At 44.5% G+C, this 117,402-nt stretch overlaps 1 protein-coding gene across 1 annotated transcript; it reads left to right on the top strand.

Annotated features, from left to right (window-relative positions):
• The first annotated feature begins 2,315 nt into the window (after window positions 1-2,315).
• LOC120066606 (protein unc-119 homolog A-like) lies at window positions 2,316-108,843 on the top strand. The gene is made up of 5 exons (XM_039018030.1): window positions 2,316-2,616; window positions 82,133-82,246; window positions 82,428-82,521; window positions 82,795-82,967; window positions 108,578-108,843. Exons 1-5 carry the CDS (start codon window positions 2,316-2,318, stop codon window positions 108,688-108,690), a joined length of 795 nt encoding a protein of 264 aa, XP_038873958.1. The 3' UTR covers window positions 108,691-108,843.
• The last annotated feature ends 8,559 nt before the right edge of the window (window positions 108,844-117,402 follow it).

The raw sequence follows: 117,402 nt of genomic DNA, 5'->3' as shown, positions 1-117,402 counted from the left end.
GTGTGTGTGTGTGTGTGTGTGTGTGTGTGTGTGTGTGTGTGTGTGTGTGTTTCTCAGTGAATGTTGGTCTATGCATATGTTTTGGATGTTTTGGTGTGCAGCGGCTTTGTTGCTAGTATGTGTATAAAGCATATCAATGTGTGTGTGTCTGTGTGTGTGTGTCTCTGTGTGAGTGTGTGTGTGCGTCCGTGTGACACCCTTAGCATGTATTCCTCTGTGTGTGTGTGTGTATGTGAGTGTTTCTGCTGATGTTAGCAGCAGCCCAGAAGTGACAAAGAGACAAGCACTGTCAGCAAGCCTATGGGAGGAGCTCTCTGTGACCATATGTACTCTACCGTATACAGACATCAGCCATTCAACACACACGCAGGCGCACAGACACACACAGTCCTTAGACCTGTGCTAAGAAACATAATCATCGTATCAGATGAACATGTACACAGGTTGCTGTTCGTTTAGGATGAATGAATGAATCCTGTTTTGTAACAGATTCTTCTCTTGCTGCAAATTTTTTTTGGGGGGGTGAAAAAGCGAAACATAATCCACAAAGAAAAGACTGCTCATAATTCTCCACAATCATAGAGTCCGCCCTTTTCTTTTGCGGTGTTCTCTTTCCGTTGTTGCACCTTTTATGGAAATGTATTCTAGTAAACAAACTCAGCAATGTATTTTTTACAAATGGACTTCAGGAAAAATGTGAAAATGCTCCTTTTCAGCCTTGATGACCAACCAAACCATGACAAACCCATCCTGAAATGTCCACTGTGACTGGCTCTGCGGTAGAGGCAGCTGGCCTCTAGGATGCAGCACTTCCTCGTGGATGAGTGAGAACTTGTAGAACTGTTGTGACATTTTGGAACAGCTGTGACATTCCAGAATCTGTTTGACCTTCCAGAATGTCTGGGATATTCACTGGAAATCTCATGGACTAGACTGTATGTCATTGGCCATACTGACATAGGCCTGTCCGTTTTACCATGTGGTACATTTCAATAACCTAAAGTTGCCATCTCCATATGCACCTACCTTCTCACCGATCTGAAAGAACAGGCCAGCCAGGTGAATGCAAACCTTTTTGCAAACCTTTTGGAATTTGCTTTATTGCATAGGCAAGGAGAGAAGGCCACTTTATTAACACGCAACCTATGACCATATATGAAATAACCCCAAATGATGTATAGACTGCCGTCTAGTCCAGTGACACTACACGGTCTGGTCAGTACAGGGTAGGGTACTAATAGGCTGTGGTATCCAATGAAATACCAGTCTCGGAAAGTCAAACCCATTCTCCACAGAGTCGGCAGAAAGTGGATGCTTCTGCTTTTCAAGGGTACAGTATTTTCAACCTAACTTCCATTTCCCCTGTAAAATGGAAGTGGGGACTCCGTTTAGGCATTTTTTTTACCCCTGCTACCTGCTACCGAGGCAAGCTGGAATATTGGTACATTGTGTGAGGTAACCAGTATGTCTAGAGAGACAAATGAAATACTACTAAGGCAATCAGTGTTGTGGTTCTGACCTATTAGTCAATTGCACTTCCTGACGCGCCTGCTGCAAATAATGGAACAATTTGGAGAAATTCAGGCTATAAAGGTTTATAGGCCGACCCCACATTATTAACATATCTGCTTGGTCCTCTGACAAACCAATAGGCCTAATTGACTTCTCTTGGTGAAAATCAGCAGGCAGTATCATTTCAGCTGACATGGCAAAACATTTTTGGAGTGACATCCAAACGGACCATACATAATTGAGAGATAGGGGCAGCGCCCAATAGGGATCAAGTAAAATATTATATCAGATGTCTAAATCCTTGCATTGTTTATAAATGCGACATCCCCGAGCTGACAAGGTACAAATCTATCGTTCTGCCCCTGAACAAGGCAGTTAACCCACTGTTCCTAGGCCGTCATTGAAAATAAGAATTTGTTCTTAACTGACTTGCCTAGTTAAATAATTTAAAGGTAGAAATGTTAGTGGACAAGCTGCTGTTTGGGCATTTGGATCTCAACCAGTGCCACTTCCCTTTTTTCAATTACGACGAAAAGGCACAACGCTCACTTTGCCTTGACTGTTTCAGTCATAGGATACAGTGCGCTGTTGGTGGATTTGTTCGATGTTAGGAGGAGAGAGAGCGACTCTATAGCAGTATCATCTCCTGCAGACGGCAGACTTCAAGTCAGAAAGAAGAAGGGCTTTGAATTAAGCACCAAGCAGCTACAGACAGCAGCTGTGCAGCCTTTGGAGAGGGAGGGAGGACGACTGTTTTGTATCTTGCAGGCACGGGCTCGGAGAAGGGGGAGGAGGGACAGAGAATGAGCTATTCTTGCACCAGCAGACGCAACAGCCGGGACCCGTCAAGCGCTAAGAAGTCCACTGGTAATAATCCTGGCAGTTGCCGTGGCGGAGGAGATACCGGAGGAAGCAGCAGTAACAACATCAACGGCCAGGCGAGCCCGAACCCAAACGCGAACCAAAACCCAACAGCAGTAATGAAAGTCAAAAAAGGCTGCAACTCAATGGATGTGGGGGTCCCGGCGACCACGGAAGAGGAACTGCTCGGGAACACTGCGATCACTCCAGAGGACGTATTGGGCTTGCAGAAGATCACCGAGAGTAAGTTCGATAGTCCAAATACCACACCAGGCTTACCGATTGACTGGCTGCTTTGGGTAGCCTAATAATAAGACATGCATAACACCCCATTCATTCAGGGAATGAAGTGTGAAGGCGCCTAAGCAAAGTGTTGCAGAGAGGGTGTTTTTTTATATTAAACAGCTTCCTTTCCTTCCACGCTGTTCATGCATTCATTGCAACAATGTAACCACGTTCTATCTTCTCTGGTTAATCAATACATTGTCAACAGCTGCATTTTACGGGAAACTGCCCAGCTAGCACAGTGGATCTGGGCCGATTCCAGCTGAGAGTTGGGGCACTCGGCTGAGAGTCAGACTCTGCCGACGTCATGTGGCCCGAGTCTGGGCCGCCTTCGGCAGTATTACTTATGGCTAGGATGCATGGATTGAGCTCGGGCCGATTCCGGTGTGAGTTATCTGGCCCAAATGTATTACTTGGGGCTCGGGCCGATTGGGTCTACTCTGGGAGATGATTACACGGGCTGCTTTATACAATGAACATTTCATTATTTATTTGGCCATATTTTCTCATTGTTTCTGTGATCCAAAAATACATGTAATATTTAAATGAAATTCTTTAAGAGTCCTGTGTAGTGTTTTACCTTATGAAACTTTGTGCAAGGCAATTGATAAGTATTACAACCTGTGTGGATGGAGCCTCCTGAGTGGCGCAGCGGTCTAAGACACTGCATCGGCAGTGCAAACTGTTACAGATGCTGGTTCGAGACCCGTGCCGGCCGCGACCGGGAGAGGCCAATGAGGCCACCCACAATTGGCCCAGCGTCGTCTGAGTTAGTGGAGGGTTTGGCTGGCCGGAATGTCCTTGTCCCGTCACACTGTAGTGACCCCTGTGGAAAAGGTCAAGGTTTCTGAATACTTTTCGAATGCACGGTAGAGAGAGAGAGAGAATGGTTTAGCAGCTATATCTATCCATCTCTGATGCCCAAACCTCACTAACCTCCATGTACAGGAAGTTAGATAACAGGTGGCTAGTAGGGCCCTTGACTACTTTAAGTAATACCTTCTTACACAACAGGTGATGTCCCAAATGGCACCCTATTCCTTATATATGTAGGGAATAGGGTGCCATTTGATGCCCATCCAAACACCCTCCCTCCCCTCACACGTAGCCTACAAAATGCTGGTTGTTGTTCTACTTAATCAAATCAAATCAAATGTATTTATAAAGCCCTTCTTACATCAGCTGATGTCTCAAAGTGCTGTACAGAAACCCAGCCTAAAACCCCAAACAGCAAGCAATGCAGGTGTAGAAGCACGGTGGCTAGGAACAACTCCCTAGAAAGGCCAGAACCTAGGAAGATAACTAGAGAGGAACCAGGCTATGAGGGGTGGCCAGTCCTCTTCTGGCTGTGCCGGGTGGAGATTATAACAGAACATGGCCAAGATGTTCAAATGTTCATAGATGACCAGCAGGGTCAAATAATAATAATCACAGTGGATGTCGAAGGTGCAACAGGTCAGCACCTCAGGAGTAAATGTCAGTTGGCTTTTCATAGCCGATCATTCAGAGTATCTCTACCACTCCTGCTGTCTTTAGAGAGTTGAAAACAGCAGGTCTGGGACAAGGTAGCACGTCCGGTGAACAGGTCAGGGTTCCATAGCCGCAGGCAGAACAGTTGAAACTGGAGCAGCTTCTGTTCCTCTGGATAGCATGCTGACCTCCAGCCATACACTTATAAATTAGGATTCTTCCTCTGCACTACAGGGACGAGAGTTCTTCGTGGAACCTTTTTTATCCAGAACTTCTTCAGAACATTTGAAAAAACCTTCTCTATGAAAGAAATGGTTATTTGTTAGGTGAAAAGGTTCTACCTGGAAGGGTCCTTCTACATGGACAAGTCAGAGAACCCTTTCTTATACAGTGCTACTGCCATAGAAACAGAACAAGAGTAGTGTTGAACAATGTCCAGCTGGGAATACCCTAATGAGCCCAACTCCCAGGCCGGGACAAGCTCCAACTCGGAGTGTCGGGACGAGAGGGGAGTCATGCTTGGATGGCTGCAGCATCTTGGAAAATCTCTCCATGGTTACAACAGCCTATCTCTCTGTGGCCTAACAGGAACACACACACACACAGACAGCCCTCTCTGTGTCAGGAGAGAGAGTGTCTCTCTGTCTGTCCATTCGTCCGCCTGGCTGTCTGTCTGCCTGCCTTGTTGGCTTGCTAGCTGGCTTATTCGCTCTCTGCCTGTCTGCTGGCCTTGTTTCCTCTGTCCCCTGAAGAACAAAGGGATCTCACTCTTTCAGAGGCTGACACCATTTCTTCCAGTCAGAGAGAAAGAGGGAGACAGACCGAGAGAGAGAGGAGAAGGACGCCTTATAGTCAGTGTTTGTGTGGGAGTTTATTGAGTTCTGACAGAGCACACAATGGACAAGACAGGAGTCTGACAGTCAGTGACTTTCATTTAGTTCTGTGACGACTCTCTGTCTGCCGAATTCTTTCTCTTTGCTCTTGTTTTCCTTAATTGGATGTCGGTGGGCGGAGCCGGGAGGGTCGCCAGCGAAATGGTACACACCCGGGATAAATACACCTTTTCCCCATTCATTGAGGAGACTCTCTCCATCTCTCCAACACTGTTGGATTTTGGTTGTGGCATTTTTGTTGCCTTTTTGGTTGTTTGCTTTGGCACCTTTCAACACCTCTCATTATCACATCTATGTACGCAACCACTCACTTGCACTACTGATTACTGGCTACACACCCCATTGTTAATTGTATTTAGGTTACTTCAGTTAATAAATATATTTTGTTATTCCTTATCTCCACGTTGTCTCCCTTTTTGTTGCGGACTTCGAGTCGGTTCGTGACAGTTCACTGTTCTTGTCCTTTAAAGACATGCTCCGGGACTTTAGCAAATTGGGCTAAACTACGTTAGTATTTGTTAAACATCCCGCTTTAGGCTGGATGTGTCAATGTGTAGTTCATACACGTGTAATCTATGAGCAGAATTATTGTTTGACCTTAATAAGCCATGAAATCCCTAGTTTGAAAGCGACAGTTTTTTGGTAACTGTGTGGCGCCATTTTCCTATTCAGGGAATCTACATACATTTTGGTGACGTACTGCAAGCTTGGCCCATGCGGGCCAGCCCGCTAGCGATTTGAGTTCCAGCCCCTTGCTATTGTTTTCAACATGTCAGCCAAATAAGGTTACAAAGCTATTCATAGTGTTTTTATGAACGGTGATTTACGAACTGATGTATTTTATAACATCACTGTTTGCTAGGTAGCTATAGCCAGAGCCATATATATACACTGCTCAAAAAAATAAAGGGAACACTTAAACAACACTATGTAACTCCAAGTCAATCACACTTCTGTGAAATCAAACTGTCCACTTAGGAAGCAACACTGATTGACTATAAATTTCACATGCTGTTGTGCAAATGGAATAGACAACAGGTGGAAATTATAGGCAATTAGCAAGACACCCCCAATAAAGGAGTGGTTCTGCAGGTGGTGACCACAGACCACTTCTCAGTTCCTATGCTTCCTGGCTGGTGTTTTGGTCACTTTTGAATGCTGGCGGTGCTTTCACTCTAGTGGTAGCATGAGACGGAGTCTACAACCCACACAAGTGGCTCAGGTAGTGCAGCTCATCCAGGATGGCACATCAATGCGAGCTGTGGCAAGAAGGTTTGCTGTGTCTGTCAGCGTAGTGTCCAGAGCATGGAGGCGCTACCAGGAGACAGGCCAGTACATCAGGAGACGTGGAGGAGGCCGTAGGAGGGCAACAACCCAGCAGCAGGACTTTGTGCAAGAAGGAGCAGGAGGAGCACTGCCAGAGCCCTGCAAAATGACCTCCAGCAGGCCACAAATGTGCATGTGTCAACTCAAACGGTTAGAAACAGACTCCATGAGGGTGGTATGAGGGTGGTATGAGGGCCCGACGTCCACAGGTGGGGGTTGTGCTTACAGCCCAACACCGTGCAGGATGTTTGGCATTTGCCAGAGAACACCAAGATTGGCAAATTCGCCACTGGCGCCCTGTGCTCTTCACAGATGAAAGCAGGTTCACACTGAGCACATGTGACAGACGTGACAGTCTGGAGACGCCGTGGAGAACGTTCTGCTGCCTGCAACATCCTCCAGCATGACCGGTTTGGCGGTGGGTCAGTCATGGTGTGGGGTGGCATTTCTTTGGGGGGCCGCACAGCCCTCCATGGGCTCGCCAGAGGTAGCCTGACTGCCATTAGGTACCGAGATGAGATCCTCAGACCCCTTGTGAGACCATATGCTGGTGCGGTTGGCCCTGGGTTCCTCCTAATGCAAGACAATGCTAGACCTCATGTGGCTGGAGTGTGTCAGCAGTTCCTGCAAGAGGAAGGCATTGATGCTATGGACTGGCCCGTCCGTTCCCCAGACCTGAATCCAATTGAGCACATCTGGGACATCATGTCTCGCTCCATCCACCAATGCCACGTTGCACCACAGACTGTCCAGGAGTTGGCGGATGCTTTAGTCCAGGTCTGGGAGGAGATCCCTCAGGAGACCATCCGCCACCTCATCAGGAGCATGCCCAGGCGTTGTAGGGAGGTCATACAGGCACGTGGAGGCCACACACACTACTGAGCCTCATTTTGACTTGTTTTAAGGACATTACATCAAAGTTGGATCAGCCTGTAGTGTGGTTTTCCACTTTAATTTTGAGTGTGACTCCAAATCCAGACTTCCATGGGTTGATACATTTGATTTCCATTGATAATTTTTGTGTGATTTTGTTGTCAGCACATTCAACTATGTAAAGAAAAAAGTATTTAATAAGAATAGTTAATTCATTCAGATCTAGGATGTGTTATTTTAGTGTTTATTTTTTTGAGCAGTGTATATATATATATATATATATATATATATATATATATATATATATATATATATAGAAAGAGAGAGCTATATATAGAGCTATATTTAGAAACACGAAATACATGGCTCTCTGTCCATAGCTAGCTAACTTATCATAATGAGGCTCTGGATTATTTGAAAAATAAATAGAAAGGAAAATATCCACATTGTAGCTATGTAGCTAATATAAATATTCTACGTTTTCTAGCACAATAGTCCCTCCTGTTACACCTGTATAACATTTATGACCCTTTCGAAAGGGTCTCTATGAATCATAACGAGTCTTATAATGCTACTCCTGAAACATGTAACTAACATAAGTGGACTATGTCTTATGAAGTAGGCCACATTCAACCATCATACAGAACTATATGCTTGACAGTATATTGTCACGTGAGAAACCACAAAGTTGCTTTATCGAATCCCCGAGCCGACAAGGTGAAGAGCTGTCATTCTGCCCAAGAGCAAGGCAATTAAACCCCACAACAACGGCTCCCGGGAGCCGATGATGTTGATTAAGGCAGCCCCCTGCACCTCTCTGATTAAGAGGGGATGGGTTAAATGCGGAGACACATTTCGATTGAATGCATTCAGTTGTGCAACTGGCTAGGTACAGTGCATTCGGAAAGTATTCAGACCCCTTCACTATTTCCACATTTTGGGACGTTACAGCCTGATTTAAAAAAATCCTCATCAATCTACACACAATACACCACAATGTCAAAGAGAAAACAGGTTTTTAGAGAAAAAATGAAATTTATTACAAATAAAAAAACACATCTTATTCACATAACTATTCAGACCCTTTGCTTTGAGACTCGAAATTGAGCTCAGGTGCATCCTGTTTCCATTGATCGTCCTTGAGATGTTTCTACAACTTGATTGGAGTCCACCTGTGGTAAATTCAATTGATTTGACATGATTTGGAAAGGCACACACCTGTCTATATAAAGTCCCACATATGACAGTGCATGTCAGAACGAAAACCAAGCCATGCGGTTGAAGGAATTGTTCGTAGAGCTCCGAGACAGGATTGTGTCGATGCACAGATCTGGGGAAGGGTTCCAAAAAATGTCTGTAACATTGAAGGTTCCTAAGAACACAGTGGCCTCCATCATTCTTAAATGGAACAAGTTTGGAACCACCCAGAATCTTCCAAGATCTGGCCGCCCGGCCAAACTGAGCAATCAGGGGAGAAGGAACTTGGTTAGGGATGTGACCAAGAACCCGATGGTCACTCTGACAGAGCTCCAGAGTTCCTCTGTGGCGATCGGAGAACCTTCCAGAAGGACAACCATCTCTGCAGCACTCCACCAATCAGGCCTTTATGGTAGAGTGGCCAGATGAAAGCCTCTCCTCAGTAAAAGGCACATGACAGCCCGCTTGGAGTTAGCAAAAAGGCACCTAAAGGACTCTGACCATGAGAAACAAGATTCTTTGGTCTGATGAAACCAAGATTGAACTTTCTGGCCTGAATGCCAAGCGTCATGTCTGGAAGAAACCTTCCACCATCCCTACAGTGAAGCATGGTGGTGGCAGCATCATGCTGTGGGGATGTTTTTCAGCAGCAGGAACTGGGCTCCAGAGCGCTCAGGACCTCAGACTGGGGCGAAGGTTCTCCTTCCAACAGGACAACGACCGTAAGCACACCAACGACCCTAAGCACACAGCCAAGACAATGCAGGAGTAGTTTCGGGACAGGTCTCTGAATGTTCTTGAGTGGCCCAGCCAGAGCCCAGACTTGAACCTGATTAAACATCTCTGGAGAGACCTGAAAATAGCTGTGCAGTAACACTCCCCATCCAACCTGACAGAGTTTGAGAGGATCTGCAGAGAAAGGAGAAACTTAAATACAGGTGTGCCAAGCTTGTAGCGTCATACCCAAGAAGACTCGAGGCTGTAATCGTTTCCAAAGGTGCTTCAACAAAGTACCGAGTAAAGGGTATGAGTACTTATGTAAATGTAATAAAAAATAATAATAAATAAATAAATAAAAACATTTCTAAAAAACTATTTTTGCTTTGTCATTATGGGGTATTGTGTGTGTAGGTTGATGAGGGGAAAAAAACAATTTAATCAATTTTAGAATAAGGCTGTAACGTAACAAAATGTTGAAAAAGTGAAGGGGTCTGGATACTTTCCGAATGCACTGTATCCCCCCCCTTTCCTTTTCATATGTGTTGTGTGTTTTCTTAGCGAGGTAGTAGGCCACAATCATATAATATTGGCCTTTAAAAATGTGCATAATTTTCACATGGCACATTACAGAGTTATTAGAGCTTACTGCAGCCATAGCTTCATAGAAGTCTTGTTGTATTATGAAAACCCATGTTGACATTTATCTGTGTGAATTTGTTATTCATAAAGTTCAAAAGTCCACCGTTTTTTTTTTATTAAGTAAAAAAATAAATAACTGAATAGTATTTACATATTTTACATAATGTGCTTCTTGCTCGAAGATGGCAACTCCAATACAGAAGTTGGTTGAGACTCAGTGTCTCAACCAACTCTATTAGAGTTGCCATCCTCAAGCAAGATGGTAAGGGGATTGCCGAGGCCACAGGAAGGAAAGCCACAGGAAGGTCAGGGTGTGGTGGATGTGTGGCTGGTGGGTCATTCATGACTGCTAATGTCCATCTCCTGTGTATAGAGAGCGTATATAAATGTTTGCTCACAGTGACAATTATGAACATAATAATATATGCCATTTAGCTAGGGATGACCCCATTTAGTTGACTGGTCCATAGGCTGTTTGTCAACTGAGATGTCTTTACTCGAGCAGTCGCAATTATTTGTTTTTTTTCTTCGTTGTGCACAAGAAACTTGTCTGATTCGCGCCTGTCTCAATGGACTAATCCATTTTGGACTAATCACAGGGATGGCACAGTCCATCACTCTAAGACATGTGATACTGAAATTGTATATGGTTATATTATTTAAAAATAATGGTGAAACACGAAAAAAAATTGTATTTTATAACAAATGCGCTTTCTCCCACATCGGATATGGTTGCTGTCCGTGATTCTGAAAAAAAAAAAAAAAAAAAAAATCATCAGTGGCTGTAGAATTGGCTTCTGTCCCCATGTTGCATAGTAGCAAAATGAACCAGGATATTGGGACAATGCCACAGAGTTAGCAGCAGAGAAGAGGAAACAGTCCTTGCCTAAAGCCCTGTTAGGACACGATTAGTTTTACTGGGGGTGGTAATGTAATTTTGCGCACAAGCACAAAACACTGCATCTGTCATTTTAGTCCCGTCCGATTCTGCAATGTCAGTCATTTGTACAGGGCAGGAGAGTAACAATTCCAGCTCCAATAACTGCAAGGTCCTCTGATAATACTAGTCCCGTGCGAATTGACATCCCTGTGTTTTGAAAGAAATGTCTGAATTTGACAAGTGTGGCTCACGGTTTGAGCAAGAAAACAACAACTCACTCAATAAATTGAATGAAGTGCTGCACACATATATATATAGGTGGTACATGTATCAACTTTCACAGTGAATGCTTTTGTTCAAATGTTTTGTGTGCGTATTAATTCAATATTACCAAATGCATAAGTAGCACTGCGGTGGCATTCTTCCTGCTCCTTCTGACGGTGGATGGCACACTGGAATCTCACGTGAGCATAGCGCCACACTTCTTCTGCGCACCTGAACCACTCATCAACCGCAGGAGCTTCAGTCTGGCCCGGGGTCTTTGGAGACAGGGCTGGCTGAAAACCCAGAACACACTGGAAGGGAGTCAACCCAGTGGAGGAGTGTCACAGCGAATTCTGGCGTACTCTGCCCATGGACGGTATCGAGCCCACTCTCCCTGCCAGTCCTGAAAGTGACTCCTCAGGAACCTCCCCAGCTCCTGGTTCATCCTCTCCACCTGCCCGTTGGACTGACCATGACCAAGCTTCTCCATAAATCAAATCAAATGTATTTATATAGCCCTTCTTACATCAGCTGATATCTCAAAGTGCTGTACAGAAACCCAGCCTAAAACCCCAAACAGCAAGCAATGGAGGTGAAGAAGCACGGTGGCTAGGAAAAATTCCCCAAAAATGTCTAGGTCAAGGTTTGGCTTTTTCAAGAGAGGCTTTATTACTGCCACTTTTAGTGAGTTTGGTACACATCCGGTGGATAGAGAGCCGTTTATTATGTTCAACATAGGAGGGCCAAGCACAGGAAGCAGATCTTTCAGTAGTATAGTTGGAATAGGGTCCAGCATGCAGCTTGAAGGTTTAGAGGCCATGATTATTTTCATCATTGTGTCAAGAGATATAGTACTAAAACACTTGAGTGTCTCTCTTGATCCTAGGTCCTTGCAGAGTTGTGCAGACTCAGGACAACTGAGCTTTGGAGGAATACGCAGATTTAAAGAGGAGTCCGTAATTTGCTTTCTAATGATCATGGTCTTTTCCTCAAAGAAGTTCATGAATTTATTACTGCTGAAGTGAAAGCCATCCTCTCTTGGGGAATGCTGCTTTTTAGTTAGCTTTGCGACAGTCTAATTTTTTTTTTTCCGGATTGTTCTTATTTTCCTCAATTAAGTTGAAAAAAAATAGGATGACCGAGCAGCAGTGAGGGCTCTTCGATACTGCACGGTATTGTCTTTCCAAGCTCATCGGAAGACTTCCAGTTTGGTGTGGCGCCATTTCCTTTCCAGTTTTCTGGAAGCTTGCTTCAGAGCTCGGGTATTTTCTGTATACCAGGGAGCTCGTTTCTTATGACAAATGCTTTTAGTTTTTAGGGGTGCAACTGCATCTAGGGTATTGCGCAAGGTTAAATTGAGTTCCTCAGTTAGGTGGTTAACTGATTTTTGTCCTCTGGCGTCCTTGGGTAGGCAGAGGGAGTCTGGAAGGGCATCAAGGAATCTTTGCGTTGTCTGAGATTTTATAGCATGACTTTTGATGCTCCTTGGTTGGGGTCTGAGCAGATTATTTGTTGCGATTGCAAACGTAATAAAATAGTCCGATAGTCCAGGATTGTGAGGAAAAATATTAAGATCCACAACATTTATTTCATGGGACAAAACTAGGTCCAGAGTATGTCTGTGGCAGTGAGTAGGTCCGGAGACATGTTGGACAAAACCCGCTGAGTCGATGATGGCTCCGAAAGCCTTTTGGAGTGGGTCTGTGGACTTTTGATGTGAATATTATCTGCTATGACCACAAGGTCCGATAGGAATTCAGGGAACTCAGTGAGGAACGCTGTATATGGCCCAGGAGGCCTGTAAACAGTAGCTATAAAAAGTGATTGAGTAGGCTGCATAGATTTCATGACTAGAAGCTCAAAAGACGAAAACGTTTTTTTTTTTGTAAATTGAAATTTTCTATGGTAAATGTTAGCAACACCTCTGCCTTTGCGGGATGCACGGGGGATACTCGGGGGATAAAGGCTCTCCATACCCGTGATGTGAATTGGGGGCCACGGTCGTAGACAATGTCCTCCAGAAGGCCATAATGCTGGAAGACCTGTTGGAATAGTGCCTCGGTAACCTGGAGAGCAGTAGGGAGACCAGAAAGAGGGATTAAACAGGATTTTAAAAGTCTATCCACAACCACCAAAATGGTGGTGAAACAGTCAGAGAGGAGATCAGTAACAAAGTCAATGGATAGATGGGACCAGGGATGCTGAGGCACAGGAAGGAGTTTTCCTGCTGGAGAGTTCCGGGGGGATTTGGTTTGGACACATACGGAACAGGAGTTGACATAGCGAGTGACGTCCTGTGCCAAGGTGGGCTACCAGTACTTCTCAGAGATGGATTGGTAGTGCGAGAAATACCTGGATGTCTAGCGACGACAGCTGTGTGTGCCCAAGTCAGCAGCCGACCCCTTATCCTCGTGGGAACGTAGATGCGTTTGGGAGGACAGTTAGTGGGTGCGGGCTCCCTCTCCAAAGCCTGGCGAATGCCCACCTTGCTTGGCTCAGATTCAGCCTCCTCGCTGTTCAGGTTCCGATGGTCGGTGAGGACGACGAATGGTTCCTTCGCACCCTCCAGCCAGTGTCTCCACTCCTCTACTACTCACTACTCACCGCCAGGAGCTCTCAATCACCAATGTCGTAATTCCTCTCTGCAGGGGACAGTTTTTTAGAGTAATATGCACACGGATACAATTTCTGTGGATTACCCTGTCGTTGAGACAGAACTGCCCCCATGCCCACCTCTGATGCGTCCACCTCCACCACAAAGGATATCGTGGGATCTGGGTGTTTGAGCAATGGGGCGGAGGTGAAACGTCCCTTGAGGAGACGGAAGGCCTCGGCTGAGGAGAGAGGTGAGAGGGGCGGCTACGGAGCGGAAGTTCCTGATGAAACGGCGGTAGAAGTTGGCAAACCCAAAAGACTGTTCTAACCCCTTTATGGGTGGTTGGGACTGGCCATGACCTGACCACATCTAACTTCTTGTCGTCCATCCTCACTCCCTGCAGGCTGATTTGGTAGCCTAAGAAGGAAACAGCTTTCTGATGAAATTGGCACTTCTCAGCCTTGACGAACAGGTGGTTAGCAAGGAGGCGTTCCAGGACTGCTCGAACGTGAGAGATGTGATCCTCCAGGGTAGCCAAGTATACCAGGATGTCATCAAGATACACAACCACCTGGCATCCGAGCATGTCCCTGAACACCTCGTTAACGAATGCCTGGAACACTGACGGAGCATTGGCTAAGCCAAATGCCATCACCAAGTACATGTAGTGGCCAGACATTGTGCTAAACGCAATCTTCCATTCGTCCCCCTCCCGGATGCAGATGAAATTGTATGCACTCTGTGGGTCCAGTTTAGTAATGAACCGGGCACCACGGAGCTGTTCGATGGCTGCCGGGACCAATGGGAGAGGTAACGGTACTTTGTGGTGATTTCATTGAATCCTCTAATCAATGCAGGGACGTATCCCTCCATCCTTCTTGGCCACAAAGAAGAAACCGACACAGGAGAAGTGGACGTGTGGAGGAAACCTTGTTGGAGCGTCTCTTGGATGTAATCCTTCATGGCCTGGGTATCAGCCACCAATAGAGGGTAGATGCGGAGGGTATCTTGCGACCTGGTGCACTGGTGATGAAGGGGATGTTCTCCTGATGAATGGACTCCACAGTGAGGGTGATGTGTGTGATGGTTCCGGATCCTAGTGGCCGATTATCGAGACCTTGAACCGAGTAGAGTGGGTATGTGATGATGTTAAGAGAGGCAAGGGTCTAGTCCATAAAGTTCCCCGCGGCACTGTATTCCACCAACGCTGTAGTTGACTGTCCCTCATGTACTGTGTCTAGTGTGATGGACAAAGAAATAAAAAATAAAGAGTTTAGCAGAAAGTGATGAAGATGAAATACTCACTCCTGCACCAGGAGGTGGAAGATCACTTGACCATCCCTCTGCTCTTGTGGATCCCGGATTAGGAAGTGCCGGATACCGCTGGAGCTGGTGCCTTCCTTGACCACAGTACAGACAGAGCCCCAGCTGTCTCCATCTGCATCTTTCTGCTGCGGGGGGACATGTGACCCCTACCTCCATGGGTTCAGGCACTGATCCGGAGTTTTCACTGAGTGAGGGAGAGAAGCAATGAGTGTACCGACACTCCTGAAGTAGGTTATCCAGACGGATGGCCATCACAATGAGTGCGTCTAGGAAGATGTTGGCGTCGCGACAGGGCAGTTCTGTCTGGATCTTCTCACGCAGACCTCTTCTGAATAGCGTACGAAGCATTCGCTGGATGCTGCTACTGTCCGGAAGGTGAGCGTGCATTCGGCAGCCGTCTGGTCCACCTGCCATAATTGAAGGAGGCGCTCACCCCCTCTCTGCCCTCCGGGGGATGATCGTAGATGCATTTGAACAGAGCCATGAACCCCTCATATGAATCTAGCACCTCTTCTCCCAGATGGCCATAGCCCATTCCAATGCTCGCCCGGTCAGCAGAGAAATAACTGTGGCAACATTAGACCTCTCGGTGGTGCGGGCCCCATGTGGTGCGTAAAGTAGAGGGAGCACTGAAGCAGGAAGCCACGGCATTTAGATGGGGTGCCATCATATTTAGCGGGGAGGTACAAAGGGGCATCGCTGACCTGAGTGGGTTGCTGAATGGGCTGTTGTGCTGGCTCTCTGGGTCAACTGGTTGTAGAATATTCTCCGCTAGTTGACGGGTGTGTTCAAGATGTTGCACACTGCGAAGAACCTCTTCCATAGCCATCCCTAGTTGTGCCAACTGGTCGTAGTGTTGACATAGAAGGTATCCCTGCTCGTCGACCATCTGGGAGATATTCTGTTTTCCTGCTGCTTCCATTGTTTGAGTCAGTGTTCTGTAACGAAGAAGCTGAGAGTCGAGAAGCAGGTGAAAGGTTTAATAAAACAATAAACATGGAACGAGACAACATAACAGCATGCATAAACACAGGAATAATACTGACTGGGGAAAGAACCTAAGGGAGTGCCATTTATATAGGGGAGGTAATAAGTGAGGTAATGGAGTCCAGGTGTGCCTCATGATGACGTACAGGTACGCGTAATGATTGATGTTAGGTGTGCGTAATGATGGACCCCAGGACCGGTGGTTAGTATACTGGCGACGTCGAACACCGAAGGGGAGGAGCAGAGAATACGTGACACTAAGAAAATTGAGGAGAGAGCAAACCCCAAATGAATTAGGTCTGTAATCAACAGCCTAACTGTTAAATGTGCCTGGCTTTATAAATCATCCACATACAGTACCAGTCAAAAGTTTGGACACACCTACTCATTCAAGGGTTTTTCTTTATTTTACTATTTTCTACATTGTAGAATAATAGTGAAGGCATCGAAACTATGAAATAACACATATGGAATCATGTAGTAACAAAAAAAGTGTTACAAAATCGAAATATATTTTAGATTCTTCAAAGTAGCCACCCTTTGCCTTGATGACAGCTTTGCACACGCTTGGCATTCTCTCAACCAGCTTCACCTGGAATGCTTTTACAACAGTCTTGAATGACTTCCCACATACAGTTGAAGTCGGAAGATTACATACACCTTAGCCAAATACATTTAAACACAGTTTTTCACAATTCCTGACATTTAATCCTCGTAAAAATGCCCTGTCTTAGGTCAGGTAGGATCACCATTATATATTTAGAATGTGAAATGTCAGAATTATAGTAGAGAGAATTATTTATTTCAGCTTTTATTTCTTTCATCACATTCCCAGTGGGTCAGAAGTTTACATACACTCAATTAGTATTTGGCAGCATTGCCTTTAAATTGTTTAACTTGGGTCAAACGTTTCGTGTAGCCTTCCACAAGCTTCCCACAATAAGTTGGGTGAATTTTGGGCCATTCCTCCTGACAGAGCTGGTGTAACTGAGTCAGGTTTGTAGGCCTCTTTGCTCGCACATGCTTTTTCAGTTCTGCCCACACATTTTCTATGGGATTGAGGTCAGGGCTTTGTGAAGGCCACTCCAATACCTTGATTTTGTTGTCCTTAAGCCATTTTGCCACAACCTTGAAAGTATGCTTGGGGTCATTGTCCATTTGGAAGACGCATTTGCGACCAAGCTTTAACTTCCTGACTGGCGTCTTGCGATGTTGCGTCAATATATCCACATAATTGTCCTTGCTCATGATGCCATCTATTTTGTGAAGTGCACCAGTCCCTCCTGCAGCAAAGCACACACCCACAACATGATGCTGCCACCCCCGAGCTTCACGGTTGGGATGGTGTTCTTCGGCTTGCAAGCCTCCCCCTTTCTCCTCCAAACATAACTATGGCCAAACAGTTCTATTTTTGTTTCATCAGACCAGTGGACATTTCTCCAAAAAGTACAATCTTTGTTCCCATGTGCAGTTGCAAACCGTAGTCTGGCATTTTCTATGGCGGTTTTGGAGCAGTGGCTTCTTCCTTGCTGAGAGGCCTTTCAGGATTTGTCGATGTAGGACTCGCTTTACTGTGGCTATAGATACTTTTGTACCCGTTTCCTCCAGCATCTTCACAAGGTCCTTTGCAGTTGTTCTGGGATTGATTTGCACTTTTCGCAAGTACGTTCATCTCTAGGAGACAGAACTCGTCTCCTTTCTGAGTGGTATGACGGCTGCATGGTCCCATGGTGTTTATACTTGCGTACTATTGTTTGTACAGATGAACATGGTACCTTCGGGCATTTGGAAATTGCTACCAAGGATGAACCAGACTTGTGGAGATCTACAATTTATTTTTTGAGGTCTTGGCTGATTTCTTTAGATTTTCCCATGATGTCAAGCAAAGAGGCACTGAGTTTGAAGGTAGGCCTTGAAATACATCCACAGGTACACTTCCAATTGAATCAAATTATGTCAATTAGCCTTTCAGAAGCTTCTAAAGCCAAGACATTATTTTCTGGAATTTTCCAAGCTGTTTAAAGGCACAGTCAACTTAGTGTATGTAAACTTCTGACCCACTGGAATTGTGATACAGTGAATTATAAGTGAAATAATCTGTCTGTAAAGAATTGTTGGAAAAATTACTTCTGTCATGCACAAAGTAGATGTCCTAACCGACTTGCCAAAACTATAGTTTGTTAATTAACAAGAAAGTTGTGGAGTGGTTGAAAAACGAGTTTTAATGACTCCAACCTAAGTATATGTATATTTCCAACTTCAGCTGTATGCTGAGCACTTGTTGGCTGCTTTTCCTTCACTCTGCGGTCCAACTCATCCCAAACCATCTCAATTGGGTTGAGGTCGGATGAGGGTGGAGGCCTCGTTATCTGATGCAGAACTCCATCACTCTCCTTCTTGGTGAATAGCTCTCCTTCTTGGTCAATAGCCCTACACCTGGAGGTGTGTTGGGTCATTGTCCTGTTGAAAAACAGAATGCTGTGTTAAACATGTTGGTTAAGTGTGCCTTGAATTCTAAATACATCACAGACAGTATTACCAGCAAAGCACCCCCACACCATCCCACCTCCTCCTCTATGCTTCACGGTGGGAACCACACATGCGGAGAGCATCCACTCACCTGCTCTGTGTCTCACAAAACCACACTGGTTCGAACCAAAAATCTTAAATTTGGACTCATCAGACCAAAGGACAGATTTTGGTCTCATGTCCATTGCTCGTGTTTCTTGGACCAAGCAAGTCTCCTCTTTTTAGTGGTTTCTTTACAGCAATTCAACCATGAAGGCCTGATTCACTCAGTCTCCTCTGAACAGTTCATGTTGAAATGTGTCTGTTACATGAACTCTGTGAAGCATTTATTTGGGCTGCAATCTGAGGCTGGTAACTTTAAACATCTTATCTCCTGCAGCAGAGGTAACTATGAGTCTTACTTTCCTGTGGCTGTCCTCATGAGAGCCAGTTTCATAATAGCTCTTGATGGTTTTTGCCGACTGCACTTGAAGAAACTTTCAAAGTTCTTGAAATTTTCCGTATTGACTGACCATCATGTCTTAAAGTAATGATGGACTGTCGTTTCTCTTTGCTTATTTGAGCTGTTGTTGCCATAATATGGACTTGGTCTTTTCCTTCATAGGGCTATTTTCTGTGTACTACCCCTACCTTGTCACAAGTGATAATGAACTAGAATGTATTGGCCTGAACGTTACACTGTCTCCCCAAATGTCATTTACCCTTATTGGAATGTATAGGCCACCTTCCACCAAAAGTGTGTTTTTTGATCAGTTTAATAACATGCTTAGGGAATGTGATTTTGGGAAAGAGGTCATCTTAATGGGAGATTTTAATATGAATTATGAAGACAAGTCTTGAAGGAAAACACTCAAACGGATCACTAATACCTTTGACCTTACACAGCTAGTTAAAGGACCAACCTGTCACGTCCTGACCATAGTTCTTATGTGTGTTGCTTGTTTTAGAGTTGGTCAGGACGTGAGCTGGGTGGGCATTCTATGTTGTGTGTCTAGTTTGTCTGTTTCTGTGTTCAGCCTGATATGGTTCTCAATCAGAGGCAGCTGTCAATCGTTGTCCCTGATTGAGAATCATATATAGGTGGCTTGTTTTGTGTTGGGGATTGTGGGTGGTTGTCTTCTGTCTTTGTGTTCTGCACCAGATAGGACTGTCTCGGTTTTCACATTTGTTATTTTGTATAGTGTTCACGTTATTGTCTCTTTATTAAATCATGTTGAACACTAGCCGCGCTGCATTTTGGTCCTCTCCTTCACCCCAGGAAGAAAGCCGTTACACAACCAGGGTGACTTGTTGCTCTAAAACACAGATTGATTTGGTGTTCAGTAATAAACCAGAGAGAGTGAATAAATCATTCAATATGGTTACTGGGCCATCTGATCATAATCTGACACTTATAGCCAGAAAGCTGTCTAAGAGCAGGTTTAACCTCTCTATTGTTAGAAAGCCGGATCAACTAAGAATACCTAAGAGTGAATTAAACTATTTTGAAAACGCAATTAAGGGAATTAACTGGAATGATCTCTTGTCCTATACAGACATGGAAGCTGATAGTCAGGTTTTTCTATCCACAATCCAGACTACAATAAATGGTTTCCTAAAGAAAATTTAAACCTGGCCAAAAGAGCACTCTTCCTTGGCTAAATGGAGAAATCTGGAATTTGATGAAAGAACGAGATTATGCTCTAAAAATAGCCCTAAGATCCAAATTAGAGCATGACAGACTTAGGTTTACCATGTTGAGAAATAAGGTGATGAAAGAAATCAGACAGGCCAAGGCAAACTTTTTTCTTAGCATAATTGGTGAAGCAAAGGGAAATTCTAAATTGATCTGGGAGAATCAAAAAAGCTAACAGGGAAAGACCATAGTAACAGTGCAAAAAGACTAGAAATCATGGTGAATAACAATCTAACACAGGATGCAGTCGAAATAGCAATAGCCTTCAATTCCTACTTTATTGACCTTGTCAGGGTACTGACACAGAACCCCTCCACTGGTTTCTTGGGCTCAGTGCTAGTGAATGACGCTCAACCTGTCTTCATCATAAGGGAGGTTTCTGAGTCAAAGGTGAACAAGGTGATTAGCTCACTAAAGAACTCTAAAGCCAAAGATGTATTTGGGCTGGACTCTACTTGTCACGTTCTGACCTTTATTTCCTTTGTTTTGTCTTTATTTAGTATGGTCAGGGCGTGAGTTGGGGTGGGCAGTCTATGTGTGTTTTTCTATGTTGGGGTTTTGTGTTCGGCCTGGTATGATTCTCAATCAGAGGCAGCTGTCAATCGTTGTCCCTGATTGAGAATCATACTTAGGTAGCCTGGGTTTCACTTTTGGGTTGTGGGTGTTTGTTTCCTGTGTCTTTGTGTATGTCACCAGACAGGACTGTTTCGTTTCGGTTTATTCTCGTTTATCGTTATTTTGTTGTTTTGTTCGAGTATTTCGGTTTGCATTAAAAGGAATATGAATACTCACCACACTGCAGTTTGGTCCTCCTCTCTTTCTCCTAACGACGAGCGTTACACTACCTTTCTTAAAAACTACAAAGAGTCACTGATTGGCCCCATTACTAAGGTCACCAACACATCTTTTGGTCTGGGGGTGTTTCCAAGGGTATGGGAGTCGGCCATAATAACGGCCATCTTTAAATCGGGCGACCCTGCTGACGTGAGTAACTACAGGCCCATTAGTATACTACCTGTGGTGTCAAAGGTTGTTGAAAAGTGTTTAGCAGAACAACTGATTACCCACCTCAACAACAGCCCCTTCACATTACACTCCATGCAGTTTGGCTTCAGAGAGAAACACTCTACAGAAACGGCCAACTGCTTTCTTCTGGAAAATGTGAAATCCAAGATGGACAAAGTGGGCATTGTTGGGGCTGTGTTTCTGGACCTAAGAAAGGCTTTTGATACTGTTAACCATGAGATTCTCATCACAAAATTGTCCAAGTTCAACTTTTCCCCCGATGCCTTGAGATGGATGAAATCATACCTTGAAGGCAGAACTCAGTGTGTCAGAGTGAGCAATGAGCTGTCGCCCACTCTTAGCTATGATGTGGGCATGCCCCAAGGGTCAATACTGGGGCCCCTCCTGTTCAGCCTGTACATTAATGTTCTGCCTTCTGTCTGTACTGGGTCTGAAGTTCAAATGTATGCAGATGATACAGTGATATATGTGCATGCAAAGAGCAAACAACAAGCTGCACAAGAACTCACTACTGTAATGGTCCAGGTTACAAAGTGGCTCAGTGACTCGTGTTTGCATCTCAATGTGAAAAAAACTGTTTGCATGTTCTTCACAAAGAGGGCAACAGATGCTACTGAGTCAGATGTCTATGTGTCAGGGGAGAAGCTCCAGGTGGTATCTGATTTTAAGTATCTTGGCATCATACTTGATTCCAACCTCTCTTTTAAAAAGCATGTGAAAAAGGTCATTCAAATAACCAAATTCAACCTAGCTAATTTCCGATTTATACGAAATTGTTTGACTACAGAGGTAGCAAAACTGTACTTCAAATCTATGATACTCCCCCACTTAACATACTGCTTGACTAGTTGGGCCCAAGCTTGCTGTACAACATTAAAACCTATTCAGTCTGTCTACAAACAGGCTCTCAAAGTGCTTGATAGGAAGCCCAATAGCCATCATCACTGTTACATCCTCAGAAAGCATGAGCTCCTGAGTTGGGAAAATCTTGTGCAATACACCGACGCATGTCTTGTATTCAAGATCCTAAATGGCCTGGCTCCCCCTCCACTCAGTATTTTTGCTAAACAGAAATCCCAAACATATGGCAGCAGAACCACAAGGTCTGCCATGAGAGGTGACTGTATAGTTCCCTTAAGGAAAATCACCTTTAGTAAATCCGCTTTCTCTGTGAGAGCTTCCCATGTCTGGAATACACTGCCATCAGACACACATGACTGCACCACATATCACACTTTCACAAAATGCATGAAGACATGGCTAAAGGTCAATCAGATTTGTGAACATAATCCCTAGCTGTGTATTGCCGCTTTCCATGTTGTCTGTTGTCTGTAGCTTGTGAGGTGTGGAAGCACTTTGTTGCTTTTATGAATTTTGTCTTGCTGCTTTTTGTTCTATGTTGCTCTGTCTGTATGCTACATCTTGCTTGTCCTATGTTGCTCTGTCTGTATGCTACGTCTTGCTTGTCCTATGTTGCTCTGCGTGTGCTCACTGATCAATGATTGTCTATAGTGTAATTATTTTTAATAACCTGCCCAGGGACTGCAGTTGAAAATTAGCCGGCTGGCTAAAACCGTCACTTTTACTGAAACGTTGATTAATGTGCACTGTCCCTGTAAAAATAAAATAAACTCAAACTCAGACTGAAACATAACTGATTGGCTCAAATGCATTAAATTCCACAAATTAACTTTAAACAAGGCAATTGAAATGCATTCCAGGTGACTACCTCATGAAGCTGTTTGAGAGAATGCCAAGTGTGTGCAAAGCTGTCAGCAAGTCAAAGGGTGGGTACTTTGAAGAATCTCAAATATACACTGCTCAAAAAAATAAAGGGAACACTTAAACAACACAATGTAACTCCAAGTCAATCACACTTCTGTGAAATCAAACTGTCCATTTAGGAAGCAACACTGATTGACAATAAATTTCACATGCTGTTGTGCAAATGGAATAGACAAAAGGTGGAAATTATAGGCAATTAGCAAGACACCCCCAATAAAGGAGTGATTCTGCAGGTGGTGACCACAGACCACTTCTCAGTTCCTATGCTTCCTGGCTGATGTTTTGGTCACTTTTGAATGCTGGCGGTGCTCTCACTCTAGTGGTAGTATGAGACGGAGTCTACAACCCACACAAGTGGATCAGGTAGTGCAGCTCATCCAGGATGGCACATCAATGCGAGCTGTGGCAAGAAGGTTTGCTGTGTCTGTCAGCGTAGTGTCCAGAGCATGGAGGCGCTACCAGGAGACAGGCCAGTACATCAGGAGACGTGGAGGAGGCCGTAGGAGGGCAACAACCCAGCAGCAGGACCGCTACCTCCGCCTTTGTGCAAGGAGTAGCACTGCCAGAGCCCTGCAAAATGACCTCCAGCAGGCCACAAAAATAGGATGACCGAGCAACAGTGAGGGCTCTTCGATACTGCACGGTATTGTCTTTCCAAGCTCATCGGAAGACTTCCAGTTTGGTGTGGCGCCATTTCCTTTCCAGTTTTCTGGAAGCTTGCTTCAGAGCTCGGGTATTTTCTGTATACCAGGGAGCTCGTTTCTTATGACAAATGCTTTTAGTTTTTAGGGGTGCAACTGCATCTAGGGTATTGCGCAAGGTTAAATTGAGTTCCTCAGTTAGGTGGTTAACTGATTTTTGTCCTCTGGCGTCCTTGGGTAGGCAGAGGGAGTCTGGAAGGGCATCAAGGAATCTTTGCGTTGTCTGAGATTTTATAGCATGACTTTTGATGCTCCTTGGTTGGGGTCTGAGCAGATTATTTGTTGCGATTGCAAACGTAATAAAATAGTCCGATAGTCCAGGATTGTGAGGAAAAATATTAAGATCCACAACATTTATTTCATGGGACAAAACTAGGTCCAGAGTATGTCTGTGGCAGTGAGTAGGTCCGGAGACATGTTGGACAAAACCCGCTGAGTCGATGATGGCTCCGAAAGCCTTTTGGAGTGGGTCTGTGGACTTTTGATGTGAATATTATCTGCTATGACCACAAGGTCCGATAGGAATTCAGGGAACTCAGTGAGGAACGCTGTATATGGCCCAGGAGGCCTGTAAACAGTAGCTATAAAAAGTGATTGAGTAGGCTGCATAGATTTCATGACTAGAAGCTCAAAAGACGAAAACGTTTTTTTTTTTGTAAATTGAAATTTTCTATGGTAAATGTTAGCAACACCTCTGCCTTTGCGGGATGCACGGGGGATACTCGGGGGATAAAGGCTCTCCATACCCGTGATGTGAATTGGGGGCCACAGTCGTAGACAATGTCCTCCAGAAGGCCATAATGCTGGAAGACCTGTTGGAATAGTGCCTCGGTAACCTGGAGAGCAGTAGGGAGACCAGAAAGAGGGATTAAACAGGATTTTAAAAGTCTATCCACAACCACCAAAATGGTGGTGAAACAGTCAGAGAGGAGATCAGTAACAAAGTCAATGGATAGATGGGACCAGGGATGCTGAGGCACAGGAAGGAGTTTTCCTGCTGGAGAGTTCCGGGGGGATTTGGTTTGGACACATACGGAACAGGAGTTGACATAGCGAGTGACGTCCTGTGCCAAGGTGGGCTACCAGTACTTCTCAGAGATGGATTGGTAGTGCGAGAAATACCTGGATGTCTAGCGACGACAGCTGTGTGTGCCCAAGTCAGCAGCCGACCCCTTATCCTCGTGGGAACGTAGATGCGTTTGGGAGGACAGTTAGTGGGTGCGGGCTCCCTCTCCAAAGCCTGGCGAATGCCCACCTTGCTTGGCTCAGATTCAGCCTCCTCGCTGTTCAGGTTCCGATGGTCGGTGAGGACGACGAATGGTTCCTTCGCACCCTCCAGCCAGTGTCTCCACTCCTCTACTACTCACTACTCACCGCCAGGAGCTCTCGATCACCAATGTCGTAATTCCTCTCTGCAGGGGACAGTTTTTTAGAGTAATATGCACACGGATACAATTTCTGTGGATTACCCTGTCGTTGAGACAGAACTGCCCCCATGCCCACCTCTGATGCGTCCACCTCCACCACAAAGGATATCGTGGGATCTGGGTGTTTGAGCAATGGGGCGGAGGTGAAACGTCCCTTGAGGAGACGGAAGGCCTCGGCTGAGGAGAGAGGTGAGAGGGGCGGCTACGGAGCGGAAGTTCCTGATGAAACGGCGGTAGAAGTTGGCAAACCCAAAAGACTGTTCTAACCCCTTTATGGGTGGTTGGGACTGGCCATGACCTGACCACATCTAACTTCTTGTCGTCCATCCTCACTCCCTGCAGGCTGATTTGGTAGCCTAAGAAGGAAACAGCTTTCTGATGAAATTGGCACTTCTCAGCCTTGACGAACAGGTGGTTAGCAAGGAGGCGTTCCAGGACTGCTCGAACGTGAGAGATGTGATCCTCCAGGGTAGCCAAGTATACCAGGATGTCATCAAGATACACAACCACCTGGCATCCGAGCATGTCCCTGAACACCTCGTTAACGAATGCCTGGAACACTGACGGAGCATTGGCTAAGCCAAATGCCATCACCAAGTACATGTAGTGGCCAGACATTGTGCTAAATGCAATCTTCCATTCGTCCCCCTCCCGGATGCAGATGAAATTGTATGCACTCTGTGGGTCCAGTTTAGTAATGAACCGGGCACCACGGAGCTGTTCGATGGCTGCCGGGACCAATGGGAGAGGTAACGGTACTTTGTGGTGATTTCATTGAATCCTCTAATCAATGCAGGGACGTATCCCTCCATCCTTCTTGGCCACAAAGAAGAAACCGACACAGGAGAAGTGGACGTGTGGAGGAAACCTTGTTGGAGCGTCTCTTGGATGTAATCCTTCATGGCCTGGGTATCAGCCACCAATAGAGGGTAGATGCGGAGGGTATCTTGCGACCTGGTGCACTGGTGATGAAGGGGATGTTCTCCTGATGAATGGACTCCACAGTGAGGGTGATGTGTGTGATGGTTCCGGATCCTAGTGGCCGATTATCGAGACCTTGAACCGAGTAGAGTGGGTATGTGATGATGTTAAGAGAGGCAAGGGTCTAGTCCATAAAGTTCCCCGCGGCACTGTATTCCACCAACGCTGTAGTTGACTGTCCCTCATGTACTGTGTCTAGTGTGATGGACAAAGAAATAAAAAATAAAGAGTTTAGCAGAAAGTGATGAAGATGAAATACTCACTCCTGCACCAGGAGGTGGAAGATCACTTGACCATCCCTCTGCTCTTGTGGATCCCGGATTAGGAAGTGCCGGATACCGCTGGAGCTGGTGCCTTCCTTGACCACAGTACAGACAGAGCCCCAGCTGTCTCCATCTGCATCTCTCCGCTGCGGGAGGACATGTGACCCCTACCTCCATGGGTTCAGGCACTGATCCGGAGTTTTCACTGAGTGAGGGAGAGAAGCAATGAGTGTACCGACACTCCTGAAGTAGGTTATCCAGACGGATGGCCATCACAATGAGTGCGTCTAGGAAGATGTTGGCGTCGCGACAGGGCAGTTCTGTCTGGATCTTCTCACGCAGACCTCTTCTGAATAGCGTACGAAGCATTCGCTGGATGCTGCTACTGTCCGGAAGGTGAGCGTGCATTCGGCAGCCGTCTGGTCCACCTGCCATAATTGAAGGAGGCGCTCACCCCCTCTCTGCCCTCCGGGGGATGATCGTAGATGCATTTGAACAGAGCCATGAACCCCTCATATGAATCTAGCACCTCTTCTCCCAGATGGCCATAGCCCATTCCAATGCTCGCCCGGTCAGCAGAGAAATAACTGTGGCAACATTAGACCTCTCGGTGGTGCGGGCCCCATGTGGTGCGTAAAGTAGAGGGAGCACTGAAGCAGGAAGCCACGGCATTTAGATGGGGTGCCATCATATTTAGCGGGGAGGTACAAAGGGGCATCGCTGACCTGAGTGGGTTGCTGAATGGGCTGTTGTGCTGGCTCTCTGGGTCAACTGGTTGTAGAATATTCTCCGCTAGTTGACGACAACGCCTCCCGGGTGTGTTCAAGATGTTGCACACTGCGAAGAACCTCTTCCATAGCCATCCCTAGTTGTGCCAACTGGTCGTAGTGTTGACATAGAAGGTATCCCTGCTCGTCGACCATCTGGGAGATATTCTGTTTTCCTGCTGCTTCCATTGTTTGAGTCAGTGTTCTGTAACGAAGAAGCTGAGAGTCGAGAAGCAGGTGAAAGGTTTAATAAAACAATAAACATGGAACGAGACAACATAACAGCATGCATAAACACAGGAATAATACTGACTGGGGAAAGAACCTAAGGGAGTGCCATTTATATAGGGGAGGTAATAAGTGAGGTAATGGAGTCCAGGTGTGCCTCATGATGACGTACAGGTACGCGTAATGATTGATGTTAGGTGTGCGTAATGATGGACCCCAGGACCGGTGGTTAGTATACTGGCGACGTCGAACACCGAAGGGGAGGAGCAGAGAATACGTGACACTAAGAAAATTGAGGAGAGAGCAAACCCCAAATGAATTAGGTCTGTAATCAACAGCCTAACTGTTAAATGTGCCTGGCTTTATAAATCATCCACATACAGTACCAGTCAAAAGTTTGGACACACCTACTCATTCAAGGGTTTTTCTTTATTTTACTATTTTCTACATTGTAGAATAATAGTGAAGGCATCGAAACTATGAAATAACACATATGGAATCATGTAGTAACAAAAAAAGTGTTACAAAATCGAAATATATTTTAGATTCTTCAAAGTAGCCACCCTTTGCCTTGATGACAGCTTTGCACACGCTTGGCATTCTCTCAACCAGCTTCACCTGGAATGCTTTTACAACAGTCTTGAATGACTTCCCACATACAGTTGAAGTCGGAAGATTACATACACCTTAGCCAAATACATTTAAACACAGTTTTTCACAATTCCTGACATTTAATCCTCGTAAAAATGCCCTGTCTTAGGTCAGGTAGGATCACCATTATATATTTAGAATGTGAAATGTCAGAATTATAGTAGAGAGAATTATTTATTTCAGCTTTTATTTCTTTCATCACATTCCCAGTGGGTCAGAAGTTTACATACACTCAATTAGTATTTGGCAGCATTGCCTTTAAATTGTTTAACTTGGGTCAAACGTTTCGTGTAGCCTTCCACAAGCTTCCCACAATAAGTTGGGTGAATTTTGGGCCATTCCTCCTGACAGAGCTGGTGTAACTGAGTCAGGTTTGTAGGCCTCTTTGCTCGCACATGCTTTTTCAGTTCTGCCCACACATTTTCTATGGGATTGAGGTCAGGGCTTTGTGAAGGCCACTCCAATACCTTGATTTTGTTGTCCTTAAGCCATTTTGCCACAACTTTGAAAGTATGCTTGGGGTCATTGTCCATTTGGAAGACGAATTTGCGACCAAGCTTTAACTTCCTGACTGGCGTCTTGCGATGTTGCGTCAATATATCCACATAATTGTCCTTGCTCATGATGCCATCTATTTTGTGAAGTGCACCAGTCCCTCCTGCAGCAAAGCACACACCCACAACATGATGCTGCCACCCCCGAGCTTCACGGTTGGGATGGTGTTCTTCGGCTTGCAAGCCTCCCCCTTTCTCCTCCAAACATAACTATGGCCAAACAGTTCTATTTTTGTTTCATCAGACCAGTGGACATTTCTCCAAAAAGTACAATCTTTGTTCCCATGTGCAGTTGCAAACCGTAGTCTGGCATTTTCTATGGCGGTTTTGGAGCAGTGGCTTCTTCCTTGCTGAGAGGCCTTTCAGGATTTGTCGATGTAGGACTCGCTTTACTGTGGCTATAGATACTTTTGTACCCGTTTCCTCCAGCATCTTCACAAGGTCCTTTGCAGTTGTTCTGGGATTGATTTGCACTTTTCGCAAGTACGTTCATCTCTAGGAGACAGAACTCGTCTCCTTTCTGAGTGGTATGACGGCTGCATGGTCCCATGGTGTTTATACTTGCGTACTATTGTTTGTACAGATGAACATGGTACCTTCGGGCATTTGGAAATTGCTACCAAGGATGAACCAGACTTGTGGAGATCTACAATTTATTTTTTGAGGTCTTGGCTGATTTCTTTAGATTTTCCCATGATGTCAAGCAAAGAGGCACTGAGTTTGAAGGTAGGCCTTGAAATACATCCACAGGTACACTTCCAATTGAATCAAATTATGTCAATTAGCCTTTCAGAAGCTTCTAAAGCCAAGACATTATTTTCTGGAATTTTCCAAGCTGTTTAAAGGCACAGTCAACTTAGTGTATGTAAACTTCTGACCCACTGGAATTGTGATACAGTGAATTATAAGTGAAATAATCTGTCTGTAAAGAATTGTTGGAAAAATTACTTCTGTCATGCACAAAGTAGATGTCCTAACCGACTTGCCAAAACTATAGTTTGTTAATTAACAAGAAAGTTGTGGAGTGGTTGAAAAACGAGTTTTAATGACTCCAACCTAAGTATATGTATATTTCCAACTTCAGCTGTATGCTGAGCACTTGTTGGCTGCTTTTCCTTCACTCTGCGGTCCAACTCATCCCAAACCATCTCAATTGGGTTGAGGTCGGATGAGGGTGGAGGCCTCGTTATCTGATGCAGAACTCCATCACTCTCCTTCTTGGTGAATAGCTCTCCTTCTTGGTCAATAGCCCTACACCTGGAGGTGTGTTGGGTCATTGTCCTGTTGAAAAACAGAATGCTGTGTTAAACATGTTGGTTAAGTGTGCCTTGAATTCTAAATACATCACAGACAGTATTACCAGCAAAGCACCCCCACACCATCCCACCTCCTCCTCTATGCTTCACGGTGGGAACCACACATGCGGAGAGCATCCACTCACCTGCTCTGTGTCTCACAAAACCACACTGGTTCGAACCAAAAATCTTAAATTTGGACTCATCAGACCAAAGGACAGATTTTGGTCTCATGTCCATTGCTCGTGTTTCTTGGACCAAGCAAGTCTCCTCTTTTTAGTGGTTTCTTTACAGCAATTCAACCATGAAGGCCTGATTCACTCAGTCTCCTCTGAACAGTTCATGTTGAAATGTGTCTGTTACATGAACTCTGTGAAGCATTTATTTGGGCTGCAATCTGAGGCTGGTAACTTTAAACATCTTATCTCCTGCAGCAGAGGTAACTATGAGTCTTACTTTCCTGTGGCTGTCCTCATGAGAGCCAGTTTCATAATAGCTCTTGATGGTTTTTGCCGACTGCACTTGAAGAAACTTTCAAAGTTCTTGAAATTTTCCGTATTGACTGACCATCATGTCTTAAAGTAATGATGGACTGTCGTTTCTCTTTGCTTATTTGAGCTGTTGTTGCCATAATATGGACTTGGTCTTTTCCTTCATAGGGCTATTTTCTGTGTACTACCCCTACCTTGTCACAAGTGATAATGAACTAGAATGTATTGGCCTGAACGTTACACTGTCTCCCCAAATGTCATTTACCCTTATTGGAATGTATAGGCCACCTTCCACCAAAAGTGTGTTTTTTGATCAGTTTAATAACATGCTTAGGGAATGTGATTTTGGGAAAGAGGTCATCTTAATGGGAGATTTTAATATGAATTATGAAGACAAGTCTTGAAGGAAAACACTCAAACGGATCACTAATACCTTTGACCTTACACAGCTAGTTAAAGGACCAACCTGTCACGTCCTGACCATAGTTCTTATGTGTGTTGCTTGTTTTAGAGTTGGTCAGGACGTGAGCTGGGTGGGCATTCTATGTTGTGTGTCTAGTTTGTCTGTTTCTGTGTTCAGCCTGATATGGTTCTCAATCAGAGGCAGCTGTCAATCGTTGTCCCTGATTGAGAATCATATATAGGTGGCTTGTTTTGTGTTGGGGATTGTGGGTGGTTGTCTTCTGTCTTTGTGTTCTGCACCAGATAGGACTGTCTCGGTTTTCACATTTGTTATTTTGTATAGTGTTCACGTTATTGTCTCTTTATTAAATCATGTTGAACACTAGCCGCGCTGCATTTTGGTCCTCTCCTTCACCCCAGGAAGAAAGCCGTTACACAACCAGGGTGACTTGTTGCTCTAAAACACAGATTGATTTGGTGTTCAGTAATAAACCAGAGAGAGTGAATAAATCATTCAATATGGTTACTGGGCCATCTGATCATAATCTGACACTTATAGCCAGAAAGCTGTCTAAGAGCAGGTTTAACCTCTCTATTGTTAGAAAGCCGGATCAACTAAGAATACCTAAGAGTGAATTAAACTATTTTGAAAACGCAATTAAGGGAATTAACTGGAATGATCTCTTGTCCTATACAGACATGGAAGCTGATAGTCAGGTTTTTCTATCCACAATCCAGACTACAATAAATGGTTTCCTAAAGAAAATTTAAACCTGGCCAAAAGAGCACTCTTCCTTGGCTAAATGGAGAAATCTGGAATTTGATGAAAGAACGAGATTATGCTCTAAAAATAGCCCTAAGATCCAAATTAGAGCATGACAGACTTAGGTTTACCATGTTGAGAAATAAGGTGATGAAAGAAATCAGACAGGCCAAGGCAAACTTTTTTCTTAGCATAATTGGTGAAGCAAAGGGAAATTCTAAATTGATCTGGGAGAATCAAAAAAGCTAACAGGGAAAGACCATAGTAACAGTGCAAAAAGACTAGAAATCATGGTGAATAACAATCTAACACAGGATGCAGTCGAAATAGCAATAGCCTTCAATTCCTACTTTATTGACCTTGTCAGGGTACTGACACAGAACCCCTCCACTGGTTTCTTGGGCTCAGTGCTAGTGAATGACGCTCAACCTGTCTTCATCATAAGGGAGGTTTCTGAGTCAAAGGTGAACAAGGTGATTAGCTCACTAAAGAACTCTAAAGCCAAAGATGTATTTGGGCTGGACTCTACTTGTCACGTTCTGACCTTTATTTCCTTTGTTTTGTCTTTATTTAGTATGGTCAGGGCGTGAGTTGGGGTGGGCAGTCTATGTGTGTTTTTCTATGTTGGGGTTTTGTGTTCGGCCTGGTATGATTCTCAATCAGAGGCAGCTGTCAATCGTTGTCCCTGATTGAGAATCATACTTAGGTAGCCTGGGTTTCACTTTTGGGTTGTGGGTGTTTGTTTCCTGTGTCTTTGTGTATGTCACCAGACAGGACTGTTTCGTTTCGGTTTATTCTCGTTTATCGTTATTTTGTTGTTTTGTTCGAGTATTTCGGTTTGCATTAAAAGGAATATGAATACTCACCACACTGCAGTTTGGTCCTCCTCTCTTTCTCCTAACGACGAGCGTTACACTACCTTTCTTAAAAACTACAAAGAGTCACTGATTGGCCCCATTACTAAGGTCACCAACACATCTTTTGGTCTGGGGGTGTTTCCAAGGGTATGGGAGTCGGCCATAATAACGGCCATCTTTAAATCGGGCGACCCTGCTGACGTGAGTAACTACAGGCCCATTAGTATACTACCTGTGGTGTCAAAGGTTGTTGAAAAGTGTTTAGCAGAACAACTGATTACCCACCTCAACAACAGCCCCTTCACATTACACTCCATGCAGTTTGGCTTCAGAGAGAAACACTCTACAGAAACGGCCAACTGCTTTCTTCTGGAAAATGTGAAATCCAAGATGGACAAAGTGGGCATTGTTGGGGCTGTGTTTCTGGACCTAAGAAAGGCTTTTGATACTGTTAACCATGAGATTCTCATCACAAAATTGTCCAAGTTCAACTTTTCCCCCGATGCCTTGAGATGGATGAAATCATACCTTGAAGGCAGAACTCAGTGTGTCAGAGTGAGCAATGAGCTGTCGCCCACTCTTAGCTATGATGTGGGCATGCCCCAAGGGTCAATACTGGGGCCCCTCCTGTTCAGCCTGTACATTAATGTTCTGCCTTCTGTCTGTACTGGGTCTGAAGTTCAAATGTATGCAGATGATACAGTGATATATGTGCATGCAAAGAGCAAACAACAAGCTGCACAAGAACTCACTACTGTAATGGTCCAGGTTACAAAGTGGCTCAGTGACTCGTGTTTGCATCTCAATGTGAAAAAAACTGTTTGCATGTTCTTCACAAAGAGGGCAACAGATGCTACTGAGTCAGATGTCTATGTGTCAGGGGAGAAGCTCCAGGTGGTATCTGATTTTAAGTATCTTGGCATCATACTTGATTCCAACCTCTCTTTTAAAAAGCATGTGAAAAAGGTCATTCAAATAACCAAATTCAACCTAGCTAATTTCCGATTTATACGAAATTGTTTGACTACAGAGGTAGCAAAACTGTACTTCAAATCTATGATACTCCCCCACTTAACATACTGCTTGACTAGTTGGGCCCAAGCTTGCTGTACAACATTAAAACCTATTCAGTCTGTCTACAAACAGGCTCTCAAAGTGCTTGATAGGAAGCCCAATAGCCATCATCACTGTTACATCCTCAGAAAGCATGAGCTCCTGAGTTGGGAAAATCTTGTGCAATACACCGACGCATGTCTTGTATTCAAGATCCTAAATGGCCTGGCTCCCCCTCCACTCAGTATTTTTGCTAAACAGAAATCCCAAACATATGGCAGCAGAACCACAAGGTCTGCCATGAGAGGTGACTGTATAGTTCCCTTAAGGAAAATCACCTTTAGTAAATCCGCTTTCTCTGTGAGAGCTTCCCATGTCTGGAATACACTGCCATCAGACACACATGACTGCACCACATATCACACTTTCACAAAATGCATGAAGACATGGCTAAAGGTCAATCAGATTTGTGAACATAATCCCTAGCTGTGTATTGCCGCTTTCCATGTTGTCTGTTGTCTGTAGCTTGTGAGGTGTGGAAGCACTTTGTTGCTTTTATGAATTTTGTCTTGCTGCTTTTTGTTCTATGTTGCTCTGTCTGTATGCTACATCTTGCTTGTCCTATGTTGCTCTGTCTGTATGCTACGTCTTGCTTGTCCTATGTTGCTCTGCGTGTGCTCACTGATCAATGATTGTCTATAGTGTAATTATTTTTAATAACCTGCCCAGGGACTGCAGTTGAAAATTAGCCGGCTGGCTAAAACCGTCACTTTTACTGAAACGTTGATTAATGTGCACTGTCCCTGTAAAAATAAAATAAACTCAAACTCAGACTGAAACATAACTGATTGGCTCAAATGCATTAAATTCCACAAATTAACTTTAAACAAGGCAATTGAAATGCATTCCAGGTGACTACCTCATGAAGCTGTTTGAGAGAATGCCAAGTGTGTGCAAAGCTGTCAGCAAGTCAAAGGGTGGGTACTTTGAAGAATCTCAAATATACACTGCTCAAAAAAATAAAGGGAACACTTAAACAACACAATGTAACTCCAAGTCAATCACACTTCTGTGAAATCAAACTGTCCATTTAGGAAGCAACACTGATTGACAATAAATTTCACATGCTGTTGTGCAAATGGAATAGACAAAAGGTGGAAATTATAGGCAATTAGCAAGACACCCCCAATAAAGGAGTGATTCTGCAGGTGGTGACCACAGACCACTTCTCAGTTCCTATGCTTCCTGGCTGATGTTTTGGTCACTTTTGAATGCTGGCGGTGCTCTCACTCTAGTGGTAGTATGAGACGGAGTCTACAACCCACACAAGTGGATCAGGTAGTGCAGCTCATCCAGGATGGCACATCAATGCGAGCTGTGGCAAGAAGGTTTGCTGTGTCTGTCAGCGTAGTGTCCAGAGCATGGAGGCGCTACCAGGAGACAGGCCAGTACATCAGGAGACGTGGAGGAGGCCGTAGGAGGGCAACAACCCAGCAGCAGGACCGCTACCTCCGCCTTTGTGCAAGGAGTAGCACTGCCAGAGCCCTGCAAAATGACCTCCAGCAGGCCACAAAAATAGGATGACCGAGCAACAGTGAGGGCTCTTCGATACTGCACGGTATTGTCTTTCCAAGCTCATCGGAAGACTTCCAGTTTGGTGTGGCGCCATTTCCTTTCCAGTTTTCTGGAAGCTTGCTTCAGAGCTCGGGTATTTTCTGTATACCAGGGAGCTCGTTTCTTATGACAAATGCTTTTAGTTTTTAGGGGTGCAACTGCATCTAGGGTATTGCGCAAGGTTAAATTGAGTTCCTCAGTTAGGTGGTTAACTGATTTTTGTCCTCTGGCGTCCTTGGGTAGGCAGAGGGAGTCTGGAAGGGCATCAAGGAATCTTTGCGTTGTCTGAGATTTTATAGCATGACTTTTGATGCTCCTTGGTTGGGGTCTGAGCAGATTATTTGTTGCGATTGCAAACGTAATAAAATAGTCCGATAGTCCAGGATTGTGAGGAAAAATATTAAGATCCACAACATTTATTTCATGGGACAAAACTAGGTCCAGAGTATGTCTGTGGCAGTGAGTAGGTCCGGAGACATGTTGGACAAAACCCGCTGAGTCGATGATGGCTCCGAAAGCCTTTTGGAGTGGGTCTGTGGACTTTTGATGTGAATATTATCTGCTATGACCACAAGGTCCGATAGGAATTCAGGGAACTCAGTGAGGAACGCTGTATATGGCCCAGGAGGCCTGTAAACAGTAGCTATAAAAGTGATTGAGTAGGCTGCATAGATTTCATGACTAGAAGCTCAAAAGACGAAAACGTTTTTTTTTTTGTAAATTGAAATTTTCTATGGTAAATGTTAGCAACACCTCTGCCTTTGCGGGATGCACGGGGGATACTCGGGGGATAAAGGCTCTCCATACCCGTGATGTGAATTGGGGGCCACAGTCGTAGACAATGTCCTCCAGAAGGCCATAATGCTGGAAGACCTGTTGGAATAGTGCCTCGGTAACCTGGAGAGCAGTAGGGAGACCAGAAAGAGGGATTAAACAGGATTTTAAAAGTCTATCCACAACCACCAAAATGGTGGTGAAACAGTCAGAGAGGAGATCAGTAACAAAGTCAATGGATAGATGGGACCAGGGATGCTGAGGCACAGGAAGGAGTTTTCCTGCTGGAGAGTTCCGGGGGGATTTGGTTTGGACACATACGGAACAGGAGTTGACATAGCGAGTGACGTCCTGTGCCAAGGTGGGCTACCAGTACTTCTCAGAGATGGATTGGTAGTGCGAGAAATACCTGGATGTCTAGCGACGACAGCTGTGTGTGCCCAAGTCAGCAGCCGACCCCTTATCCTCGTGGGAACGTAGATGCGTTTGGGAGGACAGTTAGTGGGTGCGGGCTCCCTCTCCAAAGCCTGGCGAATGCCCACCTTGCTTGGCTCAGATTCAGCCTCCTCGCTGTTCAGGTTCCGATGGTCGGTGAGGACGACGAATGGTTCCTTCGCACCCTCCAGCCAGTGTCTCCACTCCTCTACTACTCACTACTCACCGCCAGGAGCTCTCGATCACCAATGTCGTAATTCCTCTCTGCAGGGGACAGTTTTTTAGAGTAATATGCACACGGATACAATTTCTGTGGATTACCCTGTCGTTGAGACAGAACTGCCCCCATGCCCACCTCTGATGCGTCCACCTCCACCACAAAGGATATCGTGGGATCTGGGTGTTTGAGCAATGGGGCGGAGGTGAAACGTCCCTTGAGGAGACGGAAGGCCTCGGCTGAGGAGAGAGGTGAGAGGGGCGGCTACGGAGCGGAAGTTCCTGATGAAACGGCGGTAGAAGTTGGCAAACCCAAAAGACTGTTCTAACCCCTTTATGGGTGGTTGGGACTGGCCATGACCTGACCACATCTAACTTCTTGTCGTCCATCCTCACTCCCTGCAGGCTGATTTGGTAGCCTAAGAAGGAAACAGCTTTCTGATGAAATTGGCACTTCTCAGCCTTGACGAACAGGTGGTTAGCAAGGAGGCGTTCCAGGACTGCTCGAACGTGAGAGATGTGATCCTCCAGGGTAGCCAAGTATACCAGGATGTCATCAAGATACACAACCACCTGGCATCCGAGCATGTCCCTGAACACCTCGTTAACGAATGCCTGGAACACTGACGGAGCATTGGCTAAGCCAAATGCCATCACCAAGTACATGTAGTGGCCAGACATTGTGCTAAATGCAATCTTCCATTCGTCCCCCTCCCGGATGCAGATGAAATTGTATGCACTCTGTGGGTCCAGTTTAGTAATGAACCGGGCACCACGGAGCTGTTCGATGGCTGCCGGGACCAATGGGAGAGGTAACGGTACTTTGTGGTGATTTCATTGAATCCTCTAATCAATGCAGGGACGTATCCCTCCATCCTTCTTGGCCACAAAGAAGAAACCGACACAGGAGAAGTGGACGTGTGGAGGAAACCTTGTTGGAGCGTCTCTTGGATGTAATCCTTCATGGCCTGGGTATCAGCCACCAATAGAGGGTAGATGCGGAGGGTATCTTGCGACCTGGTGCACTGGTGATGAAGGGGATGTTCTCCTGATGAATGGACTCCACAGTGAGGGTGATGTGTGTGATGGTTCCGGATCCTAGTGGCCGATTATCGAGACCTTGAACCGAGTAGAGTGGGTATGTGATGATGTTAAGAGAGGCAAGGGTCTAGTCCATAAAGTTCCCCGCGGCACTGTATTCCACCAACGCTGTAGTTGACTGTCCCTCATGTACTGTGTCTAGTGTGATGGACAAAGAAATAAAAAATAAAGAGTTTAGCAGAAAGTGATGAAGATGAAATACTCACTCCTGCACCAGGAGGTGGAAGATCACTTGACCATCCCTCTGCTCTTGTGGATCCCGGATTAGGAAGTGCCGGATACCGCTGGAGCTGGTGCCTTCCTTGACCACAGTACAGACAGAGCCCCAGCTGTCTCCATCTGCATCTCTCCGCTGCGGGAGGACATGTGACCCCTACCTCCATGGGTTCAGGCACTGATCCGGAGTTTTCACTGAGTGAGGGAGAGAAGCAATGAGTGTACCGACACTCCTGAAGTAGGTTATCCAGACGGATGGCCATCACAATGAGTGCGTCTAGGAAGATGTTGGCGTCGCGACAGGGCAGTTCTGTCTGGATCTTCTCACGCAGACCTCTTCTGAATAGCGTACGAAGCATTCGCTGGATGCTGCTACTGTCCGGAAGGTGAGCGTGCATTCGGCAGCCGTCTGGTCCACCTGCCATAATTGAAGGAGGCGCTCACCCCCTCTCTGCCCTCCGGGGGATGATCGTAGATGCATTTGAACAGAGCCATGAACCCCTCATATGAATCTAGCACCTCTTCTCCCAGATGGCCATAGCCCATTCCAATGCTCGCCCGGTCAGCAGAGAAATAACTGTGGCAACATTAGACCTCTCGGTGGTGCGGGCCCCATGTGGTGCGTAAAGTAGAGGGAGCACTGAAGCAGGAAGCCACGGCATTTAGATGGGGTGCCATCATATTTAGCGGGGAGGTACAAAGGGGCATCGCTGACCTGAGTGGGTTGCTGAATGGGCTGTTGTGCTGGCTCTCTGGGTCAACTGGTTGTAGAATATTCTCCGCTAGTTGACGACAACGCCTCCCGGGTGTGTTCAAGATGTTGCACACTGCGAAGAACCTCTTCCATAGCCATCCCTAGTTGTGCCAACTGGTCGTAGTGTTGACATAGAAGGTATCCCTGCTCGTCGACCATCTGGGAGATATTCTGTTTTCCTGCTGCTTCCATTGTTTGAGTCAGTGTTCTGTAACGAAGAAGCTGAGAGTCGAGAAGCAGGTGAAAGGTTTAATAAAACAATAAACATGGAACGAGACAACATAACAGCATGCATAAACACAGGAATAATACTGACTGGGGAAAGAACCTAAGGGAGTGCCATTTATATAGGGGAGGTAATAAGTGAGGTAATGGAGTCCAGGTGTGCCTCATGATGACGTACAGGTACGCGTAATGATTGATGTTAGGTGTGCGTAATGATGGACCCCAGGACCGGTGGTTAGTATACTGGCGACGTCGAACACCGAAGGGGAGGAGCAGAGAATACGTGACACTAAGAAAATTGAGGAGAGAGCAAACCCCAAATGAATTAGGTCTGTAATCAACAGCCTAACTGTTAAATGTGCCTGGCTTTATAAATCATCCACATACAGTACCAGTCAAAAGTTTGGACACACCTACTCATTCAAGGGTTTTTCTTTATTTTACTATTTTCTACATTGTAGAATAATAGTGAAGGCATCGAAACTATGAAATAACACATATGGAATCATGTAGTAACAAAAAAAGTGTTACAAAATCGAAATATATTTTAGATTCTTCAAAGTAGCCACCCTTTGCCTTGATGACAGCTTTGCACACGCTTGGCATTCTCTCAACCAGCTTCACCTGGAATGCTTTTACAACAGTCTTGAATGACTTCCCACATACAGTTGAAGTCGGAAGATTACATACACCTTAGCCAAATACATTTAAACACAGTTTTTCACAATTCCTGACATTTAATCCTCGTAAAAATGCCCTGTCTTAGGTCAGGTAGGATCACCATTATATATTTAGAATGTGAAATGTCAGAATTATAGTAGAGAGAATTATTTATTTCAGCTTTTATTTCTTTCATCACATTCCCAGTGGGTCAGAAGTTTACATACACTCAATTAGTATTTGGCAGCATTGCCTTTAAATTGTTTAACTTGGGTCAAACGTTTCGTGTAGCCTTCCACAAGCTTCCCACAATAAGTTGGGTGAATTTTGGGCCATTCCTCCTGACAGAGCTGGTGTAACTGAGTCAGGTTTGTAGGCCTCTTTGCTCGCACATGCTTTTTCAGTTCTGCCCACACATTTTCTATGGGATTGAGGTCAGGGCTTTGTGAAGGCCACTCCAATACCTTGATTTTGTTGTCCTTAAGCCATTTTGCCACAACTTTGAAAGTATGCTTGGGGTCATTGTCCATTTGGAAGACGAATTTGCGACCAAGCTTTAACTTCCTGACTGGCGTCTTGCGATGTTGCGTCAATATATCCACATAATTGTCCTTGCTCATGATGCCATCTATTTTGTGAAGTGCACCAGTCCCTCCTGCAGCAAAGCACACACCCACAACATGATGCTGCCACCCCCGAGCTTCACGGTTGGGATGGTGTTCTTCGGCTTGCAAGCCTCCCCCTTTCTCCTCCAAACATAACTATGGCCAAACAGTTCTATTTTTGTTTCATCAGACCAGTGGACATTTCTCCAAAAAGTACAATCTTTGTTCCCATGTGCAGTTGCAAACCGTAGTCTGGCATTTTCTATGGCGGTTTTGGAGCAGTGGCTTCTTCCTTGCTGAGAGGCCTTTCAGGATTTGTCGATGTAGGACTCGCTTTACTGTGGCTATAGATACTTTTGTACCCGTTTCCTCCAGCATCTTCACAAGGTCCTTTGCAGTTGTTCTGGGATTGATTTGCACTTTTCGCAAGTACGTTCATCTCTAGGAGACAGAACTCGTCTCCTTTCTGAGTGGTATGACGGCTGCATGGTCCCATGGTGTTTATACTTGCGTACTATTGTTTGTACAGATGAACATGGTACCTTCGGGCATTTGGAAATTGCTACCAAGGATGAACCAGACTTGTGGAGATCTACAATTTATTTTTTGAGGTCTTGGCTGATTTCTTTAGATTTTCCCATGATGTCAAGCAAAGAGGCACTGAGTTTGAAGGTAGGCCTTGAAATACATCCACAGGTACACTTCCAATTGAATCAAATTATGTCAATTAGCCTTTCAGAAGCTTCTAAAGCCAAGACATTATTTTCTGGAATTTTCCAAGCTGTTTAAAGGCACAGTCAACTTAGTGTATGTAAACTTCTGACCCACTGGAATTGTGATACAGTGAATTATAAGTGAAATAATCTGTCTGTAAAGAATTGTTGGAAAAATTACTTCTGTCATGCACAAAGTAGATGTCCTAACCGACTTGCCAAAACTATAGTTTGTTAATTAACAAGAAAGTTGTGGAGTGGTTGAAAAACGAGTTTTAATGACTCCAACCTAAGTATATGTATATTTCCAACTTCAGCTGTATGCTGAGCACTTGTTGGCTGCTTTTCCTTCACTCTGCGGTCCAACTCATCCCAAACCATCTCAATTGGGTTGAGGTCGGATGAGGGTGGAGGCCTCGTTATCTGATGCAGAACTCCATCACTCTCCTTCTTGGTGAATAGCTCTCCTTCTTGGTCAATAGCCCTACACCTGGAGGTGTGTTGGGTCATTGTCCTGTTGAAAAACAGAATGCTGTGTTAAACATGTTGGTTAAGTGTGCCTTGAATTCTAAATACATCACAGACAGTATTACCAGCAAAGCACCCCCACACCATCCCACCTCCTCCTCTATGCTTCACGGTGGGAACCACACATGCGGAGAGCATCCACTCACCTGCTCTGTGTCTCACAAAACCACACTGGTTCGAACCAAAAATCTTAAATTTGGACTCATCAGACCAAAGGACAGATTTTGGTCTCATGTCCATTGCTCGTGTTTCTTGGACCAAGCAAGTCTCCTCTTTTTAGTGGTTTCTTTACAGCAATTCAACCATGAAGGCCTGATTCACTCAGTCTCCTCTGAACAGTTCATGTTGAAATGTGTCTGTTACATGAACTCTGTGAAGCATTTATTTGGGCTGCAATCTGAGGCTGGTAACTTTAAACATCTTATCTCCTGCAGCAGAGGTAACTATGAGTCTTACTTTCCTGTGGCTGTCCTCATGAGAGCCAGTTTCATAATAGCTCTTGATGGTTTTTGCCGACTGCACTTGAAGAAACTTTCAAAGTTCTTGAAATTTTCCGTATTGACTGACCATCATGTCTTAAAGTAATGATGGACTGTCGTTTCTCTTTGCTTATTTGAGCTGTTGTTGCCATAATATGGACTTGGTCTTTTCCTTCATAGGGCTATTTTCTGTGTACTACCCCTACCTTGTCACAAGTGATAATGAACTAGAATGTATTGGCCTGAACGTTACACTGTCTCCCCAAATGTCATTTACCCTTATTGGAATGTATAGGCCACCTTCCACCAAAAGTGTGTTTTTTGATCAGTTTAATAACATGCTTAGGGAATGTGATTTTGGGAAAGAGGTCATCTTAATGGGAGATTTTAATATGAATTATGAAGACAAGTCTTGAAGGAAAACACTCAAACGGATCACTAATACCTTTGACCTTACACAGCTAGTTAAAGGACCAACCTGTCACGTCCTGACCATAGTTCTTATGTGTGTTGCTTGTTTTAGAGTTGGTCAGGACGTGAGCTGGGTGGGCATTCTATGTTGTGTGTCTAGTTTGTCTGTTTCTGTGTTCAGCCTGATATGGTTCTCAATCAGAGGCAGCTGTCAATCGTTGTCCCTGATTGAGAATCATATATAGGTGGCTTGTTTTGTGTTGGGGATTGTGGGTGGTTGTCTTCTGTCTTTGTGTTCTGCACCAGATAGGACTGTCTCGGTTTTCACATTTGTTATTTTGTATAGTGTTCACGTTATTGTCTCTTTATTAAATCATGTTGAACACTAGCCGCGCTGCATTTTGGTCCTCTCCTTCACCCCAGGAAGAAAGCCGTTACACAACCAGGGTGACTTGTTGCTCTAAAACACAGATTGATTTGGTGTTCAGTAATAAACCAGAGAGAGTGAATAAATCATTCAATATGGTTACTGGGCCATCTGATCATAATCTGACACTTATAGCCAGAAAGCTGTCTAAGAGCAGGTTTAACCTCTCTATTGTTAGAAAGCCGGATCAACTAAGAATACCTAAGAGTGAATTAAACTATTTTGAAAACGCAATTAAGGGAATTAACTGGAATGATCTCTTGTCCTATACAGACATGGAAGCTGATAGTCAGGTTTTTCTATCCACAATCCAGACTACAATAAATGGTTTCCTAAAGAAAATTTAAACCTGGCCAAAAGAGCACTCTTCCTTGGCTAAATGGAGAAATCTGGAATTTGATGAAAGAACGAGATTATGCTCTAAAAATAGCCCTAAGATCCAAATTAGAGCATGACAGACTTAGGTTTACCATGTTGAGAAATAAGGTGATGAAAGAAATCAGACAGGCCAAGGCAAACTTTTTTCTTAGCATAATTGGTGAAGCAAAGGGAAATTCTAAATTGATCTGGGAGAATCAAAAAAGCTAACAGGGAAAGACCATAGTAACAGTGCAAAAAGACTAGAAATCATGGTGAATAACAATCTAACACAGGATGCAGTCGAAATAGCAATAGCCTTCAATTCCTACTTTATTGACCTTGTCAGGGTACTGACACAGAACCCCTCCACTGGTTTCTTGGGCTCAGTGCTAGTGAATGACGCTCAACCTGTCTTCATCATAAGGGAGGTTTCTGAGTCAAAGGTGAACAAGGTGATTAGCTCACTAAAGAACTCTAAAGCCAAAGATGTATTTGGGCTGGACTCTACTTGTCACGTTCTGACCTTTATTTCCTTTGTTTTGTCTTTATTTAGTATGGTCAGGGCGTGAGTTGGGGTGGGCAGTCTATGTGTGTTTTTCTATGTTGGGGTTTTGTGTTCGGCCTGGTATGATTCTCAATCAGAGGCAGCTGTCAATCGTTGTCCCTGATTGAGAATCATACTTAGGTAGCCTGGGTTTCACTTTTGGGTTGTGGGTGTTTGTTTCCTGTGTCTTTGTGTATGTCACCAGACAGGACTGTTTCGTTTCGGTTTATTCTCGTTTATCGTTATTTTGTTGTTTTGTTCGAGTATTTCGGTTTGCATTAAAAGGAATATGAATACTCACCACACTGCAGTTTGGTCCTCCTCTCTTTCTCCTAACGACGAGCGTTACACTACCTTTCTTAAAAACTACAAAGAGTCACTGATTGGCCCCATTACTAAGGTCACCAACACATCTTTTGGTCTGGGGGTGTTTCCAAGGGTATGGGAGTCGGCCATAATAACGGCCATCTTTAAATCGGGCGACCCTGCTGACGTGAGTAACTACAGGCCCATTAGTATACTACCTGTGGTGTCAAAGGTTGTTGAAAAGTGTTTAGCAGAACAACTGATTACCCACCTCAACAACAGCCCCTTCACATTACACTCCATGCAGTTTGGCTTCAGAGAGAAACACTCTACAGAAACGGCCAACTGCTTTCTTCTGGAAAATGTGAAATCCAAGATGGACAAAGTGGGCATTGTTGGGGCTGTGTTTCTGGACCTAAGAAAGGCTTTTGATACTGTTAACCATGAGATTCTCATCACAAAATTGTCCAAGTTCAACTTTTCCCCCGATGCCTTGAGATGGATGAAATCATACCTTGAAGGCAGAACTCAGTGTGTCAGAGTGAGCAATGAGCTGTCGCCCACTCTTAGCTATGATGTGGGCATGCCCCAAGGGTCAATACTGGGGCCCCTCCTGTTCAGCCTGTACATTAATGTTCTGCCTTCTGTCTGTACTGGGTCTGAAGTTCAAATGTATGCAGATGATACAGTGATATATGTGCATGCAAAGAGCAAACAACAAGCTGCACAAGAACTCACTACTGTAATGGTCCAGGTTACAAAGTGGCTCAGTGACTCGTGTTTGCATCTCAATGTGAAAAAAACTGTTTGCATGTTCTTCACAAAGAGGGCAACAGATGCTACTGAGTCAGATGTCTATGTGTCAGGGGAGAAGCTCCAGGTGGTATCTGATTTTAAGTATCTTGGCATCATACTTGATTCCAACCTCTCTTTTAAAAAGCATGTGAAAAAGGTCATTCAAATAACCAAATTCAACCTAGCTAATTTCCGATTTATACGAAATTGTTTGACTACAGAGGTAGCAAAACTGTACTTCAAATCTATGATACTCCCCCACTTAACATACTGCTTGACTAGTTGGGCCCAAGCTTGCTGTACAACATTAAAACCTATTCAGTCTGTCTACAAACAGGCTCTCAAAGTGCTTGATAGGAAGCCCAATAGCCATCATCACTGTTACATCCTCAGAAAGCATGAGCTCCTGAGTTGGGAAAATCTTGTGCAATACACCGACGCATGTCTTGTATTCAAGATCCTAAATGGCCTGGCTCCCCCTCCACTCAGTATTTTTGCTAAACAGAAATCCCAAACATATGGCAGCAGAACCACAAGGTCTGCCATGAGAGGTGACTGTATAGTTCCCTTAAGGAAAATCACCTTTAGTAAATCCGCTTTCTCTGTGAGAGCTTCCCATGTCTGGAATACACTGCCATCAGACACACATGACTGCACCACATATCACACTTTCACAAAATGCATGAAGACATGGCTAAAGGTCAATCAGATTTGTGAACATAATCCCTAGCTGTGTATTGCCGCTTTCCATGTTGTCTGTTGTCTGTAGCTTGTGAGGTGTGGAAGCACTTTGTTGCTTTTATGAATTTTGTCTTGCTGCTTTTTGTTCTATGTTGCTCTGTCTGTATGCTACATCTTGCTTGTCCTATGTTGCTCTGTCTGTATGCTACGTCTTGCTTGTCCTATGTTGCTCTGCGTGTGCTCACTGATCAATGATTGTCTATAGTGTAATTATTTTTAATAACCTGCCCAGGGACTGCAGTTGAAAATTAGCCGGCTGGCTAAAACCGTCACTTTTACTGAAACGTTGATTAATGTGCACTGTCCCTGTAAAAATAAAATAAACTCAAACTCAGACTGAAACATAACTGATTGGCTCAAATGCATTAAATTCCACAAATTAACTTTAAACAAGGCAATTGAAATGCATTCCAGGTGACTACCTCATGAAGCTGTTTGAGAGAATGCCAAGTGTGTGCAAAGCTGTCAGCAAGTCAAAGGGTGGGTACTTTGAAGAATCTCAAATATACACTGCTCAAAAAAATAAAGGGAACACTTAAACAACACAATGTAACTCCAAGTCAATCACACTTCTGTGAAATCAAACTGTCCATTTAGGAAGCAACACTGATTGACAATAAATTTCACATGCTGTTGTGCAAATGGAATAGACAAAAGGTGGAAATTATAGGCAATTAGCAAGACACCCCCAATAAAGGAGTGATTCTGCAGGTGGTGACCACAGACCACTTCTCAGTTCCTATGCTTCCTGGCTGATGTTTTGGTCACTTTTGAATGCTGGCGGTGCTCTCACTCTAGTGGTAGTATGAGACGGAGTCTACAACCCACACAAGTGGATCAGGTAGTGCAGCTCATCCAGGATGGCACATCAATGCGAGCTGTGGCAAGAAGGTTTGCTGTGTCTGTCAGCGTAGTGTCCAGAGCATGGAGGCGCTACCAGGAGACAGGCCAGTACATCAGGAGACGTGGAGGAGGCCGTAGGAGGGCAACAACCCAGCAGCAGGACCGCTACCTCCGCCTTTGTGCAAGGAGTAGCACTGCCAGAGCCCTGCAAAATGACCTCCAGCAGGCCACAAAAATAGGATGACCGAGCAACAGTGAGGGCTCTTCGATACTGCACGGTATTGTCTTTCCAAGCTCATCGGAAGACTTCCAGTTTGGTGTGGCGCCATTTCCTTTCCAGTTTTCTGGAAGCTTGCTTCAGAGCTCGGGTATTTTCTGTATACCAGGGAGCTCGTTTCTTATGACAAATGCTTTTAGTTTTTAGGGGTGCAACTGCATCTAGGGTATTGCGCAAGGTTAAATTGAGTTCCTCAGTTAGGTGGTTAACTGATTTTTGTCCTCTGGCGTCCTTGGGTAGGCAGAGGGAGTCTGGAAGGGCATCAAGGAATCTTTGCGTTGTCTGAGATTTTATAGCATGACTTTTGATGCTCCTTGGTTGGGGTCTGAGCAGATTATTTGTTGCGATTGCAAACGTAATAAAATAGTCCGATAGTCCAGGATTGTGAGGAAAAATATTAAGATCCACAACATTTATTTCATGGGACAAAACTAGGTCCAGAGTATGTCTGTGGCAGTGAGTAGGTCCGGAGACATGTTGGACAAAACCCGCTGAGTCGATGATGGCTCCGAAAGCCTTTTGGAGTGGGTCTGTGGACTTTTGATGTGAATATTATCTGCTATGACCACAAGGTCCGATAGGAATTCAGGGAACTCAGTGAGGAACGCTGTATATGGCCCAGGAGGCCTGTAAACAGTAGCTATAAAAAGTGATTGAGTAGGCTGCATAGATTTCATGACTAGAAGCTCAAAAGACGAAAACGTTTTTTTTTTTGTAAATTGAAATTTTCTATGGTAAATGTTAGCAACACCTCTGCCTTTGCGGGATGCACGGGGGATACTCGGGGGATAAAGGCTCTCCATACCCGTGATGTGAATTGGGGGCCACAGTCGTAGACAATGTCCTCCAGAAGGCCATAATGCTGGAAGACCTGTTGGAATAGTGCCTCGGTAACCTGGAGAGCAGTAGGGAGACCAGAAAGAGGGATTAAACAGGATTTTAAAAGTCTATCCACAACCACCAAAATGGTGGTGAAACAGTCAGAGAGGAGATCAGTAACAAAGTCAATGGATAGATGGGACCAGGGATGCTGAGGCACAGGAAGGAGTTTTCCTGCTGGAGAGTTCCGGGGGGATTTGGTTTGGACACATACGGAACAGGAGTTGACATAGCGAGTGACGTCCTGTGCCAAGGTGGGCTACCAGTACTTCTCAGAGATGGATTGGTAGTGCGAGAAATACCTGGATGTCTAGCGACGACAGCTGTGTGTGCCCAAGTCAGCAGCCGACCCCTTATCCTCGTGGGAACGTAGATGCGTTTGGGAGGACAGTTAGTGGGTGCGGGCTCCCTCTCCAAAGCCTGGCGAATGCCCACCTTGCTTGGCTCAGATTCAGCCTCCTCGCTGTTCAGGTTCCGATGGTCGGTGAGGACGACGAATGGTTCCTTCGCACCCTCCAGCCAGTGTCTCCACTCCTCTACTACTCACTACTCACCGCCAGGAGCTCTCGATCACCAATGTCGTAATTCCTCTCTGCAGGGGACAGTTTTTTAGAGTAATATGCACACGGATACAATTTCTGTGGATTACCCTGTCGTTGAGACAGAACTGCCCCCATGCCCACCTCTGATGCGTCCACCTCCACCACAAAGGATATCGTGGGATCTGGGTGTTTGAGCAATGGGGCGGAGGTGAAACGTCCCTTGAGGAGACGGAAGGCCTCGGCTGAGGAGAGAGGTGAGAGGGGCGGCTACGGAGCGGAAGTTCCTGATGAAACGGCGGTAGAAGTTGGCAAACCCAAAAGACTGTTCTAACCCCTTTATGGGTGGTTGGGACTGGCCATGACCTGACCACATCTAACTTCTTGTCGTCCATCCTCACTCCCTGCAGGCTGATTTGGTAGCCTAAGAAGGAAACAGCTTTCTGATGAAATTGGCACTTCTCAGCCTTGACGAACAGGTGGTTAGCAAGGAGGCGTTCCAGGACTGCTCGAACGTGAGAGATGTGATCCTCCAGGGTAGCCAAGTATACCAGGATGTCATCAAGATACACAACCACCTGGCATCCGAGCATGTCCCTGAACACCTCGTTAACGAATGCCTGGAACACTGACGGAGCATTGGCTAAGCCAAATGCCATCACCAAGTACATGTAGTGGCCAGACATTGTGCTAAATGCAATCTTCCATTCGTCCCCCTCCCGGATGCAGATGAAATTGTATGCACTCTGTGGGTCCAGTTTAGTAATGAACCGGGCACCACGGAGCTGTTCGATGGCTGCCGGGACCAATGGGAGAGGTAACGGTACTTTGTGGTGATTTCATTGAATCCTCTAATCAATGCAGGGACGTATCCCTCCATCCTTCTTGGCCACAAAGAAGAAACCGACACAGGAGAAGTGGACGTGTGGAGGAAACCTTGTTGGAGCGTCTCTTGGATGTAATCCTTCATGGCCTGGGTATCAGCCACCAATAGAGGGTAGATGCGGAGGGTATCTTGCGACCTGGTGCACTGGTGATGAAGGGGATGTTCTCCTGATGAATGGACTCCACAGTGAGGGTGATGTGTGTGATGGTTCCGGATCCTAGTGGCCGATTATCGAGACCTTGAACCGAGTAGAGTGGGTATGTGATGATGTTAAGAGAGGCAAGGGTCTAGTCCATAAAGTTCCCCGCGGCACTGTATTCCACCAACGCTGTAGTTGACTGTCCCTCATGTACTGTGTCTAGTGTGATGGACAAAGAAATAAAAAATAAAGAGTTTAGCAGAAAGTGATGAAGATGAAATACTCACTCCTGCACCAGGAGGTGGAAGATCACTTGACCATCCCTCTGCTCTTGTGGATCCCGGATTAGGAAGTGCCGGATACCGCTGGAGCTGGTGCCTTCCTTGACCACAGTACAGACAGAGCCCCAGCTGTCTCCATCTGCATCTCTCCGCTGCGGGAGGACATGTGACCCCTACCTCCATGGGTTCAGGCACTGATCCGGAGTTTTCACTGAGTGAGGGAGAGAAGCAATGAGTGTACCGACACTCCTGAAGTAGGTTATCCAGACGGATGGCCATCACAATGAGTGCGTCTAGGAAGATGTTGGCGTCGCGACAGGGCAGTTCTGTCTGGATCTTCTCACGCAGACCTCTTCTGAATAGCGTACGAAGCATTCGCTGGATGCTGCTACTGTCCGGAAGGTGAGCGTGCATTCGGCAGCCGTCTGGTCCACCTGCCATAATTGAAGGAGGCGCTCACCCCCTCTCTGCCCTCCGGGGGATGATCGTAGATGCATTTGAACAGAGCCATGAACCCCTCATATGAATCTAGCACCTCTTCTCCCAGATGGCCATAGCCCATTCCAATGCTCGCCCGGTCAGCAGAGAAATAACTGTGGCAACATTAGACCTCTCGGTGGTGCGGGCCCCATGTGGTGCGTAAAGTAGAGGGAGCACTGAAGCAGGAAGCCACGGCATTTAGATGGGGTGCCATCATATTTAGCGGGGAGGTACAAAGGGGCATCGCTGACCTGAGTGGGTTGCTGAATGGGCTGTTGTGCTGGCTCTCTGGGTCAACTGGTTGTAGAATATTCTCCGCTAGTTGACGACAACGCCTCCCGGGTGTGTTCAAGATGTTGCACACTGCGAAGAACCTCTTCCATAGCCATCCCTAGTTGTGCCAACTGGTCGTAGTGTTGACATAGAAGGTATCCCTGCTCGTCGACCATCTGGGAGATATTCTGTTTTCCTGCTGCTTCCATTGTTTGAGTCAGTGTTCTGTAACGAAGAAGCTGAGAGTCGAGAAGCAGGTGAAAGGTTTAATAAAACAATAAACATGGAACGAGACAACATAACAGCATGCATAAACACAGGAATAATACTGACTGGGGAAAGAACCTAAGGGAGTGCCATTTATATAGGGGAGGTAATAAGTGAGGTAATGGAGTCCAGGTGTGCCTCATGATGACGTACAGGTACGCGTAATGATTGATGTTAGGTGTGCGTAATGATGGACCCCAGGACCGGTGGTTAGTATACTGGCGACGTCGAACACCGAAGGGGAGGAGCAGAGAATACGTGACACTAAGAAAATTGAGGAGAGAGCAAACCCCAAATGAATTAGGTCTGTAATCAACAGCCTAACTGTTAAATGTGCCTGGCTTTATAAATCATCCACATACAGTACCAGTCAAAAGTTTGGACACACCTACTCATTCAAGGGTTTTTCTTTATTTTACTATTTTCTACATTGTAGAATAATAGTGAAGGCATCGAAACTATGAAATAACACATATGGAATCATGTAGTAACAAAAAAAGTGTTACAAAATCGAAATATATTTTAGATTCTTCAAAGTAGCCACCCTTTGCCTTGATGACAGCTTTGCACACGCTTGGCATTCTCTCAACCAGCTTCACCTGGAATGCTTTTACAACAGTCTTGAATGACTTCCCACATACAGTTGAAGTCGGAAGATTACATACACCTTAGCCAAATACATTTAAACACAGTTTTTCACAATTCCTGACATTTAATCCTCGTAAAAATGCCCTGTCTTAGGTCAGGTAGGATCACCATTATATATTTAGAATGTGAAATGTCAGAATTATAGTAGAGAGAATTATTTATTTCAGCTTTTATTTCTTTCATCACATTCCCAGTGGGTCAGAAGTTTACATACACTCAATTAGTATTTGGCAGCATTGCCTTTAAATTGTTTAACTTGGGTCAAACGTTTCGTGTAGCCTTCCACAAGCTTCCCACAATAAGTTGGGTGAATTTTGGGCCATTCCTCCTGACAGAGCTGGTGTAACTGAGTCAGGTTTGTAGGCCTCTTTGCTCGCACATGCTTTTTCAGTTCTGCCCACACATTTTCTATGGGATTGAGGTCAGGGCTTTGTGAAGGCCACTCCAATACCTTGATTTTGTTGTCCTTAAGCCATTTTGCCACAACTTTGAAAGTATGCTTGGGGTCATTGTCCATTTGGAAGACGAATTTGCGACCAAGCTTTAACTTCCTGACTGGCGTCTTGCGATGTTGCGTCAATATATCCACATAATTGTCCTTGCTCATGATGCCATCTATTTTGTGAAGTGCACCAGTCCCTCCTGCAGCAAAGCACACACCCACAACATGATGCTGCCACCCCCGAGCTTCACGGTTGGGATGGTGTTCTTCGGCTTGCAAGCCTCCCCCTTTCTCCTCCAAACATAACTATGGCCAAACAGTTCTATTTTTGTTTCATCAGACCAGTGGACATTTCTCCAAAAAGTACAATCTTTGTTCCCATGTGCAGTTGCAAACCGTAGTCTGGCATTTTCTATGGCGGTTTTGGAGCAGTGGCTTCTTCCTTGCTGAGAGGCCTTTCAGGATTTGTCGATGTAGGACTCGCTTTACTGTGGCTATAGATACTTTTGTACCCGTTTCCTCCAGCATCTTCACAAGGTCCTTTGCAGTTGTTCTGGGATTGATTTGCACTTTTCGCAAGTACGTTCATCTCTAGGAGACAGAACTCGTCTCCTTTCTGAGTGGTATGACGGCTGCATGGTCCCATGGTGTTTATACTTGCGTACTATTGTTTGTACAGATGAACATGGTACCTTCGGGCATTTGGAAATTGCTACCAAGGATGAACCAGACTTGTGGAGATCTACAATTTATTTTTTGAGGTCTTGGCTGATTTCTTTAGATTTTCCCATGATGTCAAGCAAAGAGGCACTGAGTTTGAAGGTAGGCCTTGAAATACATCCACAGGTACACTTCCAATTGAATCAAATTATGTCAATTAGCCTTTCAGAAGCTTCTAAAGCCAAGACATTATTTTCTGGAATTTTCCAAGCTGTTTAAAGGCACAGTCAACTTAGTGTATGTAAACTTCTGACCCACTGGAATTGTGATACAGTGAATTATAAGTGAAATAATCTGTCTGTAAAGAATTGTTGGAAAAATTACTTCTGTCATGCACAAAGTAGATGTCCTAACCGACTTGCCAAAACTATAGTTTGTTAATTAACAAGAAAGTTGTGGAGTGGTTGAAAAACGAGTTTTAATGACTCCAACCTAAGTATATGTATATTTCCAACTTCAGCTGTATGCTGAGCACTTGTTGGCTGCTTTTCCTTCACTCTGCGGTCCAACTCATCCCAAACCATCTCAATTGGGTTGAGGTCGGATGAGGGTGGAGGCCTCGTTATCTGATGCAGAACTCCATCACTCTCCTTCTTGGTGAATAGCTCTCCTTCTTGGTCAATAGCCCTACACCTGGAGGTGTGTTGGGTCATTGTCCTGTTGAAAAACAGAATGCTGTGTTAAACATGTTGGTTAAGTGTGCCTTGAATTCTAAATACATCACAGACAGTATTACCAGCAAAGCACCCCCACACCATCCCACCTCCTCCTCTATGCTTCACGGTGGGAACCACACATGCGGAGAGCATCCACTCACCTGCTCTGTGTCTCACAAAACCACACTGGTTCGAACCAAAAATCTTAAATTTGGACTCATCAGACCAAAGGACAGATTTTGGTCTCATGTCCATTGCTCGTGTTTCTTGGACCAAGCAAGTCTCCTCTTTTTAGTGGTTTCTTTACAGCAATTCAACCATGAAGGCCTGATTCACTCAGTCTCCTCTGAACAGTTCATGTTGAAATGTGTCTGTTACATGAACTCTGTGAAGCATTTATTTGGGCTGCAATCTGAGGCTGGTAACTTTAAACATCTTATCTCCTGCAGCAGAGGTAACTATGAGTCTTACTTTCCTGTGGCTGTCCTCATGAGAGCCAGTTTCATAATAGCTCTTGATGGTTTTTGCCGACTGCACTTGAAGAAACTTTCAAAGTTCTTGAAATTTTCCGTATTGACTGACCATCATGTCTTAAAGTAATGATGGACTGTCGTTTCTCTTTGCTTATTTGAGCTGTTGTTGCCATAATATGGACTTGGTCTTTTCCTTCATAGGGCTATTTTCTGTGTACTACCCCTACCTTGTCACAAGTGATAATGAACTAGAATGTATTGGCCTGAACGTTACACTGTCTCCCCAAATGTCATTTACCCTTATTGGAATGTATAGGCCACCTTCCACCAAAAGTGTGTTTTTTGATCAGTTTAATAACATGCTTAGGGAATGTGATTTTGGGAAAGAGGTCATCTTAATGGGAGATTTTAATATGAATTATGAAGACAAGTCTTGAAGGAAAACACTCAAACGGATCACTAATACCTTTGACCTTACACAGCTAGTTAAAGGACCAACCTGTCACGTCCTGACCATAGTTCTTATGTGTGTTGCTTGTTTTAGAGTTGGTCAGGACGTGAGCTGGGTGGGCATTCTATGTTGTGTGTCTAGTTTGTCTGTTTCTGTGTTCAGCCTGATATGGTTCTCAATCAGAGGCAGCTGTCAATCGTTGTCCCTGATTGAGAATCATATATAGGTGGCTTGTTTTGTGTTGGGGATTGTGGGTGGTTGTCTTCTGTCTTTGTGTTCTGCACCAGATAGGACTGTCTCGGTTTTCACATTTGTTATTTTGTATAGTGTTCACGTTATTGTCTCTTTATTAAATCATGTTGAACACTAGCCGCGCTGCATTTTGGTCCTCTCCTTCACCCCAGGAAGAAAGCCGTTACACAACCAGGGTGACTTGTTGCTCTAAAACACAGATTGATTTGGTGTTCAGTAATAAACCAGAGAGAGTGAATAAATCATTCAATATGGTTACTGGGCCATCTGATCATAATCTGACACTTATAGCCAGAAAGCTGTCTAAGAGCAGGTTTAACCTCTCTATTGTTAGAAAGCCGGATCAACTAAGAATACCTAAGAGTGAATTAAACTATTTTGAAAACGCAATTAAGGGAATTAACTGGAATGATCTCTTGTCCTATACAGACATGGAAGCTGATAGTCAGGTTTTTCTATCCACAATCCAGACTACAATAAATGGTTTCCTAAAGAAAATTTAAACCTGGCCAAAAGAGCACTCTTCCTTGGCTAAATGGAGAAATCTGGAATTTGATGAAAGAACGAGATTATGCTCTAAAAATAGCCCTAAGATCCAAATTAGAGCATGACAGACTTAGGTTTACCATGTTGAGAAATAAGGTGATGAAAGAAATCAGACAGGCCAAGGCAAACTTTTTTCTTAGCATAATTGGTGAAGCAAAGGGAAATTCTAAATTGATCTGGGAGAATCAAAAAAGCTAACAGGGAAAGACCATAGTAACAGTGCAAAAAGACTAGAAATCATGGTGAATAACAATCTAACACAGGATGCAGTCGAAATAGCAATAGCCTTCAATTCCTACTTTATTGACCTTGTCAGGGTACTGACACAGAACCCCTCCACTGGTTTCTTGGGCTCAGTGCTAGTGAATGACGCTCAACCTGTCTTCATCATAAGGGAGGTTTCTGAGTCAAAGGTGAACAAGGTGATTAGCTCACTAAAGAACTCTAAAGCCAAAGATGTATTTGGGCTGGACTCTACTTGTCACGTTCTGACCTTTATTTCCTTTGTTTTGTCTTTATTTAGTATGGTCAGGGCGTGAGTTGGGGTGGGCAGTCTATGTGTGTTTTTCTATGTTGGGGTTTTGTGTTCGGCCTGGTATGATTCTCAATCAGAGGCAGCTGTCAATCGTTGTCCCTGATTGAGAATCATACTTAGGTAGCCTGGGTTTCACTTTTGGGTTGTGGGTGTTTGTTTCCTGTGTCTTTGTGTATGTCACCAGACAGGACTGTTTCGTTTCGGTTTATTCTCGTTTATCGTTATTTTGTTGTTTTGTTCGAGTATTTCGGTTTGCATTAAAAGGAATATGAATACTCACCACACTGCAGTTTGGTCCTCCTCTCTTTCTCCTAACGACGAGCGTTACACTACCTTTCTTAAAAACTACAAAGAGTCACTGATTGGCCCCATTACTAAGGTCACCAACACATCTTTTGGTCTGGGGGTGTTTCCAAGGGTATGGGAGTCGGCCATAATAACGGCCATCTTTAAATCGGGCGACCCTGCTGACGTGAGTAACTACAGGCCCATTAGTATACTACCTGTGGTGTCAAAGGTTGTTGAAAAGTGTTTAGCAGAACAACTGATTACCCACCTCAACAACAGCCCCTTCACATTACACTCCATGCAGTTTGGCTTCAGAGAGAAACACTCTACAGAAACGGCCAACTGCTTTCTTCTGGAAAATGTGAAATCCAAGATGGACAAAGTGGGCATTGTTGGGGCTGTGTTTCTGGACCTAAGAAAGGCTTTTGATACTGTTAACCATGAGATTCTCATCACAAAATTGTCCAAGTTCAACTTTTCCCCCGATGCCCCCGATGCTTTTCCCCCGATGCCCCCGATGAAATCATACCTTGAAGGCAGAACTCAGTGTGTCAGAGTGAGCAATGAGCTGTCGCCCACTCTTAGCTATGATGTGGGCATGCCCCAAGGGTCAATACTGGGGCCCCTCCTGTTCAGCCTGTACATTAATGTTCTGCCTTCTGTCTGTACTGGGTCTGAAGTTCAAATGTATGCAGATGATACAGTGATATATGTGCATGCAAAGAGCAAACAACAAGCTGCACAAGAACTCACTACTGTAATGGTCCAGGTTACAAAGTGGCTCAGTGACTCGTGTTTGCATCTCAATGTGAAAAAAACTGTTTGCATGTTCTTCACAAAGAGGGCAACAGATGCTACTGAGTCAGATGTCTATGTGTCAGGGGAGAAGCTCCAGGTGGTATCTGATTTTAAGTATCTTGGCATCATACTTGATTCCAACCTCTCTTTTAAAAAGCATGTGAAAAAGGTCATTCAAATAACCAAATTCAACCTAGCTAATTTCCGATTTATACGAAATTGTTTGACTACAGAGGTAGCAAAACTGTACTTCAAATCTATGATACTCCCCCACTTAACATACTGCTTGACTAGTTGGGCCCAAGCTTGCTGTACAACATTAAAACCTATTCAGTCTGTCTACAAACAGGCTCTCAAAGTGCTTGATAGGAAGCCCAATAGCCATCATCACTGTTACATCCTCAGAAAGCATGAGCTCCTGAGTTGGGAAAATCTTGTGCAATACACCGACGCATGTCTTGTATTCAAGATCCTAAATGGCCTGGCTCCCCCTCCACTCAGTATTTTTGCTAAACAGAAATCCCAAACATATGGCAGCAGAACCACAAGGTCTGCCATGAGAGGTGACTGTATAGTTCCCTTAAGGAAAATCACCTTTAGTAAATCCGCTTTCTCTGTGAGAGCTTCCCATGTCTGGAATACACTGCCATCAGACACACATGACTGCACCACATATCACACTTTCACAAAATGCATGAAGACATGGCTAAAGGTCAATCAGATTTGTGAACATAATCCCTAGCTGTGTATTGCCGCTTTCCATGTTGTCTGTTGTCTGTAGCTTGTGAGGTGTGGAAGCACTTTGTTGCTTTTATGAATTTTGTCTTGCTGCTTTTTGTTCTATGTTGCTCTGTCTGTATGCTACATCTTGCTTGTCCTATGTTGCTCTGTCTGTATGCTACGTCTTGCTTGTCCTATGTTGCTCTGCGTGTGCTCACTGATCAATGATTGTCTATAGTGTAATTATTTTTAATAACCTGCCCAGGGACTGCAGTTGAAAATTAGCCGGCTGGCTAAAACCGTCACTTTTACTGAAACGTTGATTAATGTGCACTGTCCCTGTAAAAATAAAATAAACTCAAACTCAGACTGAAACATAACTGATTGGCTCAAATGCATTAAATTCCACAAATTAACTTTAAACAAGGCAATTGAAATGCATTCCAGGTGACTACCTCATGAAGCTGTTTGAGAGAATGCCAAGTGTGTGCAAAGCTGTCAGCAAGTCAAAGGGTGGGTACTTTGAAGAATCTCAAATATACACTGCTCAAAAAAATAAAGGGAACACTTAAACAACACAATGTAACTCCAAGTCAATCACACTTCTGTGAAATCAAACTGTCCATTTAGGAAGCAACACTGATTGACAATAAATTTCACATGCTGTTGTGCAAATGGAATAGACAAAAGGTGGAAATTATAGGCAATTAGCAAGACACCCCCAATAAAGGAGTGATTCGGCAGGATAGGCAGATCCAATGGATAACAACACACTGGCGACGAGCAGACAGGGATGGGGTATGGGTTCCGGGTGAATGGCTGTAAACAAAACAAACGGCGGTAAGTTAAAGTCAAGCAAGACGTACAAAACAATAAAACAAAACAAAACAAACTCTATAAACTGGAGGCTGGTTCGTGGGCACAACATACTGTTCTTGGCTAACGATCCGGCAGGGAATGGATGTCAGGTCAGAGCTTTTGAAGGGGAGAGGTGATGATCAGGACAGGTGTGCAGATTACTGATGGGATACAGGTGCGGGTGAACATCGATCTCCCAACAAGCTAATTCGCCCGGCAACCAGACAGGGTGCGTTCCAGGACACCGGAAACACACTCCAGGACAGAAACACAGGCAAACACAGACTCAGGAAGCGGGATTCGTGACAGTACCCCCCCTCCGACGAACGCCACCGGGCGGACTACCTGGAGCGCCAGGGTGGAGGCGGTAGAAGTCACGAAGCAGGTCGTCATCAAGGATCTGACGCCGAGGAATCCAACTCCTCTCCTCTGGACCATATCCTTCCCAATCCACGAGATATTGGAAACCTCGACCCCGCCGTCTGGAATCCATTATGCGACGCACCGTGTAGACAGGACCACCTCCGATCATCCGAGGAGGAGGAGGCCGAGGAGGAGGGGGCAACAGAGGACTGAGGAGAACCGGCTTGAGGCAGGAGACATGAAATGTGGGGTGTACTCGAAGCGTTGCCGGCAATTTGAGTCGGACCACAACAGGGTTAATGATTCTATCCACCACAAACGGACCAATGAACCTTGGTGACAGTTTCCTCGACTCAGTCCGTAGAGGAAGATCCCGTGTAGCCAACCAAACCTTATCTCCGATGGTATAAGCGGGAGCAGGAATACGGCGACGATTCGCCTGGATCTGATACCGGTCAGAAACTCTAAGGAGGACCTTCCTGGCCCGATGCCAGGTCCGGTGGCAACGACGAATGTGGGCCTGGACAGAAGGAACCGAAAGTTCCCTCTCCTGAGAAGGAAACAAGGGAGGTTGGTATCCGTAAAGGCATTGGAAGGGGGACATCCCAGTGGCAGATGAAGGAAGGGTATTATGGGCATACTCGACCCAGGGTAATTGAGATGACCAAGAGGTAGGATCAGAGGAGACAAGACAACGCAGCGTGGACTCCATCTTCTGGTTGGCTCTCTCCGCCTGACCATTAGATTGTGGATGAAATCCAGAAGTGAGACTGACTGTAGCTCCAATGGCCAAACAGAAGGATCTCCAGACAGCAGAGGTAAACTGAGGACCACGGTCAGAAACAATGTCACTGGGCAATCCGTGGACCCTGAAAACCTCCCTAACCAGGATCTCGGACGTCTCCGTGGCAGATGGAAGCTTGGAGAGAGGGACAAAATGAGCAAACTTGCTGAATCTGTCCACAATGGTCAGAATGACCGTGTTCCCAACAGAAGGGGGCAATCCCGTGACAAAATCCAGGGCCAGATGCGACCAAGGTCGCCGAGGAATAGGTAGGGGGTGAAGAAGCCCAGAGCTGGGCCGATTGGTACTTTTGTTCTGAGCACAAACAGGACATGCGGCAACAAACCTCCGGGTATCTTCTCCCATGGCAGGCCACCAAAATCGTCTGCGCAGTAGCGCCATAGTCCGAGCAACGCCAGGGTGACAAGCTATCTTGCTGGCGTGGGACCACTGAAGAACAGCAGAACGGACCGACTCAGGCACGAACAACCGACCGGGTGGACCGTTACCGGGGCCGGGCTGCGTCCGAAGGGCCGCCATCACATCCTCCTCAATCCTCCATGTAACGGCTCCCACGACAAGGTTCTGGGGAAGAATCGTCTCAGTCTTGGCCCCACTCTCATCCGTCTTGGAGAACATCCGGGACAAGGCGTCCGCCTTGCCGTTCTTCGACCCAGGTCGGAACGTCAGGGAAAAATTGAAGCGTCCAAAAAACAAAGCCCACCTGGCCTGACGGGAGTTGAGACGTTTAGCCGATTGCACGTAAGCCAGATTCTTGTGGTCAGTCCAGACCACAAACGGTTGCTCCGCTCCCTCCAACCAGTGACGCCACTCCTCCAAGGCAAGCTTCACAGCGAGAAGCTCCCGGTTACCCACATCGTAGTTTCTCTCAGCTGGTGAAAGACGACAAGAGTAGAAGGCGCAGGGATGGAGTTTACCGTCAGTGGAGCTACGCTGGGACAGGATGGCGCCCACCCCCACATCAGACGCGTCCACCTCAACAACAAACTGACGGGAAGTGTCAGGTTGAGAGAGAATTGGGGCGTTGGTGAATCGGCTCTTCAAGTTCAGAAATGCTCGGTCTGCCTCAGGAGTCCAACAGAAAACTCTGGTGCAAGACGTCAGAGCAGTTAAAGGAGCGGCCACCCGGCTGTAATCACGGATAAACCTCCGATAGAAGTTCGCAAATCCCAGGAATCTCTGGAGCTGCAATCTCGTACCGGGCTGGGCCCAATCCCGAACCGCCCGAACCTTCTCTTGGTCCATCTTGATCTCACCCCTGGAGATAATGTACCCGAGGAAGGATGTAGTGTGGGCGTGAAAATCACACTTCTCTGCCTTCACAAACAGACGGTTCTCCAATAACCGCTGCAGGACCTGCTTAACATGCTGGATGTGGCTGGAAAGCTCCTTGGAGAAAATCAGGATGTCATCCAGGTAAACGAACACAAACAGACCGATCATATCCCTCAGCACGTCATTCACCAAACCTTGGAACACTGCTGGAGCGTTGGAAAGTCCAAACGGCATCACCTGGTACTCGAAATGTCCCATAGGTGTATTGAATCCAGTCAACCACTCGTCCCCCTCTTTGATCCGAACCAGATGATACGCATTGCGTAGATCAAGCTTCCTAAACACAGTAGCACCCTGTAAAGAATCGAAAGCGGAGCTCATCAAGGGCAAGGGGTACTTGTTCTTGACCGTAATATCATTCAACCCCCGATAATCAATACACGGTCGAAGAGAGCCATCCTTCTTACTCACAAAAAAAAATCCAGCTCCCAGGGGTGATGACGAGGGACGAATGAGACCTGCAGCAAGAGACTCCTTTATGTAGGTTTCCAGGGCTTCCCGCTCAGGTTGAGAAATACTGTATAACCGTCCCTTGGGAAAGGCAGCTCCAGGGAACAGCTTAATCGTACAATCATAAGGTCGGTGGGGAGGAAGTGACTGAGCTTTCTGCTTACTGAACACCTCACCCAACTCGTGATATGTTTCAGGAACCAGGGACAAATCAGGAGGAGCAGACTCACTGACCCGACTGGGGACAGCATGAGAACAGGCAGTCCTGAGGCAGTTAGCATGGCACTCAATGCTCCAACTAGTTACCTTACCAGTCACCCAATCGAACGAAGGATTGTGTTCTCTTAGCCAGGGGTATCCAAGAACCAGAGGTACATGGGGGGGAAGGCAAAATGAAAAAAGAAATAACCTCTGAATGATTCCCCGACAACAACATCTTAACCGGTTCAGTCCTCATAGTGATCCGTGCCAGAACACTGCCGTTCAGAGTGGTTGCTTCAATGGCTTCCGGTAATTGCTCCTTGGAAAGCCCCAGCTGTTCCACTAAGTCGGCATCAATGAAGCTGTCATCGGCACCTGAATCGATGAAAGCGTTAATCGCTAAACTCTGATCCTTATTTATGAGGGTAGCAGGAAAACGAGGTCTGACAGGGCTCTTGAGAGGTTGAAACTGGCTCGCTAACAAACCTCCCAAACTTAACGAGCCGAGCAGTTTAACGGGCGCTGAGGACAAACGGAGATGTAATGTCCCGAACTACCACAGTAGAGGCAGCTGTTGGTCTCACGTCTACGTTGGCGCTCGTCCTTAGTTAACCCGTGCCGCCCCACTTGCATAGGTTCAGGATCTGGCGGCAGAACTCCTCCACTTATCCCGTGTGAAGGAAAATGATCAACCCGTTCTGGTCCATTTCCTGACCCGAATGGTAACCGAGTCTCAGATTGATTAGATGGACCCCACTTCTTCTCCCTCCTTCTCTCTCGGACTCTATTATCTACCCGAATAGCTAAGGTGACCAAACTATCTAGGTCACTAGGCTCTGGATAGGAGATCAGCTCGTCCTTGAGTTGCTCCGACAACCCCTGGTAAAAAACCGCTTGTAGTGATTCCTCATTCCAACCACTCTCCACAGCCAATGTCCGGAATTCTATCACAAAGTCTGCCACACTGAGAGCTCCTTGGCGAAGAGAGAACAAACGTTTAGCTGCGTCCTTACCTCGGACTGGATGGTCAAAAAGCTTTCTCATCTCTGCCGTGAAACCCTGGTATGACGTCATGCAGGTGTCCCGTCGTTCCCAAACAGCTGAAGCCCATTCCAGAGCTCTACCACGCAGCAGCTCAATAACAAAAGCTATCCTAGCCTTATCTGTGGCGTAAGAGTAGGGCTGCAGATCAAAAACTAACCCACACTGCAAAAGAAATGAACGGCATCCTCCCAGATCTCCCTCGTACTTATCCGGTGTCGGAACCTTGGGCTCACGGAAGGAACCCGCTCCCGAATCGGCAGGTGATATGGATGAAACAGGTGGTGGATGATCCGCCGGCAACCTGAGCTGATCCTGGATACTCGTTAATCTATCCGATAAGTTTCGGATTGAACCCGCTATCTCGTGTAGCGCCGTCTTGTGTTGTCCCAACATCTTCTCCTGCTGGGTAATTGCATGGCAAACGGAGTCCAGGTCCGCTGGGTTCATCACTGGCCGGATCGTTCTGTCAGGGTTTACCAGAATTGGACCCAGAAGCAGACCAGGACAAGGTGAGTAAAAAGATGGTGAGTATTTATTAATCAATGAGAACGTGGAGGTAGATAGTTCCAGGTGGAGGAGCGGACAGCGGAGGTGGGTTGATGGGAGTGGATAGGCAGATCCAATGGATAACAACACACTGGCGACGAGCAGACAGGGATGGGGTATGGGTTCCGGGTGAATGGCTGTAAACAAAACAAACGGCGGTAAGTTAAAGTCAAGCAAGACGTACAAAACAATAAAACAAAACAAAACAAACTCTATAAACTGGAGGCTGGTTCGTGGGCACAACATACTGTTCTTGGCTAACGATCCGGCAGGGAATGGATGTCAGGTCAGAGCTTTTGAAGGGGAGAGGTGATGATCAGGACAGGTGTGCAGATTACTGATGGGATACAGGTGCGGGTGAACATCGATCTCCCAACAAGCTAATTCGCCCGGCAACCAGACAGGGTGCGTTCCAGGACACCGGAAACACACTCCAGGACAGAAACACAGGCAAACACAGACTCAGGAAGCGGGATTCGAATGCTTGTCACTTATGAACATTTTGAACATCTTGGCATAGTTCTGTTATAATCTCCACCCGGCACAGCCAGAAGAGGACTGGCCACCCCTCATAGCCTGGTTCCTCTCTAGGTTTCTTCCTAGGTTTTGGCCTTTCTAGGGAGTTTTTCCTAGCCACCGTGCTTCTACACCTGCATTGCTTGCTGTTTGGGGTTTTAGGCTGGGTTTCTGTACAGCACTTCGAGATATTAGCTGATGTACGAAGGGCTATATAAAATAAACTTGATTGATTGATTGATTGATCTGTGCCTCGAATTTATCTGTGCACAGTGTTCATTGGCCTTGGTCAGGCGTGATTCTAATGTTATTCAGTAGAGGACGCTAGCGCAAACTCCCCAAAGCTGTGTTGTACCTGGTTGACCGACTGAAATGGAACTGAACAAACACTCCCAATAACAACCTCTGCTTTAGACTCAGGTGTCAAGTCTCTAAGATGCTGGCCAAATTACTACACTCTGCCTTTGTTCTGTGGGGGTTCTCTCTCTCGGTCCCCTGCTTCCATCTGTCTGCCTGCCAGCCTGCTTGTCCGTCCATCTGTCTGTGTAGTGTTGCGGTGGAATGAAGTGACCCATCCTCTGATTGGAGAGGACTACATGGTCACACCATGACAACATCATGGATCACCAAGCCCTGGGGAGTTAGTGTTCAGAGGCAGGGCTGGACATATACTACGTGCCACTGTTACGAACATGTCAAAATAGTAATTCCCTGTTACGAACATGTCAAAATAGTAATTCCCTGTTATGAACGTGTCAAAATAGTAATTCCCTGTTACGAACATGTCAAAATAGTAATTCCCTGTTACGAACATGTCAAAATAGTAATTCCCTGTTACGAACGTGTCAAAATAGTAATTCCCTGTTACGAACGTGTCAAAATAGTAATTCCCTGTTACGAACGTGTCAAAATAGTCAGTTCCTGTTATGAACGTGTCAAAATAGTAATTCCCTGTTACGAACGTGTCAAAATAGTAATTCCCTGTTACGAACATGTCAAAATAGTAATTCCCTGTTATGAACATGTCAAAATAGTAATTCCCTGTTACGAACGTGTCAAAATAGTAATTCCCTGTTACGAACGTGTCAAAATAGTAATTCCCTGTTACGAACCTGTCAAAATAGTAATTCCCTGTTACGAACCTGTCAAAATAGTAATTCCCTGCTACGAACGTGTCAAAATAGTAATTCCCTGTTACGAACGTGTCAAAATAGTAATTCCCTGTTACGAACGTGTCAAAATAGTAATTCCCTGTTACGAACGTGTCAAAATAGTAATTCCCTGTTACGAACGTGTCAAAATAGTAATTCCCTGTTACGAACGTGTCAAAATAGTAATTCCCTGTTATGAACCTGTCAAAATAGTAATTCCCTGTTACGAACGTGTCAAAATAGTAATTCCCTGTTACGAACGTGTCAAAATAGTAATGCCCTGTTACGAACGTGTCAAAATAGTAATGCCCTGTTACGAACGTGTCAAAATAGTAATGCCCTGTCACGAACGTGTCAAAATAGTAATTCCCTGTTACGAACGTGTCAAAATAGTAATTCCCTGTTACGAACGTGTCAAAATAGTAATGCCCTGTTACGAACGTGTCAAAATAGTAATGCCCTGTTACGAACGTGTCAAAATAGTAATTCCCTGTTACGAACGTGTCAAAATAGTAATTCCCTGTTACGAACGTGTCAAAATAGTAATGCCCTGTTACGAACGTGTCAAAATAGTAATTCCCTGTTACGAACGTGTCAAAATAGTAATTCCCTGTTACGAACGTGTCAAAATAGTAATTCCCTGTTATGAAGATTGTTTCAGATCTGCAACGGGCCATTAAGTGGTGTCTTGGGTTAGATGTTAGGGTAGGGCCTGATTTTGGAACTCGGCACCTGTCTTTCACCTGCAGCACAGCCCCATAGCCAGCCCCATCACATCCCCTCTGGGCCAGCACAAAATATGTTGGCAGCAGACCACCATACTGTACCCTCCTTCCCTCCCTCGTCACTCAGATCTCTCCAACCCTGCCTACCTACCTACCTCACCTGCTCCCTCCCTCTACTAACCATACTGTCCCCCCCTGCCCCTCTGGTCCTAAACCTTCTCCCCTACCCCCTCTCTTGCTCCCCCCTGCCTCCCTCTCTCCCCCCACTCTCCAGTGAGTGATAAAATGGATATGCTTCCTTGCGAGTCACTAAAGCGGATTAGTCCCGTTGAGCTGTGTGCAGTGGCTTCCTGCTCGTCCCTGATTGGCTGTTCAAACAGACCTGAGTGGTCACTCTGGCTGCACACGTATTCTTTTATAATCCTGTTTTATTCTCCTTTGATGGCTAGAGAGTGACACATAACATGGTCATCATGATCCTCATGGTCATCTATTGAGTGTTAAGGAAAAGACAGGCTATTCTCCATTCAAACTAAGCTTAATGTGATGTTAGTTTTGAGAAATACAACTTTGTTATATGTCAAGCTCAAAACTGTAGCCTACATTTGAAAAGAGAACACTAAAAGCTTCACTCCCCACAACTCCAGTTCAAACCCCCACTGTTTCCTTTATGAGGCATGCTAGATGTATGTAGCCTTCAGACAGTGCATGTCTGTTTTATTATATCCATACACAACTAAAAGCCAAACGCTGTGGTTACAGTGACACAGACTCTGCTTTGCCGTTCATGTCACAACTCTGTTTTATGTAATCCCTACTGTATGTATTTACAGCCACATCCTGATTCGCATCCTGACTGGCTCAGTGGAGAAAGAACTAGCCCTCATTGGTCAAAGGCCGGGACAACTGTGATGATGTCAGGGTGATGATGTCAGTTAATGGTATCATAATCATCATCATACTTTACATCTCCAGGTGGGTGGGTTGGATAGAGAGAGGTGGCCAGTGTGAGCAAGTGATTCGAGGGCAGGGGACAGACACTTAGGTTTCCATGGTAACGCTGCTGCCAGATTCTAGTGATTAGAAAGCAACCCATCACTGTGAGAGTCAGTTGGCTTTTTCAGGGTTGTCGTGGTGATTCATTATACAGTCCAGCTGATGAGGACTGGGTCAAATGTACCTACAGTTTGGGGTCATGTACAGCTATGTGGGCTGTATGGATAAGTGGGTCTCCTATTGTTATTGTATGAAGCCTATAGCTTACTTAGTGAATGGACTGATGGTGATTTAAAATATCAGCCTTCTACACAAGCGTTTTGTTAGGTGTTAGGTGCACATTTGTGGCTGTTGAATGGCAATGAGAGTAAATGTCATTTCAACTGCTGTTGTGTTGGCTTGCTTTGGTACAGAACCTGTCTTCTCTGCTATGTTCTGCTCTCTAGCTCTTTTTCGATTCCCATCTGCTTCTCTCTCTCTACAATATAAAAACAAATAAAAAATGTTTAAAAAAAATGAGAATCAAAATTGTCAACGGGACAACAGTAACAACAATAACCAAGGGTCAAAATAAACATACATTCAACAATAAGCATACAGTAGAGTACATGTGCAGGTTGATTGGTCTGTCAGACACTGTCCCTCAACTTATGGCAGGCAGCAATGTAGTTCTCTCTCACACACACACACACACACACACACACACACACACACACACACACACACACACACACACACACACACACACACACACACACACCCCCCCCCCTACTAATCCCCAGGAGGCTAATCGAGGATTAGTGTCTAAATAAAGGCGCCGTCGTCCCTCAGCTTTCTGTCCACATATACCACTGTCACATGACATCACCCACATGACCCAGGCATCCCACTGCTGGCTTGCCTCTGAAGCTAAACAGGGTTGGTCCTGGTCGGTCCCTGTATGGGAGACCAGATATTGGTAAAAGTGATGTTGGTGTGCCAGTAGGAGGCACGTTAAACAGGTGTATTGACTCTCTGTGATCATGGCACTTAGAGTAAGAGTAGGGGTGTTAACCCTGGTGTCCTGGCTAAATTCCCAATTTGACCCCCCCCCCCCCCCAATCTGACCCAGCTCCTCAGTAAAAGGCACATGACAGCATGCTTGGAGTTTGCCAAAAGGCAACTAAAGGACTCTCAGACCTTGAGAAACAAGATTCTCTGGTCTGATGAAACCAAGATTGAACTCTTTGGCCTGTATGCCAAGCGTCACGTCTGGAGGAAAATCTGGCACCATCCCTACGGTGAAGCATGGTGGTGGCAGCATCATGCTGTGGGGTGTTTTTCAGAGGCAGGGACTGGGTGACTAGTCAGGATCGAGGGAAAGATGAACGGGGCAAAGTACATAGACATCCTTGATGAAAACCTGCTCCTGAGCGCTCAGGACCTCAGACTGGGGCGAAGGTTCACCTTCCAACAGGACAACGACCCAAAGCACACATTCAAGACAACGCAGTAGTGGCTTCGGGACAAGTCTCTGAATGTCCTTGAGTGGCCCAGCCGGAAGCCGGACTTGAACCCGATCAAAAATCTCCGGAGAGACCTGAAAATAGCTGTGCAGCAACACTCCCCATCCAAGCTGACAGAGTTTGAGAAGATCTGCAGAGAAGAATGGGAGAAACTCCCCAAATACAGGTGTGCCAAACTTGTAGCGTCATACCCAAGAACACTCAAGGCTGTAATCGCTGCCAAAAGGTGCTTCAACAAAGTACTGAGTACAGAGTCTGAGTACTTACGTAAATGTGATATTTCTGTTTTTAATTTTTTATACATTTGCAAATATTTCTAAAAACCTGTTTTTGCTTTGTCATTATGGGGTATTGTGTGTAGATTGATGAGAAATAAACAATTTAATCATTTTTAGAATAAAGCTGTAACATAACAAAATGTGTGTCACGACTTCTGCCGAAGTCTGCTCCTCTCCTTGTTCGGGCGGCGTTCGGCGGTCGACGTCACCGGCTTTCTAGCCATCGCCGCTCCATTTTTCCATTGTTCCATTTGTTTTGTCTTGTTCCCTGCACACCTGGTTTTCATTCCCTAATCACACTGCATGTATTTATGCCTCTGTTCCCCTCCATGTCTTTGTGTGAAATTGTTTTGTGTTACGTGTTCTATGTGACACGCCAGGCTGGTTTTCTATGTACCGTGGCTATGCCACGTAGTATGTTTCTTTGTAAACATTAGCATTTGTGACTGTTTTGCGCCTTGCACTTTTGCCTATTTGTGCTGGAGGTTTTTACGCAGCTGCGTTTGTCTGCTGTTTGCTCCTGCCTAAATAAAGTGTGCGCCTGTTCACAACTCTCTGCCCTCCTGCACCTGACTTCGCTACCAGTACGCACACCTTGACAATGTGGTAAAAGTCTAGGGGTCTGAATCCTTTCCGAATGCCCTGAATGTAGTCATTTTTTTCTCTCATACTATTTAATTTTTTTGAAATAACTGACCATTTATACTGAAAAAATATATATATATAAATGCAACATGTGTTGGTCCATGTTTCATGAGCTGAATAAAAGATTTCCGTATGCACAAAAAGGTGATTTCTCTAAAATGTTGTGCACACATTTGTTTACAATTGCCGGGGACAATAAAAGGCCACTCTAAAATGTGCCACAGATGTCTCGAGTTTTGAGGGAGCATGCAATTGGCATGCTGACTACAGGAATGTCCATCAGATCATTTAATGTTAATTTCTCTACCATAAGCCACCTCCAATGTTGTTTTAGAGAATTTGGTAGTACGTCCAAACGGCCTCACAGACCACGTGTACCCGCGCCAGCCCAGGACCTCCACATCTGGCTTATTTACCTGCGGGATGGTCTAAGACGAGCCACCCAGACAGCTGATGAAACTGTGGGTTTGCACAACTGAAGAACGTCTGAAAAAACTGTCAGAAACCATCTCTGGGAAGCTCATCAGCGTGCTCGTCGTCCTCACCAGGGTCTTAACCTCATTGCAGTTCGGCGTCGTAACCGACTTCTTCAGTGGGCTAATGCTCACATTCCATGGCCACTGGCACAGTGGAGAATCGTTGTTCAGTGTAGATGTCAACCTGATTCATACAGTCTACTACCCAATGGTGAGGGCATGAACGGCAACAACACTGCAACAATACCAGGACACAGTGCTTTTTGTTCCCACTTGACAAGCACTACTGTCTGGCAATGGAATGGGAAGTACCTAGCAAATATCAGGGTGACCTTCACAGTAAGCATACAACACATGAAGCAATAGTAGACCTATCAGAAATACTTAAAAAATATATACATTTTTGTGGCATCCAACTGCCTTGTTTCATCGCCGCAACTCCCTTAGAGACTCGGGAGAGGCTAAAGGTCAGGAGCCGTGCATCCTCCAAAACACAACCCAACCCAATGCCCACTTAACCTGGAAGCCACCCGCACCAATGTGTCAGAGGAAACACCGTACACCTGGCAACCGTGTCAGCGTGCACTGTGCCTAGCCAGCCAGCACTGTGCCCAGCCAGCCACACTTGTGTGTGTGGCGGGACAAGAACATCCCTGCCGGGCAAACCCTCCCCTATCCCAGACGATGCTGGGCCAAATGTGCGCCACCCCATTGGTCCACCATGCCAAACTCATAGACTGTCAGTCTGTTCAGAGGATTTGAGCCCATCCCTTAGTTAACCCCACAAAGTGGCAGCTCAAGCTGTTGAATTGCTGAATATGTGAAAGGTAAATGCACTGCGACAGAGCCTGGACTTGAACCCAGGATCTCTAGTAGCACAGCTAGCACTGCGATTCAGTGTCTTAGACCACAGCGCCACTCGGGAGGCCAAGCAATACTTTTAATAAAAAATAAACAATCGTTAGTATTATAACTGACAATTATTTGTGTAAGACTAGCATTGAAATACGACTCATCCTCTGGCTTACAAACAAATCTAAAGGGGTGAATGAGAATATGTACATTTAAATATATGGATGAGCGGTGGCCAAGCGGCATAGGCAAGGTGCAGTAGATGGTATAAAATACAGTATATACATGTGATATGAGTGATGTAAGAAATGTAAGAAATGTAAACATTATTAAAGTGGCATTATTTAAAGTGGCATTGTTTAAAGTGACTAGTGATTCATTTATTAAAGTGGTCAGTGATTGGGTCTCAATGTAGGCAGCAGCCTCTCTGAGTTAGTGATTGCTGTTTAGCAGTCTGATGGCCTTGAGATAGAAGCTGTTTTTCAGTCTCTCGGTCCCAGCTTTGATGTACCTGTACTGACCTCGCCTTCTGGATGGTAGCGGTGTGAACAGGCAGTGGCTCGGGTGGTTGATGATCTTGGTTGATGATCTTGATGATCTTTTTGGCCTTCCTGTGACATCGGTGCTGTAGGTGTCATGGAGGGCAGGTAGTTTGCCCCCGGTGATGCGTTGTGCAGACCGCACCACCCTCTGGAGAGCCTTGCGTTTGAGAGTGGTGCGGTTGCCGTACCAGGCTGTGATACAGCCCGACAGGATGCTCTCCAAAGTTAGTGAGGGTTTTGGGTGACAAGCCAAATTTCTTCAGCCTCCTGAGGTTGAAGAGGCGCTGTTGCACCTTCTTCACCACACTGTTTGTGTGGGTGGACCATTTCAGTTTGTCTGTGATGTGTACGCCGAGGAACTTAAAACGTTCCACCCTCTCCACTACTGTCCCTTCGATGTGTATAGGGGGGTGCTCCCTCTGCTGTTTCCTGAAGTCCACAATCAACTCCTTTGTTTTGTTGACGTTGAGTGAGAGGTTGTACACTATAGATTCAGGGTAGATATTGAATGTACAGTAGCTGGGTTACACTGCCTACAGTAATTATTCATACCCCTTGACTTATGCCACATTTTCTTGTGTTACAGCTTGATTTTTTTTTCCACACAAATACCCATGTTTTTGGAAATGTTTGCAAATGTATTGAAAATGAAATACAGAAATATCTCATTTACAGTGCATTCGGAAAGTATTCAGACCCCTTGACTTTTTCCACATTATGTTACATTAGTCTTATTAAAAAATGTATTAAATAAAAATAAATCCTCAGCAATCTACAAACAATACCCTGAAATGACAAAGTAAAAACAGTTTTTTTTAGACATTTTCAGAAATACGTTATTTACATATGTTCAAACCATTTGCTATGACACACAAAATTGAACTCAGGTACATCCTGTTTCCATTGATCATCCTTGAGATGTTTCTACAACTTTATTGGAGTCCATCTGTGGTAAATTGAATTGATTGGACATGATTTGGAAAGGCACACACCTGTCTATAAGGTCCCACAGTTGACAGGTTTATTTGAGATTCTTCAAAGTAGCCACCCTTTGCCTTGATGACAGCTTTGCACACTCTTGGCATTCTCTCAACCAGCATCATGAGGTAGTCACCTGGAATACATTTCAACTAACAAGTGTGCCTTGTTAAATTGTGGAATTTATTTATTTCTTAATGTGTTTGAGCCAATCACTTGTGTTGTGACAAGGTACGGGTGGTATACAGAAGATAGGCCTATTTGGTAAAAGACCAAGTCCATATGTGACCGAATGCCTTGATTCAGTCTTATGTAGCAAAATTCGAAATTGTGTTTTTTACATTGGATAACAGACACAGAGCAACAAAATGATATATCATACACTGCATTTGAGGAACAATGGGAAAGTAATTCTGCTTTGAAAGTTGATAAACTTGTAACCTCACTTTTGAGGCCAAAATAGAATGTTTTGGTACCTACTGGAGAGCTCTTCTTTGTCATTCCGCATCGTTCACACCCTCTTAGGCTTTAGCCCCCACCCAAACTCTAACCATTTTACTCGCCCTAGCAGAGATGGTTAGGCTGTTTTCATGTTATCCAGAGCTTTGGTGACTAACTGTGCTGCTTACAACAATTTATTGCGCTTTTTTGCCGACGTTTACTGACACCGGCCATGGGTGTTTAGCGTTCGTAAATTCATCCGTTATTCTGAGCTTTGGCACACTCAGATGAGAGTGCTCTGAAATCGGAGTAGATGGCCAGACTGAATTTACGAACCAACCCGAAATGGTTACTTGCACAGTGGAGTCTTTTGTTAAGACATTTAGCTAGCTAGCTAGGTAAACAATGAACCATAATCTCAACTCATGACGTTACTACCCTGCTTGAATCTGCAGGTAGCTAACCTACCAGGTTCAATGTCAGCTAGCTAACATTAGCCTATAACTAGCAATGCAAATGGCTCTGAGATACGAGTAATAAGATCATACACGTAACGTTAGCTAGTGAGCCAGCCAGCTAATGTTCGCTAGCTAACAGTACACTTTAACTTGAAATGAAACCACTTTCAAAATTAGAAATGTGTAATGTCTGAAAATGGAGCTAGCTAGACTATCTTACCTTTATTCATCATGGATAGACACGTCTCCTGTCACGGATGCCATGGTTTCACTTAGTTTGAAGATGTAATCCGGAGACAGGTGTTTTCGCTATCTCCTTAGCTATCATACTCGAATTCCACTGATTTCAAAACTAGGTCCTCCAGAAAGTGGAGAGCAACACTTATGCAGTTTTACTACACGATACATTAACACAAAAATAAGTGTTAGACAGGATATCCTACACAAACTGACCAGCTCAAATAGACAGAACCGTGCAATATAGTAGGCAAATCCAAACTCCTCTCTCAGCAAGTCCAGCCCACTCATTATCTCAGCCAATCATGGCTAGCAGAAAGGTTCCTGTCTTTTTCTGTGGCTAAACCAACTAGGCTCGTAATTTAACAATTTTATTCATATTTACAGATGACATACAAGTTTGTTATTAAGGCACATGAAAGATCACATGTTCGAGAAGACATTTCTGCCAATTAACGCATTTTGATTTAAAAGAAAGTTTACGTTGAAACGGTACTCCTGACACACGCCTAGTTTCTTGAAATGGGCCACATATTATGGCATGAACAGCTCAAATAAGCAAAGAGAAATGACAGTCCATCATTACTTTAAGACATGAAGGTCCGTCAATCCGGAAAATGTCAAGAACTTTGAAAGTTTCTTCAAGTTCAGTCACAAAAATCATCAAGTGCTATGATGAAACTAGCTCTCATGAAGACCGCCACAGGAAAGGAAGTTCATTAGAGTTACCAGCCTCAGAAATCAGCATTTATCTGCACCTCAGATTGCACATCAAAGAGTTCAAGTAACAGACACATCTCAACATCAACTGTTCAGAGGAGACTGTGTGAATCAGGCGTTCATCGTAGAATTGCTGTAAAGAAACCACAACTAAAGGACACCAATGAGAATTAGAGACTTGCTTGGGCCAAGAGACGTGAGCAATGGACATTAGACCGGTGGAAGTCTGCTTTTTGGTCTGATAAGTCCAAATTTAAGATTTGTGGTTCCCACCGTGACGCATGGAGGAGGAGGTGTGATGGTGTGGGGGTGCTTTGCTGGTGACATTGTCTGTGATATATTTAGAATTCAAGGCAACTTAACCAGCATGGCTACCACAGCATTCTGCAGCTATACGCCATCCCATCTGGTTTGCGCTTAGTGGGACTATCATTTGTTTTTCAGCAAGACAATGACCCAACACACCTCCAGTCTGTGTAAGGGCTATTTGACCAAGAAGAAGGGGGATGCAGTGCTGCATCAGATGACCTGGCCTCCACAATCACCTGACCTCAACCCAATTGAGATGGTTTGGGATGAGTTGGACCGCAGAGTGAAGGAAAATCAGCCAATAAGTGCTCAGCATATGTGGGAACTCCTTCAAGACTGTTGGAAAAGCATTCCAGGTGAAGCTGGCTGAGAGAATGCCAAGAGTGTGCAAAGCTGTCATCAAGGCAAAGGGTGGCTACTTTGAAGAATTGATTTGTTTAACACTTTTTTGGTTACTGCATGATTCCATATGTGTTTATCATAGTTTTGATGTCTTCACTGTTATTCTACAATGTAGAAAATAGTCAAAATAAAGAAAAACCCATGAATGAGTAGGTGTGTCCAAACTTTTGACTGGTACCATAGATATTCACACCCATGATTTAAAATCATATTTGGCAGTGATTACAGCTGTGAGTCTTTCTGGGTAAGTCTCTAAGAGCTTTGCACACCTGGATTATGCAACATTTGCCCATTATTATTTTAATAATTATTAAAGCGCTGTCAAATTGGTTGTTGATTATTGCTAGATGGTTCTTGCTGTAGATTTAAGTAAAAACTGTAACTAGGCCACTCAGGAACATTCACTCTTGTCTTGGTAAGCAACTTCACTGTATATTTGTATAATACAAACAGTATGCATGTATTGTAATATATTTATTCTGGCTTCCTTCTTTTTACTCTGTCATGTAGGTTAGTATTGTGGAGTATCTAAAATGTTGTTATTCTATCCTCAGTTTTCTCCTATCACAGCCATTAAACTCTGTTACTGTTTTAAAGTCACCATTGGCCTCATGGTGAAATCTCTGAGTGGTTTCCTTCCTCTGTGCGCCCTACCTAGAAAGCATCTGTGGGAAGACACACACACAAAAACACGCACCAAATAAAACACCTAGCACAGACACACAAACATGCAAGCAAAAACAGGAAACCGACAACAAAGGACAAACCACTTCAGTCACGCTACAATAAGTCCCTTTCTCACACACACAGTACATACAGTTGAAGTCAGAAGTTTACATACAGTTAGGTTGGAGTCATTAAAACTAGTTTTTCAACCACTCCACAAATTTCTCGTTAAAGAACTGTAGTTTTGGCAAGTCGGTTAGGACATCTACTTTGTGCATGAAGTAATTTTTCCAACTATTGTTTAGACAGAATATTTCACTGTTTCACAAGTCCAGTGGGTCAGAAGTTTACATACACTAAGTTGACTGTGCCTTTAAACAACTTGTTGTCACGAACTTCAAAATGAGCGGACCAAGGCACATCGTGCATTGAGTTCCACATCAGTTTACTACAAAGTGAAACTAGAAACAAAATAACACAACTTAAAAAGACCGTGACATCATCATGCCCAAACACACTAACACAAACAATATCCCACAAAGCAGGTGGGCGATAGGGCTTCCTAAATATGATCCCCAATTAGAGGCAACGATTACCAGCTGACTCTAATTGGGAACCATACAAAACCACCAACATAGAAATACACATTCTAGAACACCCCCCTAGTCACACCCTGACCTAAACCACTATAGACAATCCAAGGGCTCTCTATGGTCAGGGCGTGACACTTGTAAAATTCCAGATAATGATGTCATGGCATTAGAATCTACTGATAGGCTAATTGACATAATTTGAGTCAATTGTGGGAGGTAGCCTAGTAGATAGAGCGTTGGACAAGGAACCGAAAGGTTGCAAGATCAAATCCCCGAGCTGACAAGGTAAAAATCTGCTTTTCTGCCCCTGAACAAGGCAGTTAACCCACTGTTCCTAGGCCGTCAATGAAAATAAGAATTTGTTCTTAACTGACTTGCCTAGTTAAATAAATAAAAAATTAGAGGTGTGGATGTATTTCAAGGCCTACCTTCAAACTCAGAGCCTCTTTGCTTGACATCATGGGAAAATCGAAAGAAATCAGCCAAGACCTCAGAAAAATATTGTAGACCTCCACAAGTCTGGTTCATCCTTGGGAGCAATTTCCAAACACCTGAAGGTACCACGTTCATCTGTACAAACAATAGTACGCAAGTATAAACACCATGGGACCACGCAGCTGTCATACCGCTCAGGAAGGAGATGCTTTCTGTCTCCCAGAGATGAATGTACTTTGGTGCGAGAAGTGCAAATCAGAACAACAGCAATGGACCTTGTGAAGATGCTGGAGGAAACAGCTACAAAAGTATCTGTATCCACAGGAAAAGGAGTCCTATATCGACATAACCTGAAAGGCCGCTCAACGAGGAAGAAGCCACTGCTCTAAAACCGCCATAAAAAAGCCAGACTACGGTTTGCAACTGCACATGAGGACAAAGATTGTACTTTTTGGAGAAATGTCCTCTGGCCTGATGAAACAAAAATAGAACTGTTTGGCCATGATGACCATCGTTATGTTTGGAGGAAAAGGTGGAGGCTCGCAAGCCGAAGAACACCATCCCAACCGTGAAGCACGGGGGTGGCAGCATCATGTTGTGCGGGTGCTTTGCTGCAGGAGGGACTGGTGCACTTCACAAAATAGATGGCATCATGAGGCAGGAAAATTATGTGGCTATATAGAAGCAACATTTCAAGACATCAGTCAGGAAGTTAAAGCTTGGTCGCAAAAGGGTCTTCCAAATGGACAATGACAAGCATACTTCCAAATGTGTGGCAAAATAGCTTAAGGACAACACAGTCAGGGTATTGGAGTGGCCATCACAAAGCCCTGACCTCAATCCTATAGAAAATTTATTGGCAGAACTGAAAAACGTGTGCAAGCAAGGAGGCCTACAAACCTGACTCAGTTACACCAGCTCTGTCAGGAGGAATGGGCCAAAATTCACCCAACTTATTGTGGGAAGCTTGTGGAAAGCTAAATGAAACGTTTGACCCAAGTTAAACAATTTAAAGGCAATGCTACCAAATACTAATTGAGTTTATATAAACTTCTGACCCACTGGGAATGTGATGAAAGAAATAAAAGCTGAAATAAATCATTCTCTACCATTATTCTGACATTTCACATTCTTAAAATAAAGTGGTGATCCTAACTGACCTAAGACAGGGCATTTTTTACGGGGATTAAATGTCAGGAATTGTGAAAAACTGAGTTTAAATGTATTTGGCTAAGGTGTATGTAAACTTCCGACTTCAACTGTATATCCATCCTGCCCTGCCTTCTAAAATCTTTGAATGCCAAGTTAACAAGCAGATCACAGACCATTTCGAATCCCACCGTACCTTCTCCACTATGCAGTCTGGTTTCTGAGCTGGTCATGGGTGCACCTCATTCACACTCAAGGTCCTAAACGATAACATAACCGCCATCGATAAGAGACACTACCGTGCAGCCATATTCATCGACCTGGTCAAGGCTTTCGACTCAATCACCACATTCTCATCGGCAGACTCAATAGCCTTGGCTTCTCAAATGACTGCCTCGCCTGGTTCACCAACTACTTCTCTGATAGAGTTCAGTGTGTCAAATCGGAGGGCCTGTTGTCTGGACCTCTGGCAGTCTCTATGTTGGTGCCACAGGGTTCAATTCTCGGTCTGACTCTTTTCTCTGTATACATCAATAATGTCGCTCTTGCTGCTGGTGATTCTCTGATCCACCTCTATGCAGACGACACCATTCTGTATACATCTGGCCCTTCTTTGGACACTGTGTTAACAATCCTCCAAACGAGCTTCAATGCCATACAACACTCATTCCGTGGCCTCCAACTGATTTTAAATGCTAGTAAAACTAAGTGCATGCTTTTCAACCGATTGCTGCTCCCACCCTCCCACCCGACTAGCATCACTACTTTGGACAGTTCTGACTTAGAATATGTGGACAACTACAAATACCTATGTGTCTGGTTAGACTGTAAACTCTCCTTCCAGACTCACATTAAGCATCTCTAATCCAAAATTAATCTAGAATTGGCTTCCTATGTCACAACAAAGCCTCCTTCACTCATACTGCCAAACATACCCTCGTAAAACTGACTATCCTACCGATCCTTGACTTCGGCGATGTCATTTACAAAATAGCCTCCAACACTCTACTCAGCAAACTGGATGTAGTCTATCACAGTGCCATCCGTTTTGTCACCAAAGCCCCATATACTACCCACCACTGTGACCTGTATGCTCTCGTTGGCTGGCCCTCACTACATATTCGTCGCCAAACCCACTGGCTCCAGGTCATGTATAAGTCTTTGCTAGGTAAAGCCCTGCCTTATCTCATCTCACTGGTCACCATAGTAACACCCACCCGTAGCACACGCTCCAGCAGGTCTATCTCACTGATCATCCCCAAAGCCAACACTTCTTTTGGTCGCCTTTCCTTCCAGTTCTCTGCTGCCAATGACTGGAACGAATTGCAAAAATCACTGACGCTGGAGTCTTATTTCTCCCTCTCTAACTTTAAGCATTAGCTGTCAGAGCAGTTTACCAATCACTGCACCTGTACACATCCCACCTGTAAATAGCCCACCCAACTACCTCATCCCCATATTATTACTTATCTAACCCTTTTGCACCCCAGTATCTCTACTTGCACATCATCATCTGCACATCTATCACTCCAGTGTTAATGCTAAATTGTAATTATTTTGCCTCTTTGGCCTATTTATTGCCTTACCTTCCTACTCTTCTACATTTGCCCACACTGTACATAGATGTTTCTTTTTTTCCGTTTTCTATTGTGTTATTGATTGTACATTTGTTTATGTATTACATTTACATTTTAGTCATTTAGCAGACGCTCTTATCCAGAGCGACTTACAGTAGAGTGCATACATTTTATTACATTTTACATACTGAGACAAGGATATCCCTACCGGCCAAACCCTCCCTAACCCGGACGACGCTATGCCAATTGTGCGTCGCCCCACGGACCTCCCGGTTGCGGCCGGCTGCGACAGAGCCTGGGCGCAAACCCAGCCCAGCCTGGGCGCGAATCCAGAGACTCTGGTGGCGCAGCTAGCACTGCGATGCAGTGCCCTAGACCACTGCGCCACCCGGGAGGTTATGTATAACTCTGTGTTGTTGTTTTTGTCGCACTGCTTTGCTTTATCTTGGCCAGGTCGCAGTTGTAAATGAGAACTTGTTCTCAACTGGCCTACCTGGTTAACTAAAGGTGAAAAAAATTATATTAATTCTCAAAAGTGAGTTTACAAGTTTATCAGCTTTCAAAGCTAAATTACTTTCCCATTGTTCCTCAACTGTATTGTATGATACAATTTTGTAGCTCTGAGTCTCTACTTTTATCCAATGTAAAAAACACAATTTCAAATTTTGCTACATAAGACTGATTTGAGCCGGTCGGTCACATTTGGGTCGAGTTAATACACAGAACAAGTGTAAAATATGACATTTGAAGGTCACTCTACTAAGGACATGGACTAATGACTCATTACTTAATAACTGTATATAATTTATAAAGCACTTTTCACAGTCCCGAAAATGTAACATTTTGTATTTAAAATAAATTGTTGTAATAGAACGAAAGCCGATCAGGGTAACCAAATAAAAGCTACAGGATCCAAATCATACAGGGAATATGTGAAGGCGCCCTAGGTCACCTAACGTTAGCAAATTACATGTTTGGCAAAATTATATAACAATAGCGAAGCACAAAACAACCTGAAAATAGCTAGCTACACTATCCCAAAACACACACTTGAGAGGCTGGCTATGTAGCAAGAAAACTTTTAGCTAACATAAGCTAAACCACACAGACTCAGTGGTCCCCCTTTTCATCAGTGATGTTACTTTATTAGCTAGCTAGGTAGGTAGCTAGCTAACTTTATAACAAATCTCTTAGCTCAATTAGAATTTCTGCTGGTCCTAGACAGGCACGGGACATCCTTCAACAGTTGGTGTAGCTGTTTTCTTCAAATATGTTTTTTTTACCAAGGATTTTTCTTGTTGTCATTATCAGAAGTCGTCAACGGCGAAATGCTCACTACAAACCAATAGATCCAACACACAAAGTCTGTGGATGGGAGTGTTTATGCATCTTTGCAGAACAACTAGCCAAAGCTTCAGTAAATCTGGGTCATCCAAAGGAAGTCTGTGAAAAGTTATCGGACTGGCTAGGTTTTATCATTGCATTGTCCGATGTTGGGATTACATATCGGTGAACCAATTTCCACAATATTCAGCAAAAATTACTTCAGTCCCCTTGTCATCGCCTGGCTGATCTTGTAAGTGAGTGAATGACAACGTTACTAGCTAGCTAGCTACCTAGTACCTGTGCCGGTAGCATACCCCTTATTTACAAATGATCACTTAAGTTCAACTAAATGGATTATAACGTTCGGTATGACACAATTTCATGTGTACAAGATCTAAAGTCCTGGGTCACGATACTGAGAACTTAGTTGTTTGTAAAAGGACGTATTTGGGTGTTTTTGGAGCCTTTATTTATGTTTTTTGGATGGCCTGGAACTCCAGAATGAGGCTAAGGAGGTCAATTGCTGGTGGGGTAAGTTTCTCAAAAACAAGTGAGATTGTAAGAAAACTGTCTAACCTTCTATAACATGCCATTTACATCACAAATACAGATTAATACAAATCGTGGAATTCTCATTTAAGTACCTTACTGATTGATTGTTTTCAATTAAAATTGTGAAAAATAAAAATTGCTTTTTAGCAAAAAACTATTTCTCAAGCAAGAATTTGGCTAGAATGGTCTGTGAGTGGTGGGGTTGGGGATGGGAAAACTGAAAACTAGCTGTTTTTGGCAGAGATGCTTCTTATTGGTCTATTAATTCATTTACTGCCTGGTGTGACCAAAACTCCATTCAAACAGCTCTTACACTAAAAGGGCATTATCATCCCTTTCACAGTATTATCAACCTCATAGTTTGAAAATGTATATAAAACACAGGAAAAATCACATTTTTGACTGCACTGAGCCTTTAATTCGTAGACTGTCTGATTTGCAGCCTGCAATTGGTTTTAATACTACCTGACAGACAGGACACAATGTGTTTCTTCTGATGGTGTTAAATCACGTTTGCAAGATATTCCCAAAGGTGTCCACCAAGGGTCGAGTTTGGGCCCCGTACTTTTTATTATCGCTAACCAGGTTTCCATCCAACCTTTTTATGCAAGTATATTACATGTCGGAAACAAAATATGACAGGCCTGATGGAAACAGAAAATGTGTACGAGTGTCGACAAAACAAAATACATGGTGGGATCTTTTTGTGTCGGTAAAATTAATTATGCGAGAAATGTCAGTGGAAACTCTTTTATGCGCAAATATTGTTGTGTGCTCCTCCCACTACGACTCATCGGGAAAGCATGCAGTTTATTAGGCTACAGATAAAATAAGTAATGATGAACTTCACAGTGTGGTGAAAGTGCAAGGTGATGAGCTTGATGGTCCTTTCCAATAAAGGAAATCTTATTCTGGTGACATGATAATCGATACTTAGCTACCATTTGACGAATACAAATAATCTTGCTCTTTTGTCCATAGAAATTCAGAATAATTGTGCTTTCAAGACAACTGGGAACTCTGGGACAACTGGGGGAAAGAAATAGATCAAATCATAAAGTCAGAGATAATCAGGTCAGAAAGTCGGAGCTCTAGAAATAGGCTCGAGTTCCCCACCTGGAATTCCCGAGTTGGATGACCGGTTAAAACAACTTTTTCCAGTTCCGAGTTGTCTTGAACACACTGAAGTCGGAAGTCAGAGATTTACAAGTTCCGACTTCCCAGTTGTTTTGAACACAGCATAATGTCATCATGGGTACTCAACTCTTACCATACGAGATCCAGAGACGGCTGGTTTTCTTTTCTATCTCATAATTAATTGCACACACTTGGTGTCCCAGGTCTAAATCAGTCCCTAATTTGAGGGGAACCAATGCGCAACTCAATATTAGAAAGGTGTTGTTAATTTTTTGTGGACTCAGGGTAAATATCTGGCTATCTTTCAGAAAGCATATTGATGAATAGGTTAAGAAGTTACGAATTAAAATGGGCCTCGTTTATAGGAATAGGACATGCCTTTCGTTAAATAGCAGAAAACAAATAATTCAGTCGACATTCATTCCGGCTTCAGATTATGGCGATATCATCTATATGAATGCAGCTGTCACTGTATTTAAGCCATTGGACACAGTTTATCATAATGCACTATCCTTTATTGCGGGTGATAGGTTCCGTACACATCACTGAATTCTGTATCAGAAAGTGTAGGCTGGACCTCTCTTAAAACTCGCAGATCAATGCGCTGCTCTCTTTTGTTTCTAAAATCCTTACCTCATTATTGAATGACTGCCATTTGAGTCACCAGACGCGATCACAGGCATGGCTAACTTTGGAGATCCCTTCGGTCTCCACAGAGTTAGGTTTCGTTTTTTTGCACCTTACTTGTGGAATGATCTCCAGAACTCTCTAAAGTTGATTGTTTTGGTGCCACTAGGGGCAGTTCAGACGGCTGGTTGAGGAATGTGTTTGTTTTTCATGATTGGATTTTGTAAGTTACTTTTCTTACATTTCTTGTAAATATTGTTTTTCTTTACTTTGGTATTGTGAATTTATATGATTGTGTGCCGGGCTCCCTTGTAAAAGAAGCCTTGGTCTCAATAGGATGTCCCTGTTTAAATAAGATGTAAATAAAGATAGAATATTGCTTTGGTAATCTCCTGCCTGTGTATTCCTAGTAACCTAACCTATTTACACTGTATGTGTGATCCTCAGGGTTATTGTTATGCACTCAGCATTGGCAACCATTTATTTAACGACTTTACAGAAACAGAGGATCAGTAGACGAAGACTTCCTTTCTTCTATAAAGAAAAAACATAAATAGTATATAATTGTGTTTATATTAACATCCTCTCTTTCTCTCCTTTTCCCTCCCTCAACACCCCCTCTCTCTCCCTCTCTCTTTCCCCCCCTCCCTCTCCCTCTATCAGACTACTTATGTGGGCCAGGTGAGAATGTGTACAGCATTGACTTCACCAGGTTCAAGATCAGAGACATGGAGACAGGCACAGTGCTGTTCGAAATCACCAAACCTCCTCATACAGGTGAGACACACACACACACACACAGGGGTCTGATTGGCCTATTATGACGAGTGTTGCCTTTGAGTGTTATCTCCTGTCTGTCTGTCTGTCTGTCTGTCTGTCTGTCTGTCTGTCTGTCTGTCTGTCTGTCTGTCTGTCTGTCTGTCTGTCTGTCTGTCTGTCTGTCTGTCTGTCGATAAAGCAGGAGATACAAGCGTCATTGATCGAAATGCCGGGAGGTTTGTCCGCTACCAGTTCACCCCTGCCTTCCTCCGGCTAAGACAAGTTGGCGCCACGTAAGTCTAACCCATTAACTCACAAGGACGTCTGTAACCCTAATCCCCATTTTACACAGAAGTCTAACCCTAACCCCCAATCTACACAAAAGTCTGTAACCCTAACCCCAAATTTACACATAAGTCTAAACCTAACCTTCAATTTACACAGAAGTCTAACTCTAACCTACAAAGAGAGACGCATTTTAATCCAAAGGAAATTGCCTCTTCCCCTCCCCCGCCCCCCCCCACCTCTCTTTCTGCCTTTATCTCACCATCCTTCCCCTCTCTCAGTGTTGAGTTCACCGTAGGAGACATGCCCATAGAGAACTTCCGGATGATTGAGAGGCACTACTTCAGAGAGAAGCTGCTCAAAAGCTTTGACTTTGAGTTTGGCTTCTGTATGCCCAGTAGCAAGAACACTTGCGAACACATCTATGAGTTCCCCCCTCTGTCTGAGGATGTCAGTGAGTACACACACACACACACACACACACACACACACACACACACACACACACACACACACACACACACACACACACACACACACACACACACACACACACACACACACACACACACACACACACACAGCGAGAGAGAGAGAGGCCTGGGAAATGTGCTGACAGACAGTAGCTGTGTCCGAATACCCATACTTGCGTCCTAAATAGTAGGCCATTTGAGTATACGAGAAAATGATGTTTAATAGTATGCAACATTTCCAAAACCTGGATGTCATTAATTTCGGCTTTGACAACAGCTGATCAATTAGATATGAGGATGTGCTACCGAAATCAATGAATAGCAGGAAACAATGCAATTGCACATGACGCATTCTCAGTAATGTGAAAATAGAAGTATAGTTATAGTATGTACATTTTCAAAAACGCCAGGATGTCATGCTGATTTTGGATCTTCGTCTAGTAGAATTCGATGCACACTTTCCCACAATACACTGGAAGAGGTGGGCTGCGAGTGATAGGACATAGTTCTCTTCAAGTAGCCAAACAACAAAACTAGGCTACATAATTGGGAAGAGACCAAATAGCAAAGCTTCTGCACGGGTGTTCAAATGTAGACTAAGTAGTTTTGTTCTCCTTAACATGATCACAAGTATTGCATCGTAGCCTACTTGAAAACAGAAGTCTATATATTTTTTGTTTTACCCAAAGTGGATTTCTGTTTTCTCATTGAAAAGTGTTTCTGGTTTTCTTGGCCTTCGTCAGAGCTTGTTTTGGTCAGTGTTTACACACAATACCCCATAATGTCAAAGTAGTTTTAACATTTTTACAAATGAATTACAAATGAAAGGCTGAAATGTCTTGAGTCAGTAAGTAAGTATTCAAGCTCTTTGTTATGGAAAGCCTAAATAAGTCCAGGAGTAAAACTGTGCATAACAAGTCACGTAATAAGTTTCATGGACTCCCTCTATGTGCAATAATAGTGTTTAACATGATTTTTGAATGACTACCTCATCTCTGTACCCCACACATACAATTATCTGTAAGGTCCCTCAGTCAAGCAGTGAATTTTAAGCACAGGTTCAAGCACAAAGACCAGGGAGGTTTCCCAATGCCTCACAAATAAGGGAACCTATTGGTAGATGGGTAAAAATTTAAAAATCTGACATTGAAGTTATTAATTACACTTTAGATGGTGTATCAATATACCCAGTCACTACAAAGATATTGGTGTCCTTCCTAACTAAGTTGCCGGAGAGGAAGGAAACCGCTCAGGGTTTTCACCATGATGTCAATGGTGACTTGGCTGTGATCCAATACAACACATTACTGAGTATCACTCTCCATATTTTCAAGCATAGTGGTGACTGCATCATGTTATAATGGGTATGTAATGTTTTTCAAGATAAAAATAATCCAAGAGGAAACCTGGTTTAGTCTGCTTTTCACCACACTGGGAGATGAATTCACCGTTCAGCTGGACAATAACCTAAAACACAAGGCCAAATCTACACTGGAGTTGCTTACTAAGAAGACAGTGAACGCTCCTGAGTGGCCGTGTTACAGTTTTGACTTAAATCTACTTGAAAATCTATAGCAAGACCTGTCTAGCAATGATCAACAACCGATTTGACAGAGCTTGAAGAATTGTTTAAATAATAATGGGAAAATGTTGCACAATCCAGGTGTGGAAAGCTCTTAGAAATGTACCCGGAAAGACTGTAATCGCTGCCAAAGGTGCTTCTACAAAGTATTGACTCAGGGGTGTGAAAATTCAGACGTTTGATTGCAAATGCAGAGGGAGTCGAAAATAGAACACAGAAGGCTGTGTAATCTCCGAATTACATCTTCAAACTAAGGGCAACCATCCATGACAGAGAGGGAGAAAGATCTGATGATTCTTATGGCATTGCACATGGTCAATGTGAACCAGAGTGACTTGACACAACGGGCCAAGCAAGCTGTACAAACAAAACGGAAATGACAGAGGACGTCTTATTTAAAGAAAGGGGTTGCAGTCTGCCGCGAAGCATTCATCCATGTATACGGGTAAGAGTCCAGCTGCATTTTCAGATATTAGAAGTTTCTCATTTTGTCAGAAAGTTGTTTTCATTGCAAGTTAAAGCATACTGTTAGCTAGCATTGAACCTAGTTGGATAGCTTTAGCTACCTGCAGATTCATACTACATCATGCATGGCTATGACAATTAGTTTCTATTTATTTATCCATTATTTTACCAGGTAAGTTGACTGAGAACACATTCACAGCCACGACCTGGGGAATAGTTACAGGGGAGAGGAGGGGGGTGAATGAGCCAATCGTAAACTGGGGATTATTAGGTGATCGTGATGTTTTGTGAGCCAGATCAGGAATTTTGCCAGGACACCGGGGTTAACACCCCTACTCTTACAAGAAGTGCCATGGGATATTTAATGACCTCAGAGAGTCAGGACACCTGTTTAACGTCCCATCCGAAAGACAGCACCCTACACAGGGCATTTGGATATTTTTTCAACCAGAGGAAAGAGTGCCTCCTACTGGCCCTCCAACACCACTTCCAGCAGCATCTGGTCTCCCATCCAGGGACTGACCAGGACCAACCCTGATTAACTTCAGAAGCAAGCCAGCAGTGATATGCAGGGTGGTATGCTGCTGGCTATTGCTACTGTATGAGGATTATGGTTAATTGTTTTAAAAGTTAGCCAGGTGTACAGTTGTGACCAAAAGTTTTGAGAATGACACAAATATTAATTATCACAAAGTTTGCTGCTTCAGTGTCTTTAGATATTTTTGTCAGATGTTACTATGGAATAATGAAGTATAATTACAATCATTTCATAAGTGTCAAAGGCTTTTATTGACAATTGCATGAAGTTGATGCAAAGAGTCAATATTTGCAGTGTTGACCCTTCTTTTTCAAGACCTCTGCAATCTGCCTTTGCATGCTGTCAATTAACTTCTGGGCAACATCCTGACTGATGGAAGCACATTCTTGAATAATCAATGCTTGGAGTTTGTCAGAATTTGTGGGTTTTTGTTTGTCCACCCGCCTCTTGAGGATTGACCACAACTTCTCAATGGGATTAAGGTCTGGGGAGTTTCCTGGCCATGGACCCAAAATATCGATGTTTTGTCCCCGAGCCACTTGGTTATCACTTTTGCCTTATGGCAAGGTGCTCCATCATGCTGGAAAAGGCATTGTTCATCACCAAACTGTTCCTGGATGGTTGGGAGAAGTTGCTCTCGGAGGATGTGTTGGTACCATTCTTTATTCATGGCTGTGTTCTTAGGCAAAATTGTGAGTGAACCCACTCCCTTGGCTGAGAAGCAACCCCAGCAACCACACACATGAATGGTCTCAGTATTCTTTACTGTTGTCATGACACAGGACTGATGGTAGCGCTCACATTGTCATCTCCGGACAAGCTTTTTTCTGGGTGCCCCAAACAATCGGAAAGGGGATTCATCAGAGAAAATGACTTTACCCCAGTCCTCAGCAGTCCAACCCCTGTACCTTTTGCAGAATATCAGTCTGTCCCTGATGTTTTTCCTGGAGAGAAGTGGCTTCTTTGCTGCCAGGCCATCCTCCAAAAGTCTTCACCTCACTGTGCGTGCAGATGCACTCACACCTGCCTGCTGCCATTCCTGAGCAAGCTCTGTACTGGTGGTGCCCCGATCCCGCAGCTGAATCAACTTTAGGAGACGGTCCTGGCGCTTGCTGTACTTTCTTGGGCGCCCTGAAGCCTTCTTCACAACAATTGAACCGCTCTCCTTGAAGTTCTTGATGATCCGATAAATGGTTGATTTAGGTGCAATCTTACTGGCAGCAATATCCTTGCCTGTGAAGCCCTTTGTGTGCAAAGCAATGATGACGGCATGTGTTTCCTTGCAGGTAACCATGGTTGACAGAGGAAGAACAATGATTCCAAGCACCACCCTCCTTTTTAAGCTTCCAGTCTGTTATTTGAACTCAATCAGCATGACAGAGTGATCTCCAGCCTTGTCCTCGTCAACACTCACACCTGTGTTAACGAGAGAATCACTGACATGATGTCAGCTGGTCCTTTTGTGGCAGGGCTGAAATGCAGTGTTTTTGGGGATTCAGTTCATTTCCATGGCAAAGAGGGACTTTGCAATTAACTGCAATTCATCTGATCACTCTTCATAACATTCTGGAGTATATGCAAATTGCCATCATACAAACTGAGGCAGCAGACATTGTGAAAATTAATATTTGTGTCATTCTCAAAACTTTTGTCCACGATTGTACATGTATAAAAAATAGTGACCCATCTAAGTGGCTGGGGGGTGGTTAAAGCATTTCTTTCACATGCCCCATCAATTTAGACAAGTGTGTCTGTGTTCACAAAAATGCATAAACCACATCAGGGGATAACTTTTAATGTCTGGGGAAAATCTAAGAAACTTACGTTTTTGAGTGTACTTGTCCTTAATTTAATGTGCATGCCCTGCGCTGTTGTTTGGTTAGCTGTTTCTGTAGCGCAGTAAAGCGCACATCTGATGAGTTTGCAAATCAAGTGGCCACTTTTATTTAAATATCATTTTTTTGTAGTTGTTAATTTTCTTGAGTCGAATATGTTGGGGGAGGTGTTTTTTTTTTTTTAACCGTTATTTTACCAGGTAAGTTGACTGAGAACACGTTCTCATTTGCAGCAACGACCTGGGGAATAGTTACAGGGGAGAGGAGGGGGATGAATGAGCCAATTGTAAACTGGGGATTATTAGGTGACCATGATGGTTTGAGGGCCAGATTGGGAATTTAGCCAGGACACCGGGGTTAACACCCCTACTCTTACGATAAGTGCCATGGGATCTTTAATGACCTCAGAGAGTCAGGACACCCATTTAACGTCCCATCCGAAAGACGGCACCCTACACAGGGCAGTGTCCCAATCACTGCCCTGGGGCATTGGGATATTTTTTTTAGACCAGAGGAAAGAGTGCCTCCTACTGGCCCTCCAACACCACTTCCAGCAGCATCTGGTCTCTCATCCAGGGACTGACCAGGACCAACCCTGCTTAGCTTCAGAAGCAAGCCAGCAGTGGTATGCAGGGTGGTATGCTGCTGGCAAACTGACATATGGAATTGTTTTAAGATGGCCATACTATGGATTATTTAGCTATTTGATTTTGGAATGTTAGGATCTTAGGATATATAGAAAAATTATTTGATAAAATATTGATTTTGGCCTTTACTATTAACACCCTTAGAAACGCATTGAATAACACATTCATAAATGGCAAAAAAGGACAGTCAAAAAATACATCATAAGAAACACGTTTTGAAGTGTCTGTCCGAAATGTAGGAGATGTAAAAAAAAAAGTTTAAAAAAAAGAAATCATTGTTTTTAACCAGTACCGGTAACCTTCAGATGAGAACACCATCGTGTTCATTAGAGTCTCCCCTTTTCACAGTGGGGTCCCATTAGTTTGTAGCCCAAATGGTTCGGACGCTACCAAACAGAAGTTGGCACATTGACGGTACCGACTTCAGACGAGTCTCCTGAAACTTGTGGGGGCCGTAGAGCAAAACGGTGAACACCATTGTGTTTGTGAGAGTCATAATAGTAGGTGAAACTGTTCGAACGCTACAGATGTTTACGTGAGCAGACAGATTTTCGGGATGTCTCATGGTCTGACAAAACCGGTCTAGCTCCGCCACCTTTCACCACAGATGCAGAAGTGCGACACTAGCAAAAAAATGGATATCTCTAGCTTAAACTTCTTTGGGAAAGGGGGGCAGTATTGAGTAGCTTGGATGAATAAGGTGCCCAGAGTAAACTGCCTGTTACTCAGGCCCAGAAGCTATGATATGCTTATAAGTAGTCGATTTGGATAAAAAACCCTCGAAAGTTTCCAAAACTGTTAAAATAATGTCTGTGAGTATAACAGAACTCATATGGCAGGCAAAAAACTGAGACAAATCCAACCAGGAAGTGGGAAATCTGAGGTTTGTAGTTTCATTTAAGTGATTGCCTATCCAATATGCTGTGTCTATGGGGGTAGATTGCACTTCCCAAGGCTTCCAGCAGATGTCAACAGTCTTTAGAAAGTTGTTTGGGGCTTCTATTGTGGAAGGGGGTCGAATAAGAGCTGTTTCAACAAGTGGACTAGGCTGAGGCCAATGAGTTGTTTACGGCGCAGTCACGCGCGCGTGCCGTTCCCTCTTTTCACTCTGTAATGAATACGCTATTGTCCGGTTGGAATATTATTGAAGATTTATGATAAAAAAAGACCCTAAGGATTGATTGTAAACATCGTTTGACATGTTTCTACGAACTGTAATGGAACTCTTTTGACCTTTCGTCTGGATTTTGCGCTCGCGCATTGTGCCTTTGGAATAGTGAACTAAACGCGCGAACAAAACGGAGGTATTTGGACATAAATATGGACTTTATCGAACAAAACTAACATTTCTTGTGGAAGTAGGAGTCCTGGGACTGTATTCCGACGAAGATCAGCAAAGGTAAGGGAAAATTTATAATGCTATTTCTGACTTTTGTTGACTCCACAACTTGGCGGGTAACTGTATGGCTTGCTTTGGTGGCTGAACACTGTACTCAGATTATTGAATAATGTGCTTTCGCCGTAAAGCTTTTTTGAAATCTGACACAGCGGTTGCATTAAGAACAAGTTTATCTTTAATTCTATGTAAAACACATGTATCTTTCATCAAAGTTTATGATGAGTATTTCTGTTATTTGATGTGGCTCTCTGCAATTTCTCCGGATGTTTTGGAGGCATTTCTGAACATGGCGCCAATGTAAACTGAGGTTTTTGGATATAAATATGAACTTTATCGAACAAAACATACATGTATTGTGTAACATGGAGTCCTGGGAGTGTCATCTGATGAAGATCGTAAAAGTGATTAATTTTATCTCTATTTCTGCTTTTTGTGACACCTCTCTCTTTGGTTGGAAAATGGCTGTATTCTTTCTGTGACTATGTGCTGTCCTAACATAATCGCATGGTGTGCTTTAGCCGTAAAGCCTTTTTGAAATCGGACACTGTGGTTGGATTAACGAGAAGTTTATCTTTAAAATGGTGTATAATTGTTATGCAGATGAATGAGGACCCAAAAGCGACTTAACAAAAACAGAGTCTTTATTCCAAACTTAAACAAAACGGTACTCCTGGATATATCTTAGATGACACCTGCTCACACGCAGCATCTGATGAAGGCAAAAACACGACAGGGCGGAACCAGGACACGGAACAGCAAACATCAAACAAAGATCCGACAAGGACAGAAGCGGAAAACAGAGGGAGAAATAGGAACTCTAATCAGAGGGCAAAATAGGGGACAGGTGTGAAAGATTAAATGAGGTAGTTAGGAGAATGAGGAACAGCTGGGAGCAGGAACGGAACGATAGAGAGAGAGCGAGAGAGGAAGAGAGGGAGGGGAAGAGAGAGGGAAAGAACCTACTAAGACCAGCAGAGGGAGACAAATGGAAGGGAAGCACAGGGACAAGACATGATAATCAAAAGACAAAACATGACAGTACCCCCCCACTCACCGAGCGCCTCCTGGCGCACTCGAGGAGGAACCCTGGCGGCAACGGAGGAAATCATTAATCAACGAACGGTCCAGCACGTCCCGAGATGGAACCCAACTCCTCTCCTCAGGACCGTAACCCTCCCAATCCACTAAGTACTGGTGACCACGTCCCCGAGAACGCATGTCCATGATCTTCCGTACCTTGTAAATAGGTGCGCCCTCGACAAGGACGGGAGGGGGGGAGGGAAGACGAACGGGAGCGCGAAGAAAAGGCTTGACACAAGAGACATGGAAGACAGGGTGGACGCGACGAAGATGTCGCGGAAGAAGCAGTCGCACAGCGACAGGATTGACGACCTGAGAGACACGGAACGGACCAATGAACCGCGGAGTCAACTTGCGAGAAGCTGTCGTAAGGGGAAGGTTACGAGTGGAAAGCCACACTCTCTGACCGCGACAATACCTAGGACTCTTAATCCTACGTTTATTGGCGGCTCTCACAGTCTGCGCCCTGTAACGGCAAAGTGCAGACCTGACCCTCCTCCAAGTGCGCTCACAACGTTGGACAAAAGCCTGAGCGGAGGGAACGCTGGACTCGGCGAGCTGGGACGAGAACAGAGGAGGCTGGTAACCAAGACTACTCTGAAACGGAGATAGCCCTGTAGCAGACGAAGGAAGCGAGTTGTGAGCGTACTCAGCCCAGGGGAGCTGTTCTGCCCAAGACGCAGGGTTTCGAAACGAAAGGCTGCGTAAAATGCGACCAATCGACTGATTGGCCCTTTCTGCTTGACCGTTAGACTGGGGATGAAACCCGGAAGAGAGACTGACGGAAGCACCGATCAAACGACAGAACTCCCTCCAAAACTGTGACGTGAATTGCGGACCTCTGTCTGAAACGGCGTCTAACGGGAGGCCATGAATTCTGAACACATTCTCAATGATGATTTGTGCCGTCTCCTTAGCGGAAGGAAGCTTAGCGAGGGGAATGAAATGTGCCGCCTTAGAGAACCTATCGATAACCGTAAGAATCACAGTCTTCCCCGCAGACGAAGGCAGACCGGTAATAAAGTCTAAGGCGATGTGAGACCATGGTCGAGAAGGAATGGGAAGCGGTCTGAGACGACCGGCAGGAGGAGAGTTACCTGACTTAGTCTGCGCGCAGTCCGAACAAGCAGCCACGAAACGGCGCGTGTCCCGCTCCTGAGTAGGCCACCAAAACCGCTGGCGAATAGAAGCAAGCGTACCCCGAACACCGGGGTGGCCAGCTAACTTGGCAGAATGAGCCCACTGAAGAACAGCCAGACGAGTAGGGACAGGAACAAACAGAAGGTTACTAGGACAAGCGCGCGGCGACGCAGTGTGAGTGAGCGCTTGCTTTACCTGTCTCTCAATTCCCCAGACAGTCAACCCGACAACACGCCCTTCAGGGAGAATCCCCTCGGGGTCGGTAGAAACCACAGAAGAACTAAAGAGACGGGATAAGGCATCAGGCTTGGTGTTCTTATTCCCCGGGCGATAGGAAATCACGAACTCGAAACGAGCGAAAAACAACGCCCAACGAGCTTGACGTGCATTAAGTCGTTTGGCAGAACGGATGTACTCAAGGTTCTTATGGTCAGTCCAAACGACAAAAGGAACGGTCGCCCCCTCCAACCACTGTCGCCATTCGCCTATGGCTAAGCGGATAGCGAGCAGTTCGCGGTTACCCACATCATAGTTGCGTTCCGATGGCGACAGGCGATGAGAAAAGTAAGCGCAAGGATGAACCTTATCGTCAGACTGGAAGCGCTGGGACAGAATGGCTCCCACGCCCACCTCTGAAGCGTCAACCTCGACAATAAATTGTTTAGTGACGTCAGGAGTAACAAGGATAGGAGCGGATGTAAAACGCTTCTTGAGGAGATCAAAAGCTCCCTGGGCGGAACCGGACCACTTAAAGTAAGTCTTGACAGAAGTCAGAGCTGTGAGAGGGGCAGCCACTTGACCGAAATTACGAATGAAACGCCGATAGAAATTAGCGAAACCGAGAAAGCGCTGCAACTCGACACGTGACTTAGGGACGGGCCAATCGCTGACAGCCTGGACCTTAGCGGGATCCATCTGAATGCCTTCAGCGGAAATAACAGAACCAAGAAAAGTGACAGAGGAGACATGAAAGGCGCACTTCTCAGCCTTCACGTAGAGACAATTCTCTAAAAGGCGCTGGAGTACACGTCGAACGTGCTGAACATGAATCTCGAGTGACGGTGAAAAAAATCAGGATATCGTCAAGGTAAACGAAAACAAAGATGTTCAGCATGTCTCTCAGTACATCATTGACTAATGCCTGAAAGACCGCTGGAGCATTAGAGAGACCGAACGGCAGAACCCGGTATTCAAAATGCCCTAACGGAGTGTTAAACGCCGTTTTCCACTCGTCCCCCTCTCTGATGCGTACGAGATGGTAAGCGTTACGAAGGTCCAACTTAGTAAAGAACCTGGCTCCCTGCAGCATCTCGAAGGCTGACGACATAAGGGGAAGCGGATAACGATTCTTAACCGTTATGTCATTCAGCCCTCGATAATCCACACAGGGGCGCAGAGTACCGTCCTTCTTCTTAACAAAGAAAAACCCCGCTCCGGCGGGAGAGGAAGAAGGCACCACGGTACCGGCGTTGAGAGAAACAGACAGATAATCCTCGAGAGCCTTACGTTCGGGAGCCGACAGAGAGTAAAGTCTACCCCGAGGGGGAGTGGTCCCCGGAAGGAGATCAATACAACAATCATACGACCGGTGAGGAGGAAGGGAGCTGGCTCTGGACCGACTGAAGACCGTGCGCAGATCATGATATTCCTCCGGCACTCCTGTCAAGTCACCAGGTTCCTCCTGAGTAGAGGGGACAGAAGACACAGGAGGGATAGCAGACATTAAACACTTCACATGACAAGAAACGTTCCAGGATAGGATAGAATTACTAGACCAATTAATAGAAGGATTATGACATACTAGCCAGGGATGACCCAAAACAACAGGTGTAAAAGGTGAACGAAAAATCAAAAAGGAAATGGTCTCACTGTGGTTACCAGATACTGTGAGGGTTAAAGGTAGTGTCTCACATCTGATACTGGGGAGAAGACTACCATCTAAGGCGAACATGGGCGTGGGCTTCCCTAACTGTCTGAGAGGAATGTCATGTTTCCGAGCCCATGCTTCGTCCATAAAACAACCCTCAGCCCCAGAGTCTATCAAGGCACTGCAGGAAGCAGCCGAACCGGTCCAGCGTAGATGGACCGACAAGGTAGTACAGGATCTTGATGGAGAGACCTGAGTAGTAGCGCTCACCAGTAGCCCTCCGCTTACTGATGAGCTCTGGCCTTTTACTGGACATGACATGACAAAATGTCCAGCAGAACCGCAATAGAGACAAAGGCGGTTGGTGATTCTCCGTTCCCTCTCCTTAGTCGAGATGCGAATACCTCCCAGCTGCATGGGCTCAGTCTCTGAGCTGATGGGAGAAGATGGTTGAGATGCGGAGAGGGGAAACACCGTTAACGCGAGCTCTCTTCCACGAGCTCGGTGACGAAGATCTACCCGTCGTTCTATGCGGATGGCGAGTGCAATCAAAGAGTCCACGCTGGAAGGAACCTCCCGGGAGAGAATCTCATCCTTAACCTCAGCGTGAAGTCCCTCCAGAAAACGAGCGAGCAACGCCGGCTCGTTCCAGTCACTGGATGCAGCAAGAGTGCGAAACTCTATAGAGTAATCCGTTATGGATCGATCACCTTGACATAGGGAAGCCAGGACCCTGGAAGCCTCCTTCCCAAAAACTGAACGATCAAAAACCCGTATCATCTCCTCTTTAAAGCTCTGATAATCGTTAGTACACTCAGCCCTTGCCTCCCAGATAGCTGTGCCCCACTCCCGAGCCCGACCAGTAAGGAGTGATATGACGTAGGCGATCCGAGCTCTCTCTCGTGAGTATGTGTTGGGCTGGAGAGAAAACACAATATCACACTGGGTCAGAAAGGAGCGGCACTCAGTGGGTTGCCCAGAGTAACATGGTGGGTTATTAACCCTAGGTTCCGGAGACTCGGAAGACCAGGAAGTAACAGGTGGCACGAGACGAAGACTCTGAAACTGTCCTGAGAGGTTGGAAACCTGAGCGGCCAGGGTCTCAACGGCATGACGAGCAGCAGACAATTCCTGCTCGTGTCTGCCGAGCATTGCTCCCTGGATCTCGATGGCAGTGTTGCGAGAATCCGTAGTCGCTGGGTCCATACTGGTCGGATCTTTCTGTTATGCAGATGAATGAGGACCCAAAAGCGACTTAACAAAAACAGAGTCTTTATTCCAAACTTAAACAAAACGGTACTCCTGGATATATCTTAGATGACACCTGCTCACACGCAGCATCTGATGAAGGCAAAAACACGACAGGGCGGAACCAGGACACGGAACAGCAAACATCAAACAAAGATCCGACAAGGACAGAAGCGGAAAACAGAGGGAGAAATAGGAACTCTAATCAGAGGGCAAAATAGGGGACAGGTGTGAAAGATTAAATGAGGTAGTTAGGAGAATGAGGAACAGCTGGGAGCAGGAACGGAACGATAGAGAGAGAGCGAGAGAGGAAGAGAGGGAGGGGAAGAGAGAGGGAAAGAACCTACTAAGACCAGCAGAGGGAGACAAATGGAAGGGAAGCACAGGGACAAGACATGATAATCAAAAGACAAAACATGACAATAATACTTGTATGTTTGAGGAATTTTAATTATGAGATTTCTGTTGTTTGAATTTGGCGCCCTGCAATTTCACTGGCTGTTGGCGTGGTGGGACGCTCACGTCCCGAACGATCCTAGAGAGGTTAAACTAACAGATATTGATGGTGATTTTTGTTAAGTTACTTAGATTGACAGTGTGTTAATCAACTCTAGTGGTTTAAGTGTTGTTAGATTACATAGTTACCTCAATCATTATTTCATATTATTTCTGTGACATCACAGCAATTGCTAGCTAGCAGGCTCAGCTAAATAAAAATCCCTCTAGATACAGCCACTTCTCATAGTCATGTCATGAGATTTGTAAATGAAAGAGGAATATAATAATAAGAATCGAATGGAGTTTCCCATCTCCCCATTTGGAGTATTTCTGGTGCAGCACAGATGGTGTGACAAAGGCATTTCCTAAAAGACCTGCCAACTTTCTTTGTTAATTTTAAGGTTGGAATCAACATGCACTACCTCCAGCAGGCAGAGAGGCAAGAATGATTAGTCCGCCAGCTCAGGGACAAGCTACACTTTTAACACCCCTGTGTAATGTTCAATGGAATTGCATTGCTGGACTTCTTGAAACTAAATGTATTTGTATTGTAAAAATGTTTTATTTATAAAAGGAAATGTATGGTTTAAACCTGTCTTTCATGTTTATTTGTTTTAGCTGATAGTGATAATTCTTTAAGTGTTAATACATTTGTGTATGTATCATTAAGCTTTTATGTATGTGTTATGAATGACCAAAGGTGTCTGACTCTATATTAAGTACAGCGTCATATGATACAAGGCATGTATGTATGTGATCTGACTTTAAAGTAAGTACAGTGTCATGCGATGTAGAGTCTTTATGGATGTGTTTTGAATGACTGAAGGTGTCTCACTTCAATCTAAGTATTACAGAACACTACATAAAGTGTCAATAAATAGGTTATAAACGTTCTTCTGATTCATGAAGGACAGCCACAAAATCATAATTAGGGCTTAATTCTGGCCATTTCCACAATTTTTCTTCTTGAAATTGTATTTGAAACCTAACACTAGCTAATGAAGGACAAGTTTGATGAGTTTGTCCACCAGACCTTCCGCGCATTTGGGTGGAAGTGTCTGGGAATGAGATTAGGTGTAATGTGACTAACATGACTTCACTTTAGAGTGTGTGCCATTGTCCAGCACAACATGTCACCCTTTTATTAAGGACATGTTTATATCATATTTGACATAAGTGAGTTATGTCACATTTGACATTGGTGATTATGTCACACAGTTATGCCACATTTATGAACCCTTCATAAAGCATGACATACAGTTATAGATGTTTTGTATCACATGTCATACTTATGAAGGCATTATGAAGCCTTTATAAGCTGAAAGTAATTTAAAACGGGATCAAATATGGTCATCTAGACACTTTCTATTTTTATATTGCTACTATTCAAATAATAATTTCAGTGTACCATTTCTACCTTCTGTATCCTGTGACATTAAACTTAGATTTTATATAGTATGTGTTTACCAGAGACAGTAATGTGAAGAACAACATGACTTGCACCAAAGTCAGATTAGGATATAGGCCAAGGACTAGATAAAGTGTATTTCTACCTGGAGTTTTTGCTTATTGTAGGCTACTGCTTTCGCCACTTTTAGTCTTGAAATCTTCATTTTTTTACTGCATCATCCTACTCTGTTTAGCACATGGCCTTAAAGAGATGGGTGGGGCTAAGGCTTAAGAGGGTGTGAACGAGGTTGAATGAGTGTAAACAAAGAAGAGCTCTCTAGTACAAAAACATTCAAGGGCCATTTTCTCAAAAGTGGGGTTACAAATTTCAGAGCAGCATTACTTTTCAATTGTTCCTTAACTGTAGTGCATTTTATATAATTTTGAAGCTCTGAGTCAGTACTTTTATCCAATGTAGATAACACCATTTCAAATTTTGGAACATAAGACCGTAAAGAGATGGTCGGTCATATTTGGCCTTGTGTTTTAGGTTATTGTCCTGCTGAAAGGTGGATTTGTCTCCTAGTGTGTTGGAAAGCAGACTGAACCAGGTTTTCCTCTAGGATGTCACCTATACTTAGCTCCATTCTGTTTATTTTAATCCTAAAAAACTCCCTTATCCTTGCGATTACAAGCATACCCATAACATGATGCAGACATCTATGCTTGAACAACAGGTGCAAGGATCTATGCTTGAACATATGAAGAGTGATGTGTTGTGTTGGATTTGCCCCAAACATAAGGCTTTGTATTGAGGACATAAAGTACATTTTTTGCCACATTTTTTAGAGTTTTACTTTGGTGCCTTATTGCAAACTGTATGCATGTTTTGGAGGGAAAAAAATCAGTACAGGCTTCATTATTTTCACTCTGTCATTTGAGTTCGTATTGTGGAGTAACTAGAATGTTGTTGAGTCATCCTCCGTTTTCTCATATCACAGCCATTAAACTCTGTAACTGTCTTAAGGTCATGATTGGACTCATGGTGAAATCCCTGAGTGGTTTCCTTCCTTTTTTTATATTTCACCTTTATTTAACCAGGTAGGCTAGTTGAGAACAAGTTCTCATGTACAACTGCGACCTGGCCAAGATAAAGCAAAGCAGTTCGACACATACAACAACACAGAGTTACACATGAAATAAGCAAACATACAGTCAATAATACAGTAGAAAAAAATACATTAAAAAAAGTATTTATACAGTGTGTGCAAATGAGGTAAGATAAGGGAGGTAAGGCAATAAAATAAGCCATAGTGGCGAGGTAATTACGGTATAGCAATTAAACACTGGGGTGATAGATGTGCAGAAGGCGAATGTGCAAGTAGAGATACTGGGGTGCAAAGGAGCAAAATAAATAAATAAATAAATAAATACAGTATGGGGATGAGGTAGTTGGATGGGCAATTTACAGATGGGCTATGTACAGGTGCAAGGATCTTTGTGCTGCTTTTACAGCTGGTGCTTGAAGTTAGTGAGGGAGATAAGAGTGTCCAGCTTCAGCATCTCCAATCCAGCGATTTTTGCAGTTCGTTCCATTCATTGGCAGCAGAGAACTGTAAGGAAAGGCGGCCAAAGTAGGAATTGGCTTTGGGGGTGACCAGTGAAAAATACCTGCTGGAACGCGTGCTACGGGTGGGTACTGCTATGGTGACCAGTGAACTGAGATAAGGTGGGGCTTTACCTAGCAAAGACTTGTAGATGGCCTTGAGCCAGTGGGTTTGGCGACAAGTATGAAGCGAGGGCCAGCCAATGAGAGCGTACAGGTCACAGTGGTGGGTAGTATATGTGGCTTTGGTGACAGAACGGATGGCACTGTGATAGACTGCATCCAATTTGTTGAGTAGTGTTGGAGGCTATTTTGGAAATGACATCACCGAAGTCGAGGATCGGTAGGATAGTCAGTTTTACGAGGGTATGTTTGGCAGCATGAGTGAAGGATGCTTTGTTGCGAAATAGGAAGCCAATTCTAAATTTAATTTTGAATTGGAGATGCTTAATGTGGGTCTGGAAGGAGAGTTTACAGTCTAACCAGACACCTAGGTATTTGTAGTTGTCCACATATTCTAGGTCAGAACCGTCCAGAGTAGTGATGATGGACGGGCAGGTGCGGGCAGCGATTGGTTGAAGAGCATGCATTAGGTTTTACTTGCATTTAAGAGCAGTTGGAGGCCACGGAATGAGTGTTGTATGGCATTGAAGCTCGTCTGGAGGTTAGTTAACACAGTGTCCAAAGAAGGGCCAGAAGTATACAAAATGGTGTCGTCTGCGTAGAGGTGGATCAGAGAATCCCCAGCAGCAAGAGTGACATCATTGATGTATACAGAGAAGAGAGTCGGCCCGAGAATTGAACCCTGTGGCACCCCCATAGAGACTGCCAGAGGTCCGGACAACAGGCCCTCCGATTTGATACACTGAACTCTATTTGAGAAGAAGTTGGTGAACCAGGCGAGGCAGTCATTTGAGAAACCAAGGCTGTTGTCTGCCAATAAGAATGTGGTGATTGACAGAGTCGAAAGCCTTGGCCAGGTTGATAAATACGGCTGCACAGTATTGACTCTTATCGATGGCAGTTATGATATTGTTTAGGACCTTGAGCGTGGCTGAGGTGCACCCATGACCAGCTCTGAAACCAGATTGCATAGCGGAGAAGGTACGGTGGGATTCTAAATGGTTGGTAATCTGTTTGTTAACTTGGCTTTCGAAGAACTTAGAAGGCAGGGTAGGGTAGATATAGGTCTGTAGCAGTTTGGGTCTAGAGTGTCTCCCCCTTTGACGAGGGGGATGACCACAGCAGATTTCCAATCTTTGGGGATCTCAGACGATACAAAAGAGAGGTTGAACAGGCTAGTAATAGGGGTTGCAACAGTTTCGGCAGACAATTTTAGAAAGAGAGGGTCCAGATTGTCTAGCCCAGCTGATTTGTAGGGTCCAGATTTTGCAGCTCTTTAAGAACATCAGCTATCTGGATTTGGGTGAAGGAGAAATCGGGGGAGGCTTGGGCGAGTTGCTGTGGGGGGTGCAGGGCAGTTGACCGGGGTAGGGGTAGGGGGAAAATGGTTATTGAAATTCTCAATTATAGTGGATTTATCAGTGGTGACAGTGTTTCCTAGCCTCAGGAGTGGGCAGCTAGGAGGAGGTTCTCTTATTCTCCATGGACTTTACAGTGTCCCAGAACTTTTTTGAGTTTGTGCTACAGGATGCAAATTTCTGTTTGAAAAAGCTAGCCTTAAAAAAAAGCTAGCCTAACTGCTTGTGTATATTGGTTCCTAACTTCCCTGAAAAGTTGCATATCACGGGAGCTATTTGATGTTATTGCAGTACGCCACAGGATGTTTTTGTGCTGGTCAAGGGCAGTCAGGTCTGGAGTGAACCAAGGGCTATATCTGTTCCTGGTTAAAAAAAAATTAATGGGGCATGCTTATTTAAGATGGTGAGGAAGGCACTTTTTAAGAATAACCAGGCATCCTCTGCTGACGGGATGAGGTTAATATCCCACGATACCCGGGCCTGGTCGATTAGAAAAGCCTGCTCGCTGAAGTGTTTTAGGGAGTGTTTGACAGTGATGAGGTGTGGTCGTTTGACCGCAGACCCATTACGGATGCAGGCAATGAGGTAGTGATCGCTGAGATCTTGGTTGAAGTCAGCAGAGGTGTATTTGGAGGGCAAGTTGGTTAGGATGATATCTATGAGTGTTCCCGTGTGTACGGATTTGGTGTTGTACCTGGTAGGTTCATTGATCATTTGTTTGAGATTGAGGGCATGAAGCTTAGATTGTAGGATGGCCGGGGTGTTAAGCATGTCCCAGTTTAGGTCACCTAGCAGCACGAGCTCTGAAGATAGATGGGGGGCAATCAATTCACATATGGTGTCCAGGGCACAGCTGGGGGCAGAGGGTGGTCTATAGCAAGCGGCAACAGTGAGAGACTTGTTTCTGGAAAGGTGGATTTTTAAAAGTAGAAGCTCGAATTGTTTGGGCACAGACCTGGATAGTATGACAAAACTCTGCAAGCTATCTCTGCAGTAGATTGCCACTCCGCCCCCTTTGGCAGTTCTATCTTGTCGGAAAATGTTATAGTTAGGGATGGAAATTTCAGGGTTTTTGATGGTCTTCCTAAGCCAGGATTCAGACACGGCTAGGACATCCAGGATGTCAGAGTGTGCTAAGGCAGTGAATAAAACAAACTTGGGGAGGAGGCTTCTAATGTTAACATGCATGAAACCAAGGCTTTTACAGTTACAGAAGTCACCAAAGCTAGGCGCGGCTTGGCCTGGATTAACCTCTACATCACCAGAGGAACAGAGGAAGAGTAGGATAAGGGTACCGCTAAAGGCTATAAGAACTGGTCATCTAGTATGTTCGGAACAGAGAGCAAAAGGAGCAGGCTTCTGGGCGCGATAAAATAGATTCAAGGCATAATGTCCAGACAAAGGTATGGAAGGATGTGAATACAGTGGAGGTAAACCTAGGCATAGAGTGACGATGAGAGAGATATTGTCTCTAGAAACATAATTTAAACCAGGTGATGTCATCGCATGTGTGGGAGGTGGAACTGAAGGGTTAGCTAAGGCATATTGAGCAGGGCTAGAGGCTCTACAGTGAAAAAAGACAATAATCACTAACCAGAACAGCAATGGACAAGGAATATTGACCTTAGGGAGAAGCATATGGAGCCGAGTGATCATAGGGGTCCAGTGAGTAGTTAAGCTGGCTGGAGACACGGCGATTCAGACAGCTAGCGGGCCAGGGTGTCACGTTCCTGACCTATTTCTGTTAGTTTGTTGTATGTGTTAGTTGGTCAGGACGTGAGTTTGGGTGGGCATTCTATGTTTTCTGTTTCTATGTTGGTTTAAGGGTTGCCTGGTATGGCTCTTAATTAGAGGCAGGTGTTTTGCGTTCCTCTAATTGAGAGTCATATTTAGGTAGGTTGTTTCACAGTGTTCGTTGTGGGTGGTTGTCTCCTGTGTCAGTGTTTGTGTTCTGCACCAGATAGGACTGTCTCGACTTTCACATTTGTTGTTTTTGTATTGTTGTAAGTGTTCACCGTTTATGTTCAAATTAAACATGTTGAACACTAACCGCGCTGCATTTTGGTCCTCTCCTTCATCTCAGGAAGAAAGTCGTTACAGAAACACCCACCAAACCCGGACCAAGCAGCGTGGCAACGGGCAGCAGCAACAGCAGCAGCAGTACAAGGAGGAATGGACATGGGAGGAGATTCTGGACGGAGAAGGACCCTGGGCAGAGCCAGAGGAGTGTCGTCGTCCCAAAGCGGAGCTGGAGGCATCAAAAGCAGAGAGGCGGCATTATGAGGCGCTTGCAAGGCAGAGTGGCTGGAAACCCGAGAGGCTCACCCAAAAATTTCTTGGGGGGGGGGCTAAAGGGGAGTGTGGCGAAGTCAGGTTGGATACCTGAGCCAACTCCCCGGGCTTACCGTGGAGTGAGAGGGCGTCGTACTGGTCAGACACCGTGTTATGCGGTAAAGCGCACGGTGTCCCCAGTACGCGTGCTTAGCCCAGTGCGGGCTATTCCACCTTGCCGCACTGGGAGGGCTAGGTTGGGCATCGAGCTGGATGTCATGAAGCCGGCCCAACGTATCTGGCCTCCAGTACGTCTCCTCGGGCCGGCGTACATGGCACCAGCCTTACAGGTGGTGTCCCCGGTTCGCCTGCATAGCCCAGTGCGGGTTGTTCCACCTCGCCGCACTGGCAGGGCTACGGGGACCATTCAACCTGGTAAGGTTGGAGAGGCTCGGTGCTCAAGAGCGCGTGTCCTCCTCAACGGTCCGGTATATCCGGCGCCACCTTCCCGCCCCAGCCCAGTACCACCAGTGCCTACACCACGCACCAGGCTTCCAGTGCATCGCCAGAGCCCTGTTCCTCCTCCCCGCACTCGCCCTGAGGTGCGTGCCCTCAGCCCGGTACCTCCAGTTCCGGCACCACGCATCAGGCCTATAGTGCGTCTCAGCCGGCCAGAGTCTGCCGTCTGCCCAGCGGTGCCTGAACTGCCCGTCTGCCCAGCGGCGCCTGAACTGTCCGTCTGCCCAACGCCGTCTGAACTGTCCGTCTGCCCAGCGCCGTCTGAGCCGTCCGTCTGCCCAGCGCCGTCTGAGCCATCCGTCTGCCCAGCGCCGTCTGAGCCATCCGTCTGCCCAGCGCCGTCTGAGCCATCCGTCTGCCCAGCGCCGTCTGAGCCATCCGTCTGCCCAGCGCCGTCTGAGCCATCCGTCTGCCCAGCGCCATCTGAGTCATCCGTCTGCCACGAGCCATTAGAGCCGCCCGTCTGTCCCGAGCCATTAGAGCCGTCCGTCAGTCAGGAGCCGCTAGAGCCGCCAGCCAGTCAGGAGCTGCCAGAGCCGCCAGCCAGTCAGGAGCTGCCAGAGACGCCAGCCAGTCAGGAGCTGCCAGAGACGCCAGCCAGTCAGGAGCTGCCAGAGACGCCAGCCAGTCAGGAGCTGCCAGAGACGCCAGCCAGTCAGGAGCTGCCAGAGACGCCAGCCAGTCATGAGCTGCCCTCCAGTCATGAGCTGCCCTCCAGTCATGAGCTGCCCTTCAGTCATGAGCTGCCCTTCAGTCATGAGCTGCCCTTCAGTCATGAGCTGCCCTTCAGTCATGAGCTGCTCTCCAGTCATGAGCTGCCCTCCAGTCATGAGCTGCCCTCCAGTCATGAGCTGCCCTCCAGTCATGAGCTGCCCTCCAGTCATGAGTTGCCACTCAGTCCGGAGCTGCCACTCAGTCCGGAGCTGCCACTAGTCCGGAGTTGTCCCTCTGTCCTGAGCTACCTCTCTGTCCTGGGCTACCTCTCTGTCCTGGGCTACCTCTCTGTCCTGAGCTACCTCTTTGTCCTGAACTACCTCTCTGTCCTGAGTTGTCTCCTCTATTGTAGAGGGGAGTTGGTGAAGGTTCCTGGACCATGGTCGGGGGCGAGGGTCGCCACTCAAGGGACGCTAAGGAGGTGGACAAAGACAAGGGTGGAGTGGTGCCCTCGTCCACCGCCGGAGCCGCCACCGCGGACAGATGCCCACCCAGACCCTCCCCTTGAGTTTTAGGGGTGCGCCCGGAGTTCGCACCTTGAGGGGGGGGTTCTGTCACGTTCCTGACCTGTTTTCTGTTGTTTTGTATGTGTTTAGTTGGTCAGGACGTGAGCTGGGTGGGAATTCTATGTTGTGTGTCTAGTTTGTCTGTTTCTATGTCAGCCTAGTGTGGGTTCTCAATCAGAGACAGATGGTAGTCGTTGTCTCTGATTGAGACTCATATATAGGAGGCTTGTTTTGTGTTGGGATTTTGTGGGTGTTTGTTTCCAGTCTCTGTGTTTGTGTTCTGCACCAGATAGGACTGTCTCGACTTTCACATTTGTTGTTTTTGTATTGTTGTAAGTGTTCACCGTTTATGTTCAAATTAAACATGTTGAACACTAACCGCGCTGCATTTTGGTCCTCTCCTTCATCTCAGGAAGAAAGTCGTTACACAGGGCTAGCAAGCTAGCAGAAGGGCCTTAGAGGTACGTCGCGACGGAAGAAGTCTGTTGTAGCCTCCTTGTGCGGTTCTGTCGGCAGACCAGCCGTGATGGATTAGTAGGGTTCCGTGTAGTAAAGGTGCCAAGTCCAATTGGCAAAATAGGCATAGTGGCCCAAGAAATTGGCCGATAGACCTATACAGCTAACAGTCCGATATGTTCTAGACAGCTAGCGGGCAGCGGCTAGTAGGCTAGCAGATGGGCATTCAGGGAACGTCGTGACGGAGGGGCCTGTTGCAAAAAGAACCCTCGGGCAGATTACGTCGGTAGTCCAGTCATGATGGATTAGCAGGGCTTCGTGTAGTAAAAGGGGTCCAGGCCAATTGGCAAAATAGGTATTGTAGCCCAAGGAGTGGCTGATGGACCTCTTCAGCTAGCCGGGAGATGGGCCTAGCATGGGCTAGCTCCAGGCTAATTGGTGCTTGCTTCGGGACAGAGATGTTAGCAACTCAGATTGCAGATAGCTAGCTGCGATGATCCAGGTGAAAAGGTTCAGAGCTTGCGGTAGGAATCCGGGGATATGGAGAGAAAATAAGTCTGGTATTGTCTGGTTTGAATTGCTTTGTGCAAACTGGCGAGAGATTTCCGAGCTAGAGGTTAGCTGATGACCGCTAGCAGTGGTTAGCTGACTACTAGCTAGTAACTAGTTAGCTGGCTAGCTTCTGTTGGGGGATTCCGGTTGAAAGTAAAGAAAAATACTTTAGAAAGTAGCAGATCCATACCACATTGGGTGAGGCTGGTTGCAGGAGAGTATATTGAAGTTGAGGTTTAGGAAAAATTTAAAAAAGATATGCGAAGAAAAAAGATGTAAAAGATATATACACGGGACATGACGAGGACAAAGATGTCTGACTGCTACGCCATCTTGCATTCCTCTCCGGCAACTGGGTTAGGAAGGATGCCTGTGTTTTTGTAGTGACTGGGTGTATTGATACACCATCCAAAGTGTAATGAATAACTTCACATGTTCAAAGGGATATTCAATGTCTGTGTTTTTATATTTTTAACCAATCTACCAATAGGTGCCCATCTTTGTGAGGCATTGGAAAACCTCCTTGGTCTTTATGGTTGAATCGGTGTTTTAAATTCACTGCTCGACTGAGGGACCTTATAGATAATTGTATGTGTGGGGTACAGAGATGAGGTAGTCATTCAAAAAATCATGTTAAACTCTATTGTTGCACACAGTGAGTCCATGTAACTTATTACGTTACTTCTTAAGCACATTTTTCTTCCTGAACTTATTTAGGCTTGCCATAACAAAAGGGTTGAATACTTATTGACACAAGACATTTCAGATTTTCATTTTTTATAAACATGTCTAATAACATAATTCCACTTGGACATTGAGGGGTACTGTGTGTAGGCCATTGGAACACAATCTAACTTGAATACATTTTAAATTCAGGCTGTAACACAACAAAACGTGGGAAAAGTAAAGGGGTGTGAATACTTTCTGAAGGCACTCTATTCCTATTCTGTTCAGAGTTTAGAGAGAAAATATAATTGGATATTAGCTATAATCCAGGCTGGTTAATGAGATGTATGTCTGTTGAATTTGAAAAAAACACCCTCACTCGGCCCCGCCCCACCTTCTCAGCCAGTCAGGATCCGCTAGTCCATTGTGGGCATGGTATACTGCATGCTTTTTATTGAACAGTATATGCGATATAGTATGCAACGATGAGTACAAATTATGCAGTTTAAGTATGTAGTACGCTAGTATGGGTATTCGGACTCAGCCACAGTGTTGTTATGTGGTGATTTTTATCTGTTTGGTAATTAAAAACCCAATAATGTTGTTGGCCCATCAGACCCGTGAACATTGTGGGAATAACAAAAACATGAACACCACACAAGGGTTACAGTTATTTTCAATTGCTAACATGCATTGGTCAAAACTGAAGTCACATTGTCAAAACTCTTCACACAGTCAGCGAAAAAGAAGTGTTTGTGGAAAAACTGTGAACCATTTTTCATTGCTTTCACACAAAATACATTCAATGACCACATTCTCCGAAATCCATGAACTCTTTTTTCATTCATACTCCACCACCTGCTCAACTATATTTATTTATTTATTTATTTCACCTTTATTTAACCAGGTAGGCAAATTGAGAACACGTTCTCATTTACAAGTGCGACCTGGCCAAGATAAAGAAAAGCAGTTCGACACATACAACAACACATAGTTACACATGGAGTAAAACAAACATACAGTCAATAATACAGTGAAAAATAAGTCTATATACAATGTGAGCAAGTGAGGTGAGATAAGGGAGGTGAAGGCAAACAAAATATATATATAAATAAATAAAAATATAAAAAAGGCCATGGTGGCAAAGTAAATACAATATAGCATGTAAAAAAAACACTGGAATGGTTGGTTTGCAGTGGAAGAAAGTGCAAAGTAGAGATAGAAATAATGGGGTGCAAAGGAGCAAAATAAATAAATAAAATATATATTTGCAGCACGTTTTCAAATGCTAATACACTGTTTGCAAAACTGTTAAAAACACATTCAAAACAGAATGATGGCAAATGTCTTGCATTTCTGCAGCAACCAGATTGAAACATAGAAAATCTCACAAAAATATTTCATCGTTCCAAACACAACTGATTGCAATTTCATCTGAAAGCCTACCCAAGTGTCCTTTTTTTAGTCTCGTTACCAAACAGACAAAAGAGTACGGCTTCGGGATGATTTAGTTTGGAAACATGGATCAAGGAAGACAGGTTAGTGGGGAAAGAAGAGTGGCAGGGAGAGGGAAGACCAAGAGCGGTGGTCTCTGATGAGATAAGGGGCACAATTATTGACCATGTTGAAAACCATGGTCTCTCTTTGACAGAGGCCGGTTTAAGGGTGCAGCCAAATCTGCAGCGTTCAACAGTTGCATCTATAGTACGAATTTTCCGGCAAAACAAGAGGTGAGATGTGCATCCTTCAATGATAATTTAACTACATATTACAGTAAAATACAGTATGTTCACATTTTTGTTCAGTATGTTCACCCCCGCTAAACACTAGTCTCAACCTCAACAGTGAAGAGGTGACTCTGGGATGCTGGCATTCTAGGCAGAGTAAAAAAAAAAAAGCCATATCTCAGACTGGCCAATAAAAAGAAAATATTAAATGGGCAAAAGAACACAGACACTGGACAGATGAACTCTGCCCAGAAGGCCAGCATCCCGGAGTCGCCTCTTCACTGTTGACGTTGAGACTGGTGTTTTACGGGTACTATTTAATGACGCTGCCAGTTGAGGACTTGCGAGGCACTAGACACTCTAACGTATTTGTCCTCTTGCTCAGTTGTGCACCGGGGCCTCCCACTCCTCTTTCTATTCTGGTTAGAGCCAGTTTGTGCTGTTCTGTGAAGGGAGAAGTACACAGTGTTGTACGAGATCTTCAGTTTCTTGGCAATTTCTCGCATGGAATAGCCTTCATTTCTCAGAACAAGAATAGACTGATGAGTTTCAGAAGAAAGTTCTTTGTTTCTAGCCATTTTGAACCTGTAATTGAACCCACAAATGCTGATACTCCAGATACTCAACTAGTCTAAAGGCCCGTTTTATTGCTTCTTTAATCAGAACAACAGTTTTCAGCTGTGCTAACATAATTGCAAAATTGGTTTTCTAATGGTCAATTATCCTTTAAAATTATAAACTTGGATTATCTAACACAACGTGTCATTGGAACACAGGAGTGATGGTTGCTGATAATGGGCCTCTGTACGCCTATGTAGATATTCCATAAACAAATCTGCTGTTTCCAGCTACAATAGTCATTTACAACATTAACAATGTCTACACTGTATTTCTGATCAATTTGATGTTATTTTAATGGGAAAACATTTACTTTTCTTTCAAAAACAAGGACATTTCTAGGTAATCCCAAACTTTTGAACGGTAGTGTACTTTAGTACAGATAATAAAGGGAAAAGGTGTTATTCTTATTCTATAATGAAATACTGATTTATGTGAAAAAATCATTCACACTTCAAAGAGAAAAGTTAATCATTTATGTAATGCTCCCTGTTGTTAGTGTTTTGTAGGTCAGTGTGTTATGAGTGACAATGTATGCTTTCTGAGTCAGAATTGTTGCCAGTGTTATGGTCGAACGAGCTTATTTTGAGACATGTACAGTATGAAGTGTTTAGTTGGTTTGAGTGAGTTTTAGAGGTGAGATTAACTGTTTGGCCAAGATGCATGTTGGTAATGCAGACTGTGTGAAGAGTTTTGAAAAAAGTGGCTTCAGTGTTGACCGATGCTTGTTAGCAATTGAAAAAAAACGAATATATATAATGTGTTGTGTCTCTGTCGCTCCCTGCAGTGCGAGAGATGATCCTGCACCCGTACAAGACACAGTCCGACAGTTTCTACTTTGTGGACAACAAGCTGGTGATGCACAACAAGGCAGACTACTCCTACAGTGGCAGCCCATAGAGGATGGAGGACCAACCAGGCTCCTGCAGACAGACAGACAGAGGGACCATGTTTCTCAGTGGCACTGTTAACAACCCACTGATCCCATGCTCTCATCCTCCCTCTCAGCCCTATGGAAAAGCCACAGAAACACCACTGAAGAGACCCAACTCGAACCCAGTTGCTGTGTGTGTGTGTGTGTGTGTGTGTGTGTGTGTGTGTGTGTGTGTGTGTGTGTGTGTGTGTGTGTGTGTGTGTGTGTGTGTGTGTGTGTGTGTGTGTGTGTGTGTGTGTGTGTGTGTGTGTGTGTGTGTGTGTAGCTTGTCTGTCAGAGCCTGGGAACACATGCACAAACACACACAAAACGACAGAGGCAATAAGACCAGCAAGTTTCTGTATAGGACCAGTAGAGGCTAGAGAAGAAATGTGTGTGTGTATATTAAACGTCTCTGTATATTTATTCTGTGAATGTGTGTACAAGTCTGTATGTTTGTTGTGACTGTGTGTGCGCGCACGCGTGCATGAATATATGTGTCTGTCAGTGTGTACAACATGTGAGTCTAAAACTTTATAAAATGAGTTAACTGATTTTGAAAGGTTTTTCAGTTATACTCTTCGTCCATCACAATAACTCAGTTATACTGCATAATATCATATGACTGGTAAATATACATAGATTTGACATCACATGTCATGGTAAATCACAGGTAAATATACATCTACATTTCACTTTATATTTTATGTTTATCAACAATAGGGAATTTTTATGGAACTTTATGGACAGAGGACTTTCCAAATACAGTTAAAACTAGTTAATTTGGTACAGTGCCTTCAGAAAGTTTTCACAACCCTTGACCTTTTTCCACATTTTGTTGTGTTACAGCCTAAATTTTAAATTGATTACATTTAGATTTTGTGTCACTGGCCCACACACAATACCCCATAATGTCAAAGTGGAATTATGTTTTTATAAAATTTTTACAAATGAATAACCCTTTTGTTATGGCAAGCCCAAATATGTTCAGGAGTAAAAAATGTCTTAACAAGTCACATTAGTTGCATGGACTCTTTGTGCAATACTAATATTTAACATTATTTTTGAATGACTACCTCATCTCTGTACCCCACACATACAATTATCTGTAAGGTCCCTCAGTCGAGCAGTGAATTTCAACCACAAAGACCAGGGAGGTTTTCCAATGTCTCGCAAATAAGGGCACCTATTGGTAGATTGATTAAAAAATACAAAAAGCAGATATTAAATATTCATTTGAGCATGGTGAAGTTATTAATTACACTTCAGATGGTGTATTTTTTAACCTTTATTTAACTAAGCAAGTCAGTTAAGAGCAAATTCTTATTTTCAATGACAGCCTAGGAACAATGTGTTAACTGACTTGTTCAGTTATTTTTTTTTTTACCTTGTCAGCTTGTGTGATTTGATCTTGCAACCTTTCAGTTGTTAGTCCAACACTCTAACCACTAGGCTACCTGCCACCCTGCCCCATGTATCAATACACCCAGCCACTACAAAGATACAGGCTTCCTTCCTAACTCAGGTGCCGGAGAGGATAGAAACCGCTCCGGGATTTCCCCATGAGGCCAATTGTCACGGCCGTTTAAAGGAGTGGACCAAGGTGCAGCGTGATTTGCATCCATTCTTCTATTTATTAAACGAAGAACACTTAACAAACTCACAAAACAACAAAACGAAACGTGAAGCCAACGTAGTGCTCACAGGCAACTAAACAAGGACAACATAAAACACCAGACATAGAATGCCCACCCAAACTCACGGTGACTTTAAAACAGTTACAGAGTTTAATGGCTGTGATAGGAGAAAATGGAGGATGCATCAATAACATTGTAGTCACTACACAATACTAACCTAATTGACAGAGTGAAAAGAAGGAAGCCTGTACAGAATATAAATATTCCAAAAGATGCATCTTGTTTGCAACAAGGCACTAAAGTAATTCTGCAAAAAATGTGGCAAAGCAATTAACTTTTTGTCATGAATACAAAGCGTTATGTTTGGGGCAAATTCAATACAACACATTACTGAGTACCACTCCATATTTTCATGCATAGGGGTGGAGGTATCGTGTTATGGGTATACTTGTAATCATTAAGTACTGAGGAGTTTTTCATGATTAAAAAGAACAGTCAAAATCCTAGAGGAAAACCTGTTTCGGTCTGCTTTCCTCCAGACACTGGGCGATGAATTCACCTTTCAGCAGGACAATAACCTAAAACACAAGGCGAAATATACACTTGAGTTGCTTACCAAGACGACATTGAATGTTCCAGAGTGGCCTAGTTATATTTTTGACTTAAATCGACTTGAAAATGGCTATGTAGCAATGATCATCATCCAACTTGACAGAGCTTGAAGAATTTGTGCAAATATTTTACAATCGAGGAGTGCAGAGCTCTTAGAGACTTAACTAGAAAGATACAGCTGTAATCACTGCCAAAGGTGATTCTAACATGTATTGACTAAGTGGTGTGAATACTTATGTAAATTAGATATTTCTGTTTTTCTTTTTCAATAAATTTGCAAACATTTCTAAAAACATTTTTTCCCTTTGTCATTATCGGGTATTGTGTGTAGATGGGTGAGAGAAAAAAAATATTGAATCCATTTTGAATTCAGGCTGAAACTCAATGTGGAATAAGACTAGGGGTATGAACACTTTCTGAAGTCACTATATAAGATAGCCAATAGATTGGTAGTGTATCCATTCAAAACACAATTATTATATTTACCATATGTACAGTACCAGACAAAAGTTTGGACACACCTACTCATTCCAGGGTTTTCCAGTATTTTTACTATTTTCTACATTGTGTAATATTAGCGAAGACATCAAAACTATTAAATAACACACATGGAATCATGTAGTACCTAAGTAAGAAGAATAGACTTGCTTGCGCCAAGAAACACGAGCAATGGACATTAGACCGATGGAAATCTGTCCTTTGGTCTGATGAGTCCAAATTTGAGATTTTTGGTTCCAACCGCCATGTTTTTGTGAGACGCAGAGTATGTGAACAGATTATCACTGCATGTGTGCTTCCCACCGTGAAGCATGGAGGAAGAGGTGAGATGGTGTGGGGGTGCTTTGCTGGTGACACTGTCTGTGATTTATATAGAATTCAAGGCACACTTAACCAGCATGGCTACCACAACATTCTTCAGCAATACGCCATCCCATCTGGTTTGCGCTTAGTGGGACTATCATTTGTTTTTCAACACAACAATGACCCAACACACCTACAGGCTTTGTAAGGGCTATTTGACCAAGAAGGAGAGAGATGGAATGCTGCATCAGATGACCTGGCCTCCACAATCACCCGACCTCAAAGCAATTGAGATGGTTTGGGATGAGTTGGACCGCAGAGTGAAGGACAGCAGCCAACAAGTGCTCAGCATGTGTTGGATCTCCTTCAAGACTGTTGGAAAAGCATTTCAGGTGAAGCTGGTTGAGAGAATGCCAAGAGTGTGCGAAGCTGTCATCAAGGCAAAGGGTGGCTACTTTGAAGAATCTAAAATCTAAAATCTATTTTGATTTGTTTAACACTTTTTTGGTTACTACATGATTCCATATGTGTTATTTCATAGTTTATGTCTTCACTATTATTCTAGTGTAGAAAATAGTAAAGTAAAGAAAAACCCTTGAATGAGTAGGTGTGTCAAACTTTTGACTGGTACTGTATATCAAGAATTTTGCACTGTTCCTTAGCAATCATTTAATTAAAGCACAACACCTTAGTTTATCCATTGTCATCATGGGAGAAAAACGAACATTTTACAACGTTACCATACCAGCAGACCTGTCCAGTCAGTCTTTGTTTTCACACATTTGTGTTAGGTTCTGTAAATGTTACAACTGTGTTATTATCAGCACTATGACATTGGGGCTAGTTCAGGGCTTCAGGATTTTCCTTTCAGGTAATTTAGAAAATCACTTTGAGAATGTTCAGAAGTTTCTTTGTTATGAAACGTATTGCAAAAGGATTCATATGTAGCAAATATTTTGGATACTTTTCTCCCTCTTTCTTTCTCTTTCATTCTTTGCACGTCTGTATTATCTGAGTTCCTCTTACTCTCTTTTTTTGTCTTTCCCACATCTCTCCGTTCCTCCTCTCTCTCTCTGCCTCTGTCCCTCTCTCTCTGCCTCTCCCTCCCTCTCACTCTCTCCCACTGTCCCGACACATCCATCTCGGTCTCTCACGTTTCCCTCCTCTCTTTCTATCAGAAACACATTCCAGTGTGTTAAGCGGCATACAGGTGTCATGTTCCTCCAGTAAGATAAAATGGATGAACTGGAATGACCACGTTAGTGAAACAAGTTCAACAGATTTTGTGATTCATTCATGTAAAATGATTTAGAAAATTAACTGATAAATATGTAATGTTTTTGACCATTCTATTGCCAGTCTGGGTGAACCAAAAATACATAAAGTTTTCCGTGAATTTGTTTAATAATTATTTGAAAAAATGATTACAGGTTTTGTGTGTGCGTGTGTGCATGCGCACATGCGTGTATAGTGTATCTGTATTTGTAGCTGATGCTGAAGTTGAAAGTCAAAGTTATGTGACCTGTCTGCACAGATTCTCTAGATACAGTACAGTACCTCTAGATACAGTAAATAAATGTGATGTAAAAATCTCTGAGCAAAGAGCAGAGTTTGCAGTGTTACTTGATTAAAAATAAACAAGAGCATGAATGGTATATTATATACAACATATTCATTTTATTTATTAATTTGACAGGGACAACCCAGCAAACCAAAATTGGTTCTGTGAAAGCTCCCAGAAAATAGTTCTCATAACACAAAATCTGTTTGCCTGATGTTGCAAGAACGTTCCCAGAACGTTGCTCTCACGTTTTGTAGTGGCAGTATGTTCTAAAAGCATTACTGGTGTTATAACATTACCTGGAAACCCAATGACAACATCTGTGGTGGTTATCACAACATTTGAGTGAATTTTAGGAGAATATTCCCAAATATATTTAATTGAAACATTTTCTGAAAAACAACAATGTTTTGTTATCAAAAACATTTTCCTAATGTCACAACTAATGTTCTGGGACTGTTCCCGGTTTTCTGGGAATGCAAATCAATCAACATTTCTGTAAATGTGCCAGATTTAGACTTCTGGCTAGTTTTCAACTGTAGTTCCTGGGCAGATCGATATACACTGCTCAAAAAAATAAAGGGAACACTTAAACAACACAATGTAACTCCAAGTCAATCACACTTCTGTGAAATCAAACTGTCCACTTAGGAAACAACACTGATTGACAATAAATTTCACATGCTGTTGTGCAAATGGAATAGACAACAGGTGGAAATTATAGGCAATTAGCAAGACACCCCCAATAAAGGAGTGGTTCTGCAGGTGGTGACCACAGACCACTTCTCAGTTCCTATGCTTCCTGGCTGATGTTTTGGTCACTTTTGAATGCTGGCGGTGCTTTCACTCTAGTGGTAGCATGAGACGGAGTCTACAACCCACACAAGTGGCTCAGGTAGTGCAGCTCATCCAGGATGGCACATCAATGCGAGCTGTGGCAAGAAGGTTTGCTGTGTCTGTCAGCGTAGTGTCCAGAGCATGGAGGCGCTACCAGGAGACAGGCAAGTACATCAAGAGACGTGGAGGAGGCCGTAGGAGGGCAACAACCCAGCAGCAGGACCGCTACCTCCGCCTTTGTGCAAGGAGGAGCACTGCCAGAGCCCTGCAAAATGACCTCTTGGTGTTCACCAAGAGGTCTTGGTGAACACCAACAATCTTGGTGTTCTCTGGCAAATGCCAAACGTCCTGCACGGTGTTGGGCTGTAAGCACAACCCCCACCTGTGGACGTCGGGCCCTCATACCACCCTCATGGAGTCTGTTTCTGACCGTTTGAGCAGACACATGCACATTTGTGGCCTGCTGGAGGTCATTTTGCTGGAACTGTCAGCTAAGTGGTAATAAACTGTGGTAAAAGGCTTCAGGAGATAATCCAGATTAGTGTGTATGTATGTGCGTTAGTAATAGAAGGGATAAAAATAACGGTTTTGTATATGCACGTCAGAGATCTCTCGAGAATGAACACTATTGTTAATTTGGACACGGGTCTATGTCTATTTTATGCAAATAAGGATCTTACATATTCTTAGAAAAGGACAGAGTGTTTGTTTTGTATAATTAAATTGGTTAATGAACATATAGGAAACAAATTCCTTCATCAACGACACACATCGCAGGGTTCACGGGGCACTTGTTGGGGACATATTCATTAATTTCTCAATAACCTACCTACACACCACAGTGAAATAAGAAAATAGGGAGTAGTTGTATTTCATGTCTGTGCATGATCCAATAACAGTTAAAAAGCTGAAGAATGAAAAATCAGGGGATTTAGACACGGAAGCATCTTACATTTTAAGTTGAGAATTTATCAATAAACCAAGAATGGTTTGAATAAATTGTGTGAGCGGATCAAGTAATTTGGTGTCACTCTAAAGCGGAAAGGTGGAATAAACGAGTCAGGAGTATGTTTTCTTGATTGAGAGACAAGAGAGCAATTTTTTTCCTGCCAGGCAAAGTCACACATCATAAGCTCATTGCTATGGATGTATTCAAATAAATCTTAACTGGAAAACAGCTTAAACAAATGCAAATGAAGCTACTTTGCTATTATTCTGGCAGCACTTTTGAAGTGACTGTAAATTAGCCGTAGTTGGCTAGCTAGCAAGCAAGGGATGAGAACGTTGCCAGTCAGTATGGCAATGGAACATTTAGAACAAACGACTCGGTCGTGTCGCCCGCCCTGTCTGTACAGCACTTTGAGATATCAGCTGATGTAAGAAGGGCAATATAAATACATTTGATTTGATATAGATACAGAACAAAATAACGAACGACTTGGTCGCGTCTCTAGCATCCCTAGATTTGTGTCAGGACTATATCTTATGGAAGGATGAAATACTACGAATAAATTCATCAAAATAATGTTTGTTTTCACGCCCTGATCTGTTTCACCTGTCCTTGTGATTGTCTCCACCCCCTCCAGGTGTCGCTGATTTTCCCCAGAGTATTTATCCCTGTGTTTCCTGTCTCTCTGTGCCAGTTTGTCCTGCTTTTTGCTATTCTCCTTTTTCTAGTCCTCGCGGTTTTGACCTTTGCCTGTTTCTGGACTCTGTACCCGCCTGCCTGACCATTCTGCCTGCCTTGACCACGAGCCTGTCTGCCGTTCTGTACCTCCTGGACTCTGATCTGGTTTTGATCTTTTGCCTTTCCATGACCATTCTCTTGCCTACTCCTTTTGGATTAATAAACATTGTAAGACTCCAAGCTTCTGCCTCCTGTGTCTGCATCTGGGTCTCGCCTAGTGTCATGATAGTTTGTAATGAAAATTTGTCACTCATTATTTGAATATGTTGGTAACCCGTTGTATAAAAATGATAATGCCCTTGAAGCCGGTGTTTGTTGAATATATTGACTTTGTCTCAGGCCTAACAACCACCCATGCCAATATACACTGCTCAAAAAAATAAAGGGAACACTAAAATAACACATCCTAGATCTGAATGAATGAACTATTCTTATTAAATACTTTTTTCTTTACATAGTTGAATGTGCTGACAACAAAATCACACAAAAATGATCAATGGAAATCAAATGTATCAACCCATAGAGGTCTGGATTTGGAGTCACACTCAAAATTGAAGTGGAAAACCACACTACAGGCTGATCCAACTTTGATGTAATATCCTTAAAACAAGTCAAAATGAGGCTCAGTAGTGTGTGTGGCCTCCACGTGCCTGTATGACCTCCCTACAACGCCTGGGCATGCTCCTGATGAGGTGGCGGATGGTCTCCTGAGGGATCTCCTCCCAGACCTGGACTAAAGCATCCGCCAACTCCTGGACAGTCTGTGGTGCAACGTGGCGTTGGTGGATGGAGCGAGACATGATGTCCCAGATGTGCTCAATTGGATTCAGGTCTGGGGAACGGGCGGGCCAGTCCATAGCATCAATGCCTTCCTCTTGCAGGAACTGCTGACACACTCCAGCCACATGAGGTCTAGCATTGTCTTGCATTAGGAGGAACCCAGGGCCAACCGCACCAGCATATGGTCTCACAAGGGGTCTGAGGATCTCATCTCGGTACCTAATGGCAATCAGGCTACCTCTGGCGAGCCCATGGAGGGCTGTGCGGCCCCCCAAAGAAATGCCACCCCACACCATGACTGACCCACCGCCAAACCGGTCATGCTGGAGGATGTTGCAGGCAGCAGAACGTTCTCCACGGCGTCTCCAGACTCTGTCACGTCTGTCACATGTGCTCAGTGTGAACCTGCTTTCATCTGTGAAGAGCACAGGGCGCCAGTGGCGAATTTTCCAATCTTGGTGTTCTCTGGCAAATGCCAAACGTCCTGCACGGTGTTGGGCTGTAAGCACAACCCCCACCTGTGGACGTTGGGCCCTCATACCACCCTCATGGAGTCTGTTTCTGACCGTTTGAGCAGACACATGCACATTTGTGGCCTGCTGGAGGTCATTTTGCAGGGCTCTGGCAGTGCTCCTCCTGCTCCTCCTTGCACAAAGGCGGAGGTAGCGGTCCTGCTGCTGGGTTGTTGCCCTCCTACGGCCTCCTTCACGTCTCCTGATGTACTGGCCTGTCTCCTGGTAGCGCCTCCATGCTCTGGACACTACGCTGACAGACACAGCAAACC

Source organism: Salvelinus namaycush, chromosome 21 (assembly GCF_016432855.1).
Source record: "Salvelinus namaycush isolate Seneca chromosome 21, SaNama_1.0, whole genome shotgun sequence".
Classification (NCBI taxonomy): domain Eukaryota; kingdom Metazoa; phylum Chordata; class Actinopteri; order Salmoniformes; family Salmonidae; genus Salvelinus; species Salvelinus namaycush.
This window is presented reverse-complemented; position numbering and strand designations above follow the sequence as displayed.

Coding starts and splice junctions, on each gene's coding strand:
- LOC120066606 (XM_039018030.1), top strand. CDS start 2,316: ATGAGCTATTCTTGCACCAGCAGACGCAACAGCCGGGACCCGTCAAGC. Junction 82,522..82,794: donor CTAAGACAAGTTGGCGCCAC/GTAAGTCTAACC, acceptor CCCCTCTCTCAG/TGTTGAGTTCACCGTAGGAG. Junction 82,968..108,577: donor CCCTCTGTCTGAGGATGTCA/GTGAGTACACAC, acceptor CGCTCCCTGCAG/TGCGAGAGATGATCCTGCAC.